General features: G+C 40.1%; 1 protein-coding gene and 1 non-coding gene across 4 annotated transcripts; both read right to left on the minus strand.

The window, feature by feature from the left end:
* Nucleotides 1-240: 240 nt before the first annotated feature.
* On the minus strand, nt 241-103861 carry LOC126457300 (transcription factor A, mitochondrial). 3 transcript variants are annotated; one of them, XM_050093482.1, is made up of 8 exons: nt 103728-103861; nt 90444-90616; nt 76655-76860; nt 62841-62936; nt 42340-42622; nt 33496-33519; nt 4468-4487; nt 241-580 (listed from the first exon to the last, which is right to left on the minus strand). In XM_050093482.1, the coding sequence occupies exons 1-5, from the start codon at nt 103799-103801 to the stop codon at nt 42392-42394; spliced, it is 780 nt and encodes a 259-aa protein (XP_049949439.1). In that variant the 5' UTR covers nt 103802-103861; the 3' UTR covers nt 241-580; nt 4468-4487; nt 33496-33519; nt 42340-42391. The 3 variants fall into 3 exon arrangements, with proteins under 3 accessions (XP_049949439.1, XP_049949438.1, XP_049949440.1); XM_050093481.1 differs by lacking the exon at nt 4468-4487; XM_050093483.1 differs by lacking the exons at nt 4468-4487; nt 33496-33519.
* Trnat-ugu (transfer RNA threonine (anticodon UGU)) lies at nt 62071-62144 on the minus strand. The gene has a single exon. It is a non-coding gene; the product is annotated as a tRNA-Thr (tRNA).
* Nucleotides 103862-144179: the final 40318 nt, after the last annotated feature.

Genomic DNA, 144179 nt, shown 5'->3' on the forward strand with positions numbered 1-144179 from the left:
ATATACAGAGAGCAAGATGTGATCACAAGAGTTAAAACTCCATAACATGACTAATGTGAAGTCCTTCTCAATAACATTTAGATGGCAAAATTTAAGGTGGTGTAGATACCTGAATGTTTCTGTTCTTCCGTCAACTCAATAATGAAGACTTAGTCTCATGCGAACTGTTCCTCATCACAACTAGATATAATATCTCAAAATATTTGCTTGGAACACAGAAAATATGTTGAAGTCAAGAGATTTATACAATGTAATTTATTACACAGTTTGAAAAACACGCTGTATCAAACACATCTGGTGCAGATCTCATGGATGTTACAAAACTACTTTCAACAATACTCTGGGCAATGATGATTCAAGATACACACTCTCTTCAAAATTAGTCTTCAGTAACATTTCTGTCCAATTGGTAATTCACTAAGGCAACTAATGTTCAGAACTCATTTAGCACGTGAGCAAGTGACTCAAGAGATTTCTTCTGACAGTCGTCCTTACTCCTCCAACCCCAGCCAATGCTCGAAAGCTTCCCACAGCAACAACCATGGTGCTACAATAAGACCATCTGCAATATCCTCAAGAACTGAAAAAAATAGTACCATTTTAACAGAAAATTCTTTCCAAATAAAAATGAAATACAATTACTTTCATACTTGAAGGCAGCTAATGAAAATACTTATTAATAATTTAAGTATTATGAAAAGGATAGATCGCTACTCATCATACAGAGGAGCCATTCAGATGCAGACAGACAATGAAAAGACTGCAATACATTTTGTCTTTCAGCCAAATGGTCTTCTTCTGAAGTATAAAATATACATACTTTCACACAAGTGCAACACACATACATACACACAAACACAACCTCGGTCTCTGGCATGGAGTGGGGAGCAGGGTGGGGTGTGGGATGGTGTAGTGCTGCTGGTGGGAGCATGTGGAAATGTGGTGGGGACAGGGTAGGTCTGCTAGGTGGTTTTGTGGGGGGAGGGGGGGGGGCTAAATTAGAGAAGGGGAACATGAATGTCAGTACATTGGTGAAAAAGCAGGCTGTGTTTTGCTGGAGTGGAACCAGGGAAGGGGATAGGTAAGTCGAGCATTGGGACTAGTGAAGATTGAGGCCGGGGGCTTATGGGAACATAGGATATATTGAGGGAGAGTTCCCACCTGTGCATTTCAGAAAATGCTGGTGTTGGTAGGAAAGATCCAGATGGCACAGGCTGTGAAACAGTCACTGAAGTGAAGCATGTTGTGTTGGGCAGCACGTTCAGCAACTGGGTGATGAGCAGCAATCTATCATTTTCATAATAATATTGTTATTGCAAGCTGGATTTTCCATTATTAGTACATAATTCAATATTTAGAAGGATTTCTCTAAGAATGATTACAAGAAAGATATCATTATTTGGAAAATATCATTGTTCTAACTACATAATTTTCAAAATTGATGGTTATCATTTTCCAGAGGATACAAAGACAACTGTTTTATCTTTCTGTTACATCACTTCTGATTGAGGTTTTTGGTTGATCATCAGAACTAAAAACCGGTTAAAGGTAGATACCAATGGATCACATGGAAATACAATAAAGTGGACATATAGAAATACTTGAATTTTTACAAGATTAATACACTTTATTGAATCATTACAAGACCTACTATAAATATATTAAAAATCATATATTTTCTTAAATTGCATGTGTTCTGTATCACACACACAGTCCTGTCTGGCCGTAACAACTTGACAATTTTGCTAGTGCTGCCAGAAATGGAGAAAATCGGCGCTACTTGAAAGATATTCATTTCTCTCTTAGTGCTGCCGATGTCAAGCTGCCCCTAAATGTGAAGTATAGCAAAAGGCTAGCGTCCACTAACAAATAACTGCTGTAAGTACTTGCTAGGTGTTTACATTAGAACAAAAACTTACTCAAGTTTACTTCTTCATGTTACTGGGGCAAGCTTATTTCAGGAACTCACCGAAAGTACTTGTTACAGAAGTGCAGTTATTCTTAAAAATCAGATTAGTCACCACTGTTACTACGTTATTATTTATGATAAAAAAATTGTGACAAAATGCAAAAAAACAGAAAAAATATACAAGGAGCACATACTGATGTTACCAGGTAACACCGTTCAATTAACTAAAATCAGAAGACTTCACTTAGATTAAAAACTTTGATGATGTCATATGCAGATGTCAAACATCTCTTGTCTATTGTATAATCAGGTACTCAATAACAGGATACAAAAAGGCAGTGCAGTAACTCACCAAGAGACTGCCTTTTAACTACCCTTTGATTTTTGCAAGCAATATTTACTACTTTTACCACAAATGTTCTGCATTTATGTTCATGATACCATTAAAAAAAATCAGCTATAATTTAAAGACGTCTGTACTTCCATTCTGCTTTACCTTCCAGTGAAACAAATTGATTGGTAAACTAATTTCACAGTCCCTTGAATGTGGTACCAATTACGAGTATTTAGAGACTCCAACAGTACATTTGTTTCGGCCCATCTGTCTTTGTGCCATTCTCCTTTTTGACAATGATATTTTCGCACTGAACACACACAACCTATATAAGTTTGAGAAGTTCCATGAAAAGACAAATTTGGCATGTACTTGCAGCAAGATGCAAGAAAATAAATGAGTTTTCACCCAATAGCGGAGTATGTGCTGCTTACAAATTTCTTTGCTAATTAAAACTGTGCCAGGACTCTAACCTTGGAACCCGACCTGGTACGCAGTTCGAATTCATCAGGAAGTTTCATGCAAGAAACTGAAGAAACTGTTAGCATTAACTTGCAAACTTCTCGAATTTGACAAAACTAGCTGACAGAGATGGGAGAGGGGGGGGGGGGGGGGGGGCAGTTGCAGACATGGTCGTTCGTAATATTCCACCTAATTCTGTGATTGTATAGATTATGCCTTATACCACAGCCTAATAAATATGATTTTAGGATTACAATGTTAGAGTGATTGGAAGATGAGCACAGAAACAACAACAACTCAATGAGGAAGGCGAACCGTTATCCACAATAAAGGAAAACAAACCAGCTGTGAAAGTGTACATCACGGATAGAATTGCTGAACACAGAAGCCAAAAATTAACGTATTTACCACCTTACAACTGGGATCTAAATCCGATAGAATTGGCATAGGCCAAAATAAAACAATTTCAGGGAGAACAATGTCACTGGTGACATGTCGAACGAAAGATAGCAGAATCTTCTTAATACTGCATAGGGCTGGCAAGGTTACTGCAGGAATGTGCAGCAGCTGGAGCAAGAGTACTGGACACAAGATGGAATAACAGTAATGGCCATCGATGAAGTTGTTATTAATACCATGTGTTCAAACGATGATTATCCTGAAACAAATATAAATGACAGTGATCTATAGTGAACATCATGTTGACAGTATGCCAGGCACAGTTAATTACACTTTGTAAACATTACTGCTGCCTGCATTTAGTAAATGAAATGTGCAAACAGATTTCAAAAATAAGTTTTTTACTTTCAATTCATAATTCATCTACATTCATTTTTCATTGTTTTCAATACATAAATAATTCATAAGTTATAGGTAAAACTCTTGAGCATGAATATGTCAACAAATTTAGTATTTCCAGTCCAACAGAAGTGTCACTTAAGCAGGCAATACTTCGCGAGTGCAGCCTGTAATTTCGTGTTAAGCACAAAACACCAGCAGTGGGGCCAGCACTGCCACTATGCCAATCGTCAACTTATCATGGGCAAACAGTACACTTCGGAAGAGACTATAAAGATATTACACTCCTTACACGTTTACTGTCCTGTTGCAATACCCAGAATGAATCTTTCACTCTAGAGTGGGATGCATGCTATTTTGAAACTTTCTGAAGGTTAAAAATGTATGTTGGACCAGGACTCAAATCAAGAACTTTTCCTTCACCTTCACAGGCTGTGTTCCTCTGATTCAGCTATCCAGACATGAGTCACAATCTGCCCTCACAGATTCAATTTTGCCAGCATCTTTATACTACTTTTCAAAATTCACAGAAGTTGCCCAGTATACTTGTGTGCGAATAGCACTCCTAGAATAAAGGATATCAAGCAGAAATGACTTAGCAACAACATAAAAATCATTTTCAGATTGAGACTTTCACTAAGCTGCAGACTGTGTGCTGTTACGAAACTTCTTGACATGATAACTGTGTTGCAGATCAGGCCTCACCATGAAACTTCACCTTGGTGGAAAATTCTCTTACTGACTGAGCTGTCGAGGCATGAATTGAGCTATCCTCGGAGCACTGCAGGGTGAACACATACACACACCACGGGAAAACATACAAACTAATAAACACATATGGGCCATAATAAACTAAATATGAAAATGACAGATTTTCATTAAATACTAAGCTGAAATTATTACATATGAAATGGACATTTTACATTCACAGCTGCAAGTAAAAAATGTATAAATACTTGCTTACCTTACAATCCTTGTGGCAGACTTGTAATGAACAAAAAATACACCATTATCACATAGGAAATAATCATATTTTCAAATAATTTTATTGTTCTGGATTTTGCATTTTTTCTTTTTTTTAAAAAAAAATCATTTCATTGTACACTGTTGATAGAACATATGCCCAGCTGCATTCCTAGCATTACCAAATTGCATATGTTGCTACAAGCACTAAGTGGAGGCAAATTGCAGCTTCTCACATCCCAGTCCAGTTAATCCATGTACTGTAAGCAGGTTACTTACACATAGAGGTGACAAAATTCTTAGGATACCTCCTCATATCTAGTCGAACCTGCTTTTGCTGGGTGTGGTGCAGCAAGTCAATGTGGCATGGACTCAAAAGGTTTTTGGAAGTCCCCTGCAGAAATACTGAGCCATGCTGCTTCTAAAGCTGTCCATAATCGTGAAGTGTTCCTCTAAAGCTGTCCATAATCGCGGAAGTGTTGCTGGTGTAGGATGTTGTGCACAAACTGAATTCTCAACTATATCCAATAAATGTTCAATTGGATTTACTTTGGGCAATATGGGTGACCAAACCATTCACTCGAATTGTCCAGAACGTTCTTCAAACCAGTTGCAAACAATTGTGGCTCGGTGAAAGGTGCATCGTCATCCATAAAAATTCCATCATTGTTCGTCAACATGAAGTTCAGGTGTGGCTGCAAATGGCCTCCAAGAAGGTGAACATACCAGAGGAGCCAGTCCATTCCATGCAAACACAGCCCACACCATTATGAAGCTACCACTAGTTTGAATAATGCCTTGTTGACAACTTGGGACCATGGCTTCATGGGGTTTGTGCCACACTTTAACAGGAAAGCAGGAGGGACAGGGCATTGGGAGAGAGTGGAACACGAGTGGGGAAGGGGAATGTGAACTGGGAGGAGGTGAAAGGGGAGAGGGGGTCGAAACTGTTGGGTGGAGGGTGTTGGGACAGTAGGTCACCTTTGGTTGGGGCCAGGGAGATTTCAGGAGCAGAGAATGTGTTGTAAGGATAACTCCTATCTGTGCAGTTTAGCAAAGCTTATGGTGGAAGGAAGAATGCAGATGAGCCAGGTTGTGAAGCATGTGTGTCAGATGTACTTGACTTTGTGTGTGTGTGTGTGTGTGTGTGTGTGTGTGTGCGCGCTTTCTTTTCATTTCTGAAGAAAGCTTGGCAGGAAGCTCAATGTGTGGCAGTCATCTCATTGTGCCTATCTGCTATCCAACATGCCATCTTTATGATGAGTAACAATCCATTATTTTCATAATATTGTTGATATTCCAACCTGGAATTTTTACTGCTTCAGTTTATCACTTTGTAATTTATGCCTCAATTGCAGTGTTTCAAAATAATCATAGCCTTAGAAATTAACAGTGCAGTGGCATGAGTAGGGCTGCACTTGGCCCTATGTCATACTGGAGAAATCATTGGTTGCCAAATATATGTGTATTGTGATTATTTGCTCATTTCATTGTCCTCTGCTCACCACTACTTTTAACAGTCAGAAACCACATATAACCACTTGATTTCTTTTTTATGACAGATTGTGGAGATTTATAACTTTTGGGCAAGAAATTTGGCCATAATTTAACAAAAACAAATGTTTTCAGCACTGCTGCAAACAAATGACTTAAGAAAAGAAAATTTTGCAGTACAACATGTTTACATACTAGAAACACTTTCTACTGACAATAGAAACAACCTCCATTGACCAATTAACGATAAATGGAAAACTCTAGAGTGTATTTCACTTTTTCTGCCTGTTACATAGTTTTGTCTTAAAATAACTAGATTCTGCAACATACATAATTAATATATGAACCTTAAACTTCAGCACAGTAATCATTTTGTCATTTAAAGAAAATACAGTAGGTTGGTTGGTTGTTTTGGGGAAGGAGACCAGACAGCGTGGTCATAGGTCTCATCGGATTAGGGAAGGATGGGGAAGGAAGTCGGCCGTGCCCTTTCAGAGGAACCATCCCGGCATTTGCCTGGAGTGATTTAGGGAAATCACGGAAAACCTAAATCAGGATGGCCGGACGCGGGATTGAACCGTCGTCCTCCCGAATGCGAGTCCAGTGTCTAACCACTGCGCAAATACAGTAAATTTGAGATTTGTAAGTTATGACTTAGAGGTAAATGAATTAATTATGTACTTCTTCATACTCTTATGCAGCAGAGGTATGTGGTTTAATAAGTCTCATATCAACAATCTGAAACCCTCAGCTTCACTTACAGGTAACACACACTTGCAGATGGTCTACTGTCCCAGAATAATTAATCACCTCGCAGCATATATTAATGCCAAATCACTAAATGTGACTGTTCGTTAGACATTTGAGCAGAGCAAAAACAAGTACTGCTCCAAACTGAGGTGACAAAAGTCATGGGATAGCGATATGCACATATAAAGATGTTAGTAGTATCACGTACACAAGATATAAAAGGGCAATGCATTGGTGGAACTGTCATTTGTACTCAGATGATTCATGCAGAAAGGTTTCCAATGTGGTCATGGCCACACGACAGGAATTAACAAACTTTGAATGTGGAGTAGTAATTGGAGCAAGAAACATGGGATATTCCATTTTGGAAATCATTAGAGTACTCAATATTCTGAGACCCACAGTGTCACGATTGTGCCGAGAAGACCAAATTTCAGGCATTATCATTCACCACTGACAACACAGTGGCCGATGCCCTTCACTTAATGACCAAGAGCAGCGGCATTTGTGTAGAGTTGTCAGTTCTAACAGCCATGCAACACTGCATGAAATAACCACAGAAATTGATTTGGGATGCACGATGAATTGATCCGTTAGGACACTGTGAAAAACTCTGGTGTTAATAGACTTTGGCAGCAGATTACCGATGTGCGTACTTCTGCTAACAGCATAACATCGGCTGCAGCGCCTCTCCCGGGCTCACGACCATATCTGTTGGACTCTAGATGCCTGGAAAACTGTGGCTAGGTCAAATGACTCAATTGCAGCTGGTAAGAGCCAATGGTAGGGTTTGAATGTGGTGCAGACCCCACAAAGCCACGGTCCCAAGTAGTGAGCAAGGCACTGTGGAAGGTAGTAGTGGCTCCGTAATAGTGTGGGTGGCTCCATAATAGTCCTGCAATAGACTGGGTCCTCTGGTCCAACTGAACTGATCATTGACTGGAAATGATTAGGCTCAGCTACTTGAAGGCCATTTGTAGCCATTCATGGACTTCATGTTCCCAAACATCAATGTAACTTCTATGAATGACAATGTCCCATGTCACTGGGCCACAATTGTTCATAACTGGTTTGAAGAACGTTCTGGACAATTTGAGTGAATGATTTGATCACCCAAATTGCCCGACATGGGCGATTTTGTGCATAAAATCCTGCACTGGCTACAATTTTGCAATTATGGGCAGCTATTGAGGCAGTATGGCTCAATATTTGTACAGTGGACTTTGAACAACTTGTTGCGTCCTTGACATGTCGAGTTGCTTCACTACACTGGGAAAAATGAGGTACAACATGATATTATGAGATATTACCTCAGTGTAAATTGCACAATGGGTTTTTCTCTGCATTCTCTGCATTATCACAGCCAAATAAAGAGTTGAAAATGGACAAACAGGGCATCAAAAATGGCTCTGAGCACTATGAGACTTAACTTCAGAGGTCATCAGTCCCCTAGAACTTAGAACTACTTAAACCTAACTAACCTAAGGACATCACACACAACCATGCCCGAGGCAGGATTCGAACTTGCGACCGTAGCGGTCGCGCGGTTCCAGACTGTAGCGCCTAGAACCGCTCAACCACACTGGCCGGCACAGGGCATCAAAGTGACCAGCATGGGGCCTTAGTTTTTTTTTTTTTTTTTTTTTTTTTTTTTTTTTTTTTTTTTTTTTTTTTTTTTGGGGGTGCTTGAATGCAAGCACAGTAATTAAGAGAAATTTAGGAGAGGTCCTTAGTGGAGGGATCTACTTTTTAAAATCATTATATGGTGATGTAGGTTAATCCTGGTGGGCCCTCATTTGCAAATATTCCTGGTGGGCCCTTATTTGCAAATATTCAACAGAAAAATTTTGAATTTCCTGTGATGCTCTACAGTTTTGATAAAGGGACATGTAACCAGCATAACTGTTCAAGTACAGGCTCATATTCAAAAGGTTAGGGCAGGAATCCTGCACATGTGCGGTGCACTTGCACGCGTGCAGTTAACAGGTGTTCCGCGTGCACACAGGGGCAAGCTGACCACCCGCTTATCTCCCGTCCCCACCATACCTTCTGTCCGCTCGTTCCTCTGTAATGCGTTTTGTTTCCTAGCTTGCTTTATTGAGTGAATAAATAAGGTTAGTAGGAGTGCTTGAAAGAAATCATGGTTTGAAAGAGTACCTATTACCTACGATACGTTTTATTTAATTATCACAGGTGGAGTTTACAATACGTTTAATATATGGAACAAAATTTCTACATACAGACAAACACAAACAGTTATGTAAATTTTCATCACTGATGTTTGCTCTTAACCGAGACTTGTTAATTCAGCAAATGGTTTTCCAGCTCTCGCTATATTAAGCGCAGTCTTATAACTTGCACATACCGCTGGGCTATTATTGTCGTCGTCCTGAAAACTTCAAAACAGTGCATAAAATTTTAAATCAGTTAGATGAGAGACATGACGAGAGAAAGTCGCAGATCTCTCGTGACAACAGCAACTACGACAAATTCAAATGGCTCTGAGCACTATGGGACTTAACTGCTGTGGTCATCAGTCCCCTAGAACTTAGAACTACTTAAACCTAACTAACCTAAGGACATCACACACATCCATGCCCGAGGCAGGATTCGAACCTGCGACCATAGCGGCCGCGCGGTTCCAGACTGTAGTGCCTAGAACCGCTAGGCCACTACAGCCGGCCTACTACGACAGATTCATCTGGTATCATCAGATCGCTCTTCTTAAGCTCAGTCAATTCCCCATCCGCTCAGAATCCAACAATAAATTGTACTCGTCCTTGTGATATTTATTGTAATGGCCTTCAATACTAAACTTCCGTTGACCATTCCGTTGACCAGCGAGAATACTGCCACATATTAAACATTTAGAATTTTCACGTTTTTGAACAAAGAAAAAATTATTCTCCCATTACTTTTTAAAAGATAGCAAATCTCCACTTCTCCGTTTCTTGAAATACAACGTTCACTACATAGTGCTTGCTTCGCATCAACGTCTGCAGCTTAGCCTGGCACTATACTGCCGCAGCCTGCCGGCTGTCACCACAGCCCCAGTCGACGCCTGCACGCGTGCAGCGCTGTGCGCTCATGAGCCACGTGCAACGTTTGCCCGCCCCTGGGTTAGGAGTTTGATTCTTGTCTGGGAGAAAAAATGAGAGCAACTGAAGAGATTAATATTGTGATTTTTTTTATTCTTATTTTTCATGTTTTGTTTGTTTCATAACAGTTTTCTAGGTATTCAGCAATATTAACCAGAGATTACAGAGGTGAAAAGACACTGTTATAGACCAATGCAATGAATGTAGAAGACGGGTATAATGTGAATGGCAGTTTTCACAAGAGTTGACAAAAAACAAAAAGCTATCTATTTTGCTGTCCCCTCAGTAGCAGGTAAAACACAACATCTAACAGCCTGTCTGTAATACCACCTAATGAGCAAAGATTGCTCCAATTTGTATGCACAACTGTTTGGTTGTTGGTAAGGACAGACAGACATAATGAAAGTATCTATTTGAAACATACAAGGGGCTACTCGATAGTTCGCTGAATAGCAAGGTCTTCGGCAGATTTCAATTAGTACACTTTTTTCTAATAAGTGGGTTATGTTTTGCCCTGTCCTTTTATAATATAACGTTGGGTGTAAGCAAACAATGTGTTGTTTTCTTGGGCAAAATGCTGCAGAAATTGTTGATTCTAAAAACAGTTTGCAAAAATGATGCTTTAGGAAAAATTCAAGTGTATGAAAGGTTTTCTCATTCCAAAATTCATGATATTCTCTTCATGTTGTGTAACTTTTTTCTCTTTCTTTTACTGGCTTTATTTTTCAGTATCTTAAAATTCTTTCTTGCTCATGTACCTACTGATCACCTTGCTCTCTGGGTTTAGTTTTAATTTTTCTCTTTTTGTAGCTGGTCTTCCTAGTCCATTACAGTTTGCTTTTGCATTATCTGCAGGAAATATCAGAGCATATTTTGCTTTTAATCTGCACTGATGTCTCCTGAGATTAGACACACCCTGTTAGAATAATAATAATAATAAATCCACTGCAGTACACTCTTAATAGAATTAGGACTGTGAATAGGCAAATCAAAGTACCAAGCATAAAATCTCTGGAATAGCAAAAAACGAAACCTGACATGAACTGGAAAGAAATGCAGGAAAGTTATGCACAAAATAGTCAAATTGACCAAGAGAAATTATGAACATGATCAACTATTATTACACATTCAGAGATTTTAAAAAATTAAATTTCTTTATAACTTTCTAAAAAATACTTGCATAACTTTATTATAAAAGTCTGTGACACAAATTAAAGTTGCATGACTGCTTTGTGACGATAGTTTGGAAAATGACAGGAAGCTAAATAAGAACGTACTGATGTGAAGTTTGTTATTTGTTTTATGCAACCAATGTGCCATGGGACCTGGGCATTATGAGACTGTTATAAACAGATAACCACAACAGTCTTTGAGAACTGATCAGCACTGAATTATCACTGAAGGTCACAAGGGAGAAAAAAATGTAATTAGTTATTTTATTGGATTAAAAGAAGAGACTGATAATATATTTATTTTGCAGTTCTTAACAATTATATCTGTGGATCTGACACAGTTTAATTCTCACATCACCTGTCTGATGTCTATGAACAGTTTCAGTGTTCAAAATCTCACAAAAATTTATTAAGAGAATAGAATTAAATTATGAAATAAAGAAATTGTTTATTTATTATTATTACTATTATTATTATTATTTCAAATAACAGGAATAAAAGTATATTTGGGTCAGTTAACATGTGAAATAAAGAAATTGTTTATTTATTATTATTATTATTATTTCAAATAACAGGAATAAAAGTATATTTGGGTCAGTTAACATGCAGAAGAAGAAGAAGAAGAAGAGGAAGAGGAAGATGAAGAAGCAGTAAAAGATGATAAAAGAAAACACACACACACACACACGAAGGACTCTGTCCAACAGCTCAGCAACATTTAGTATTCTTTGTGTATATATAAATCTCTCAGCGCTTCAGCTACCACTTAAATAATTATTTGATTCCACTCAGGGCTTCTTGGTAACATTTAAGTAGACCAGTTTTTGATTTAGGCACTGTGTAGCTATACAGCTGCAGTCTAATTTTGTAATCAAGGGTTTTATATCTTCCAAGAACAAACTTATTCGATTTCAGTCACAGAGTCTGTACCTTAAAAAAGAACACAGACAAAACAGCATTATACTCCTACATAATTAGTTGGCCCTTTAAGATATATCAAACATAAATGTGCCAGTAAAATTTTAAATGATAACATAAATTTCTGGTCTTCTGGCCCCAAAATTTTTGTTAGTTGCTGGTCCTCAAAGTGTTCAAGTTTTGAATGAGAGTCAAGCACTCTGATTTAAGAAATTCGTTGCACATTCTCACATGCAACATTATTCATCTTTTGTACAAGGAAATTTACTCTGAAAGTAATGCTTCTCAAGCCACCATTTGAATATTTTCTAGTGACATTTTAGAAATCAGTTCATTTGAGAAGTTGCCAGATAGTGCCAAAAGACAGATTACTGAGTATGTGTAGCTATGGCGACATAGGAAGTCCGTGCTTGATGTTTGCTCTGCTCATATACATTCATTGCATTTCTGTTTAGAATTTCATGTGTAGTGGGGCATCATGTGACCATGTGCAGTATGTTGTTTGGAGAGGATACACAGAGTTTTTTTTTTTTTTTTTTAATTTTTATTTTTTTGTTTTAGGGCGCAAAACGTCTATGGTCATTAGCTCCCAGTCCGTGACTTAGGAAACAGTAAAAAACCGAAATTGAAAACTAGCAGCAATGGGAACGAAAGTCATAAAATTGGAGAAACTAAAAGCAGAAAGAAGGCTTAAAACTCCGCGACAGAAAGGGGTTGGTTGTCCCCAAAAAAAACTTCAAATGACTGACGTCATTTCACTGGCACTAATAAACTTGAGAACGCGGTCGGCTGAGCGCGTGTCATCTGCTAAAATCGACGATATATCAGGCGATAGCTGTAGACGGGAGCGTAACGGATTAAAATAGGGGCACTCAATTAAAAGGTGTCTTACCGTCCACAGCTGAGAGCAGTGGGGACAGAGTGGGGGGAGGATCGCCGCTTAAAAGATGTCAATGGCTAAAAAGACATTTCCCTATCCGGAGTCTATTTAAAATTACCTCCTCCCGACGATGCGTTCGGGAGGAAGAGGTCCAAGCACAAGGAAGAGCTTTTATGTCCCGCAATTTATTATGGGGAAGTGTCGACCAATGCGTGTGCCATAAATGAACAACACGTCGACATAGAACACTCCGTAGATCGGCGAAGGGAATCGATTGAACAGCTGGCCGAGGAAGAGAGACTGCAGCCTTGGCTGCAATATCAGCCGCCTCATTTCCACAGATTCCAACGTGTCCCGGGAGCCAGAGGAACGCCACCGAGACGCCCCCCAGGTGGAGCAAGCGCAGACAGTCCTGAATCCGGTGGACCAGAGGGTGCACAGGATGAAGAGCTTGGAGACTGAGGAGAGAGCTGAGAGAATCTGAGCAGATAACGTATTGTATCCGCGGATGGCGGCGGATGTAGTGGACAGCCTGGAGAACAGCGTAAAGCTCCGCAGTATAAACCGAACACTGGTCGGGAAGCCGAAAGTGATTTGGGGTGTCGCCAACAATATAGGCACTCCCTACACCTAACGATGTTTTCGAGCCGTCGGTGTAAATAAATGTGGCGTCCGTCATTTGTGCACATAGAGCAGCAAATGCCCGACGATAAACAAGTGAAGGGGTACCATCCTTGGGAAATCGACAAAGGTCACAGAGCAGGCAGATCCGGGGACGGAGCCAAGGCGTTGCTGTACCCCAAGTAGTCAAGAAGGTTTTAGGAAAGCGGAAGGAAAGTGAATGGAGCAGTTGACGGAAGCGGACTCCCGGTGGTAGTAGGGAGGAGGGGCGGCCTGCATACCCTACGTCAAAGGAGGCGTCGAAAAAAATGTCATGGGCTGGATTAGCAGGCATGGAAGACAGATGGCTAGCATAACGACTCGGAAGGACTGCTCGCCAATTGGACAGCGGAGGTTCAGCAGTCTCAGCATAAAGGCTTTCCACAGGGCTGGTGTAAAAAGCTCCAGACACTAAACGTAATCCACGGTGGTGGATAGACTCGAGACGCCGAAGAATAGACGGCCGAGCAGAGGAGTAGACTATGCTTCCTTAGTCCAATTTCGAGCGCACTAAGGCGCGATAGAGGCGGAGAAGGACCACTCGGTCCGCTCCCCAGGAGGTACCATTCAGGACACGGAGGGTGTTGAGGGATCGCAGACAGCGAGCCGAAAGATATGAAACGTGGGAGGACCAGCACAGTTTTCTGTCAAACATAAGACCCAAGAATTTAGCGACGTCTGAAAATGGAAAGTTGACAGGACATAGATGTAAGGAGGGCGGAAGAAACTCCTTACGTCGTGAAAAATTAACACAAACGGTCTTACTGGGAGAAAAACGGAAGCCGGTTTCGATGCTCCAAGAGTGGAGGCGATCGAGACATCCTTGAAGACATCGTTCAAGAAGGCTGGTCCGTTGAGAACTGTAGTAGATCGCAAAATCGTCCACAAAGAGGGAGCCCGAGACATCAGGAAGGAGACAATCCATAACTGGATTGATGGCAATGGCAAACAGTACAACACTCAGCACAGAGCCCTGGGGTACCCCGTTTTCTTGGGAGAAAGTACGGGAGAGAGTAGTGTTCACCCGCACCCTAAATGTGCGCTCTGCCATAAATTCGCGAAGAAAAAGGGGCAGCCGACCTCGAAAGCCCCAAGAGAACAGTGTGCGGAGGATGCCTGTCCTCCAACAGGTATCGTATGCTCTCTCCAGATCAAAAAATATTGCTACTGTTTGGCGTTTCTGGAGAAAATTGTTCATGATATAAGTGGAGAGAGCAACAAGATGGTCAACTGCAGAACGATGCTTTCGGAATCCGCATTGGGCAGGTGTTAAAAGACTGCGGGATTCCAGCCACCACGCTAAACGGTAAGTCACCATACGCTCCAAAACCTTACAGACACTACCCGTGAGAGAAATGGGGCGATAGCTAGAGGGGAGATGTTTGTCCTTTCCAGGTTTCGGAACAGGAACGTCGATAGTTTCCCGCCATCGTCTGGGAAAAGTACTGTCGGTCCAAATTCGATTATAAAGGTGAAGGAGGTAACGCAGACTATGGGGTGATAAATACAGCAACATTTGGATGTGGATACCATCCGGTCCTGGGGCGGAGGAGCGACAAGAAGAGAGTGCATGTTGGAGTTCCCGCAAGGAGAAAACAGTATTGTAGCTTTCGCGATTTTGAGAGGAGAAAGCAAGAGGTCGCACTTCCGCTGCATGTTTCTTCGGGAGAAACGCTGGCGGGTAATTTGAAGAGCTCGAAATCTCAGCAAAGTGCTGACTCAACGAGTTAGAAATTGCGACAGGGTCCACTAATGTGTCATGCGCGACAGTGAGCCCAGAGACCGGGGAGAAACTAGGCGCGCTTGAGAACCGTCGAAGCCGACTCCAAACTTCCGAGGAGGGAGTGAAGGTGTTAAATGAGCTAATAAAGAATTTCCAGCTTGCCTTCTTGCTATCGCGGATGACACGACGGCATCGCGCTCGGAACTGCTTATAGTGGATACAGTGTGACCTCATCGTCGACGCTGGGAAAGTGACGGTCATCGAATGTCGCTAGAGACGAAAAAAGTGTCCAATCGGCTTGGGCAAACTTCCAGCGTCGTGGGCGCATGTAGGGCAGTTGAGGCTGCAGTCTAAGGACACATGGAAAGTGGTCACTCGAGTGTGTATCATCAAGGGCGAACCATTCGAAGCGCCGAGCTAGCGGAACAGTACCGACCGCAAGGTCCAAATGAGATAAATTTGTCGTGGAGGCAGACAAAAATGTAGGGACCCTAGTGTTGAGGCAAACTAGATCTGCTTGGTGGAAGACGTCTAGCAATAGTGAGCCACGTGGACAAGGATGTGGAGATCCCCAAAGCGGGTGGTGGGCATTGAAGCCCCCAACCAGTAAATATGGGGGTGGAAGCTGACCAAGAAGATGAAGGAGATCAGCTCGTGCCATTTGTGTGGACGATGGAATGTATACAGTACAAAGAGAGAACGTGTATCCGGAAAGGGAAAGACGGACGGCGACAGCTTGGAAGAAGTGTTTAAATGGATTGGGTTATAATGGAGAGTTTCATGGGGAAGAATCATGAGTCCTCCATGTGCTGGAGTGCCTTCAACAGAGGGGAGGTAATATCGGACGGACTGAAAATGGGGGAGAACAAAGCGGTCATGGGGACACAGCTTTGTTTCCTGAAGACAGAAGATGACCGGCGAGTAGGATCGTAAGAGGATCGACAATCCATCCCGATTGGCTTGAATACCGCGGATATTCCAGTGGATAATGGACATAGGGTGAACAGAAAATGGAGGAATGTGACCAAGGTCGCTGTCAACTCAACGACTGCTCAGAGCTTGCGACCGACAGCATGGAATGGCATTCAGCCGAAGGCAGAAGATCCTGATCCATAGGTTGGTCAGGAGCAGCTCCTGCCACCAGCGATCGGCCGGTTGATCGGCCGCCAGCAGTGCACCTCGGCGACACAGAAGACGGCCGAGTGCGATTTCCACCAGGTGGTGCTGAAGTTGCGACACACCTTGGCGGAGAAGGAGAGGAACTGGGTTTCTTTGTAGCCTTCTTGGAAGTATGATGTTTAGAGGAAGGAGGAACCGATGGTTGGGAAGTAGCCGTACGTAAAAACTCTTCACGAGTATGCTCTTTTTTCGAAGTCTTGGTGTCTGACTTTTGGGCTCGAGATTTAGCAGAACTCGACGAAGGGTGAGCCAGAGAGTGGGTAGGCGAAAGTGGTGAGGTTGAACGGGTGATCTTTGTGCTGGCCGATCTGACGACCGTGGCACTAAAGGTGAGGTCGCAAGTCTGCGTGGCCGCCTCCTTTGTTGGCCGAGGAGAAGCAAGGACAGTGCTGTATTTTCCCTTCTGAGGCACTGTGGGCTGTCGACTGGCGAATAATTTTCGAGCAGCAAAGGTCGACACCTTTTCCTTTACTCTAATTTCCTGGATGAGCTTTTCGTCCTTAAAAACGGGACAATCTCGAGAGGAAGCACCGTGGTCACCCATACAGTTGATGCAGCGAGGGGATGGAGGTGGACAAGCACCTTCATGGGCATCCTTGCCACACGTAACACATTTGGCCGGATTGGAACAGGACTGGCTGGTGTGATTGAACCGCTGACACCGATAGCAACGCGTAGGGTTTGGGATGTAAGGGCGAACGGAAATTATCTCATAGCCTGCTTTGATTTTCGATGGGAGTTGAACTTTGTCAAATGTCAAGAAGACAGTGCGGGTTGGAATGATGTTCGTGTCAACCCTTTTCATAACCCTAAGCCGTTACGCCCTGGTCAGACAGGTAGTGCTGAATTTCTTCGTCAGACAATCCATCGAGGGAGCGTGTATAAACGACTCCACGCGAGGAATTTAAAGTACGGTGCAGTTCCACCCGGACAGGGAAGGTGTGTAGTAGTGAGGTACGCAGCAATTTTTGTCCCTGGAGGGCACTGACTGTTTCTAACAACAGGGGGCCATTCCGTAATCTGGAACAAGACTTTACAGGACCTGCAATTGTGTCGACACCTTTCTGAATAATGAAAGGGTTGACCGTGGAGAAGTCATGACCTTCGTCAGACCGAGAAACAACAAGAAACTGTGGCAACGATGGAAGAACTGACTGTGGCTGGGACTCAGTGAACTTACGTTTTTGAGCAGACATAGTGGAAGGTGAGGAAACCATTGCGGAAGAATCCCCCACGATTACCAGCGTCTCCGATGGCGCGCTCCTCCCTTGTGGGGGCCCTCTCTGAGGGCACTCCCGCCTTAGGTGATTGTTCACACCTGAGGTCACACCTCCCGACAAACGGACGGAGGGACCAATCGGCACTTTCGGAAGGTATCAGCTCGGGTAATCACCCCTCCCTGGGCCTGGCCGTTACCAGGGGGTACGTACGTGTCCTACCTGTCTACCCAGGGCGGGGAATTACGCGTTACCCCGTCACCGGCTACGCATGGAAGTGCGTGGGTCGGCCTTCAGACATGCACAGGGAGGAAGAAAGAGAAAGGGAAAGGAAAGAAGAGAGATCTCAAACGCCGCAGTGGAGAAAAGGGTAAAGAGAAGAGGTAAGGAAAAGAGAAGGACAAAGGAAGGATGAAGACATACAAGCAAGGAAGGTGAAGAATGCGGTACATTTACAAGCGTCCGTCTCCGGACGTAGGCACAAACCATACTCCCAGAGGGGGAGAAAGGGAAGGAAAGAGCCAGAGGTGATGTGTGTGGGGGGGGGGGGGGGCCGAGAATGGGGGATGGGGAAGGATGCGGAAATGGAAGGTATGCAGCCCGGAAAGGAAGGAAGGCCACATTAGCTCGGGGTCCCGTGCTCGCTACGCACGTATCCACAAAAGAGTTGTGGATCCCCTGGGGGGGTATACAGAGTTACTGTAGTGTAGTTAGGGCAATTATTTTACCATATCCTATCCAAATAAGGAATGCAAAATTAGAAAAACACGATATCTGTTTCAAGACTCAATGTACCCTAAAATTTTGCTATGTGGTGACTTTAACATAGCTTGTTTATCTATATTCTACAATACTGTTATATAGCATTTCCAATAAAGTTTACAACAACACAGCACTGCAGAAAGCTGGTAAGAAGGAAAACAAATTTCTAACAAAAATTTCAAAAAAGTTGCCTTTATACAACAGAAATAAGAACAATAAGATTTTCGTGACTTTTTCAAACTGTATAAAAATTAACAAGGCTACTTGTGAAGCAAAGAAAATGTGTAGTTGGCAGTTTATATTCTATTCCAGTTGTAAATATAGAGCCTTGTGAGAAGTTGCAATGATAAAACACAACGTGCTGCCAGTCTATGATTTACTGAAGAATGGTATTTGGTAAATTTAACATAAACAAACAAATTAAGAAATAATGTCAAGCCTGGTGGAGATACCGGAAAGTGTTGAAACATGTCTTGCGATCAAAAATGATTGTTTTTTACAGAAGGTAGATATGTAAAATTCTGCTAAAGCTTTTCAGTGTGGTTTTCAGGAAGCCAATTTTCTTTGAGTAACGTTACTGTATTACCTCATGTTTGGTTCTTTATTATGGCATAATGCCTTATAAGTCAGGGTCAGGATAGTAGCACGTTACATATCTAGGACTGTTTGCTTTTACAGTTCACTTCTTCAGTTAGTCTTACTAGGATGGCTACAATGTGTGCAGGCAGTCAAAATTACAAAAATTTAACTCAGAGCTAAGACAATGAAAAATTCCCAGAATTCTCAAAAATTCCCAGGTTTTTCCTGGGTTTCCCAGTTGTACTGGAGTATATACACCCTTTATTTACACCAGGCTGCTTCAACTCTGCCCAATGGGTCAATGGACACCTGTGAGCACACATCAGCATTCTTGCAAGTAGGGATAGGTAGCACCAAGTAGTCCTTTTGTACCACATTTTGCACCTGTACATGCCACTTGTTCATCCCTGTTCGCAGGCACTAGTTCAGGGCAGTACGGGAGCATGGGATACAGCCTGGTTACCTGACTGCTTACGCATCAGCTGTTTGCCTACATGTGGCCACTGAAATGTAACAGCTAAGAGTCGCCTGTTGGAGTAGTTGGCACACAACTTTTAATGTGTTAATCGATACACAGCTGTTAATGTATCACTCAATACATTGCACTGAGTATTGCACTTACTTATGAACACACTTCACGTTTATTATTCATTAGTTAATGATGTATGGAGGAACTGTAGGCTATACATCAATTGACACTAAACAAACTATATCGTTAAGAAAATCACAAATGTTGATAATTTGTAAAAATGTTTAAATTTATAATTACCTTAAACAAAACTGTCAAATTTAAAAGAATTTTAATTCATTTTTAATGCATTTATTTTTGCACAAAATTATAATTTTGAATGTTCCAGAAAACGGACATAAAAATTGCAAATCTGTGTAGTAATGTATAACACAGTACAAAGTAACTTGTTGAAATAAAACGTAATTCTTTAGCAGGAACATGTGTAATTGTTAGTAATTGAAATAATTATGTTATTTAGTACAAAATTAAGGAGTCTGTTGGAACTAATTGTTTACAATTCATATTTTTATGAAATCTGGTGTGAAAAACCAATTATTGAAGAAAACTAACTATCAAACATTTTTCTCATTGTTGGGAAATATACTGTTACACTTTTTTTTGTGACTACGTAATTTTTTATATAAAAACTGTTCTAACGACTTTGGCGTCATGGATTGTTACATTTTTATATATGTGTCAAAGACCAAAAGGTAAGATTGTTGTTGGGTTGATGCTACCAGTATGGATATGATTTAGATATTTGTTGTATTTCATACTGAACCGTCATATTGGAGACTGTATCTGAAGTTATCAGCAAAACATAACTGAGGAGTGTCAGAAATTGTGAATTTATCTGCTGCATCAGGAAAGAATAAAATGGAATTGTATATACAAACAATGTCTGGTTGTTATTTACAGTCAACAATCCTGATCCTACCCATTATATGTGGGAGTATTAATGTTATTTTTATTCTAATAATAACCAATTAACTGACAACATGTGGTGGTATGTCTTGGGTACTATATATTTTTGCAGTTGGCAGGCACTTGAGCTAGATCAGCCTGACTTAGAAGAATACAACTAGTAACTGGTGCACACAAATTTTATCCTAATATCTTCCTGATAAAGCATGAATAATTAATTGAACCTAAAACTAAGAGAACATATTTATTAATTAATTTATTTGCTACTTTCTTTCAGTCTGTTACCCAGATACAAGAACAGACCAAGTGTTGCACTTGAATTGACATGAAATTAGCAAGTAATATTTTATCATAATTTCAAATGATTTGTATAACTAACCACTATGCTGTTTCAGGGAGGAAATCTACAAAAAAATCTACATAACAATAATTACTTAAAAAATCTACATGATACCCTTTGGCCATTTAGCGCACAGATATACGTCACCCACAATCCAGACAGACATATTACTGGTCTTGTGTGTTGTGCTGCATTGCTACATCATAAATTTTGTAATTTATAGTTCTGGACTACACTACACACCACCACACTACACAACACTACCCTACATTACACTACTGGAGTTGGTATAAGAAACAAGCTACAGTATATTTTTTCAATTGTGTGGATAGTTAGCCTCTGGTGCACTTAGGGACAACCAAAGATTCGCAGAGTCCGTGTGCTGTGCCACCCAAGTCACTGAGACTGGGAGAAGGCTGTCACAGTTTCAACAAATCTTTCCTGGTTGTCCCTGAGGGTCATCTACTTGCTACTTCCAGAAGCTTGTTGCAGGTGGATTTTCTGCTGCAGTGTGTCTCCTTGTAATGAAGTACAGCCTCTTCTTGACTGTCTCTCGGCCATGAAGTGCTGCAGTTCATAAGCTGATATTCTGGCTGTATCAAGTTCAGCTTGTGCTGAGCTCTTCATTCCTTGTTAACGTTGTAGACATCAAATGGCACACTCACAGATGATGTGATCCTGGGAGCCGATTGCTCCACATTAACAAGCATCTGTGGTGTGTTTTCCTGTTTTCAGTAAGCAGCTGGGATACGAAACATGTCCTGACAGGTAGTGTACAGCGCCTCCGGTTAGAAGAAAGTATGACATTCTGGACCTTTTTTATTTTAGGAAGGAGCTGGTAAGTTCTTCTCAATGTTTCTGGCTTTTGCCGGATTTCTTGACACACACTACCTATGAAATGCTTTATTTCCTTATTCTATGTGGCTCTTGTCCTTAGCACCCCCTTTTTAAGCCAATATTATGCACCCTGTGGTGTAACAGGTTGCTCCACCATCTCCTCATAACCTGAATGATGTTTGTGTAAAAGTGTTGTTTAGATAGTTAGCATATACAGAATTTTCACTGTGCACACATTGAGTCTGGTTTTTTCAGACACAATGGGAAAAGCTTGAGCAAGGACATCAGCAAGGTGCAATGCTGTCAAGATTCTCCACCTGTTCTGGCAGTGGCATTTATACTTTGGCAATATGGCTTGGCACTGTTTCGGAAGGCACAGAGCAAGCACCTCTGCTAGCAATGTAAATGATGGAAAAAACAGTTGAAAGAAGTTGAGGAGAAATGGGAATCTGTCTTTATATCTTCTTTATTCCGAACATGCTTACTCTAATATTTCCTTCGGTTCTTCTCTAGCTGGAGTACTACATATCTTCCGTTTCTCCAGATTCATATGTTTCTATCACTGAAAGCCTTCTTTTATCTGGCCACAAAGTGATAATCATAACCTGTTTTCACAGGTAGAGCCAAGAGATACGAGGTAACTCACATAAGGCATATTGACAAAGACAATAGCTTTTTTGTGACTCAAAGAGAATGAGAAAAATCATTTATATTATGCTGATATGCATATGTCAGTAATGTCAAATTAAATGTACGATAGGAGAGTGCTGATGACTTGTTAATTCTAATTATCTCTGAACAGAGGATTTGTGCAGGTATTATAAAAACACAGTAATTATGGATATATTTTGTCTTTTAACATAAGAAGGAAAAACTGAACTATAAAGTAATAGGTCTAGTACATTGCAATTTTAAAAAAGATAAAACAAAGAGTAACAGTAGAAAGTGAGCAGCTACCTTATTGTATATGTAGAGGATATTGGTGCTACGTCAGAGTGGATTTTGACCTCTTCAATGATCCAAAAATATATAAACTTATTGATTTAATAACAATAAATAAACAACGGGCAAATAGCCTTTTACTATGTCATGAAACATATGTTTGAAATAGCTGGGTAAAGTCATTAGGATATGGGGAAACTAGGTCATTGAAAGTTATAGAAGTAAGGCTCAAAAGCTGTATGTACAATTTCAAATTTTCATGATAGTGTGGGCCCAGTGATATGTTGGTATGAGAGAGGAAATGGATGGATGAGAAGCAATGAAGCAATGGTCCAAGGTGAATCTACATAAGGAATGACCTGTGCTGTTCCAGTTATGTATGTGTAGACAGTGAGTGAGCCCAAGGAAGAGATGACCTGCACAGTTTCTTTTATGTAGCAGGGTAAGGAAAGGGACAACTTCATGACAAAGATTATAGTATAAGAACACAATACCTACCCATATAATAAGGTGTGAGCTCAGTTATTACAAATGCCAAAGCTAGGACACACTAATGTGACTAAGTCATGCTAATGAAGTATCCTCCAAAGCATTCAAAAGCAAATGGATTTGTGTGTTGACTCACAGTATATGTGAGATTTGAAGTCATAGGAAAATAGCGCAGAGTGAAATGTCAGCGTGTAGCTCCTTATAGCAAGTAAAAACGTAAACCTTATAAATTTCACAGGGTGTATACGAGGTCAAGGAAAAAAAAATCCCGGATTTCCCGGTTAAAAATACACTTTCTCCCGGGTGAAAACATACTTTTTCCCTGTTAACTGACAGTATATTTTCTCTCGGAACTGTATAACTTATCAGTCCTTTGAATGATTATGGTTTTATACACAGGCGTAGAATTTCCCGGCACTATCGAAAACTAAACACAGGGAAAAAACACGTTCCCAGAGATCTTTGATGTGCAGCAACATGTACACTGCATATTTTCGTATTACGAAAGTATAAATTTGAATTCCACCAAACACCGCACGTTACTTTCTGAAGCATTGAAATTGAAATTGCGATGTGTTTTTGTAAGCCAGTCATAGCTCAAGTCACGTGATCTTGCCAGCCGATGACTGCAGTTATTCAGTGCTTAGGACACGTGATGTACTCAGCCAATAGCAACATCAATGTTAAGTAGCACGAACACACAAACAGAAAAAGTTAATGGTTCAATTTAATATACATAGTGTTGCTACACGAAACGCAAAGCTTTCACATGTAATATTTGTCTATAAGATTAATACGCTGCAAGAGAAGCTAAGCTTTCACATATAATGTTGGTCTTTTACGCGCGTATTACAATTTAAGGTATATCACACAAATGTGCCAGTAAAATTTTAAATAACGACATAAATTTCTGATCAGGGCTCAAAATTCATCTAAATGACTCGTCATTGAAGAGCTGATTTTTAAATGAGAGTGAAATGCTCTGTGATTTAAGAGATTCGTCGTACATTCTCGCACATAGTTCCGGTGTAACTGCCAGTATGGTACTTTGATGGTAATGCTTTTCAAACCACCATCCGGAATATTTTCCCGCAACCTGTTAGTAATAGATTCGTTTCTGAAGATGCCAGAGAGTGCCAGATGACAGGCGTCACTGCGCTTGCGCAGCTACGATGTTGTAGGGAGCCCGTATGTTCGTACGTGTAAAACATTAAAAGATCTTACATTATATCATAAAAGAAACAAGACATCAGAGGATACTCCAAGAGCATTGGAATTGCATGACCCAAACTAAAATGTGCACATTTAAAGTGCACATTCGTATGTCCAGATTCCCAGTGAAGTAGGCCACGATCTGATATTAAGTTTTCAATGTGGTTTTCGGGATGTAAATTTTCTTGAAGTACCAGTACTGTGTTAACGCATGTTTGGTTCTTTATTATGGCATAATGCCATACGTGCTAGAAGTTGAAAACGTGCACCTGAAATGCAGCGAACAGTGTGTGGAATTAAACACTTTATTTCAAATATATTGTCTGCCTCAGCGGAAAAGATTAATAAAAGAAAATTCCGTTAGCAAACTGACAAAAATGACTTCATTGTTCTGCAAGGCAATTAATACTTGACTGTCAGAAAGGTGGAAATAAAATAAAATCTGCAGCTAGTAACACATTTTAGCCTTCCGTAATTATGTGAATGTATTTTAATTCACTTGATAGCTCCCGGGCACAAAAATCTGTTTTTTTATTTGACGTGAGAGCAGTAAACAAAGAGGAAACAGCAAATTCACTAAATCTAAACGTGGGTCATGTGGAGACTACCCACTTCCCCACTGTAACTCAGACTGCTCTGCGCATCAGCCCTGGATCTACGATAATTCCGAACCTGGGCAATACCCTGCCACTCCCTCGAGCGTTTGAGATAGGACGTCAATAATTTTAAAAAATCGAATTTTCAAAAATATGTTCATTTTGTAGTGCACATCTTTCTGAAGAGTTTGATGGATAAAACATATGTGTTCGAGGAAATGTAACACGTGTCATTTGGTCGTAAGTGTGCCAAAGTGTAGTGCCTCGCCTCCTCACACAGCATTCTTCTATCACACGTCACTGTACTTCGCTCTGTGGAATGGAAACGTGTATATTTTGTGAGGGATGCCATCAAACCATATTCAGGATAGTGGGAATTAGAATGTCCTGTGGTGCCTCTCCTGCTTACAGTCAGCCGGTTTGACATCCTGTCCCTTTTCTTTTCTTTTTTTTTAAAAAAACTCTTCGAAAATCTGCACTCTTTATTCCCTATCGGTTAACAACTTGCTGCTTTGTGTGGCATAAAATTAAATATAGGATACATAAACCCAGTAAAGACATGAGACAAGCTAGACAATACACATTTCTTCAGTCCTTAGCTCCTAGAATTTTTTCTCTCTAATCTTGCTACAGCTTTACATGGCGTGCTTTCCTTTCTGCAAAAGAATCTATTACCTCAAAGTTCATCAAACGTTTTGCTGCATGAAACGTCGATATGCTGTTGTCTAATGCTGAAAAAGCTATTAATACAAATACGACTCAAGACTAGTGTGGTTTCCCAAACTGATTACGTCTATTTTGTCACTGTCTGCTAGATAAAACAAAATAGGCCTTTCTAATACTGCAACAATTGTAACACACATCAAATAAATGTGACTGTTTTGGCACAAACTGTCTTTTTTGTAATGACAGAATATAATTCACAAGGTACCAATATCAAATGCCTATTAGACCAGCTACAAGCAAAAAGCTTTACGTTAGGAAATAGTTTCACACTTCATTCATACGCTCCAGTTTCCCAGTTTCCGGTCAGGCGTTGTTACATGTTCGTACAATGCGTTTTCCAGCTTCTTCCAGAATAGAACTTAATGCAGCTGCTAGCCGGGGACAGTACAACTGGCCCTTACTAGTATAGCGATCTGACCAAAAATTTTCTGTCAAATTTTCATTTTCTTGGATACACTGAGAAGGCTGTTATTCGTTTATTTTCACTCCTGTAGTCTGAGTCTGTGGATGTAGCAAGTAATTATAACAACGCTCATCATTCGCAAACCCAATCAACCACACAATCAGAGAGCGGTTGGCATTCATCCGTTCGGCCTTACTCCGCTCAGCTCGTACAGCCCCTTTTGTCTGTAGGAAAGTTTGTTTCTAATGCGACGAGGATTCCCCTGACAAAGACATCATGTACACTATGCAAGCATTCACAAATCAACTTACGGTTCATTCAGAAATCAACTTAGAATGTGTTCAAAAACCGACAGGAATGTGTTTCAAAGTCATACGAATAATCGATAGACTAACGTGCGCTGGATGCTAGTCGCTTTGTGAAACATGATTTTTTCCCTCAGGAATATGAATTTGCCCCCCCCCCCCCGCCCCCCTAGATCTGGGCCTGCTGTGCATGCATGAATCTGGCAGCTTGGGCACTTCAGTAAAATTTTTCCCGGTAGCATCTAGCATTCTAGCTGCTTGCTGCGACTGCTTACACAGCCAACAGCCACATTTCTGTAGCCAGAAGCGGGAGAAGGTACTACTCAACTGCACATGCGCATGATCCCACTCGTTAGTGCTAAAACGAATCTAATGTAAACAGCTGTGACGTCACGCTCATCAGTGGCAATTTGTTGTTACGAAGCATAGCCTTTGACACATTTTGCTGTAGGCAGACGCTTGTATGAGCACTGTGTTTTGTTGCTGTATATGGCATATTTCCTTTGCAATTGAAGTTTATTTTCGTTTTTTTCTCTCGTTCATGTTTTATTGCTGCAGTATTATCCTGCAGTAGCGGGATACAGTAATATCCTTTGTTAGAGTATCAGTTCTTACCAGTCAAAATTACAAAAATTTAACTGAAAACAAAAACAATGGAAAATTCCCGGAATTCTAAAAAATTCCCGGGTTTTCCCCAGTTTTCTCCCGGATGAAAAAATTCCCGGGTTTTTCCCGGATCTCCCGGTTGTCCCAGGTCTTATATACCCTGATTTCAATAACTTTGAGAACATGGGGCTGGTATATGCAGTGATTTAAAAGCAGTGTAAAGCTAATTGCCTTTGAGGAATATGGTACATTATAAAGATAAGCAAAAGAGAACTGAAACTGTTGTTAAATTAGTAATCACAAACTTAAAATGATTTCAGTTATGTATGATCAAGCATGTTCTGCTGTGTGGAAAAACGATATTGAATTCAGTCTTATGACAGATTAATTATAGCAATTAAAATAATTTATCAAAAGTTGAAGATTATAAAAAAATTGTAATTTGTTAAGTAAGTTATTTTTACACATCTATTTTCTTAGTGGGGAGACCTATGGTGTAACAGGTTGTTCTACATCTTCCTCGCAATCAGAAACCAGCTGTTCGTGTAGATATGTTCTTTAGGTAGTTAGCTTATACAGAATTTCCAGTGTGCACACTTTGATTTTGGTTTGTGCAGAGACAGTAGATGGATCCTTGTGATTGAATTACACTTTTTTGTGTCCGTGCATAATGTGGTTGTATGAGCAAATTATGGAAATTCTTTTCTAGGTAGTAAACCCTAGTGGTGACACTAGTTATTGCCCTGGATGGGCAAACATTGGCTTATGCTTTTCACAACATTGTTAATACAGTGGATGGGTACACACTGGATTATGTTTTTTTGTGGCTGTGCATACTCTGTGGTACATCATTTGATCATCATCCAGAATCCTGTATGAAGGACATTGTACAAAGCATCCATTGCATCAAGAAGCAGCTGAAAGAGCTGAAAATAAGTAAGTAACATGCTCTGGATGAAAACATCAATTCAGTATTACAGAGGGTCCTCTACAGCATTGCCCCTTAGGTAGCTTGCATTTATCATAAATATCTCATCCAGTGTAAAGCCCAAGTGACTAAAGAAGCACAGGTGATTCTTATCCATATGAAGGTAAAGAAAATGAATCCAGAAAATTACTATTATTAACATAGGTTTGCTGCAGTATTCTTAAAAGATATTCTGAGTTTGAATATAATAAATTTCTCACATGATATCCTGCCGAAACTTGGATGAAGGGCAACAGGCAGATTCCATATTCCTAGATTTCCAGAAAAAGTTTGACACAGTGCACCATTGCAGAATGTTAACAAAGGTGAGAGCACACAGAACAGGTTCCCAGATATGAGAGTGCCTCGAAGACTTCTTAAGTAATAGCATATAGTACGTTGTCCTAAATGGCATGTGTTCATCAGAGATAAGAGTATCAACAGGAGTGCACAGGTAAGTGTGATAGGAATACTCTTATTCTCTATACAGGGTGTTGCAAAAAGGTACGGCCAAACTTCCAGGAAACATTCCTCACACACAAAGAAAGAAAATATGTTATGTGGACATGTGTCCGGAAACACTTACTTTCCATGTTAGAGCTCTCTTCGAATCACATTAATCATGAAATGGAAACACACAGCAACAGAACGTACCAGCATGACTTCAAACACTTTGTTACAGGAAATGTTCAAAATGTCCTCCGATAGCGAGGATACATGCGTCCACCTTCCCTCGCATGGACTCCCTGATGCGCTGATGTATCCCTGGAGAATGGCGTATTGTATCACAGCCGTCCACAATACGAGCACGAAGAGTCTCTACATTTGGTACCGAGGTTGCGTAGACAAGAGCTTTCAAATGCCCCCATAAATGAAAGTCAGGAGGGTTGAGGTCAGGAGAGTGTGGAGGCCACGGAATTGGTCCGCCTCTACCAATCCATCGGTCACCGAATCTGTTGTTGAGAAGCGTACGAACACTTCGACTGAAATGTGCAGGAGCTCCATCGTGCATGAACCACATGTTGTGTCGTACTTGTAAAGGCACATGTTCTAGCAGCACAGGTAGAGTATCCCATATGAAATCATGATAACATGCTCCATTGAGCGTAGGTGGAAGAACATGGGGCCCAATCAAGACATCACCAACAATGCCTGCCCTAACGTTCACAGAAAATCTGTGTTGATGACGTGCTTGCACAATTGCATGCGGATTCTTGTCAGTCCACACATGTTGATTGTGAAAATTTACAATTTGATCATGTTGGAATGAAGCCTCATCCGTAAAGAGAACATTTGCACTGAAATGAGGATTGACACATTGTTGGATGAACCATTCGCAGAAGTGTGCCCGTGGAGGTCAATCAGCTGCTGATAGTGCCTGCACACGCTGTACATGGTACGGAAACAACTTGTTCTCCCGTAGCACTCTCCATACAGTGACGTGGTCAATGTTACCTTGTGCAGCAGCAACTTCTCTGACGCTGACATTAGGGTTATCGTCAACTGCACGAAGAATTGCCTCGTCCATTGCAGGTGTCCTCGTCGTTCTAGGTGATCCCCAGTTGCAAGTCATAGGCTGGAATGTTCCGTGCTCCCTAAGATGCCAATCAATTGCTTCGAACGTCTTCCTGTCGGGACACCTTCGTTCTGGAAATCTGTCTCAATCCTAACGTACTGCGCCACAGCTATTGCCCCGTGCTAATCCATACATCAAATGGGCATCTGCCAACTCTGCATTTGTAAACATTGCACTGACTGCAAAACCACGGTCGTGATGAACACTAACCTGTTGATGCTACGTACTGATGTGCTTGATGCTAGTACTGTAGAGCAATGAGTCGCATGTCAACACAAGCACCGAAGTCAACAGTACCTTCCTTCAATTGGGCCAACTGGCGGTGAATCGAGGAAGTACAGTACATATTGACGAAACTAAAATGAGCTCTAACATGGAAATTAAGCATTTCCAGACACATGTCCACATAACATCTTTTCTTTATTTGTGTGTGAGGAATGTTTCCTGAAAGTTTCGCCGTACCTTTTTGTAACACCCTGTATAGATAAATGATCTGATAGATAGGGTGAGCAGCAATCTGTGACTGTTTGCTAATGATTCTGTAGTGTACAGAATGGTTTAGTCATTGACTAACTATAGAAGGATACAAGATGGCTTAGAAAAAATTTATAGTTGATGTGATGAATTTCAGCTTATATATATATATATATATATATATATATATATATATATATATATATATATATATATATATCAAAAAACAAAGATGATATGACTTACCAAACGAAAGCACTGGCAGGTCGAAAGAGACACAAGCAAACACAAACATACACACAAAATTCAAGCTTTCGCAACAAACTGTTGCCTCATCAGGAAAGAGGGAAGGAGAGGGAAAGACGAAAGGATGTGGGTTTTAAGGGAGAGGGTAAGGAGTCATTCCAATCCCGGGAGCGGAAAGACTTACCTTAGGGGGAAAAAAGGACAGGTATACACTCACGCACACACACACACACACACACACACACACACACACACACACACACATACATCAGCATATACACAGACACAAGCAGACATGTTTAAAGACAAAGAGTTTGGGCAGAGATGTCAGTCGAGGCGGAAGTGCAGAGGCGAAGATGTTGAATGACAGGTGAGGTATGAGTGGCGGCAACTTGAAATTAGCGGAGATTGAGGCCTGGTGGATAACGGGAAGAGAGGATATATTGAAGGGCAAGTTCCCATCTCCGGAGTTCGGATAGGTTGGTGTTAGTGGGAAGTATCCAGATAACCCGGACGGTGTAACACTGTGCCAAGATGTGCTGGCCGTGCACCAAGGCATGTTTAGCCACAGGGTGATCCTCATTACCAACAAACACTGTCTGCCTATGTCCATTCATGCGAATGGACAGTTTGTTGCTGGTCATTCCCACATAGAAAGCGTCACAGTGTAGGCAGGTCAGTTGGTAAATCACGTGGGTGCTTTCACACATGGCTCTGCCTTTGATCGTGTACACCTTCCGGGTTACAGGACTGGAGTAGGTGGTGGTGGAAGGGTGCATGGGACAGGTTTTACACCGGGGGCGGTTACAAGGGTAGGAGCCAGAGGGTAGGGAAGGTGGTTTGGGGATTTCATAGGGATGAACCAAGAGGTTACGAAGGTTAGGTGGACGGCGGAAAGACACGCTTGGTGGAGTGGGGAGGATATCATGAAGGATGGATCTCATTTCGGGGCAGGATTTGAGGAAGTCATATCCCTGCTGGAGAGCCACATTCAGAGTCTGATCCAGTTCCGGGAAGTATCCTGTCACAAGTGGGGCACTTTTGAGGTTCTTCTATGAGAGGTTCTGGGTTTGAGGGGATGAGGAAGTGGCTCTGGTTATTTGCTTCTGTACCAGGTCGGGAGGGTAGTTGCGGGATGCGAAAGCTGTTTTCAGGTTGTTGGTGTAATGGTTTAGGGATTCAGGACTGGAGCAGACTGTGTTTGTTTGTGTGTCTATCGACCTGCCAGAGCTTTTGTTTGGTAAGTCTCATCATCTTTGTTTATATATATATATATATATATATATATATATATATATATATATATATATATATATATAAAATAGAAGGAAACATTCCACGTGGGAAAAATTGATGTGTGGATGGATATGTGCGTGTGTGCGAGTGTATACCTGTCCTTTTTTCCCCCTAAGGTAAGTCTTTCCGCTCCCGGGATTGGAATGACTCCTTACCCTCTCCCTTAAAACCCACTTCCTTTCGTCTTCCCCTCTCCTTCCCTCTTTCCTGATGAGGCAACAGTTTGTTGCGAAAGCTTGAATTTTGTGTGTATGTTTGTGTGTCTATCGACCTGCCAGCGCTTTCGTTATATATATATATATATATATATATATATATATATATATATATATATATATATATATATATATATATATATATATATTGGTGGATGGATATGTGTGTGTGTGCGAGTGTATACCCGTCCTTTTTTTTTCCCCCTAAGGTAAGTCTGTCCGCTCCCGGGATTGGAATGACTCCTTACCCTCTCACTTAAAACCCACTTCCTTTCGTCTTTCCCTCCTTCCCTCTTTCCTGATGAAGCAACAGTTTGTTGCGAAAGCTTGAATTTTGTGTGTATGTTTGTGTTTGTTTGTGTGTCTGTCGACCTGCCAGCACTTTCATTTGGTAAGTCACATCATCTTTGTTTTTATATATATATATATATATATATATATATATATATTCTTTATTTGTGGGCAGCTTTGAGCTTGGCACCATGTTAAGTGTCCTGCAATATATGTTACAGACTACAGATGTAAAATCAAATACCTGAAAATGGCATAACAAGCCAAACCCTGGGTTGTATTTAAATAAATAATAAAACAGTCAAATGGTGGTGTGTTGCTTCAAAAGAAAAAAAGTCAATTAAATATCTCGCGTAACTCTGAAAAGCATATAAAATGGAACAAGCATCTAAGGTCGGCAATATGGAAGGCGAATAGTCAGCTTTGGTCTATTCGGAGAATTTTAGGAAAGTGGAGCACACCTATAAAGGAGACTGCATATAGACCTGTAGCAAAATCCATTATTGAGTACTGCTAGGGTGTTTGGGATCCCCACCAGGTCAGATTACAGGAAGACTTCAAAACAATTCAGAGGCGGGCTGTTAGATTTGTTACCAGTATGTTTGATCAATACTTGATTATTATGGAGATACTTCATGAACTCAAGTGGGAATCCGTGGAGGGAAGACAATGTTCTTCCCACACAACATTGATGAGAAAATTTAGAGAACTGGTTTTTGAAGCCGGCAGCAGAACAATCTACTGCCAACAACTTACATTTTGTGTAAGGACCACGATGGTAAATAAGAGAAATTAGGGCTCATACAGAGGCATACATACAGTCATTTCTTCCCCACTCCATTTGTGAGTGCAACAGGGAAGGAAAGTACAAGTAGTGGTACAAGGGATCCTCCACCATGCCCCATATGGTGGTTAGCAGAGTAAGTAAGTATGTATGTAAATCATCTGGTTGATCTAACCATTGCTGCTACATCTAGGATTTCAACGACTGCATAGTTTTTACCAACTTTATCTGTGTTTTGTGTCATTCCCGTAAAAACTTAAGGCATACAGTGTCAGTCATATAAAACATAGAGCAGAAAATTTATTTCAAAGCTGCTATAGATTCATGTGGTGACTTGATGGCTCACTGGCAAAGTGCCAGGCTAGAAATCTAAAGATCTCAGGGGTCAATCTCCAGTCAATACTAGGATTTTTATCTGTCAATTATCACTTTTTTCACCTCTGGAAATGTCTATTGCTAAGAAAAACGCTGAGTTGCACTGTGGTTCAGAAGTGACATTGAACTGTTTCTCCCCCTATAGCTGGCTGGGTAAGCCAGTTCAAAGGTCAGAGGAAAACATCATAACACTTCCAACAGGACTGTGCCTAGTAGAGCACTATTGTGTTCAAAATAATCTCTGCATTAGTAACTGCTTTACCACTTTTTATGGATTCATGCTTGAACATTTAACAAAATTTTAATAAAACAATTATGCCAACATTCTGCTCTTCTCCCTCCCTCCTCCCCCCCCCCCCTCCCTCCCTCCCTCCCAAGGTTATGTTTATGAAGATGTTGTCACATGTGATATCACAATAAAACTCAATTAAATTACATAGTAAACACACTCTATTTAATGACAGAATCTAAACCCTACATACCCGCTGCCTGATGTTCCATGGACTCTGAAACAAACAGAGGAAATATCCTAATGTACATCAATTATGTAATCAATGCTTGCTAGAAGCTACATAAAAATAAACAGTAGTTGGAAGGGGGAGCAACTGCAGTAGAACATGTACTCTGGATTTGAAATCATTTTCTTTTAAGTCATGGCAGAAGCTGTGGTTCATAATGCCTGAAATTTGCCAGTTTCAACATTTTCTGCTGTTGCCATATTTACTTAATTAGCTTCAGCTTGCAAGAATCTGGATACTGTAAACAATGACTAGGACTGATCTTTGCCTTAAGGAAACATGGAACAGCATCATCTCGAGGACAAATTAAATCAGAGGAATTCTTAAATAAGCACTATATTGTAACTTGATACATTTCGTGCCACTTGATATGGAATTCAAATGAAAGACTCGTATTCTTAGTTAACAATGTATGCAAAATCTCTGAAAGCCTCAGGCTTAGTAATTTGTCTGAAAGGCATGGCAAACATCACACATCTGTAAAGAAAAATAGAGAGGACAGACATTATCAAAAATTTCCAACAGCAATTTAGAAGCTGAAAATATCTTCCAGTGACTTTTTTAAAGACGAAATGTGTGAAATGAAATGAAACTCTCTCTTCAGTTTTTTTTTTAATCTCTTCAATGCATGTACTGAACCATGTCAGAGATAAGTGCAACATGACACTGAACAATGTGAAGCAGAATATGCACCTCTGCAATTAGCAGTAACCTGCACCCTGCGTCCATTTAATGTGCAACAATAATGACTTGACAATTTACAATTTTTTTTCTTCAAAATACCGCTCTGTAAATCAGTTAAATGACAAGGATATCATGCATGTGAATCAATTTCTTCATGATTTTATTTGCCAGAAGAACAACATGTTATACATTTTTGAGTATGATAGCAGAAATTTCAATACCTTTCGCTGACAAACTATCTTTCACATCTCAAGAAACAATACAGACAAGTTCTTTTTCTGGATATCCAGATTAAATGGTAAGATTATTGGGGTGTAATGTTTATAGGGTGTATACAAAGACTGACCTGCATCTAAATTCAACCAGTTGCCTTCCTATTGTAGAAGTATAGTGATCTCTTGTGCACTTTACAGTCACAGCCATAAGAGTCATGAGCAGTGACAAGGAGAACACACAAACTATACATGGAATAAGTTTTTGTGCAAGCCATACAGTTTTCAGGAAGTGACTGGTATTGACACATCAAAGACAGCCATATGCAACAAACTACAGAGAAAGGTACGGAGAAAAAATAAGGAAAGAGTGAACACGTGTAAAAATAGCAGACTGGAATAGAGTCAGTATGATATTAAAAGAAAAATATGGGCAAATAAATTTGGAATATGTATATTGGAGATAGGGTACATGGCAATACGTGCTAATATGGATAAGAAAAAATGGAGAGATGGAGCAAAAAGATAATGGGCAGCCAAGAAAGAGCAGACAATTGGTATATACATGGAAAAAATCAGAGAAAAATACATAATGATGATAACCTTGTACTACATCAGAAAATTAAAGTGGCCGGAAGAAGACAAAAACAAACAGAAAAATCAATAAAGGATGGAAAGAGGTGGGCAGAGAAAAGAAGATCAACGTACACAATTAGGCAAGGATTCTATCTACATCCATACTCTGCAAATCAATGTGAAGTGTATGACAGAGGGTATTTCCAACTGCACCAGTTATTAGGGCCTCTTCTTGCACCATTCACAGGAGAAATAGATGTTTAAACACCTCTGGTGCATACTGTAATTACTCTAATATTGCCCTTGCATTCCCTATGGGAGTGATAATAGGGGATTGTAGTATATTCCTAGATTCATCAATCAAAACTGGTTCTTGAAACTTTTTATAAGTATGCTTTATCAGAATAGGTGGCATCTTATCTTCAAGTAACTGTCAGTACAGTTTCTTCAGCATCTCTGTAACACTCTCCCACACATCAAACAAACCTGTGACCATTCATGTTGCCCTTCTCTGTGTACATTTAATATCCCATCTTACTCCTATTTAGCAGAGGTCCCACACAACTGAGCAATAACTAACTACTCACTTCTGGGCACTGTTTTTTACTCACAGGATCTAGACATATTAAAGATAAAAAGGGGCTATCTCGGCTGCAAATTTGGCATACAGTTTGTTCGATTTTAGCAATCCAAGCTGTTTCTCAATGCCATTCATCCTTGCAGTGGTGCAAGAATTAAACTGGAGCAATAATGTTGGATTTTCATTTGTAAACGAATGAAAACCTCATTCAGCATTTCTGTTTTGGCTTTGCCATCCTCAATTTTAGTCTCATGCATGAATATCTGGACACTAACTTTGGTACCATTAACAGCCTTTACAAATGAGCAGAACTTCTTTAAGTTTTGTAAGAGATCCTTTGATAATATGGCTATTATACAGCAGTCTCTGTGACTTTATAAATGATCCTATATCATGCAGGCTCTCTCTCATAATGAACTGTTCTACTAGGTACAATGCCTATGAACAACACGATCAACTATTCTTCTAAATCTGAGCTAAAGATTTTCAATATGCCCCTCTTCAGAGTTAAATGGTTCGAGCTTCTTATTTGGTGAATATATACCACCACCTATGTTCGACATCAACATGCAAAGACATGTTCAACATCAAAATGCAATGACCACCCACAGATGGCACGTGGCAGCACTAGTAGTGGACAGTATATAAAACATGTCGGGGGGGCATGGAAATTAGCGTAATCATTTTCATAATGTGGAAATGGAGCGATTTATGTGACGTCCAAAATGGCATGATCATTGGCTTTCAGGCCAAAGAGGGAAGCATTTACGAAATGGCTAAATTTGAACTGTTCCTGGGCTGTCATGGTGAAAGCATAGCATGCATAGTAAAACGGTGCTACTCAAAACCAGTACAAAGGAAACTGTGGTACACCAAAGCTCATAGACGACAGGGGCAAGCACCAGATGCAGAGGAGTGTACTGGCAAATACACATGCAACTGTTGAGCAACTGACAGCCCAGATGAATCGAGGGGCTACCTACAGTGCCTCCTCAATGACTGTTCATTGAACATTGCTGTGTGTGTGTCTCGGCAGCAGGTGGCTGGTTCATACACCCAATGTTTTATGCTACATCAGATAGATAGCCGACACCTGACAATCATCAGAAAGATCCAGACTGGAGGAGGGAGTGTTATGGGCTGGAAAATATTTTTGTGGCATTCCCTGGGTGATATCATTCTGGAAGGTACAATGGATCAACACAAGCATGCATCTATCCTTGGGTACCATGTCCACCCCTGCATGTGATTTCTTTATCCTTGGCATGATGGCATCTACCAGCAGGACAATGTAATGTGTCAGACAGATTGCAGTGAATGTGTGAAGTTCGAACAGCACCAGGACGACTTTATGACAATTCCCTGGCCACCAAACTCACTGTCTTTAAATCCAATCCAGAATCTGTGGGACCACTCGATCAGGCTGCTCACACCATGAATCCTCAACCAAGAAACCTAATACAGCTGGCCAAGGCACTGGAATCAGTATGGCTCCATATCCCTGTTGGGATTTTCAGAACATCATTGACTCTCTTCCTGCACTTCTTGCAGCAGTCTGTGAAGCAAAAAGTGTTTATTCAGGCTTTTGACAGGTGATCACATTAATGTGACTGGACAGTGTCAATTCTTCTACTTGTTTTAGTTTCCATTTGTACTTTTAGTAATCACTGTTGCTACAAGTGCCTCATTGTTACTGATACCAGTTTCTATGTGGGTATCTTCAAAGAGGTCAGATCTATTTGTTGCTATTACGAGGGTGGTTTTAGAAGTTCTCGGCACGGAATAGAAAAAAAGTACTTACATCACTGAAACTTTTTTATTTTCCAATGTAGTCTACTTTTAGGTAAATGCACTTGGTCCAATGATGTTCCAGTGCCTTGATCCCATCTCGAAAATGAGTTTCCTCCAGACCTTCAATGTAGTTGTCAACGCCAGCTATCAATTCTTTGTTTGAAGTGAATCTTTGTCCACCAAGATAAAATTTCAGTTTTCGGTAGAGATGGAAATCTGATGGTGCCACATCAGGTAAATAAGGTGGGTGTGGCAACAATTCATACCTTAGCTCGTATAATTTTGCCATGGTAAAGCACATGTGTGCAGGCGCACATCAAGAGTCATGGTACCCATCTTGCAGACAATTTTTTCATTTCTAATTCTTCAGTTAAAATATGATATACCATTTCAGATGACATCTGGCAAGTGTAAGAAATTTCACGCACTTTCAATCGGCGATCCTCCATGACCATTTTTGCAATGATTTCTGGAGAAGTGACACATCTTGGCTGACCACTATGAAGATCACCTAAGCTCTCCTGAACAAATTTAAATTCGTTTGTCCACTTGGCAACAGTTGAATATGCAGGAGCAGAGTCCCCCAGTGTATTCTGGAAATCAGCATGAATGTCCTTTGCTTTCATAATTTTCTTTACGACGTACATAATTACTGCTTGAATCTCGATTTTTCCCATCTTCGCAAATCACTACGGGGGAGTAACAACTGAGCCACGTCACTGCCACAGCTCTCTTCTGAGAGCACCGACACGGCATGTGTTTACAGGCAATAGTCCAATGAATATCATGAGAAAAACTCGTTGCACTAGCGCTGACCTCTCGTGGTGATCCCATGAACTTTTCAAACTACCCTCATAGATCCAATATATTCAATCATGAGTGGGTTTCCAAACAATCTGTTCTAGGCAGTTCTCAGAGGATGCATTTAGCAATGTTTCCAGGACAGCTTGTCAAGCCTACCGCATAAAAAGCTGTTATGATGGCAACATCACTGAGGCACATATGTACTAGTGAACTTAGGTTTTCTCTCAAGTTTTTAGTTATTTCTGGAGATGAGCCTGGTGGTCAACAGAATATCTCTGATAGAGTGTCTTGCGAAGATGATCTCCATGCAGTTTCTATTTCTATCTCGATGGGTTGAGTGTCTACTGTAGCAAATACACCACTCCCATTTACCGTTATCCTCTGCTTTGATACATACTTAAATTTTCCCTAAAAATTTCACTACTATTGATTTCAGGTTTTAACTAGCTTTTCTATTCCTAGCAAATAGGGCGTTCAAAAAGAAACGAGCCAGAGGCATAATTACAGAAACCAGTACCTGTATGTTAGAAGTATTGACCCTGGCTGTTGAGACACTTATCCCACTGTGACACAAGGCAGTGAATGATTGTCTCATAAAATTCCCAGGGCTGTGATGTTAACCAGGTCCGCACATACAGCTGGATGTCATCGTTCGAGGTGAATCATTGGCCCCTCAGAGCCTTTTTAAGAGGATCAAAAATGGCGTAATCACAGGGACAGATGTCCAGACTGTGTGGAGGGTGGCTGAGAACCTCCCATTTGAATTTCTGCAGGAGTGCCATGACTGTGTTGGCTGTATGAGGCTTTGCATTGTTGTGGAGCAAAATGAGCCCATGGGTGAGATTGCCTGGTCGTTTAGATTTGATCGCTTGGTGAAGGGTGGTCAAGGTTTGCAATAATGCTGGGCATTCACTGTTGTCTGGTGCTGCAGAAAGTGAATCAGAAGGGGGCCATCTTGGTCAAAGAAGAACGTCAGCATAACCTTTCCTGCACTCATGTGGATGGCAATGTCCAGCTGTACATGTGGAAGTAGTTAACACTGCAGCCCTGGGAATTTTATGAGACAGCCATTCACCACCTTGTGTCACAGTGGGACAAGTGTCTCAACAACCAGGGTCAGTACTTCTAACACATAGGCAATGGTTTCTGTAATTATGGCTCCGGCTCATTTCTTTTTGAACGCCCCTTATATTATGCAAGTTCACTGCTTTTCAGGAGTGCTTCAAACTCTGGCACTTTGTTACGAATGCTTCAGCAGTCAACCACTAGTATTTTAATATTCTCACCTGCAGGGGGCATTTCTGTGTATCTTATGCTGACACATCTAGGTTCCCTACAGCTGGATGGGGTGTTGCCTAATCTGGAAAGCTCTTATGTGCGCCCTAGATGCCTGGGTAGCACTCTTGATGTGTAGTACACACCTGACCCATTTAGGGAGACCTTACAGTTCACAGCCCTATGCCCCATGTCTAGGAAGTTGCAGGCTACCTTGTCGCATAACATTCGAAGTCTCTGGTTAAGTCCTTCTATTCGACTCACAATCAGGAACCAAGATCAATTCTGGTGATGCAAATTATGAGCTTAGATGAAACACTGAGCAAGGCTGGTTTTTCCAATTTTCTCTGCCAGTCACTGGAATGATCCACCTATGGCCTCGGAGCCCAGATGACGGGCATTGTTTTCTCAAAACTGTGCCACAATCTACAGTTGGTTGCACCTTGTTCCGTCAAATGGCTGCCAGAATAGTCTCTTCAAACATGTTGAATGTTGCCCCCCAGGCACATGCACTGAGTGCAATTGGCATTCTTTCAAATCCCTTGTTGTCATTTGCCTAAGTGATACAATTATTCGCCGTATGTTTTAACTGTCAATCATTAATAGACCTTTACCCTTTTGCATCTCCTTCCTCTTAAAACACGACACAACAGGTTTCCTAACAGGTGAAGTGAGCCTCACTAGCTCAGTTTCCATTTCTGTGGAAGGCAGCACCTTGAACTTGTTGGTTAGAAGGGATGGGTGTAACACCCCGAATTCTCCGTAGTACCTGTCTTCCCTACCACCGATGTGCCTCTCACAAACAAGGATAGAACCGAGTGGTTATAATTAAAATGCAGCTACTCACAGACATCCAGCGTGGGCCATAATTACCATATGGCAATGAAACATGGTAGATATTGTAGTGTGTTAATACAGAATGGACTTATGCAAGAAAAAGATTAGTTCCAATTTTGGCACTAGCTGCAATCTGGCATTGTGAATGCAAGAAAGATATATAGAAATGTTTCCATGTGTAATAGATTAGAAACAGGACATGAGCAGAAAAGGTCAAGCAAGTGAGACAGGCATAATGTTGACTTTACTACTAACCACTGCTTAGACAATTTGCTTACTATGAGTACTGTAGACAACAACGAGATGCTGTACAGTGCCAGATTTGCTCTTGGTGGCCAACATTGAACTAATTTTATTTCCACCGTAAATCAGTTCTGCATTAACACATTAGCATATCTACCTAGTTTCATTGTTATATGATAATTACAGCCCACACTGGACCTCCTTGAGCAGCTGTACTTTAATCTAAACCACCTGGTACTTCAGGTACTTCAAGTATCTCTGGTACATGACTCTTGCGTGCTCTCCAGAAACACCCATTTGCAGCAGCTTCCAGCTGGTTGACAATAGTCACGGCAATTTCCAGCTTCTTACAAGTGTCAACTAACTCCTCCTGTGTTTGGGAACAGCATTCATGGTGGGGCTGCACCAAGGCTGGTGCAAATTTTACAGAATAATAAACAAATAACTTTTACAATAAGCCTTATGATTCTCTTTTAATTTCTGGATCTGTTATGTTTCAGGTATTACTAATCCCCTTTAACCTCACGCAATTAGTGTGCAGAATGAGATTTCTATTAAACGTGTGATAATAGTTACAATTTTTTTTTTTTTTTTTTTTTTTTTTTTTTGAGGTTATAGTTGCTAACAAATTCAGAAAACAGAGTTAATTTGATAAATGCAGACATATAAACTCTGCTGGAAGGGAAAATAAAATGGAACAAAATATGCTAATTATAATGCCTATTTTTTTCTTTTCTTAGTACGAAATATGTTATGAACAGCATCACAACTTCTGAAACTTCTCAAAAACGTACATTTATTCACTGTGATATAAACTGGAATTCAGGATGAATGATTCTTTGAATGAGGATACCACTGCTAAAAACCATATAAAGCAGAAATGCTGATTACAGCATTACTAGCACATCATACATTTTTTGCAGTACACAACATACAAAAGTACACAATATATCATGACACAGGCACAAAAATGGATTTAAATTTTACATAAAATTTTTGTACCAAATTTTTTATGTGCACTACTGTAGTGCAACATGTGTAAAAGAGAACTCATCTACCAAAGTTCTGAGAAAACTGCTATTAGAATCATACTTGATACTCCTTTGTGCTCAGTTATTCTCATCATTCACACATCTCGGTGGTTTCACATTCTCTTTGATCACTCAAGTATATTTCACCTGACATGCACAAACAACAACAAAATGGAAGACCTTGTAATGCTGCAAAAATCATATTATGATAATTAATCATTATTCACTAAGAGTTTAGGAACTGTAGGCAAGGAAGGAAGGTGAAGGAACTGACAGCTATAAATCTAAATCATGATAGTACATCTGGTAATTTAACTTTGACAATGATGCATAACAAATACAACATGAATGTCAAAAGCATTGTTCAAGTTCACAGGCTCCTGCAACCTGTGTAAATCTGAACAGAACTATTTTGGATATTAGCCACATCAGTGTGAGACACCAAAACAACTAACATAGCAATACTTATATCATCTTTGCAGTGGTCCCTTTCGAACAGTTCAAGAGTTCTTAAGAGGACCAGCGCAGAAATGGTTGAAATTTCTGCACGTTAGTTGTAGTGTTTCCTAAAGATGCAGCCTAATACTCGAAATGATTTTAGTAAACCATTTTTTGGTATTTGAAATCAATCTGACATACACATAAAATCCCACAGTGATATATTTATAAACTCAAAAAAGACCAGCTTTTAATCAAAATTAAGGTCTCTGTAATTTGAATATAAAAACTTTGGTACAAAGTAAAGAACTGCCATGAAACATCTAAAATCAAATACCTTCCACAATCTGTCTTGATGCCACGGGTGATGGGTTGGAGCAAGCATATTGCTATTCTCGAGTGTGAGATCGGTGACGAAGGGTACCTCTTGAACTATCACGAGACTCAATAAGAGCTTCTTTCCGCACGATATCTATGTGGCCAAGGCGAATCATGCGTTCTTCCCACTCTTGCAGCCGTTCTTGGTAGTCTGCAAGATCACGCTGTGACTTTTTTGAGTACTCCTCCTTCTCATTATCAGGTAACTGTTGCCATTCCTCTGCAACTTTTGCCTGCCATTCCTGTAACAGTATGCATAACATCATTACAAAACTTTCAAGAAAGATTATTCTAAATGTGTCCAACATATTTCCTTTATGTTGTGTAGCATGTATTTACAATGATTGTCAAATTATGAAAATAATTAGAACTAATTAATTATTCATCACATACTTCAGAATATAAAGAAGAGAGGCATTAATTTCACACTGTTTAATTTTTAACATTTTAAAGTATTCATTCTTTTAATAGCATGATTATGATAGTGACTTTCAACTCTGGTAATGTTTTGCATATGGGAAAAGCTGATTCCTCATGTGTAGGCTCTTTGTATCCCTGTAATTTGTTGGATGAGCTAGTTCATGAGGTGCAGAAAGCAAAAGCATATCATCTATAATAGAGCAATTCGTGCTAAACTACCTTGACCATGAAGACAGTCTATCCATTCATGTAAAAACTATCCTTTCTGTTAGAAATAACTTCATTTTAAACTATGCATGAAGACTAACTACAAAGGTTACTTTTCAACATTATTGTTGTTCTGGCATTCAGTCTGAAAATGTGTTTGGTGCAGCTCTTCACACTAGTCTATCCTGTGAAAGCATCTTCAGCTTTGAATAGCTACTGCAACATACATCCATTTGAACCTGCTTACTGTAGCCAAACCTTTGCATCTCAGTACTATTTTTAGTCCCTCCACTTCCCTCCACTACCGAACTGAAAATTCATTGATGCCTCAGGATGCATCCTATCGACTGATCCTTCTTTAGTCAAGTAATGCCATAAATTTCTTTTTTCTCCAATTCAATTCAGTACTTTCTCATCAGTTATTCAATCTAATCCATCTAATCTTCAGCATTCTTCTGCAGCACCACATTCCATAAACTTTTATTCTCTTCTTGCCTGAACTACTTATCACCCAAGTTTCACTTCAACACATAGCTACTCTTGAGACTCAGAACAGACTTCCAAACACTGAATTTTATATTTGATGTCAACAAATTCCTCTTTTTCTGAAACACTTTTCTTTCATTTTATATCCTCTACTTTCGATAATCACTAGCTATTTTACTACTCAAATAGTAAAACTTGTCCATCACTTTTAATGCCTCATTTCTTAATCTACTACATTGATGTTTATCTTACAGCCTCCTTTCAATACACTATCCCCTCTATTCAACTGATCTTCCAGTCCTTATCTGTCTCCGACAGCCTCAAGTCTCAAACATCTATGATGTATACATGCAGACTGAAGCAACAAATGAAAACGTGTACCAAGGCTGGGATTCGAACCTGGGTCTCCTCCTCACTTAACAGATGCGCTAACCACTACTCCACCCAAACACAGTGGCTTTTGCACAAATGCATGGACTACCCTAGCATGCCTCCCTCCTCAATCCAAATTTCCATTCATGTCTCAGAGATCGCTCATTTCCTTCGAAGCTGAGACGCTATTCCTATACAGTTGGAGAGCCTCTGCAATCCCGTTCAAGTTAAGGGGGAATACCAAGTGGGATGAGGCATGAATGGGAATTTGGATTGAGGAGGGAGGCATGCTAGGGTAGTGCATGCAGTTGTGCAAAGCCACTGTGCCAGGTTGGCGTAATGGTTATTGCATCTGCCTAGTGAGCAGGAGAATTAAAATGCCATTGGCAAAACGTCACTTTTTATTTCTTCTGCCTGAACTTTAAATCCCTTTTAAAATTTCTTCTTTGTTTCCTTCATAGCTTGCACATTGTACCACCTCAATGACATGTGGGATAGGTTACAAGTCTGTCTCAGTCAAGTCTCAACTACAGCTTCCTTCTTATGTCCTTTGAATCTTGTAACTCTGCCATTTGGTATTTGTACTAGCTGTAAATAATCTTTTTCTCTCTCTGTTTCATCCCTACTACCTTCAAAGCAGCAAAGAGTGTAGTCATGTCAACACTGACAAAAGCTTTCTCTAAAACTACCAATTATATAAACAGAGGTTTATCTTCCTTCATGCTAATCCTATCTTTTAGAATAAGCCATAGCATCAGTATGACTTCATTTGTTCCTATGTTTCTCCAGAATACACAGTAATCTTCCCTGAAGTTAGCTTCTACCAGTTTATACATTATTCTGTGGCATCAATATTTCGTAACCATGAATTATTAAACTGATAGTTCAGTCGTATTCTTGACATCTGTCAGCACCCGCCTTCTTTGGAACTTCAATCTGAGGATAATTTGTCTGGCTCACGTTTCTTGCACACTACATGGAATAACTTTGTCGTGGCTGGCTCTCATAATGATCTCAGTAATTCTGGGGGAATGTCATCTGCTCCTGGGCCTTATTCCTACTTAGGTTTTTCAGTACTCTGTGAAATTCTTCTTGTAGTATCAGGTCTCCCATTATGAACAAAAAAAGTTTTGAATCACCCCGGTTTTCAGAATTCCTGAAGATAGGCATTAACTGTGGATATTGTATCACAGACACAGTCCCTTTGACTGTTCAGAGATGTCACTAAACCAGCCCAAAGATGTAAACAACCAAGCATGAGCAGCACCTATTAGACGGAGGGGGTGTGACAACTGATAAGTTTCAGTCATTCCACCAGGAAGGAGGTACATGGCTCATGTTGTCTGTAGTTCAACCATGCCTAGACAGTCAACACCATTGTTCAATCATGTCCACATTGTTACTTTGTGCTAGGGAGAGCTCTCAACAAGGGAAATGTCCAGGCATCTCGGAGTGAACCAAAACGATGTTGTTCAGACATGAGGAAACAGGAACTGTTGATGACATATCTCGCTCACGCCATCTAAGGGATACTACTGCAGTGGATGACCCCTACATACAGATTATGGTTGGAGGAACCCCGACAACAATGCCACCATGTTGAATAATGCTTTTCATGCAGCCACAGGACGTCGTGTTATGGCTCAAACTGTGCGCAATAGGCTGTATGGTGCACAACTTCACTCCCGACATCCATGGCGAGGTCCATTTTTGCAACCATGACACCACGCAGCACAGTACAGAATACTTCACACCACCATCCTGATACACATGACACAACTGACTATGAATCTCAGTAGCACTGAATCCACCTGTTCGCAGAAGGTGAATGACAGAACGTACCTCACAAGTGGTGGGTGACACAATAACATTGCCCATTTCAACAAACTAATAAACAAAACAGAGAGCTGACTGACACAATGAGACCTTCAAAGTTTACTTTCCCCACTTCTAACATAAAATAAAGCTACAAGGATTTGTTTCTTTTACTAGCAAGTCAGAGATGCATATATGAATAGCCCTCTCACTATTGTATAATAACTACAAATGTCACAGATTAAATTACCAAAGAATACACTGATAGTCTCTTCGCACAACTGTTGGTGCCTCTCTTTACAATGGATAGATGCTGCACGACTCTCCAATTTGTTAGCTACATGGATTGTTTCGGCTTGTCTGCAAACTGCAAGTGGTTTTCTGTACAGTACTGCACCTAAACAAGTAAATGTGTCTGTGTTCTTGTTGTATAATCCCTGCTCAATGTGGTGTGGATTGAACCCACAATTTCTTCAGCAGTGTTCACCATGTACACCTGCTGTAGGACGTTGTACATACTAACAATTATGGAGCTTTTCCCCTAGCCATTCTCTATACCACACCTTCGCTTGCTAAATACATATTACAATTTCCTTGGTGCACACCTAAAGCAACATACTTTCGGAAAATATAATCAGTAATTAAAAATGATAATCAACTACAAAAATGTTACTACAGTGCACACTTTCTTCTAGGGTCTACTGTCTTCAATGATGGAAAATCAAGGATGGCCTTGGCAGCCAGAGACAGTGGTTATCTGCATGTGAGTTGAGTTTGCATGAATGAATGTTTGTATGTTGTCTAATTCAAAAGAAGGTCTTTTGGCTGAAAGCTTACTTGCTTAGCAGTCTTTTTGTTGTCCCTGTCTGCGACTCAACACTTCGATTATAGTTTCTACTGTCTTAAAGAGTTATACCAGCAGATGAGAAGTTTCTGTTGTCTTACAGTCCCGTAATTAAGCATTATCAGGGTGATTTCATCTCAAAACATACAGGTCATGTCAACTCGTGTTCTCTGGAAAAAATATATATTACAGCTCTATATCATAAGTATTAAGAAATAAAGTATTTTTGTTTTATCTTAATTTTTGTAAATAGTACAGCCCTTTGAAAAATGTATATTTTGTAAATAACCCTTATAACTGTGTGTGTAATAGTCCCATACCCCAAGGAGCATAGGGGACAATGCAGGAGAACCGTACCGCTTAAAACAGTAGAGAACACAAAAAATATAACAAATAAACTAAAAGAACTGAGAACCTGGCACATGTTTTGCAATAAAGCTCCGACTTCGTGTGTGTAGTCGACACCCACACACTTACGGGCTTCTGTAACTCACAAATTTAAGATGAAAATATGAAATTTACATTAATTTTCCTACTTAATTTTTTTTCTGATTTGGAAAGTCACAGAACACTATCTTTTCTGTCATATTACCAGATACTACTAACGTAATTATAAACAATATCTGCTCTGTCCCAGCTATCTGTACTATGTAAATATTTATCACTAAAAATGTAAAAAATTGCATTTTTATGAGTTTCTACGAATTATTTACTCGAAAACACCCATCCAAAAACTTTTGAGAACTACACGAAATATTGTTTGGTTAATATGTTAGTAGTCAGTGCAAACACAGTGTGCAATATTTTACTGTGTAAAGTGTTAAAAATTTTTCAACATTCTGCATACTTCACATCACTGAATTTCTAACATAAAATATGCATGTTGGCAACACTGTTTCCAGTGTACTTTTGCATATAACGAACGAGTGAGAACTTGCACATAAACCATTCTGCATCGAGTTTTGGGTTCGGTTTGAACTTTTTGTTAGCTGAAATGTCAATGAGGAAATACAATAGTGAAAGAGTGAGGTGTGTGGGCTATAAAAACACACAGAAGGTGGTGTTTAAGGAAAGCGACAAACACTTCACTATTGTTGGAAATCTGTCAGAGTATTGTAGAAATATCTTGGTGCTCAAGTAACGGTATCAGTATCACATCCATTGTGCAGGAATCGCTACACTCACTACAAGAAGAAATTTAGTGACAACCCACCTGAACAATCACCACCACCCGAATGTGAAACTGGAGAAGACAGTGCAGATGTTTATATTACTGGGCGTGAAGTTGTCAATGTGTTAAATGTTGGCATTTCTGCTACAACCCCTGCTATACCCCCTTGGTAAGAAGCACAAAGGAAAACAGTATGTAAAAAGAAAAGTGGAAGAAATTGAAACAAGTTTTAAATGAGCAACATCTTCAAAACTTTGTGACATGTACAATGTAGCACACTTGGTGCAGAACCTGAAAATTCTGATATGTGCACGAAATGTGATGTGTGGTTTCAATATCTAAATACTGCTATCTCACCAACCATCTATGCTGAGAAGGTACAGTTACTGACACTGATACCAATTAGATACTCCAAGGAGCAGATACAGAAATACATAGCAATTCCTCACATTATTTAATTTCAAAAGCTCATAAAATAAAGAATGAGAAAGATATTTGGGCACACCCAGATTCTTACTGTGGGCATCCATTGCAAGATGATACGCTTCCTGTTGTTCTGAAATATTACCTCAGTTATGACAAAGATTGCAGCAGGCAAAATCCTAACCAGGCTGATCTTATCTCTGTTAGTGAAAATGATGAAAAACGTGAAAAGGTAAAAAATTATATGACAAAACATCAATATGAGAAGCATATCTCCTCATGAAAAAGGAGAACCTGAGTTCAAAAATTGGTTACACAAAATTCTACTCCTTCCGACCAAATGGGCAAATGTCAGCCACTGAAGGAAGTATGTACTGCACTAATTTGAAACTTGCTGGTTTTGCCATAAGTAGTGTCACAGGAAAGGAGTACATAGAGATGGACCTAATGCTTTTGTGTACATGTCAAGAGCCACAAGATAAATGTTGGTTGCAGGAGTGTGCAACATGTACTGGTGCTGAAGTTATGACTGCTGAAGTATTACATTGCCAGGATTGCAGGAGTAAAATCAGTCACATCCCAGAATACTGGCACTTTAGTTCTTCATTTCGACTTTGCTGAGAACTGGTCTGTTGCTTTGCAGAACGAAATTCAAAGTTACCACTGGCACACATCACAGCTATCAATATTCACATGTGTTGCTCACTTCCTTGGAACATCACACTGCTTTTCTATTGTCAATGATGATCTCATTCATGAAAGTGCACATTCATGCTATGCTGTCAACATGATAATTGATGACACTGTCCAGAGGCCATGCATTTCCCAAACAACGTGTATGTGACTGATGGCGCAGCATCTCATTTTAAAAACCACTTTCAGCTTTATGAGCTTGGTCAGCACTGTAGAACAAAAACTAAGACAAAAAATGGATATTTTCAGCAACAGCTCATTGAAAATGTTTGTGTGATGGGATAGGAGGTCTCTGTAAACATCTTGCAACAAGATTTAATCTCCAGCATGAAGCTGTTGATGCTATAAGAGATTCTACTGGACTTGAACACACTGTATCAACATTAGCAACAAACATGAAACCCTTAATTCTAAATGAAAATATATTAAGGGAATTCCACTTAAAAAAGAGAGAAGAATGGTCTGCTATGAAGCCTGTGGTAGGAATTCAATGAAGTCATTACTGGGTTGCGTCCCTGAGCGGCAATACATTGCAAGAACGATTCTCCAAGAAATGCAGCCTGTTACTGTGTGTGAAATGCAAAGATTGCAGTATACATTAGACGACTTTGTAGTGAGCCCCTTCATTTCTTGTGTGTTGACAATCAGTGGTGGGTGGGACAGATAATAAGCGTCCTTCATGAGCTGTAAGATATAACAGTCTCTTTTAAGATTCCTCATGGTCCTGCTAATACTTTCGAATGGCCATCATAAAAAGATCAGTGTGCAGTTCCCATTTCCCCAATTCTGCTCTTGCTAGACAATCCTTGTCTGTGTGCAAATTCAGGTCAGCTACACAAGTTCAATAACAAGTAGATGAAAAAGAAAAAAATGAACTCTTTTCAACATTGCAGTGTTGACTATTATATTGCAAGCAATTTTAATTCATGGAAAGTCATGAAGATGTAAAACCATGGCAGAAGACAATAATAATTTGTGAATAATATCATAAAAAGAAAAATGGGTATAAATATTCAACAGCTCATTTTTTTAATAAAATGTTTTCGGACAAAATTATGAATTGTTTCCCACTCACTTATAATGTTGTAAAGTAATTATTTTGATTCAGATATACCAGTTTTGCATGAAATTTACTTAAAATCAGTGATACATTTAAACATTTAAGTGTCCATGATTTTTTGGCCTTGAGAATAGAGCCAGGTGTACCTAAAAATTTTCTCACATTTTGTACAGATAAGTACTGCCAACTTTAATTGTACATTCCCTAAGTACAATCACCAACTAACATACCATGAAATTTTTAGAACATTTAGGATGGCGGTTTTGGAGAAAAAAAATTTCTACATAACCAAAAAATATCAGATTCTTTCATCTTTATTTAAGAATTTCACGCATTAATGTCATAGCTCACAGTTAGTAGTCCTTCCACTTTATCATATCTCAAGACAGTTAACATCCTACGACTATTCATATTTTCAAAACATATTTTTGAAATTTGCAAAATGTTAGAAATTTTCGTAGTTACACAAATATTTGTGTGTGTGTGTGTGTGTGTGTGTGTGTGTGTGTGTGTGTGTGTGTCATAGTACTGGGAACAAAGTACTTATTAAAAATGTATTCAGAGCTCTAGCACTTTTGGTTTCTTTATTACAATTTTTCAGTTTTTGCTCACATTATGACATTTTCACAAGTACTCTCATTTGCATAGGTCTGTAGTATTTTAACAAATCAGCAGAAAATCAAAATGCTGTACTTGTGGAGACGTATCATGTGGAACTTCAGAATACATTTTTTTTCCAGAAAACTTTGAAATAGTGATAAGACACATTCACTCTTGACCTGTACGATTTGAGATGAAATTGCCCATCATCAAATTTCAAAATAGAACTTCTATACACACACGCGTGCGTGCACGCGCGCGCTAACACACACTTTTTTAGGGGTGTGTGTGTGTGTGTGTGTGTGTGTGTGTGTGTGTAAAAAGGTTATTGTAGGCGAAATGATACTATCTGTTACAATTGCACACAATATTTTCTATTATTTATGCATATGACTAATGCAGAGAATGACAGAGAAGCTCATGTGAGCAGTTGTCTACAATGAGTATGGAGAGTGGTAGCAGAGGAGGGATGGAATTACTTTGGAAACTGGCAATGAAAAGAGAATGCCTCAGAAAAAGTTCACATGAAGAAATGGCAAAAGGGTGTGGGGCGCAACAGTGTCAGGAGAAAACCATAATAATCAAGAGTCTCAAGAATATGAGAAAGGGAGTTAGGAGAAAATTTAAAAAGGCTGTAAAAAGTAATGAGGAGAATAGCAGGATATGAAGCTAAAGGAACAGGAAAAAAGGCAAGGTTGGAAAAGAAATGCCACATGGGTTCAGAGGGACATGAGACTGATATGATAGAACAGTATTGATGTGAAGAATACTTCAAAATTAAGGACTGAGGTGGGGATAGAAACACTGGAATTCTACACTCAAACACATTAGGGAACATTGTATGATAAAAAGGGAAAGCAAGACCAGAGATAAAAAATTGAAGGTAGTGGAGAATGTAACAGAAAAAAATTACGTTCAAAAGACTCAAGAGGCCATGAATGAAAGTGATGATTACATAAGAATTAAAAATGAGGATGGAGGTAGCAAATGAACTATAAAACTGAAACAGCATGTGGAACGAGAGGATGGGAGGTATATAAGTCTGATAAGGGAGACAGGGAAAAGAGGGGGGGCTAAGCAGGGAGGGGAGGAGGGTTTAGACAAAGGGAATTAGGAAGACTAAGTGCAGATGATCATGATCTGTGGGTAAGCGCGCTAAAAAGCAAGGTCATCAGCACCCTTATGTGAATGATATACAGATGAGTGTGGAGAAAATCTATTAAATAATAATAATAATAATAATAATAATAATAATAAATAGGAAAGCAATGTTGCATTCACACAGAAGACTTGAAATGACAACTGTGATAAGGGGGGCACAGAATAGCCCTCAACAAATGTCTGACAAAACACGGCAGAATAACTAGATAGAATCAAGAATAAAATCCCGGCGGCTTGGATGAGGTTAAAAAAGAGGCAGGTGACTAAGGCTTTAGCTGGATGGCTTAGAAATATGGGTGACCAAGTCACTTTATGGCACATTAAAAACTCACACTACTACTCCTGTGGTTTTGGACATCAATGATCAATGTCGTGTCTCCCCCCCCCCCCCCCCCCCACCACCACCACCACCACCTGTAGCAACTCAAGGCACTCCCTTCTGTGGATCCCAAAGGGCCGCACTGCCCATGGACGATGATGGAACAGTCGTTCCAGTGGTGGCTGCGCAACAGGGATGGATGGCAGTGATTTTCGAATGGACAAAGTTCCGTATGCTTGGCATACCACTAGGAGAAGGCATCTATTAGACAACAGGGGCTAACTAGCCTCTGCACACAGGTTAGCAACTGGATTCATCCAATAAGCCCCTGTTGACAGTCTAACACCCTCATGGTGTACTGCATCCTGAGGTACAAGGGCCTTGCTGATCCATAAACCTGGCATCCATATTCAAGCTGGGTTTGCACAGAGGCCCTATAAAATTGGAGCAGCCATGCCATATTGGCTCCCCAAGATCTATGATTGAGACATCTGAGTAGTTGTTTTTTAAGATGCCATTTTAACCTCTCATCAAAAGTGAGACCCAGATATTTCACCTTTTCCTTACAAGTGAAAACAGAAGCATCCAGTGTTAAAACAGTTAAATTAAGAAGAGAGTGGCAGCAATTAAAATTAACACAAACAGTTTTCTCCTATGAAAATTTAAAAACTGTGGTATTAGAGCATTCCTTCAACTGCCTGAGCATCAAGTGCAATTGAGGACCTCAGCACAAAAAGGAGATAACACTTCTTTTCCTGTAACATTCACCAGGTCCTATAAGCTTTAGTATCTTATCTGATAATCACCTCGGTGGGAGAAATGGATAAATACTGAAGATATCCCTATTTTGCACTGAACATATATGGTCCAGTCAACATTAATGAGACCATGTTAGGCTTCTGAAATGCAAAATGAAAGGTATCCCCTTTTTGCACTGAGGCCTTCAACTGGTGAGTAGCTCTTGCAAAGTTGAAGGATGCACAGAAGATTGAGAAGTTGTTCGCAAACAAGTAACACAGCATAGGACGCTGTACTGTGGACATAATACTGTTGATTGCAATGGCTAATGTCATGACACCTAAAACACTCTGTTGAGGGACACCATTCTCCTACCTCAAATGATGATCATTTGACAGGTCATTCCCAACACTGTATCGAAAATACATGTCTGAGAGGAAGCACTATATGAAAGTGGGTAGGCAGCCATGGAGCTCCACTGATAGAGCTGCAGCAAAATATAATACCCCCAGGTAGTACTGTAGGCCTTTTCCAAATCAAAGAAGACACTGATAATGTGTTGCCTACGGAGGAAAGCTTGCTGAATTGCTGCTTCAAGTTGACGTAGTTTACCAAGTGTGGAGTGATACCTCCTGAACCCGCAACAGGAGTGACATAGCACGGAGCTGGATTTGAGAAACCACGATAGGTGCTGGTTGAGCATACACTTCAGTGTGCTTTCCTGTGCAGCTTTTCAGACTAATGCTACGATAACTACCAGTGTTAGCCCAATCCTCTGTTAGTTTTAAAATCAGGATTAAAACTGATTCTTTCCATGAGCTGGGAAAGTCTCCTGTCCTCCAAATTTCATTAAAGAGCTCCAATTTTATTAAAGAGCTGAAGGTGGACCTACTTTGACCATGTGTCTAACTAGTTCTACATGCTGTATGTTATCAGATCATGACAGGGTGTAGTATCACAAGTTACTCACAATGCGAAATCTAACTCCCACAGAGAGAAAGGCTGGTTGTATTCCTCAATGTTGGAGGGATGGAAATCAAAACCAATCCTTTCCTGTCTCTCCTGATAATGAAGCGGAGCTGGACCCAGGCTAGAATCTGCCATAACGGTTTTATAGAATTGATCCATTACTTGAGCGTCTCTCTGCAATCTTAGGAGATAGCCCAGCTCTCATACAGCTGCTACTGCCAGTCATGAGTTTCATCTTGAGATCCTCCTGATGGCTTCCCACATCTTAGGTGCTGATGTGGATCTATGGATCATGAATGCTTACCACACCAATGCTTAACTATCTGGAATTATTCTCCTCACCTTTGCCTGCACCATTCAAAATGTTGCAAGATTTGTATCTGTAGGGCACAGATTGAATCTCTGCACAGCCACCCTCCTGTTCCGGATTGCAGAACGATGCTCTGCATTCCACCAAGGCACAGGCTTTCTCCTAGACGTTCTCATTGATGTCAGGATGGATGCACCAGCCATTTTGAGAATCACAGCAGTAATGTGATCAACCCAGTCCTGGATGTTGTCACACTGCTCTAAAACAGCTAACTGCCCTTTAAAGCATCCAGTTAGCCTCTCTGAATGGCCATCTCACCAGCTTCCTCTAGGGATCTGCACCATCGGACAGATGGATCCACATATGGTAGTGGTCACTACCAAGGAGGTCATCGTCCACTTCCCAGTGAGCAGTGTCTGCAAGGGCAGGCATGCAGGAGGAGAGGTTTCTGGTCATACATGCAGGAGGAGAGGTTTCTGGTCATAGACAAATTTGGAACTGTGCTAAAATGCATAGCTTGACCCTTGTACATCAAAAGTCTGTCATTTGTGTCAGATCCTCAAGTATCTGACCTTTGGGGAAAGAGGTGTTAGTTCCCCATAGAGCAGTGTGTGTCTTCTAAAAGTAGAAAGGGATGACTTAGTTCATCGAGAAGATATGCGAGAACCTCACTGTCAACGGACTCGTGGGACGGTAGATACACAGAGCACACCGTGGGCCACACAACATGCGCCACTATCAGAACAGCAATCACTTGTAGCACTATGGTTAAGGGCACAGGTGAAGAGTGGAATATATCCTCGACTGACACTGCTACCCCACCTTTCACCCTGTCACCAATAAGATTATCTTTTGTGTAGAGGTGATAGCCTCCAAGTACATGTGCATCAATCTGTTTAAAATGACTTTTGGAGACAGAGACAAAAAGATCTGTGCTGTATGAGGAGTCTCAGTTCCTCCAGATGAGTCCTCTATACATTCGTATTCCACGATAGCATGGGAGCCATTTCAGTTGTGTGGTTTAGATTTATCCTATCCCTGCACTGAGCTGGTGAGGCACTTGTGGAGTGAGGGGGAGTGGAGGGTTTGTCTATGCCCAGTGCCAAAGCATTGAAATCCATGATGCCTTCCTCATCAGTCAGACATATCAGAATGATGTCTGATGGCACCTGGGACAGCCTTTGATTCAAATGTTGTAACTGTTTCCCTGTTCCCTTTCGCTTCGAGGTTGATGGAAAGTGGATTTTGGCATGCATTCTGCTTTTGGAATGCCTTCTCAATACTCACTTCAAAAACATTCCTGGTCTCATCTGTCGAAGGAGCCTAGATCGCTATGTCTTTACTCACTTTGTTTGGTATGTACAGGTGCAAGTACACATGCTAGTGGTGCACTGGAATTGTCTTCATTGAAGTGTTCACCTTGGGAACATGTTTCCGCACCATGGAAGCATATGAACCAGCAAAAAGAGGGGATTTTTTACACTTGATATTCCTTTTTGGCTTCTGCGTAGGTAATCCACTTGGTGACTTGTATTTCCTGAATTTTGCATTCCTCAGCAAAAACAGCACAGTCTTGGCTCCAGACAGGAGATGGGCAGGCAGTACAGGATTCATGGGCTGCCTTTCCACACCTCACACAGGTTGCTTCACTTCTCTAACTCAGTGTGTATGGCCAAAACACTGGAATTGTAGCACAACATAGGTTCAGGTACGTAAGTCAGATGAAACGTGCCACAATGTATTCAGACAGTTTTGGAGAATTGATGGTGAAAAAGCTTCAATTCAATTATTCAATTATTCCTTTCTGTCCTCCAGTGCACATCTACTATACACTGCAATACCAATTCTTGTTTTGCACATCCACTATACCCTGTGATACCAATTCTTGTTTAAGTTCTGAGATGACTATGACCATAATCTGGAGGAACTTGCTTGAATTGAGGGAGTTATACAATGCAACAATTAAGCCACAGTTACTCAATTTTCCTGACTTCCTAAGAAGTTCCACTTGCTTTGCCCCATTAGTCTTGGCCAATATGGACATTTCTAACTGACGACTACATTACAGATTGTTCACCACAACAGTAGAAATTCCATTACCACCAGTACTGTAAAGTCTTCCAGACTTATTTTAAAAGCTCTCATAGAATAAACATGTATTATATAAAAAAACACTCCAAGAACACACACAACATTATGAGAATCTTATCTCTTGCAGACTAACACCTCTAAACCATTGTCTACAGCATGCCTTCCCATATCAAGGATACAAACAACTTCCTTTGTTGCCTCTCAGTCATCCTCATCCCTTCAACCATCTGGATCCCTGCTAGTCAGTGTTGAACATTTCCCTGAACATCCACCATACCCATAACACTGCCTTTGTCAAACACTACCTCACTCTATGTTTTACAGGCTCCAAACCGACAACCTCATTCTTTAAACGCCCGGCCAACTACACCCTTACTCATAACTTCTTCTCCTTCACTGGAGAGCTATAGAAAGAAACCCATGACAACAACCATGGGCACCCACATACAACTTCCTACAACATCCTGTTTATGGGTTATCTAAAGGAAACATTCCCAGTCACTCAACATCCTAAAAACCTTGCCTTGTTCAGATATGTCAGTAATATCTTCTGATCTGGCTTTCACTCCTCTACAGCCTCAACACCTTCTTTTCCTACTTGCTTCAATTGGTCCTCCTCAACACAGTATGCTATCATCCTGGACATTTAGTGCCCTCGCTCCCACAACTACATCAAAATTGCTGTCCAGATCAAGCTCTCTAACCACCAACAGTGCCTCCATTTTTCCATACTAAGAAATCTCTACCGCAGAGTGCAGCCACAGAACAGTGGCACATCTGCAGTGATGAGCCTTGCCCAGTATGCTTAAGTTTATATAAAAGCCTTCACAGACAGTCATTACCCTCTAAATCTAGTCTACAAACACACCTCCCATACAAAATCAACACATCACCTTAATTCTCCAACTACCCTCATGAAACACCTTCAAATGGACAGCTTCCATATCACCTAGCATCATCCAGAACTGAAACAACTAACCATGCCTTTCACCAAGGCTTCATCTGTGTGCGATTGTGCCTAGAAATGAGGAATCATACCTACCCCACAGGAATACTATTCTGATCCATCCTTATGTCACTTGTTTGTAACAGAGCATGGTACAACAAACCTACTTGGTCTTATACCACTCCTGATGCCAATTTTTTTATTTGATCATGTACAACTATTATAAAAAATAGCTAATTCTTATTCATGCTATATTTCATTAAAATTTGTTATTAATTGGCTAGATTTCCAGACTAATGGTGATAATACATTTGGTTCTCATGAAAATATTTTGTTTAAAGAGATATTAGTAATTGATTATACATGCGAACCAGGTCCTATGAACAAATAGATGTTTATTTCTAAATTAATACACGCAGAAGCACCAAAGAAACTGGTACAGGCATGCTTATTGAAATACAGAGATATGTAAACAGGCAGAAAACAGTGCTGCAGTCAGCAACGCCTATATAAAGGCCTTCAAAGACAGGCATTACCCTCTAAATCTAGTCTACAAACACACCTCCCATACAAAATCAACACTTCACCTTAATTCTCCAACAACTGTCTGGTGCAGTTGGCAGGTCAGTTACAGCTGCTACAATGGCAAGTTATCAAGATTTAAGTGAGTTTGAATGGGGTGTTATAGTCGGCACACAAGTGATGGGACACATCATCTCCAAGGTAGTGATGAAATGGAGATTTTCCCGTACAACCATTTCACGAGTGTACCGTATATATCGTAAATCCGGAAAAAAATCAAATCTCCGACATCAGTGTGGCCGGAAAAAGAACCTGCAAGAATGAGACCAAAGATGACTGAAGAGAATTATGCAATGTGACAGAAGCGCAAACCTTCCGCAAATTACTGCAGATTTCAATGCTGTGCCATCAACAAGTGTCGGCATGTGAACCACTCAACAAAGCATCGTCGATATAGGCTTTCAGAGCTGAAGGCCCACTCGTGCACCTCGTGTACCCGTGATGACTGCACGACACAAAGCTTTACACCTTGCTTGGGCCCGTCAGCACCGACATTGGACTGTTGGTGACTGGAAACATGTCGCCTGGTCTGGCGAGTCTCATTCAAATTGTATCAAATGTATGGATGTGTATGAGAATGGGTATGGAGACAACCTCATGAATCCATGGACCCTGCATGTCAGCTGGGGACCTTTGAAGCTGGTGGGGGCTCTGTAATGGTGTGGGGCACGTGGAATTGGAGTGATATGGGACCCCTGATACATCTAGATATGACCGACAGGTGACATATATGTAAGCATCCTGTCTGATCACCTACATCCATTTATGTCCATTGTGCATTCCAACAGACTTGAGCAATTCTAGCAGGACAATGCGACACCTGACACGTCCAGAATTGCTACAGAGCGGCTTGAGGGACACTCTTCCGAGTTTAAACACTTCTGTTGGCCACATGATTATTATTGAGCATATCTGGGATGCCTTGCAACATGCTGTTCAGAAGTGATCTCTACCCCCTCGTACGCTTACGGATTTATGGAGAGCCCTGTGGGATTCATGGTGTCAACTCTCTCCAGCACTATTTCAGACATTAGTCGAGTCCATGCCACTTTGCGCTGCAGCACTTCTGTGTGCTCGCAGGGATCCTACACAATATTAGGCAGTTGTACTAGTTTCTTTGACTCTTCAGCATACTTTATTTGAAAGCCCTCATTCTACACTTTTCAAGAGATCTTTTAGTTTTTTTTCCAAAAAATTCATATTTCAAAAGTTATTCATATTCAAAACTTTCATGTCCTCAAATTTCAAATTTTAAATTGTGATTATTTTGAGAATTCAAATTCAGTGCCATGGTTTTGCAGCCCAAAACTTTTTGATTCAAAAAATTCCTGCTTATATTAAAATATCTTTATAACTTGTTAATTGCTCAAATTAGAAAATTTCACTTTCTCAAAACATTTTGACAGACTTTGGTAATCCCAGAATACCTTAAAAATTAACCTCATAAAGTAGTACCCATTATTTTTGCTATTGTTTTAGTTACACCCATCTTAGAAGGAGACCACATGACAATCAGATTGTTTTTGATTCAAAAAATTCCTGCTTATATTAAAATATCTCTACAACTTGTTAATTGCTCAAATTAGAAAATTTCACTTTCTCAAAACATTTTACAGACTTTGGTAATCCCAGAATACCTTAAAAATTAACCTCATAAAGTAGTACCTATTATTTTTGTTATTGTTTTAGTTACACCCATCTTAGAAGGAGACCACATGACAATCAGATTGTTTGAATTTTTACTACTTGGTACATGAAGTTCACAACTCAAATATCAATCCCCTAAAGCAATTTGATGCAACTCACAAATCCTCAAGAAAATCAATTTTGAATTTTTCCAAGCACATTACATAGCTAAATCTAGTTTAATTTTTCCATGGGCCATGTGGCATGCATGTTCTATGAGCATTTCCATGAAGTGTAGAGAAAAATATAATTTTTAAAGAGTGGTTTTAACACTGATATTTTATAAAAGATCAGCATCCAATTAAGAATGTGTATTTGCAATGAATAGTGTGTGATATGTAGTTAGAAATATTGCTACCTGCATGTTTCATAATAAATAACAAGTATATATGTGTTAATTAGCATATATTTGATGAACTTCATATTTAAATGATATAGTTAATCAAACTAAATGGAACAAAATGAAAAAATACTAATAATGACCATAAAAATACATGAACCAGCAATTACGTCTCAAGTGTTACAAGCCTTCTCCCCACCCCCTTCTAGCAGCACATGTGGGGACAAGTGAAGTGCACAGATTGTCAATCAGACATACATGCACTGTTACAGTGACTGCTTGAAGGCTGGTTGTGGGGGAGAGGATGGAGAGTGGTGGTGTTGTTTACAAAAATAGCCACTCTTTCTTTAGCTTTGTCTCCCCCAAGCTCGTTCTTTTTGTAGAGTGTAGCCATGTAACTAAGGTCTGTCAGAGAATTTAAAATGTGTCTCCTGAAGAATGAGAAGCAGTAGTCTACCCTGAGCTAATAGACATTGTTCCTCCACATGTATCCTGAACCCATTCAAATTCCACTGAAATGTGGAAGCCATCTTAACTGTGAGGTTCTTTTCACTTTTGCCCTGTTAACTTCTGTGGTGGTGGTGGTGGTGGTGGTGGTGGTGGTGGTGGTGGGGGAGGGGGGAGGGATGGTTACTTGAGGGACTCCCTGTTTCCTGCAGATAGATGTCAATGTCTATGCCATCAACAGCTGCATGATGCGATGGCTTCCGACTAGAACATTTGGCCTGTTGTTTTTCATCCCCACATTGGTTTCTTTGGTTTTGGGGCTTTTTTATTCTTGCTGACAAAGTTCAGCTGCAACCACTAATTTGAGTGTAGGAAATCTCAGTTTTTCAACTTTCTGTGTAGATTTCCAGCTACCTTTACAACTGCAAGTAGATGTGCTCTGCTCAGCTGTCAGCTTCTTGGTGTCAACATTAGTTTTCTGTGCTTTATCCAACAATAAACAAAGTCACACAGCTAGTATCAGCAGTAGATATTAAAAGTCACAAACTATGTACACACAGTGCATAAAATTCCTTGGTGTCCAGATGGCTAAAAGTTATAATGGCATTAATGACAAAAATAAATTAATGAAAAAGCTCAATTAAGTATTATGTTAACATGTGGACAAGGGTGTTGCCTTATATTGCATATTTTCACTCTCTAATGTTGCAATGGAATTATGTTCTAGAACAATGTGTAAAGTAGATAACCACACATATTGTAGAGGAATATTTAAAAGTTCTTGAATTTATATCTCTCACTCTGAATTACATTTATGCCTTAATGGCTTTTATTGTTGACAATAAATAAAATTACTGTTGAACTGTGCTCTACACTGCTAGAATACAATACACAAAAATAATTTTCATTTAGACTTTGGCTTCTTGTCTAGGGTTCAGAATGGACTTAATTTGTCTAGTGGAAATGTATTCAAACATCTCCAATTCAACATAATGAAAGGAATTGTTAATCCTTACCAGTTTAAAACACAATTAAAAACATGCCTCAATGACCATTCCTTGCACAAATTACCTGATTATTTAGCTTCAAGGATTGTAAATTCCTGCTAGCTGTACAGTAAGTAGCAATGTTCATTATTACGCTGCATGGCAAGTAGCAGTGTATTGTAAATAGGCCTCTGTTGTTGCAGGTGTTGAAAACTATTTTGTTTGAAATAATATATATATATATATATATATATATATATATATATATATATATATATATATATATATATATATATATATATATATATATATATATATATATATATATATATATATATTCAAAGTATATATTGAGTTACTGTTAGGAGACAAACAGGACCTTTTATCAAAGTAGTAGCTTTCCTATGAAAATGTAACAGGTAATTTTTGGCTGGTGTAAGCACAAATAGCAACATGCAGTATAGTGATAGTTAATTGTCAACAGATTGACAGCCTACATTTCTTACTGATGCCCTGTTTTCTTAACATATCCTTCAACTCAGTCTAGATCCAGAAGCTTCTCCTTCTTGATGCAATCTATAGAAAAGGATAAATTAATGAACTACTTGGAGAAGGGAGACTAAGGTTCCAATAACTGGCAGTCTAAATATTGTTCCAAAATAATATGCTCTTTACAATGAACCATATCATGACCTACAGGTTGCCTATTTTTAAAATACTTTCTACCACCTTTACTTATGTAGTCCCTTCGTCGCATTCTTCGCACATTTCAACTCCAAAACCAAAGAATTTTGTTTGCTCTGGACTGTGCGAATTCATTTTCTCTTTGTGATTCTGGTGTGTGTTTCCACGGCTTTTGTATTTCATACTGTTAGTTTTATGTTTCACTGTCTTTCAGACATGTCTGAAATAACAGATATCATTGGTGATCTTGCAGCTCTCAAAGAATGAAATTACAATGAAACCCAGACCATTAGCTGCTTACAGGTGTTGATAAACATCAACGGGAACAGTTGAAAATGTGTGCCCCAACTGGGACTCGAACCCAGGATCTCCTGCTTACATGGCAGACGCTCTGTCCAACTGAGCCATCAAGGACACAGAGGTTAGTGCAACTACAGGGACATATCTCTGGCACGCTACCCGTGAGACCCACATTTCCAACTTTCTGTCCATACACTAGATTTGTAGTGCCCCTGCCCACTATACTCATTACTCGATACAGTCAATCTACCAATACTCATTAGAGTTTGAGCAGATACCATCTTCATACAGATAAGGTTTACCAGCCAATGATCTTCTTCAGTGTGAATGCACTCACATTGCTCAAACTCTTACAGGAATCGGTAGATTGACTGCTGTGAGTAATGACTACAGTGGACAGGGGCACTACAAATGTAGTGTGTGGACAGTAAGTTGGAAATGAGGGTCTCACTGGGAGCGTGCCAGAGATAAGTCCCTGCAATCACACTATCCTCTGTGTCCTCGATGGCTCAGTCAGATAGAGCATCTGTCACAAAAGCAGGAGATCCCGGGTTCGAGTCCCGGTTGGGGCACACATTTTCAACTGTCCCCATTGATATTAATCAACACCTGTAAGCAGCTAATAGTCTGGATTTCATTGTAAAATCTAAAAAGTTCAAAGCTCTTAAAACAATATCTGAGCCTTTCCATGCACTATTGTGTTCCCATCTATGAACTTCAAAGACATCTTGGCTTAATCTTTACAGTGTCATAACTCCAACATTTCTTCACACGAATGATTGTAAAGAAAATCAATTACAAAGCACTTACCCTGAATGGCAAGCTCCCCCGTTTGTCCTTCTGTTCATACATAAATCTGACAAATCCAGTCATGGGCCTTTTTGGTTTACCCATTTCTTGCATTTTCTAAAAATTGTTACAAAGGAAGAACTATTACAATTTTACATTATGAGACATTTACAATACAGACTTGTTCTGAGGTATAAACAGTATAATATAGCAATTAAAATTTAAAAATAGGTCTAAGTTATTTTTTACAGCCAACTGATGAAGATATTACACCACATTTTAGTGAAATTGCCAGTTTCAGAAAAATTGTATTGTTACACTGAGAAAGTCTGTAAAAAAACTTTGAAACTGAGACAATTGGTCTCCAATAACTACAGCAACATTGGCGGCACTTCAAAGAAAATTTTTATAGCCAAAATCGGGTTCAAAACTGATTTTTTTGACCAATTTCAACAGTTAAGATTGTCATCTTCAGATCTTTAAAAACTTTCTTGGCTGTACATTGTGTTAATCACTCAGGCCACGTTAACATTTTAGTGGAGAGATATTACACATTCAACACAAGTTCGTCAAAATTAAAATTACAAACAGGTTTGTCACAAATAAAAATAGACACAGCTAAAATGCATCTTGTGGAACTTAGCATTTCTACAGGTTTTGAACATAATAATGGCTATTAAATTTTTTTTTTGAAGCACATACATATCATCCCTTCTCATTTCTCATTATGAGAAACTTCAATTCACAGTGCCATCTAAGGGAGTTATCTACATTACTTACATCTTAATCCCAGCAGAATTAGCAATACTGAAGAACCTGTCACTTCCACTCAATACAGCCAGCCAAACCATAACAACTTGCATACCTATTCCATCTATCACATCCTAAAAGCTTCTTTAATACCCCATAAGATATGGTACTCTCACCAATATCATCAACTACCTTATAAAAACCCTTGAAGACGGCAAAGACCATATAGACGAAGAATCGAGCTCTACTAAAAATGCCATTCTGACAGCAGCACACAAAGTACTGGGGTAAACATGAAGACTTAGTAATGAAGACTGGTATGATGATGAATGGAGACAGGCAGTGAAACAGAAAAAGGAGACAAGACTGAAATGCTTACAGTAATATACAAGATCAAATCACGTATTCTCTAATGAAAAGAGAATGAGGCAGCCAGAGTGTATAGGAGAAAGAAAAAAACGGAAGCCATAAAGAGCAAGATAGAGGAGATGGAAGAGCACTATTAAGAAAATTAAAGAAGGAACTCAAGAATATAGACAAAAAATAACAGCATATAAGGACAAAGAGGGAAATTTGCAAAGAAATAAACAAGATGTTCTGGCTACAAGGAGGGAACATTTCAATGGAATTCTGGAGGGCAATCCTATCAGGAGAGTGCAAGCCACTCCACTGCAATGCTGAGCCACAGACGAAAGACCCCCTCATTAGATGTGGTACAGAAGGTAGTGACCTGTCTAAAAAAAACTACAAAATGCCATGAACTGAGGGAATAACAACGAAACTGTTGAAAAATGGGGGAACTGGTCTCCACAAGCAGATCTACAAACTTATCAAGTTGATATTGGTTATATCCCGCAACTAGTGCTTGTGTGCTGAGTACAATGTCACTGCACGTGTGTGTGTGAATTGGCCACCAATTGTATCAGTGAGGGCGGGCCACTGGAGGCCGCCTGTGGGAGGCGTGCACGTGGCGAGACCTCCACCGCACCATTTACCGGTAACTCACACATACATATGTGCACAGCAGCGCTAACTGGTCCTCTTGTGCACCTTTCCAGAGTGCCATTCACATTGGTGTACTGTGTCCTGTTACGTGGGGATTCACAGTAGTCTGTTTTCCATCATAATTGAGTGCTTCACGAATTAAGCCATATTTGGATTACTTTGGACCAGTCTCACGTACTGTGTAGTTACAACACAACTGGCCACAAGTTAGGAATTGTTTCTGTGTGTACAATCTTTATGTGCATTTTCATTGCGTTTATTCATTATGAAAACCACGCTACGAGCCTCGATTGGACAGTTTACTTTGGCTGTGACCACCTTGTCGGCTTCCATTAACAGACAGGGTACCATTCCACTGGTCCATCCACCCGCATTCCCTCTGTATGGTGATTCAGCCGAGAACTGGGATGCTTACGACAAGAGACTCAGACACCACTTTTTGGTTTTCAGTGTGACAGATTCAAATCTGTACAAAGCGTTCTTCCTCTCATGGATTCCACCTAAGGTGTATCACTTACTGCATCAACTTGCCCACTAACAAGAACTCGCAACACTTCCTTTTGATCACGTGTAGTTTATTGTCAAACTACTATCGCAAACGAGTGCTCATCGTAGCGGCAAAGTTGAATTCTACCAATGCCAAAGAAACCAAACCAATCGTACAAGGCCCGGGCAGCCAAACATGGCCTTAGCTGTAAGGGTCACTTCATTACTGATGCCCATAATGCCTCTTATGCAGACTGTACAGTGAGTGACACAATTACCTGCTTAACTGCGGACAAGGAAGTGGCTGAAGTTCTGCAAACAGCACAATCTTTAGAAGTTTCTTGGGCAGCAGGTGACCAACTTTAAGAGTGGGATGATGAGGCACTAATGTCACATGATGTGTCCATTAGAACAACAGATAGCTTGCAGGAGGAAGTGGCAATGGTGGCAGTAAACATGCGGACCCAGTGACAAGCTGACCGAGGTCCGCACAAAGCAGCCGCAATCACCACAGCACTAGCATCAACGTTCTATGTTTCCATCTTGTCCTTTCTGTTTTGTTCAACATAAAATTAAGTGTGCCTTAAGTGCTTGGTCTACTTGTAATATTTGCCGGAAGAAAGGCCACATTGCCCCCATGTGTCGCTCACCGAAGGTTGCTCAGTATACAAACATGGACGTATACTGTGCGACTTCAATACTTGTGACTTTTCCAAGTTGTTTACCGAGTTATTTCACCAAGTGATCCAGTTACAGGTCAACACAGGTGCTGCAGTGACGTTATTTAATTCTAAAACCTACGCGAGTTTAGGCTCGCTGCTGTCGATACAGGTCACATGGAAGTTGGCCAGCTATAACAAACAGGACATTGCATGGTTGGGACAATTTACGGCATCTGCCTCCTACAAGTCATTGGTTTGGTCCATTATCTTTCTGTTGGTTGCCGATGCCAGTACTGAGAACTAGTTCAACCTGGATTCATTTCAAGCATTTGGATTTTCTATCACTGATGAAGCTCACCTTGTATCCAATCAGATACTATATTCTAAGTAGGAAACACTGTGTGAGGAGTTTTCACACGTGTTTCTGGACGGTATAGAGTGTGTTACAAATTTTTGTGCTCATATTATTTTGAAAACCGCGGCTCTGCCTCATTTTTGCCATACGCGTCCTATTCCTGTTGCCCTGAAAGATCAAGTGGAAGCAGAATTGGACAGACTCTAATCTCAAGGGTGGAGCAACTAGATGTGGCTAGTGAATGGTCATCTCTGCTGGCTGTAGTTTGTAAACTGTCCAGAAAACTTCGCTTCCATGGTGACTTCAGTATTACTGTTAATGTGTAGTCGAGCGTGGATACGTATCCTCTACCACACCAGAGCAACTGTTGGCGAAATTATCGCGTGGCCATTACTATTCTAAAATTGATTTGTCTGAAGTGTATCTGCAGGTTCCAGTGGGTGAAGAGTCTCGGCATGTTCTGGCTTTGAATACTCCTTTTGCTCTCTACCAATAGTAGCGCCTTCGTTTTGGTGTGGCTAGTGCCCCTGCTATTTTCCAATGATTTTAGAGTAATTCACTATGCCTGCCCCAGGTTGCATTAATTATCTGGATGATACTATTATCATGGGCTCCTCTACGGCTGAACACTTGCGTAACTCATGCACTTTGTTTTCTGTCATACAGTCCGCAGGCTTACTGAGTAACCTTGCAAAATCTCGGTTTCTTCAGCCTTCTATTGTTTATTTGGGATTCAGGGTCTCAAGGGATGGGGTTCACCCACTGCTGTAAGGTCTATGACTCACCCCACATCCATGAAGGAGCTTTAGGCCTTCCTAGGGAAGATAGCTATAAATTCCTGCTGGGGGCAGTGACCTCGGCCGACCTGCTGCATGCCTTGTTATGCAAGAATGTACTTTTTTGCTGGAGCCTGGATTGTGAATGTGCTTTTCAAATGTTGAAATCCAAACTACTCATGGCCCCTTTGTTTGGCTATGTTCTCTCCACACCTCACAGTACGGCCACAGCATGGTACTCAAGCACCAGTACGCCAATGGCACTGAACAGCTTTTGTCTCTAAATCTCTCACTCCGCCCCAGCACTGTTACTCTCAGGTTGAGAAAAAGAGGCTCTTGCCATCATCTATGCTCTCAAGAAATTTCACATTTTTCTGTATGGCTCCAAGAGTCACCTTATTACTTACCAAAAACCTTTCCTTGTTTAATCCTCAGACTTCCTTGCTGGGTGAGGCATTGCCTCCAATGCTAGGTGCTTGCTGTTCTAGTCTCACTACAATTATGAAATCCATTTTTTACCCAATTACAAAATTCATTTTCAACCCACATCTAACCATGCTAATGCAAACACCTTATCCCGTCTAGTTGTGGTTCCCGATCCCAACTTCGATCACGAACAATCGCTTTGCTTCCATCTTGACACTGAAAAGCAAACCATAGTGGTTGTCAGCCTGGCTGGCCAGATAAACCGCCAGATCAGGCTTCAGACCCTCTGCACAGTTATTTTTCCTTACAGTATCACCTCTGTGTTTTTGATGGAGTTTTGCTGTTGTCCACGGAAGACCTCACTCCCAGAGTAGTCATTCCTGCCACATTACAGTGTGAGATCCTACACCTTCTCCACCAGGGCCATTGGGGCGTTCCGCACCCAAAACCATCAGCTAGGAGACGTGCTTTTTGGCCAGAGATTGATGGAAACATTGTCCATTCTGTCGTGGCTTGCGAGCAGTGTGCCTGACAACAAGTGGCTCCCATGCCGTCTGTCCACCTAGCCTGCTCCCCATCAGCCATGGGAACGCATTCATGTCAACTTTGCAGATTCCTTCTTTAATTCCTATTGGTTTGGGACGCATTTTCCCAGTTTCTTTACATTCTCCAGTGTATCTCAACGTTGGCTGAGGTCACAATTCATAAACTTTTAAGGGTTTCTTTGCTATTGAGGGGTTGCGCCTTGTGCTTCAGTTTCCAACAATGGGCCACAGTTCGTTTCTCACACCATTTAACCATTTTATTCCCATAATGGCATTCATCACATTATGGCTCCACCATTCCATCCTCAATCAAATGGTGAGGCAGAATTACTAGTGCTTATGTTCAAGTCCCAAATGAAAAAGTTGGTTGTGGATTTTTCACTGTATGACGCCCTTCTCCATTTTCTGAGCACCTATCACTTCACACCTATGGTAGAGTGGAGCCCAGCTGAGTTGCTTCACAGCCGGCAGCCATGCATGCTCCTCCACCTTCTGCAGCTTGCGTCGCACCTGATACAATCAGGTTCATCCAGCCGCTTCGCACCGGCCTCACGAGGGTTTGGTCGCAGGCCCAAGTGGATACCGACTATAGTTGTCTGGTGCCGGGGATCCCATATGTATGTCCATACAGTGGACGGGCTGATGGCGTGCCACCCTGATCAGTTGTTCCACTGCTCGCCACTGGAAGCTACTGGTTTGCAGATGTGGCAACCATCGAAGCAGCCCGCCCCATTGCCCTCTACCACAAGCCCATTGTCGCCTGCTGTGTAGGTGCGCCCATCCCATCGGCTGCCTCCTCCACGTGTGGTGTCCTGGGGTTCCAGCTTCCCAGTGCTGAGTGCTGTTCCATCTCTGGTCTCGGGTCCATTGCTACACCCTGCTGTTCAATTCAGAATACCTCCACCGGACAGCTCTCCATCATCACATCATCCATCATAGCTGGTAGGTGTGGCCCTGCCATCACACAATGGGACCTGCCTGATGATGACTATGTTGAAATGGAAATGGCACCCTCCTCTACAGTGCTGTCCTCTGGCGCCATGCAGATCCACTGCCCTTGAGCGAGCATGTGCCCCCGCGCGTTCCAGCCCTATGCTCCAGTGCTCACCCAGCACAGCATCCCACCGGCATCTCCTCCGTTGCCTGGGGGTCCACTTCACACGAGGGAGAGATGTGTTATATCCTGTGACTAGTTTGTGCTCACCGAGTGTGGTGTCACCACACATGCACGTTTGCATCAGCCATCAACTGCATCAGCACGGGCCACCTGTGGGAAGCAAACACACAGCAACGCGTCCGCCACACTGTCTACTGGCGACACACACATGTATATGAGTGGAGCAGTGCTAGCTAGTGCCCTCTTGCATGCCTTTCCAATGTGCCATTCACATCAGCGTATTGTATCTTGTTACGTGGGGATTCATGGGAGTCTCTTTTCTGTCCTGGTTGATTGTTTCATGAATTTGGGTTGCTTTGGACCAGTCTCATGTACTTCACAGTTAAAACCATATGGAATTGGGAAAGAATCCCAAAAGAGTGGACCTTTGGGGGGCAATCCAAACAATCCATAGAAAGGAAACAAGGCTTCTTGTTCAAATTACTAATGACTTATCCATCTGAATGTAACCTACAAGACTCTCTCCAGAATAATCCACAACAGGCTGGTTCCAAAGGCAGAAGAGATTCTGGGAGAATATCAGTGGGTACTTCAGTCCAATATATCAACAATAGATCAGGTATCTGTGCAGAGGCAAATACATGAAAAGACATATGAGTACAGTACTGAGCTTCATAACCTCTATGTAACTTCAAGTAGGCCTTTGATAGTCTTGACAGGACAGAAATGCTAAATGATTAGCTCCTGCTTGGTATACCTTCTAAGTATGCTTCATTTATCCAAGCTGGTTCCAAGGTGGCGTAGCGAGTGGATGGAAAACCCAGTAAATGGTTTAGTATTCATAAAGGAGTCATACAAGGGGATGCCCTCTCTACAATGTTTTTCTTTAATTTGACTCTTGAAGCAGCCATTCAAAAGCTTCAAATATCTGGTTACACAGGTACAAATTCAACCTAGATATGTGCTTATGCTGATAATGCAGCAATTATTAGCAGAAGAAGAGTTTTACTTGAGGGAACAAAAGGTGATATGAATGAAGTGACACTACATAGAGGTCTTGCTATTAATGAAAAGAAGACTAAATACACGAATTTCACAAGAAGGATAAACCATCAGCAGATGGTTTCAATTTTGAACATGTGCAAAACTTTAAATATCTGGAATCTAATATTAACAGGACAAATTCCATGTCAAATGAAATAAAAGAGCACGTCCTAAGTAGTATTAGATGCTTCCACACATTTAAGAAATTGTTAACCTCTAGGTTATTAAATAGGCAAATGAAACTTCAAATTTATAAAGTCATAATCAGGCCAGATGTAACCTACAGTAAATATGAAACAACACTAATGAGTGCTTACGAGCAGCAGCTCAGGATATTTCAATGCAAGGTTCTGCTCAAGATCTATGGGGAAGATCAGGATAACAATCGTTTCTGGAGATCTAGAATAAACACTGAACTGGATTGCCTCACACAAGGAGCTGACACTGTTACGATCAATAAAAAGTAGGAGAATAGCCCGGTTTGGACATGCCTTTAGAACAGACACTGGATGAACAATTAAATACATTCTTGAATGGAGGTCAACTGGAAGGAGAGAGCGAGGACAGCCACGAAAGCTGTGGATAGAGAGTGTGGAAGAACATATAAAATCTCTGAGAAATCACACAATGGAAACTCTAGGTAGGAATATCAACAACATAGGAAAAGACAGATTGCTTTATACTGTAAAGAAGACACATCAAGCTGCAGACAGGTACAATTAAAAGACACTCACATATAGCTTTCGGCCAAAGCCTTCAGTGTGCATGGACTATACTGCCAACAGGTGCAACATTAGGAGGTTATGGGGCAGGGAGGTGCAGACAAAAGGAGCAAAAAAGGAGAGGAGCAGGAAAAGACAGGCGGAGACACTGGCAAAGGGCTTAAACAGGGTGTGTGACGGAAAGACTGTTTCTACCCTCTCTATCCTATCACCTCCTCCCCATTCTCATCACCTGCCCTGTTTATTTGCAGCCCTCTGCCAAGGCATCTGCCTGTCTTTCCCTGCTCCTCTCCTTTTTCCCCACCTCCCTGCCCCAGAGCCTCCTGACGCTGTACCTGTTGGCAGTCTTAGTCCCTACACACTCCTCCAGACAGTGTACACTACTATCCCATGCAAGGTTGTGACACCATAGAAAGAAGGAGGAGGAGGAGGAGGAGGAGGAGGAGGAGGAGGTGGTACTGGTGCTGGTGATAATGACAAAGAAATGACAGAAAAATCATATTGCACATCTATACAGAAAAGATCAGTTACTTGCAAGGGGAACATTCCCAGGTGTAAATAAACAATCTTGATGAAAGTTGGGTATGTAGAACGGTCAAAATAATGCAATCCATACTTCTTGTTTTTGCCCAATTTTACTATTATTGTGATAACCACACACACACACACACACACACACACACACACACACACACACAAGCGCAACTCACACATGCGACTGCAGTCTTAGGCAGCTGTAGCCACAATGCGAGAAGCAGCTGATCATGCATAGATGCTGCTGCTCGCAGTGTGGCTACAGTTGCCCGAGACTGTAGTTTTGTGTGTGTGTGTGTGTGTGTGTGTGTGTGTGTGTGTGCACGCGCGTGCGCATGCGTGTGATCTGATTTTGGTGAAGGCCTTACTGCCCGAAAGCTTTATTTGTGACAGTCTTTTTGTTGTGCCTTCCTACGATTGAGCACTTTTACTTATTTTTGTTTTATAGTTTAAATTATTTTACATTTGAAATTCACATTTTTTGTTCCCAGAATGAGATTTTCACTCTGCAGCGGAGTGTGCGCTGATATGAAACTTCCTGTTTTAATCTGCCAGGAAGTTTCATATCAGCGTACACTCCGCTACAGAGTGAAAATCTCATTCTGGAAACATCCCCCAGGCTGTGGCTAAGCCATGTCTCCGCAATATCCTTTCTTTCAGGAGTGCTACTTCTGCAAGGTTCGCAGGAGAGCTTCTGTAAAGTTTGTAAGGTAGGAGATGAGATACTGGCAGAAGTAAGGCTGTGAGTACCGGGCGTGAGTCGTGCTTCGGTAGCTCAGATGGTAGAGCACTTGCCTGCGAAAGGCAAAGGTCCCGAGTTCGAGTCTCGGTCGGTCACACAGTTTTAATCTGCCAGGAAGTTTCACATTTTTTGTTGTTTTCTTTATCATTTCACAAGTCCTTTGTTAAACGAAAAATAATAACTGACTCATTATTATGTTACATAATCATTACAATAATGATTATCCTCAACAAAATACTTAAAACAATTTTTTTTACGCCATGCACACAAAATGAACAGTATTTCTTCACATAATATGCATGGCATATGAAATTCGGCAGGACTCTCAAGCTGTGGCAGGGTAACCTCTAAATATAGTGATTTGTACCAGGAACATTTCAAATACAGTGGATAACCTTGGCAAAGATAATATGCATGGCATATGAAATTCGGCAGGACTCTCAAGCTGTGGCAGGGTAACCTCTAAATATGGTGATTTGTACCAGGAACATTTCAAATACAGTGGATAACCTTGGCAAAGAGAATTGATTATGTACTAGTGACTGCAGCTTGATAATATTGTTTCTGAACTGGAAACTGACTTCAAAATCACTCAGCATACCTAGATCTGAAAATTCTTCTCATAAATTTCTTCTAATATTGAAAGCCATATACATGCAATGGCTGTACCTATCCTATCAAGCCCTTTGGGATCACCAGACTAAGAAGTTCCTTAGCCTCAGTTATGATGCTCAAAACTGTTCTTTCACAATGACCACCACAAAAATCTAACCAAGGCACAGATTTTTTCCTGCATTGGAGATGAGGTGTGTGTGTGTGTGTGTGTGTGTGTGTGTGTGTGTGTGTGAGAGAGAGAGAGAGAGAGAGAGAGAGAGAGAGAGAGAGAGAGAGAGAGATTCTTGAATCTTCAGACCAAACTCTCCATTGCTTTCTTTTAAAACCATGAAAGAGGGGAGGGGGCAGGAGATGTCACGAGGAAAACACATTTAGAGCATCATACCTGAAGACATAGAACTTTTTAATCTGGTGATCCCAAAAGGCTCAATGGAATAGGTACAGTGTTTGATATATATGGCTTTCAATGCTGGAAGAATTTTGTTAGCAGATTTTCGGATCTAGTTCTCAATGGTTATGATATCAGTTTCCATTTGAGAAACAATAGAATCATGCTGCAGTCACTAGAACATAATCAATTCTTTTCAACACCATTTTCCAATGTACCAAAATATACCTGAAGGAAATCAGGATACTTGGAGGATCGTTCACCACAATTTGAGAATCCTGCTGGATTTAGTTTTATACTGTGTCATCCGCCATGTTTATTATGTGACAGAAATTTGTTCTTTTTATGTGCATGGTGTAAAAAAATGTTATGTCTTAAACAATATTATGAAAAGAAAGTTGCAACTCACTATATAGTGGAGATGCTGAGTCGCAGATAGGCACAACAAAAAGACTGTCACAAATAAAGCTTTAGGCCATTAACAGCTTTGTCAACAATTAATGACACACACACACACACACACACACACACACACACACACACACACACAAATGCAACTCTCAAACACGACTGCAGTCTCAGACAAATGAATTTGTGTGTGTGTGTGTGTGTGTGTGTGTGTGTGTGTGTGTGTGTGTGTGTGTCCTCTATTGTTGACAAAGGTCTTAATGGCCGAAACTTTATTTGTGAGAGTCTTTTTGTTATGTCTATCTGCAACTCAGCATCTCCACTGTATGGCGAGTAGCACCCTTCCTTTTCATAATATTGTTACATCCCATCGTGGATTTTCTTAAGTTTTAAACATTACTTTAGAGATAAACATTATTTTAATGATTTTGTGTAAGAAGAATGAGTTGGTTATTAGTTTCTGTTAACAAAATACTCACGTGAAATGATAAACTAAAATACAAAAAAACATGAATTTAAAACATAAAATAACAATTTAAAAAATGAAAAAATAAGTAAAACAAATAATCTGAATAATAATGAATGTTTAAATATTTTAATTACGTATGTGAAAATACTATGATACCACAGGGTGTACAACTTATTTTCGAAAAATGGATTTCAGAAACCAGTTTGATTACACATGAACTGAGGTGGCGTGAAAGCTTCTTTAAATTATGTTGTAACTAAAGTTTAAATTTTTTATAATTTGTTAATGATGGCGGGTTAGTTTGCAAAATTTTAAGTAATTATAAAAGTTGATTATACAGTTTTCAAGAATGTTAATTTCATTTCAACTTTTCTATGAAAAACATTTTTACACATCATGGTTTCAAAGATATTCCCCCTAAACCTAATATGCCAAATTACCTTTTGGGGTGTTTTTTACCCCTTAGAATTTAAACTGTATTATTTGGACACCTCTTGATACCCAGCAAGTTTCGTCAAGATCATTTACTTACACCTGGGAATGTTCCCGTTTTAGTTGTATCTCCACAACTGTTTTCTCCCTTGTTTCTTGCCGGCCGCGGTGGCCGTGCAGTTCTGGTGCTGCAGTCCGGAACCGCGGGACTGCTACGGTTGCAGGTTCGAATCCTGCATCGGGCATGGGTGTGTGTGATGTCCTTAGGTTAGTTAGTTCTAGGGGACTTATGACCTAAGATGTTGAGTCCCATAGTGCTCAGAGCCATTTGAACCTTGTTTCTTCTTGTTTTGTAGCATTTTCACTTCATTTACATAAAAATACAGAACAAAAATCACTTTACAGAAGCACAGACACATGGCCTGTACTGTAGATACACTGATACATCAAAACATTACAACTGCCTGCTTAATAGTGTGTAGGTCCATATTTAGAATGCAGTACAGCATTGCTTCTATGTAACATGGATTCGACAAGTCATTAGCACAATGTAGTATCTAGCATCAGATGTCTATATCAAGGTCACCCAGTTCCTGAAAATTACAGGCTGGTGGTTTGGAGGTAAGAAACTTGATGGCCGATAGTGTCCCACATGTGTTTCACCGGATCAGATCAGGTGAAATTCGGAGGCAAAGGAATCAATGTTGAGTTCACTAGCATGCTCCTCAAACCAATGTTACATGATTCTGGGCTTGTGGCATCGACAGTTATCTTACTGTTGCTGCTGTCGAGGAAGGCATCGCTCTCGAAGGGATTCAAGTGTTCCGCAACAATGTTCAATAGGCCACAGCTGTAAGGTAACTTTGATAATTACCACAGGTCCCATGGCATAGTGGATTTTTCGAGCAGTCATTCACCTCAATGACAGTATATATGGACCACTGACTTGGTGTATCAAGATAAATGACTCATCTGACCAGGTGTCACTTTTCATTTCTCCACGGTCCACTCTCGATCATCCCATGCTCACTGCACTCATTGGATCAACAAGAGAATATGTAGGGGTTATCTGCTATGGTGAACTGAACGGTATATGGAGGTGTAGACATCTACACATTGTTGCTTACTCATGGTACCCCGTTCTTCAACAACTTTCTATAGATGCTCATGACAGACAAGCATATAGCTTCACTTTTTCGGAGGCGCTCATTTCCAGGTGGTGAACTACAACAATATGCCCTCTATCAAGGGCAATTATACCAGTGGATTTCCCAGTTTGTGGCCTGTATTGTAGCTACAATGCTTCCCCATATATAGCTTATATAGCTTACTTGCTTTTTCTGCATCACTTGCCTGCAGCCTCACAAGATAGCAGTTGATTTCACGGTAGGCGGTAGTCATAATGTTTGTCTCATCAGTGTATGATGCAGCTAAGGTGATCATACTATGACATACAACAGTAGGAACATACTCGCTTCTTCCAGAGCTTAAGCTTACTAATACACCCTCAGTGCATCTGATCTTCACATCACAGATTGCTCATTACTGGATATGTGACTTTCTTCATCTTTCTGGTCTTAATCTCATCAACTGAAGGTTGCTTTTCTCTTTTTTCACAATGTATCTTTAATCCCTTGGTCTAAGTAAAATTTCAGCTACATCCTACCTCCGTTTCAACCTTCCCATTTATCAATCATCCTTACACCTCCTAACTTCTCACATTTCCACTCCTTTCTTTCAACTGCTTTTTTATCATTTTTATGTTCTATAACTAGCTGTATATCTTCCTGTTAATGTCATTTTACTGGATATCAGGAAGACAACAATTTGTTGGATGGCACTGCTCCTTTTCTTTCTGCCACATAAACTTTCCGAATAACTTATCCTTCCAATAACTCAATTCATCCCACTTTCATTTGTTTACAGAAAAAACTTTGGGCTGAGCAAAAATAAGGCTTTGTCAGACTTTTTGTATACTCTAATTTACCATAGTACAACCAATCACTTCAGTATGCACAGCTATTTAGCACACTTTCATGACTACTTATCCATATCTCTTTTTCTTGCATACGCAAATCTTCTAATTGTTCCTTTTATTGTTGAAATTTATCTATTTTCGTCTGAGTTTGAAGTTCAGATGAAGAATGAAAGGAGGGACAGAAATTTACCTACTGGAAAATTAATAAAAGCAGAAATAATTAGCCACACAAGTGACAGCAAGCTTAATAAAAAGCAAATGTTAATAATCTAACACTATGCTTATAATACCATATATATATTTGCTGTATGTTATCTTAACAAATTCACACATGATACACATAATGACAGTGTAAAAACAGTGTGACAATCAGAAAGCTACCTTCTGAATAAGTTTCTTTCTCTTCTCTCTCACTTTCTGGTCTTTAGCTTCACGGAGAGCTTGCCGCTGCTTATCTGTCAGTTTATTCTGGTAGTGTGTATACTCTTCTGCATACTCCATCATCTCTTCATGGAATTTGCGTTGCAAGGAGTCACGCACACCTTGATCGGCTTTTTCCCATTCCGCAGCAACCATCTTCACTATATCTAAATTTAAAAAATATGTGGTTGTAAACAACATCCCACCAATCACAATTATTTTCACTCATGTGAATGTATGCAGCAAGCACTAATTAGTGTACAAAATTATTCCTATGTACATTTCAGAGTCCTTCAAAAATTTCAATTGGGCATTAAAGAGGTATAAGTGCCTACTGAGCCCAAAGTAAGTGGTCAGTGGTATCTAGGAATTCAGAGATGAAGCTGGTCTAACTGTTACAATGCTTTTACCTTTCTCACACCTCTTAATGAAACAACTCAGCTAGTTAACAGCAAACCTGCGATTTAATTTAGGATTCAAACCACTGTGCATCGTGGGACATTTAACATACATAAAGTATTGCCTGAGAATAATATCACAACAAATGTCAGAAAAATTTCTTCCTGCCAGCCAGTACCACCACCTTGAAGTCTTCTATTTCCATCATGAATTTACATTTAAGAAACTTAAGGCCATACAATGAATTATATGGCAATTTTATATTTTGCCTTTGTAAATGGACTCGAACACTGAATGTAAACTATGTTACTGTATGTTATCTTTCTTCACATGTGGCAATAATGTATTGTTAAACAAAAGTAAAATAAAACCAATTTTTGTCTGTTTATCGACAGTATCCTCACGTGTGATGCTGAAGTATATCCCTGCGATGCTTTTATTTATAGACTACTGTATCCTTGGATAATTTGCCTTGTGATAAACCACATTGTATGCTAAAGAAACGTTTTCCTTCAATGAGTGGCACGCAAAACAATGAATCAATAACTTCATGTACTTCTACATATATACTACAGAAATATCCAATTATTTTCACAACATATGCATACTTTGCATCAAGTATGAACAACATGCCTACATTTAACACTACCCCAGTAAGACTCCCTCAGAACAAGTGAGGTGGGACAAGAAATATTTGAGTGTGGTAATATAACTCAATGCAGTGACCATTAATGAAGCCATACTACACATTCAGAAAGGGGCATTCCCAATGCCAATTCTGGCTTATAATGTGGTTATCCTGATGTTGATCTTCAACTCATTAACTATGTTATTTTCAGCAATAGATTCACATTCAGTTTCTTGTCCAATGAATTATGTTGAATCTGGGTACGCAGTTTGTAGGAGTCTTTTTTTTTTTTTTTTTTTTTTTAATTTTTTTTTTTGCTTCCGTACTACTTGTAACTATCAACATTTAGTTTATTTTCTGTACTACTACACAATTTTGGCCAGCAAATACATGAATGATGTACAAAAAAATTATACTGTAGACAAATAACATTTCATAATTGACATTACTTCAGTATTTTGTTCAGTCACCAAACAGTGCAAAAAGAGACACTTTGTCATTTTAAAAGGTTGGAGAATAACTGAATTTTATCACAATGATTTTATATCAAAAGAGGTCTTCCACAGCAATTCATTAGCTGTCAGCACAAATTTTAAGTAAGATGATTACTGGGCATGTATATGAGATATTAATGGTTTACAGAATTCAGATGAAAGTTGATCTTCATAGCCACTTTTTTAGTTTGGTTAATGTTCCTTCCAAACCATTCAGCATACTTTTGGATTCCTACTACTGTTAATAAGAGCCTATGTTACAATTTTTAACATCATTATTCGGTTTGTCATCAGGGTACACTATACCATCAAAACTGAAAGAACAAAACTCTCTGTATTTGGAGCCTGTCAACAGATCCTTGACACAATTGATTCTGCAGCTGAAGATCAATATTTAATGTCATAGCTGCTGACAGTACAGAAAGAAATTGACAGGCACTTATCTGAATCTTTCCTGAGATTCTCGTCCAACAAAACTGGGGAAAGGGATTAACTAAAGGGGCAGTATGAGGGGAGGTGGGTGAACATTTTTTCTGTCATTCGCCTTCATAGATTTACAATCCAACTCGGAAGAATGTTCTATGGTTTGTTGCAATTCCGGGTCAGAACACCAAATATTTCATCAACAAAAGGGAGAAAAAATGCTACAGTGAAACACTGCTTTTACACTTTTCAAGGGACTTAAAAAAAAATGGTGTAAAATGTGGGAAAAACTTTTTAAGCTTTAAAAGTTAGATATATGATACCCCCTTGTACTTTATGTATGATTTATGTACATAATAGGCATCAAAAGACTTGTCAGGGACTGTTTTACTATCTAATGAAGGTTTATTATCTTACAAAAACAGCTGATGTAACGAATTGATAACTGTCTGGGAAGTACAAACGTTTGACTCAATTTAAAAAATAATCGATGTTTTTGAAAGCCTGCAGCTGTTATTCATTATTTAAATAATGAAATACTGCACTAGTACGTATTTTTTCATGCTTAGCACAACGTATTTTGAGAATGTTTTCTCGTTGTCAAGTGCAAATATGTAAATAAGTATTTGTATGGTGTCTGAATGTGTGTTATTCTGCGTCTCTTGCATTTTAGGCGTCTTTTTGAAGTTATCAGGTACTGTGCCTCATCAGTTATGTAGAAACCAACCCCCCCCCCCCCCCCACACACACACACAAACTATCACTCTCATTGATTTTTGTGTAGCATAACAAAAAGTAAATACATAAATACTGCACTCGACAATGAGTATAGATTCTCAAAACACGTTTTGCTCAGCATGAATAAAATACATAACCGACACTGTGTTTACACTAACAATATTTGAGCAACGCAAAGTGAATGACGGTGTCAACTAGCGCTCCACGTAGCCATACATGGAAACATGCTAAATATGGTTAGACAAAGATGTCACGATGATCACAACAATCATGAAACTGTATTTGTGCAGTAGAGACAGTTTGGAAATGGTTGTGATTGGTCATGATATCTTCATTTGAACAAACCTAGTTACTCTCATCAGCCACTACGCCAAGTAGAGCTTGGCAGTGGCGCGAGATATGGCATGAATTGTTACAACTTTTACTCGTTTAGCAGTTCAAATCTACTGAATAGAGTGCCCTGGTATCAAGAAACTTAACCACTTAATATTCGTAAACACTACTGGAACGCCAACATCATGCCAGTATCATATTTTCTCCACAAACGTTTTTTCATAATACATAAATTGCGGGAAAATTATAGATATGTTGACACAAAATCAGGTGCATATTAACATTGTGGGCATAGGAAATTTGACGGGACCGTAAACAGCAGGAAAACGTTAATTCCAGGAACGTAAAAGTGCGGTAATACTGTAGTTTGAAGTCATTTTCACCAAGCCCAGTTTGTTGAACAACACTTCCTTCACCATAGTCTTCTCGCAATCCAGTACCTGGTAGTGTCATGAGCAAAACCTTGAGCACTGATCCATAAATTACAGCTGTCTGCTAACACTTGTGAGTCTTGTCAGTCCATATGCAGACACACAAGCTAGAACATACTACTGTATGTTAAAGTTATGTTTTACTAAGATTTTTGAAAGACTCAAAGGATTAGTCAAACATAGAGAGACCTTGTTCACAGATTAATATCCACAGATGCAGTTCTTGAAGAGGTTCCGACAATACTCAGAAAATGTTTAAGTAAACTGACTCTGGCTGCAGAAGCCTATGCAGTTAAACAATATAGGTTTGTTGAAGCTTGAAAATCAACTGACTATGTGTTTGTAGTTTCTAATGATGTCTCTAGCATTATAAGAGACATGATGTCAGGCACAGAAACACGACATAGAACACAGCCTAATGACCATAAAATAGTGATCACCAACATTTATGTTAATATTTTTCTTGTGCTCCTGAAGTGAAACCACCAAAAACATTGACAACAATACGGTGGTGGCTCATTTTATATGCCATCTGTAAGAACACGATCATCAGACAGACAACATTATACACTAATGAGCACAATTCTTCAGAAATGGTTGAACTCGTTTGAATTCACAGACTTCAATGTCTATGTTGTTTGTTGTTGTTGATATTATTATTATTTCTTTCCTTTCTCAGATGTTATGTCTGGTTAAAAATGGAAAGTGACGCGGACCTTGATCATGCGTGACTTCCTTTTAACTGTACGGTATATTTACATTGCATTTAGGAACTTTTGGGTGTAGCTGTATTGCGTTGATGTACTGGTGGATATTGTGTGGTATGACTCCCGTAATTGGTAGTATAATCGGTATAATGTCAACTTTATCCTGATGCCACATGTCCTTGACTTCCTCAGCCAGTTGGACGTACTTTTCAATTTTTTCTCCTGTTTTCTTTTGTATATTTGTTGTATTGGGTATGGATATTTGAATTAGTTGTGTTAATTTCTTCTTTTTATTGGTGAGTATGATGTCAGGTTTGTTATGTGGTGTTGTTTTATCTGTTATAATGGTTCTGTTCCAGTATAATTTGTATTCATCATTCTCCAGTACATTTTGTGGTGCACACTTGTATGGGGGAACGTGTTCTTTTATTAGTTTATGTTTTATGGCAAGTTGCTGATGTATTATTTTTGCTACATTGTCATGTCTTCTGGTGTACTCTGTGTTTGCTAGTATTGTACATCCGCTTGTGATGTGATCTACTGTTTCTATTTGTTGTTTGCAAAGTCTGCATTTATCTGTTGTGGTATTGGGATCTTTAATAATATGCTTGCTGTAATATCTGGTGTTTATTGTTTGATACTGTATTGCAATCATGAATCCTTCCGTCTCACTGTATGTATTGCCTTTTCTTAGCCATGTGTTGGATGCGTCTTGATAGATGTGTGGCTGTGTTAGATGATACGGGAGCTTGCCATGTAATGTTTTCTTTTTCCAATTTACTTTCTTTGTATCTGTTGATGTTATGTGATCTAAAGGGTTGTAGAAGTGGTTATGAAATTGCAATGGTGTAGCCGATGTATTTATATGAGTGATTGCTTTGTGTATTTTGCTAGTTTCTGCTCGTTCTATAAAGAATTTTCTTAAATTGTCTACCTGTCCATAATGTAGGTTTTTTATGTCGATAAATCCCCTGCCTCCTTCCTTTCTGCTTAATGTGAATCTTTCTGTTGCTGAATGTATGTGATGTATTCTATATTCGTGGCATTGTGATCATGTAAGTGTATTGAGTGCTTCTAGTTCTGTGTTACTCCATTTCACTACTCCAAATGAATAGGTCAATATTGGTATAGCATAAGTATTTATAGCTTTTGTCTTGTTTCTTGCTGTCAATTCTGTTTTCAGTATTTTTGTTAGTCTTTGTCTATATTTTTGTTTTAGTTGTTCTTTAATATTTGTATTATCTATTCCTATTTTTTGTCTGTATCCTAGATAATTATAGGCATCTGTTTTTTCCATTGCTTCTATGCAGTCGCTGTGGTTATCCAATATGTAATCTTCTTGTTTAATGTGTTTTCCCTTGACTATGCTATTTTTCTTACATTTGTCTGTTCCAAAAGTGTGTATATTTAGTGTAGAGAGTGGTCCTATTTGTATCATTGCTGAATACTTCTGTTATCTTTAGTAATTGGTTGAGTTGTTGATTTGTTGCTGCCAGTAGTTTTAGATCATCCATGTATAGCAAATGTGTGATTTTGTGTTGGTATGTTCCAGTAATATTATATCCATAATTTGTATTATTTAGCATCATCTCAAAGGTAACAGTCTTCTGAATCTCCTTACTGTATTCATCTCATGGGTCCCTTCTACTATTTTTTACCAACACTTCCCTCCAGTACTAAACTGGTGATCCTTTGATGTCTCAGAATATGCCCTACCAACCGATCCCTTCTTCTAGTCAGGTTGTGCCATGAATTTCTTTGTTCTCCAATTCTATTCAGTACTTCCACATTAATTACGTGATCTACCCATCTGATCTTCGGCATTCATTTGTAGAGTCACATTCCAAAAGCTTCCATTCCCTTCTGGTCTAAATTGTTTACCATCCATGTTTCTCTTCCATACACAGCTACACTCAATACAAATACTTTCATAAAAGAGTTCCAACACTTAAATCTATTCTTGATGTTAACAAATTTCTCTTCTTCAGAAACACTTTTCTTGCCACTGCCAGTCTAGATTTTATATCCTCTCTACTTCAGCCATCATCAGTTATTTTGCTGCTCAAATAGTAAAATTCGTCTACTACTTTAAGTGTCATTTCCTAATCTAATTCCTTCAGGGTCACCTGCTTTAATTCAACTATATTACGTTATCCTTGTTTTGCTTTTGTTGATGTTCATCTTATATCCTCCTTTCAAGATCCAGTCCATTCCATTTAACTTCTCTTTTAAGTCCTCTACTGTCTCCGAGAGAATTACAATGTCGTCAGCTAATCTCGAAGTTTTTGTTTCTTACCCCTACACTTTAATTCCTACTTCAAAGTTTTCTTTAGTTTCCTTTACTGCTTGCTCGATGTACAGATTGAATAACCTCAGGGAGAGGCTCACTTCCTTCTCAATCACTGCTTCCCTTTCTACTGCCGTGTGGTTTCTGTACAAGTTGTAAATAGCCTTTTCCTCCCTGTATTATACCCCTGCTACCTCAAACTTTCAAATATATACTTCTCTCAGTCTACAAATGCTATAAACGTAGGTTTACCTTTCCTTAATTTATGTTCTATGAGAAGTCATAGGGTCAGTATTGGCTCATACGTTCCAACATTTCTCTGGAATCCATACTCATATACCACAACGTCAGCTTCTACCAGTTCTTTCATTCTTCTGTAAAGAATTTGTGTTAGTATTTTGCAACCATTGCCTACCAAACTAATAGGCCAGTAAAATTCACAACTGTCAGCATCTGCTTTATTTGGAATTATTACATTCTTTTTGAAATCTGAAGATATTGTGCCTGTTTCATACATCTTGCTCACCACATGCACGAGTTTTGTCATGGCTGGCTCTTCCAGTTATCTGAATAATTTCTTTTTTCTCATGATACAGTCCTCCAATCCCTCATCAACTGTGGAGCTAGTTGGCATATAAACTTACACTACTGTGGTAGGTGTGGGCTTCCTTTCAGTCTTGGCTACAATAATGTGTTCACTATGCTGTTCATAGTAGTTTACCCACAGTCCTATTTTCTTATTCATCATTAAACCTACATCTGCATTACACCTACATGACTTTGTATTTATAACCCTGTATTCACTAACCAGAAGTCCTGTTCCTCTTACCTCCGAACTTTACTAGTTCCCACGATACCTAACTTTAACCTATCCATTTCCCTTTATAATTTTCTAATCTACAGGCCTAATTAAAGAATCACACATTCCATGCTCCAATCCATAGAATTCCAGTTTTCCTGATAATGACATCTCCTCAGTGGTTCCCACAGGAGAGTTGAATGGGGAACTATTTTACCTCTGGAACATTTTGCCCTAGAGGATGCCATCATCGTTTAACCACAGAGTACTGCTCCAGACACTCAGAAAAAATTACAGCTGTGTTTCGCCTTGCTTTGAGCCATTCATAGTCCCAGCACAGCAAGGCTGTTTTGGTTGATGTTACAAGGCCAGACCAGTCAATCATCCAGACTGTTGCCCCTGCAACTATGGAATAGGCTTCTGCCCCTCTTTAGGAACCACACGTTTGTCTGGCCTCTCAATAGATATCCCTTCGTTGTCGTAGCAATTACGGTCCAGCTACTTGTATCACTGAGTCAAGCAAGCTTCTCCACCAACGGGAGGGGGAGAGCGGGAGGGGGAGAGCGGGAGGGGGAGGAGGAGAGGGGGTGAGGGGGAGGGGGAAGCGAATGTGTGGGCACAGGGGCAGGGGTGCAGGAGAGAAATAGGGGTATAAAAACAAAAAAACTGTTTTTATTTTCAAAGTTAGGAGTTCATACCATTTTCTATTCATTCAGTGCTAAATAATGTCCTCAAGATAGTGACTGTCAGCAGCAATACACTTTTAGAGACTATCTCTGAAGTTTTCAACAGCTCAATAAGGGGTACGGTGTTCACTTGTTCAATAATCTGCTTCCTTACCTCTGGTAGGGAGTTTAATAACCTTTTCTTTCAGATATCCGATCGAAAGAGCTTACAAATGCTCAAATCTGGTGAGGTCGCAGGTCACTTCACATCAACCCTTAAAAGAGAACAGGCATCCCTGAAACATGTCTCTCAAAACACTAAATGAATTTCAGGCTGTGTGAGCTGTAGCTCCATCCTGTTGGAACCACAAGTTCTTCTATAACGATCTCTTTCATTATGGGCTGCAGAAAATTTTGCAACAGTGAAAAGTAATATCTGGAGCCCATGGTCATAGTTATACACCTTCCTCCCCAAAGATATGCCACACCACACCTTTAGCTTATGGGAATGTAGAGGTCTTTTGTGAATAATTTGTGTGTTATTTTCAGCCCAGATACAAAACTTTTGTTTATTCACAAACTCACTAAAGAGAAAATGTGCCTTGTTGCTATTGAAGAAAGCTGCCTCTGGAGGGATTTCTGCAAGCATTTGCGCACATAGGTTTTGGTATAGTCTGGTGGACTCAATTCTTAGACCATAACTGTATTGAATGGATGAAAATTCAAATACAAAATGTAAAATCCTGTTCAAACTGAGATCTAAAACGTCCAATGCAACAGCTTGCCTCTGAGCAGAACATCTTAGTGTGCTACTAGTTTCCTCCAACTTATTATGCTACAGCCTCCCCCAAGGAATAGAAAAGCAACTGGAATCACTCAACAGAGGAAAGTCCACTGGACCTGACGGGATACCAATTCGATTCTACACAGAGTACGCGAAAGAACTTGCCCCCCTTCTAACAGCCGTGTACCGCAAGTCTCTAGAGAACAGCCGTGTACCGCAAGTCTCTAGAGAAACAGAAGGTTTCAAATGATTGGAAAAGAGCACAGGTAGTTCCAGTCTTCAAGAAGGGTCGTCGAGCAGATGCGCAAAACTATAGACCTATATCTCTGACGTCTATCTGTTGTAGAATTTTAGAACATGTTTTTTGCTCGAGTATCATGTCGTTTTTGGAAACCCAGAATCCACTATGTAGGAATCAATATGGATTCCGGAAACAGGGATCGTGTGAGACCCAACTCGCGTTATTTGTTCATGAGACCCAGAAAATATTAGATACAGGCTCCCAGGTAGATGCTATTTTCCTTGACTTCCGGAAGGCGTTCGATACAGTTCCGCACTGTCACCTGATAAACAAAGTAAGAGCCTACGGAATATCAGACCAGCTGTGTGGCTGGATTGAAGAGTTTTTAGCAAACAGAACACAGCATGTTGTTATCAATGGAGAGACGTCTACAGACGTTAAAGTAACCTCTGGCGTGCCACAGGGGAGTGTTATGGGACCATTGCTTTTCACAATATATATAAATGACCTAGTAGATAGTGTCAGAAGTTCCATGCGGCTTTTCGCGGATGATGTTGTAGTATACAGAGAAGTTGCAGCATTAGAAAATTGTAGCGAAATACAGGAAGATCTGCAGCGGATAGGCACTTGGTGCAGGGAGTGGCAACTGACCCTTAACATAGACAAATGTAATGTATTGCGAATACATAGAAAGAAGGATCCTTTATTGTATGACTATATGATAGCGGAACAAACACTGGTAGCAGTTACTTCTGTAAAATATCTGGGAGTATGCGTTCGGAACGATTTGAAGTGGAATGATCATATAAAATTAATTGTTGGTAAGGCGGGTACCAGGTGGAGATTCATTGGGATAGTCCTTAGAAAATGTAGTCCATCAACAAAGGAGGTGGCTTACAAAACACACGTTCGACCTATACTTGAGTATTGCTCATCATCAGTGTGGGATCCGTACCAGATCGGGTTGACGGAGGGGATAGACAAGATCCAAAGAAGAGCGGCGCGTTTCGTCACAGGGTTATTTGGTAACCGTGATAGCGTTACGGAGATGTTTAACAAACTCAAGTGGCAGACTCTGCAAGAGAGGTGCTCTGCATCGCGGTGTAGCTTGCTCGCCAGGTTTCGAGAGGGTGCGTTTCTGGATGAGGTATCGAATATATTGATTCCCCCTACTTATACCTCCCGAGGAGATCACAAATGTAAAATTAGAGAGATTGGAGCGTGCACGGAGGCTTTCAGACAGTCGTTCTTCCCGCGAACCATACGCGACTGGAGCAGGAAAGGGAGGTAATGACAGTGGCACGTAAAGTGCCCTCTGCCACACACCGTTGGGTGGCTTGCAGAGTATAAATGTAGATGTAGATCATTATGAACTGTCCAATACCACCTTTTTTATATGCATCCATGTATTTCCCATATGATTCAGTACTTCCTAGGGCCTTTTATGCGTATTTTTATGTGTATCGTTCAGTTCAGTTTGACATATAGAATATTCTGGAATGATGTACATTCTCATGATTGTTAATAGATTGTTGTCATTAGCAAAAATATGTACATATGCCAAATTAAATATCGGATCATGAAACTAAAGTAATAAATTTTTAGCAACAAATATTAAGAGGCTGTGGAAATTTTAGCATAAATAACTAATGCCTCTACTTACCATAATTGCAATTTGTAAATTTGCTAACACAAAAACCTCATTACGATTCAAATGAAAATATCATTATCCAGCATTGTAATTTCATTTGTTATTCTTTTCGTAATTAATGATGCCTGTAAATTACACAGATATTTACCTCTTGCTAGTTACACCACCCAAATTTACAAAAATCTCATATTTAAGAAAACGTGTGTACTTAATTTATGTAATCTGGCGAAGCAAGATGTGTATAATTCAAACAAATGTTAGCAATAAATTAATTATGAAATTAAAGTAAAATCAAAATAATTGTTGAAATCAAGTGTGAATTAATTTTCACACACAAAAACCAAGATGATGATAAAAATATTGTGCTATTTGACATATTTTATAACCTGTACAACTGTAACAGCAGTTAGTTTAGATGAAATTGTTTTTAATTGTAAGTTACATTTTGTAACAAATTAACAATGGTAGCGATTGTTAAACTTGTATTTTAAGTGACACAGCAAAGCTGCACAGGCAGTCAGTCAAGTTGTGTTTACTTCGGGAGTCAGTTAGCTTTAGCTCAGTTTCATAAATTGTTTTGAACTTATGTCAGTTCTGTCGATCAGCTACTGTCAATAAATAATTTGGCAAGCTTGAAATTTTCGTGATGTTCTCATTATTCGCAGCATCCACAACGTCAATGAACCACAGGTCAACACAAGTTAAGTAGTAACATTTAAAGAGTGTTACAAACTGTCGAACCCAGGATCAAATTGCATCTGTATTAGCCACAGCTTTGTTGTGCAGAATGTTGAACAGTTACTGAAAAACTCTTTGCATCACGATCAGAGATTGGATATTTAGATGTTGTCATTATTTGCATGCATGGCAAATCCCCGATATGCTCTGGTCAAAACCATTTTGGCTACTGAACTGGAGTCACTGATGGAACAAAGGGAGACCATACGCAACTCCCTCCTCCAAGCACCACACGAGCAGTTATGCCTCTAAACCGCTCAGTCGATTCTGCCACACCCATATAAATAAAAAAACCACTTTGGTTGATGTCTACCTTATCCCCAACAAGGGTCAGCCACACCTTTCTGTTTACATTAAATCTACAAACAAACAACAGTACTTACATTTTGACAGTTTTTCATTTCAAATATTCAGTCCCACACAGTCTTGGTGTTCAAGGTATCTGTTGAGGTGCAGACTCTTTACAATAGTACATTGCCATTGTCACCTTAGCCTTCACTGTAGGTAATTATTCCACTAGTGTAGTTGAAAACCAGATTTCTCAGGCCATCACATTCAATCCTGGTACTGTGATCCCTCCAAAAAAACAACCCAACTGAGGAATACACTTCTTGTCACTCAGTACTGCCCCTGTTCTTGAATGTAATAATCAACTAATTCAACAATGCTATGACTTCCTAAAATCATGGTCTGAAATAAGGTCCAGTGATTTTGCCCACCACACTCAAAGTAACCTTTCGTTCTCCCCCCACCCAAAAAAAAAAAAAAAAAAAAAAAAAAAAAAAACACCTCATTAATATCCTAGTGCTAATCAGACCCTATGCTCCTGCATGCATTTTCTTAACCTATACCTGCTACTCCTGTGCCTTTACCTGCTGTAAGACTTGCCCGAACCACCTTCCTACGACCACCTACACCAGCTCTGTAACTGGAAAAACATATACTATCAAAGAGACAGCCACCTGTGAATTGACACATATTGTATGCCGGCTGTTTGGTCTTCTACATTGGTTTGACAACCACCAAGTTATCAATTAGGATGAATGGGCACAAACAGAGGGTTTATACTGGCAACGTACATTCTTCTGTTGCACGGCATGCTCTACACCATGAGTCATGACTTTGGGGCCTGTTTCACTGCACATGCCGTCTGAATTCTCCCCAGACACCAGTTTCTCAGAACTCCACTGGTGGGAACTGGCTTTGTAACATGTATTTGGTTCTTGCCACCCCTAGCCTAAATTTACATCAGCTTCTTTTCAGTAACTATTCCTTTTCTTTGCTCTCTTATTTATTTTTCTATTTTTTTTTTTTTTTATTTTCCAACCTGTCCTTTTCTGTCTACCACTTATAATGTATTTAGCTTTCCACTCAACTTGAACCTTTCATGATATTTTTTTCAGTAATCTCTGTGTTACGTATTACCCTATCTTCCACTTCTAAGCTATCAGGTTTTCACATCTTGTCTTTCCTTCTCATCCTGTCCAGTCAGTCTCCCTGTGATTATGAGTGACTTTTCTGTAACTCTTCCCATTTCCCGAATCTCATCACTCCTTTTCCTTCATCCCTCTTTCTTTCCCTTCAACCCTACTGCCAGAAGGAGGAGCCACTAGCTCCAAAAGCTCACATACTTCTGCACCATGTGTTTTCTCCTGCCACCAACTGGCAAGCAGATTTTTTTATCTATCCATACTACTGCTTACATAGGCAAATACTCTTGCACAGTTACTACTACAAGTATCTAACAATACATGTATTGGGCATGTTATAAAGCTTAATTAAAATTATATATGTTTGTCTGGTAGTTTAAGAACAGCAATGAAAATCACAGACTTGGAAGAAAGATTGACTTCATCTGTAAACTGACACAAAAAGTGCTTTATGAAAACATTAAATTGCTTTGTGCATTTTGTTCAGGAACCTGATTATCTTTCACAAGATATTATGACCATAAAACAACTAGATTTACTTTCTTTCTGAACTCAACATCACTGAAAAATGGACACACAATAAAACAAAGTCTATCTTGCAAGATGAACTGTGCATTTCAATTCAGCTTACAATATTACGAAGTAAGAAGTCAACAATGTGATCACTATTAAAGGGTCAATCACAAAGTTGCTTTTGAACTTCATGATCCCTTTACTTAATTATAACTGTAAGGAGAGAATGAAACAAGCTTACAAGAGATCTGATGAACTACATGGAAAGTACCTAACACAAATAACAGTGGCAGTTACTTTGATAAGTGACAGCTTGATTTACCCATGCAGGACGTATCAACATATTTTGATTATCTTATGGTGAACAAGCTGTCTAGTCTCCACAGTTTTGAAGAAACTAGCATGTTGCTGTGCATGCAAGTAAGTCATAAGATTGGACACAAACTGCAATGTATAGAGCACCCAGTTTGGATGAGCATCATCACTAACCTGTGGCTTTTGCCTGGGGATTTTTCTGGATAATAGAAGGTCTTATTTGTTGCATAAAACGAAAATATGGTGTTAATGGCTTTTTTGGTCGAGGAGGTAATCCCAGCTTCTCCTCAACTGACTGTTTCAGTCCACAACTTGGTTGGTCAGCAGGAAAGCTTCCAAGACTGTGTCTGAAAAAGATTGTGATTAAATAAAAGAAATTATGAAAACATTACATTTCTTAAGATGGCTTTGTGCAGAATCTTTGTTACTTATTGCAAAAAGTTGTGAACATAAAATATATAGAATCATTTTCTTTCAAAACATAACATCACTCTTAAAAGACAAATTTAAGTGAAACTATCTTAACGGATCAGATGAATACTACAAACACAATTTTTAGATCTAAATTGTGTGAAAACTTTGTTACAAGAATCTCACTCTAAAAACACACGAAATAATAAGAGAATTTAAAATATAAATTTGTGTCAGTTCCTAAAAATTTATTGCCACTCTTTCTATAAAAAATGTTATACTGGCTAGCAAGTTTTTCTTGGAACCAAAGGGCAACTAAAAATGACAATGTCAAGTATGAAGACTCAATGGCATTTCTATAAGAACCATGAAACACTGCCTGAGAAGTCTGGTTGAAAAATTAGTAAAAAGTAAACAGATGACTAATATATAAAATCCACACACGTATGCTCATTTGGTGGTAAAAACCAAAACTTTCAAGCACACAGAAATACATCCATCATGTACAAGCACATCACGTATCCCAGCAATTTACAATTATTACCTTAAACAATATCTACACCTCAAGTCACAATTTCCTGATATGTCACTGCCCTAAGCATGAACCAATTTGATCTTAGTGACACAGCACACAGTTTGCTGCACATCAAAAACCATTATTTCATTGCACAAGATGCTAGAAAGTAAATCTTTAGCTTACTATACAATGAGGTGAATACATGAAAGAGGGCACACTTCAATTATTAGCTGCAATGGCTTTTAACAACATGCTTTCATATGTTGTTGTTGTTGTTGTGGTTTTCAAGTCCTGAGACTGGTTTGATGCAGCTCTCCACGCTACTCAATCCCGTGCAAGCTTCTTCATCTCCCAGTACCTACTGCAGCCTACATCCTTCTGAATCTGCTTAGTGTATTCATCTCTTGGTCTCCCTCTACGATTTTTACCCTCCACGCTGCCCTCCAGTAACAAATTGGTGATCCCTTGATGCCTCAGAACATGTCCTACCAACTGATCCCTTCTTCTAGTCAAGTTGTGCCACATGCTCCTCTTCTCCCCAATTCTTTTCAATACCTCCTCATTAGTTATGTGATCCACCCATCTAATCTTCAGCATTCTTCTGTAGCACCACATTTTGAAAGCTTCTATTCTCTTCTTGTCTAAACTATTTATTGTCCATGTTTCACTTCCACACATGGCTACACTCCAAACAAATACTTTCAGAAACGACTTCCTGACACTTAAATCAATATTCGATGTTAATAAATTTCTCTTCTTCAGAAACGATTTCCTTGCCATTGCCAGTCTACATTTTATATCCTCTCTACTTCAACCATCATCAGTTATTTTGCTCCCCAAACAGCAAAACTCCTTTACTACTTTAAGTGTTTAATTTCCTAATCTAATTCCCTCAGCATCACCCGACTTAATTCAACTACATTCCATTATCCTCGTTTTGCTTTTGTTGATGTTCATCTTACACCCTCCTTTCAAGACATTGTCCATTCCGTTCAACTGCTCTTCCAAGTCCTTTGCTGTTTCTGACATAATTACAAAGTCATCGCTAAACCTCAAAGTTTTTATTTCTTCTCCATGGATTTTAATACCTACTCCAAACTTTTCTTTTGTTTCCTTTACTGCTTGCTCAATATACAGATCGAATAGCATCGGGGAGAGGCTACAACCCTGTCTCACTCCCTTCCCAACCACTGCTTCCCTTTCATGTGCCTCGACTCTTATAACTGCCATCTGGTTTCTGTACAAATTGTAAATAGCCTTTTGCTCCCTGTATTTTACCCCTGCCGCCTTCAGAATTTGAAAGAGAGTATTCCAGTTGACATTGTCAAAAGCTTTCTCTAAGTCTACAAATGCTAGAAACGTAGGTTTGCCATTCCTTAATCTAGCTTCTAAGATAAGTCGTAGGGTCAGTATTGCCTCACGTGTTCCAACATTTCTACGGAATCCAAACCGATCTTCCCTGAGGTCAGCTTCTACCAGTTTTTCCATTTGTCTGTAAAGAATTCACGTTAGTATTTTGCAGCTGCGACTTATTAAACTGATAGTTCGGTAATTTTCACATCTGTCAACACCTGCTTTCTTTGGGATTGGAATTACTATATTCTTCTTGAAGTCTGAGGGAATTTCGCCTGTCTCATACATCTTGCTCACCAGATGGTAGAGTTTTGTTAGGCCTGGCTCTCCCAAGGCTGTCAGTAGTTCTAATGGAATGTTGTCTACTCCCGGGGCCTTGTTTCGACTCAGGTCTTTCAGTGCTGCATCAAACAGTATCATATCTCCCATTTCATCTTCATCTACATCCTCTTCCATTTCCATAATATTGTCCTCAAGAACATCGCCCCTTTTAGATTAGATTAGATTAATACTAGTTCCATGGATCATGAATACGATATTTTGTAATGATGTGGAACGAGTCAAATTTTCCAATACATGACATAATTAAGTTAATTTAACAACATACTTAAGTTAATATAACAACTTTTTTATTTTTTGTGTTTTTATTTTATTTTTTTATTATTTTTTTAAAATATTTTTTTTTTCTTTTTTTTCTTAATTTATATCTAAAAATTCCTCTATGGAGTAGAAGGAGTTGTCATTCAGAAATTCTTTTAATTTCTTCTTAAATACTTGTTGGTTATCTGTCAGACTTTTGATACTATTTGATAAGTGACCAAAGACTTTAGTGCCAGTATAATTCACCCCTTTCTGTGCCAAAGTTAGGTTTAATCTTGAATAGTGAAGATCATCCTTTCTCCTAGTATTGTAGTTATGCACACTGCTATTACTTGGGTTTGGTTGTTAATAACAAATTTCATAAGAGAGTATATATACTGAGAAGCTACTGTGAATATCCCTAGATCCTTAAATAAATGTCTGCAGGATGATCTTGGGTGGACTCCAGCTATTATTCTGATTACACGCTTTTGTGCAATAAATACTTTATTCCTCAGTGATGAATTACCCCAAAATATGATGCCATATGAAAGCAATGAGTGAAAATAGGCGTAGTAAGCTAATTTACTAAGATGTTTATCACCAAAATTTGCAATGACCCTTATTGCATAAGTAGCTGAACTCAAACATTTCAGCCGATCATCAATGTGTTTCTTCCAATTTAATCGCTCATCAATGGACACACCTAAAAATTTGGAATATTCTACCTTAGCTACATGCTTCTGATTAAGGTCTATATTTATTAATGGCGTCATACCATTCACTGTACGGAACTGTATGTACTGTGTCTTATCAAAATTCAGTGAGAGTCCATTTACAAGGAACCACTTAGTAATTTTCTGAAAGACAGTATTGACAATTTCATCAGTTAATTCTTGTTTGTCAGGTGTGATTACTACACTTGTATCATCAGCAAAGAGAACTAACTGTATAGACCCTCTATATACTCCTTCCACCTTTCTGCTTTCCCTTCTTTGCTTAGAACAGGGTTTCCATCTGAGCTCTTGACTTTCATGCAAGTGGTTCTCTTTTCCCCAAAGGTCTCTCTAATTTTCCTGCAGGCAGTATCTATCTTACCCCTCGTAAGATAAGCCTCTACATCCTTACATTTGTCCTCTAGCCAATATACAGATGCTTTCATAACGTTGAGAAAAAAGTATATATTTGTGGTGAACACACAGTATCAGATGTAATATTCTATAGAGAACAGACTGTTCCTTCTATATGACACAATATGATCATTAATAACAACTATTAGCAAACAGTAGTCTGAACAGCTTTAAATAATGAATGTCATTTGTAGTGTCTATTTTTAGATGTCGAGGAATGGAAATTCTTTTGTAAAATAAATATTACCTTTTTATTAACTGATCACAATATTAAAAGAATGCTCTAAATAAAATATATGCTTGTAGCCCCCAGTTCAGTGCAAGACTGACACAATTTTTGCTGTTCATAGGTTAATTTTACTTTTAAAAAACCATAAGCACATCATTTGGATTCAAGATGCTTAATTGGTCCCATTCCAGATTCTTCCAGCCCAGATAATTTCTTAGGTGGCCACTATGAATCAAAGCTGGGACATCTGAGACAATGGACAATTGTGCAAACAACTAGACTAGGCATGTGATCTAGTCTTGCTGTCAAGCGAATGTTCAAAGTTGTTGCTGCTACATTTAAACAACCAGAAAGCAGACCTAACAATTCATGCTGCCACATAGTCTACTCTTTTTTTTATTTTATTTTTTTATTATTTTTAATCCTCATGCGCTCTTTCCAATTTTTTTTCTTCTTTTCAAATATGTTTCTATACTGTTAAATTTCAAAACGAATCAGGTTACTTGTAAGTAGAAATAATACGTAGAGTGAAGTACAAAAAGAAAAAAGCATGGAGTGGAGTGAAAAACAATGTTCAAAGTGCTAAACGAGTTTTTTTTATGTTCTTGTTAACACAATTTAATCAGTTAATATAACACTGACAGTGTATGAGGATTTATCCAGGTGGACTGCAGAAGAGGTGACAGGACGAGAAAAGGGTAGGTAACTACTGGGAGATGGGAGAAAGAAAGACAAATCTTTCGAAAAAAATTACTATAATTACAGGACAGGATAGGACAGGAAATAAATGGGAAAGGGCTAAAGAAGAGGAAAGATTGAGGACAAGGGAATGGGAAGGGGACAACAGTTGGAAGAGGTGGTCAAGGATGGGGAGTAGTGAAAGATTAAGCTTCGGATATATTGAGAACAGAAGATAGTGTCATGACAGAATTCTTCTCCTACTTGGAGACAGATTATTTATACTACTACAATGTAGTCCAACTGTCCATCTTTGAGACACATTAGTGGTGGTGACAGGTCAGATTTACCTAAATGTGACAGCAGCACTAACTGTGCATTAGTCCACATACAGACAATATCTCCAAGTGTTGTGTGAGTGCACAATTACCTCACTACAACACAAAATAATAAACTCATTGTATGTTGTTCAATATTCATAGTTACTTCCCACAGTTTCATGACTGAATCGAAAAATAGTTACGGTAGCCTTCCTGGATCACCCTGATTACGTGCCTAGATTTCATGGTCACAACATGAATTACTGCAATGCTGTGACTAGTCTGTACTTGACATCAGCTACAGAACTAGAATTCTACTTTCATGAAAGGTCAACATTCATAATTCCGTTACAGTTGCGATAAGTGATATGGTTCTCATGTGATAAATCCACTTTGTGCTGCTGCTTCACAGTTCATAACAGAAAAATCACTGTAAAATGTTCAGTTAATTTTGATGGTATCTTATCTGTTTGGAAGACAAATCCTAATCGGGAAGATATCATTTGAACAAAAATTATCATTGAAATCACAATAACGATTCTATTCGGAAGACCAAAATCACATATCAATAGTAGGATATCAATCAGCTGTAACATTCCATATGTCCAATACTTAAGAGACATCGTCAATAAGAAGGCTTGTTCCTATGCCATCAGAGGGAACAAAAAAGGAAAAAAAAATCATATTATGAGTGCTTGCTTTGTTAAAAATGGTTAGACAGTACACAAATGTGTTTCTTAAACCATAATTTGCAGAGGAATTACAAGAAATCCTAGCCCCTCTGATCATTATTATCAGATAAAGTTAAGACTGCCAAAATTCCATAAATTTGCAGGGCCTAAAAAAAGGTTGAAACTTCTAGGCAGATTAAAATTGTGTGTCAGACTGGGACGCGAACTCAGGACATTTGTCTTTCGTGGCCAAGTGTTCTACCAACTTTCTTCCAGCAGTGCTAGTCCTGCACATTTTGCAAGAGAGTTTCTGTGAAGTTTGGAAGGTAGGAGACGAGGTACTGGCAGAAGGGAAGCTGTGGAAGGGTCGTGAGTTGTGCTTGGGTAGCTCAGTTGGTAGAGTGCTTGCCCACCAAAGGCAAAGGTCTCAAGTTTGAGTCTCAGTCTGGCAAACAGTTTTAATCTGCCAGGAAGTTTCATATCAGTGCACACTCTGCTGCAGAGTGAAAATCTCATTATGGCTAAAAAAAAAAAGGTTCTTCTCAGGATATAAAGTACATATTTGTTCTACGGCACTGGTAAACACATCTGGGATGAAATGTACATGGAAAACAATGTAACTGCTCTGTTCTCTAAATTGTGCACATTGTTTAAATTAATTTTTGATGAGATGTTTCCAAGTCATGCTTCGTTGGCTCAGTTGTTAGAGCACATGCCCACAAAAGACAAAGGTCCGAGAGCTTGAGCCTGGTCCAGCACACCTTTTTAATCTGCAAGAAAGTTTCATATCAGTGCACACACTGCTGCAGGGTGAAGAATTCGTTTTGGAAACATTCTCCAGGCTGGGGCTAAGCCATGTCTCCACAATAGCCTTTCTCCCAGGAGCACTAGTTCCACATGTTGTGCAGGAGAACATCTGCAAAGTTTGGAAAGTACAAGATGAGGTACTGGTGAAAGTAAGGCTGTGAGAATGGGTCACAAATAATGTTTGGGTAACTTAGTCATTAAAACACTTCCCTGCGAAAGGCAGAGATCTTGTGTTCAGCTTAAAGTTTTAATCAGCAAGGAAGTTTTGTATCAGCGCACACTCTGCTTCAGTGTGAAAAATTCATTCCACAGGTATGTTTCCCACATAAGAGCTTGTAATTAGGAAGACAATACAGAAATTAAAAAATAATTCAGGAGCCATTCTAGTCTCTGCGCTGAAGGTGTGCACAGCAATTAGCAAACATAATACATGAGTCCTTTAATTTGGGTTTATTTCAAGAATATCTAAAGCATGGTTGAATTGTGCCCTTACTGAAGAATGGTAATACAGAGAGAACTGAAAATTACAGACCAGCTGCATTACCGTCTGCATGCTCAAAAATAACTGAATCAATCATGAAAGATAGCCAACGAGTTACATGATACATGAAACCTTTTCAATGAAGCACAGTTTTGTTTCTGACGTGGGAGAAGTACAATATTGTATGTTACAGTTCACAAAAGTTTTATTTTTAAGTTCTTGACAAAGATTACTGTGTTACATGCCCATTACTCGACTTGTCCAAGGCTTTTGCCACTGTTTACTATTAAATACTGCTAAACAAGCTTGAAGCACTAGGTACAAGAGGAACAGCAAAATAATGGTTCCAGTCTTTCTTGCAAAAGAGTAGAGACTGTTTACACATAAGCTGATGATAAACTTTTTAGTACAACAATTGTCAGACAAGAAACATCAACATAGATGTTCCCCAGGGTAGTGGGTTTGGTCCAATCCTGTTCTTAAAGTGTATCAATGACTTTCCAGACAGTGTAAGACATGGAGAAAAAGTTCTCTTCACTTAGGACAGTAACATTAAAGTCACCTACAAAACATCATAACTTCTACTGGAGAATGCAACTCTCAAGGATGTTTACAGTTAAGCAGCATGTAATAACTGTACAATGAATAAAGAAAAACATTATGCATTTCAGCACGAACAGGGAAAATAACTGTTGTATTTGGCACAGTCAATAAACCTATACATTGTGCATTTTCAGGAATGAGCATTGATTGCCAATTAATATGGAAGCCTCACACAAAGGTATTGGTAAAAAGAACGTCGTCATCTTAGGGTTTTACCATCAATTTGTAATGTGGTTACACGCTATTCATATGTGAAATCATGGCTATGGGATACTTTTCTAGTGATTGAAGCCACAAAACATCTTTAAACTGCACACATTTTTAAAATGCAGAAAAGGGCTGTAAGAATAATAACTACAGGTTCAGGCTCATTGTAAAGAACTGTTTAAGAAACTGTGTATCCTTACTGCATCAAATGAGTACATCTACCGATCTGTTGGGCAGAGCAGGAAAATATTACTACATATTTCACTAATATCTCTATACATAATCATGGAACAAGAGCTAGTTTGATCTTACATTTACCAAGAAAAAAACAAACAAAAAAACTCAAAACATTTTCTATCAGGGAACAAAAGTGTGTAATAATTTGCTGCATAAAATTAAAAAGGTTACCGAAGAGGCGGCTAAACATTCTTTATAAATAATTTGTACTACATGATTAAAGATTGCTTAGAGCACTCAGAGTAGTAGTTAACAACAACAACAACAACAAAATAACTTCAACACTAACCACAGTTTAATGCCTTTACATGAAAATCATGTGTACATCTAATGTGTGCAGTAATAATGTCTTGAGATTCTCCAGAATTCAACATCTCACTCATCTCGTTACTGACAATCATTTAGCATAGAGAACCATAGTACCACTCATCACACTGACTCAGTTTTTCAGGTGGACTGAGTGAAGGAAATGATAAGCATAGAGAAAAGCTGCATGTTTAGATCCCTGGAGTCAATTCTCCGAACTGACTCGAGCTAGTGGAGGGGGCATAGCACTATATTCATGGTCCAATAGAAAACAACTAAATGAGGCAATGTAGCTGTTAAGGTATTAACCTCATTCTCAGGTGGATGGAGTTTGCTCTGTCTGGCTAGCCTGATTTAGGTTTTCTTAAATCAATTCAGGCAAATGACGGGATGGTTCCTTCACCAAGGCCACAGCCAATCACCTGTCCTACACTCAGAAAGTATATTTATCTATTCTGTATGTATATTTTGGTTTACTGAATTTCATTGCACAATCATGTTCATAAAGAAACAGAACATGTTGAATGACTAGAGATAGGATGTTCATATTCACAGCACACGTACATTAGTATGTTATGCAGAAATGATTAGCACTCCAGTCACTTCGCACTTCGGTTCAGCACGTGTCCTGTTGCCTAGTAGGCACAGGGTCCACCATGGGCAGTGATAACTTGTCCCTGCTTGCTGGCATCGACACTTTAAGGCCCAAATGGTGTCCTGTGGTATAGCCATCCATGCTGCATTCACCTGGTTCCAAAGTTCACCTGTGGTGGATGACATTGTGTCAGTGTTGGACCAGTCATTTCACCATATCCCCACACTTTTTCAATTGGCGACCATTGGCAAAAGGCTGACATCTTGTGTCACCAAGAAGGCAAATGTTCATGCACCAACATGTGGTTGTGCACTGTCTTGCGAAAAATGATGTCTGGGGTGTTGTGCAGAAAGGGTGTGGCTACAGGTTGAAGGATGTCATTAATGTAGGTCACACAGATTACGGTGTGCTGGACCACACCAACTGCGATTTGCAGTTGTACCCAATAGCTGTCACTGTTTGCCTTGTGCGAATACACATTGTTCCACTATTGCACCAGAGCCAAGGAGGATGACGATCTGTCCTGCACTACCATTTGGATAAGGTGTCAGTCTTCTCTGGGGATGATCAGGGTGGTGCAATCTGATCAATCTCACCATGTTCTACGACCTTCCGCGAACCATTCTGCACACACCCGTTGCACTGTCGAAAAACTTTGTCCCACACAAGCAGCATTTTCCCAGATGGGTGCGTCACTTTTTCACATGTCAATAACGTGCCCTCTTTTAAACTCACTGATCTGATGCTACGGTTCACGCATTTGTCTGTGAGACATCCTGTACGTCTGCTCAAGTCACAGTGGTTCATAGCAATGTGAGCTATGGGCACATTTCATTGGTAGGTGGTGTTGCCCCGCAATACTGTTATTGACTTTGAACCTGCAGGCTGACATGGTTCAAATGCTAATCATTTCTGCAGAATATACCAATGTGCATGTCCTGTGAATATGTACATCCTATCTTGAGTCGTTCAGGGTGTTCTCCTTTTTTCTGAACATGAGTGTATTACCATAACAATCAACATATCATTGTGTGATGCCTGTGGAATGAACACAAATAAATGAGAATTGAGCGACAATCCCTGGATTTGAATGAATGAATAAATAAATAAATAAATAAATAAAAGCAATACAGCAAAAATCCCTCAGCACTATCCATGTCATCATTTTTCTGCAGGCTGCATCACCTTCATATCGTCCCCTTTCATCTTGCACCTTGTCAATCAAAGCACGAGCTGACTAAATCTATAAGACAGGTTTTGTTGAAAGTTCTCTGTGGAAGGTATAAACATTCATCTCAACTGTAGCTGTTAACTTGCTGCCTATTACACAAGACAAGTGCACTCTTCGTTGATGGATTACTACCTGTTGCTTCAGGTTCTTTGTATACAGCTGTTGCCTTCTGTGCAGAGGACAGCAAGCCTGCAGTGTAAAACATGAAGAATCAAACTTCCTGGCAGATTAAAACTGTGTGCCGGACCGAGAAGTGAACTCTGAGTCACGCTTGGGTAGTTCAGATGGTATAGCTCTTGCCCATGAAGGCAAAGGTCCCCAGTTAAAGTTTCGGTCTGGCACACAGTTTTAATCTGCCAGGAAGTTTCATATCAATACACACACCACTGCAGAGTGAAAGTTTCATTCTGGAACCATCTCCCTGGCTGTGGCTAAGCCATGTCTCCTCAATATCCTTTCTTCCAGGAGTGCTAGTTCTGCAAGGTTCACAGAAGAGCTTCTGTGAAGTTTGGAAGGTAGGAGATGAGGTACTGGTGGAATTAAAGCTGTGAGAATGGTCGAGTCGTGCTTGGGTATCTCAGATGGGGAGCACTTGCACATGAAGGCAAAGGTCCTGAGTTCGAGTCTCAGTCAAGCACACAGTTTTAATCTGCCAGCAAAGTTCCATGTCACCACATACTCTGCTGTAGAGCGAAAGTTTCATTCTATGAAGAATCAAGTAATCAATTGTTGGGGAACTGCTAGAATATGGGGAAAATATGTCCCTTGACTTACAAATACTTTACACTATTTCTGGGTTATGAGTCTCCCTGCTAAGTAATTCTCAATAGCATTTGAGAGACAGCACACGTCTCCTGATCAGTGCCGAAAACAGAGGAACTATAGTAGGACTGAGAAACTTTTACTGTTACTATCACCATTGTGCATGGTTACACTAGGTCCCTATGTATCTCTCCAATTTTAGGATAAAAGTCAATTATATCTATATCATCATGTTTCTCCCTCAGACCTGTGCATTTTATTGTCCACAGCCCTAGAATTCTCCTCCCTCCCCCACCACCTTTCCTTCCCTCAAACATCTATTTAGTTCATTCTTCCCTAGATTCAATTTTGTCATTTAACATTTCATCACTTGTTTTCTTAATTCTCTTGGCACTGAATCAACAAAATCAACATTTTAATGTCTCCACCTGGTCCATTTACCTCACTGATTTCTTTAGAAAAAAAAAAATGTAAAAGCTGTCCTAAAACTGAAACTTGATTAGACCAACAGCCTTGGTCCTATTTGAGGTGGCATGCCTTTGTCTTGCTCCAACCTTCAAGCTGACTTGACAAACAATGGATGAAAGGGGGGAGGGGGGAGGAGGGGGGGGAAGGGGGGGGGGAGGAGGAGGAGGAGGAGGAGGAGGAGGAGGAGGAGGAGGAGGGGAGGGTGTATGCCTACAGTTCAACACAGAGTTTAAATTAGCCTTTCTTCACATACAGAAATCATTACAAGAGGGATAAGTGACAGAAATAATCCCAGAAGCAAGCGAGGATTGAACCTGTACCTTCAAAACAACATGGCCTCACTAGTAGGCCTGCACAGAGAGCCGATAAGTGTTCTGTATAAACTTACAAAAATTATCAGTTTGAAGTATCACATAAAAACAGTAGATGAGTACCTTCAGTACAAAAAAGGACAGAGGTTGTTTTTCAAAGGCACTCTTTCTGATATTACATAGGAAAGTAAATCATTTCCATCATCATCATAAATAGATAAGCATTAATCAAAATTTGTTGTTATTAAACTTTATATAAGTAGCCTACAGTTGCTGCTCCTGTCAATTAACAAATAATTTAACACACTTCACATTCCTGAAGATTCTCCTTTGTGGTGAGGGATATGAAACACAATATGACTTCACAAATCTTATCAATAACATAGTACTGTTAATTGCACCTGCCATGTGCAGTGGGAGTAAAATGGACACAGTCCTTGCCAGTGTGAACACATACCATTTTTACCAGAAAAACCTAACAATACTACAATCACCTACACTAATAAACAACCCATATTTCATGTTTTGGTACCAAGTTATGTAACGAGTAGTGATTTATTAAAATCTGTATTTCTTCAACTGATTGTAGTCCTGGATTGTTAAAATTTATGACTTGTCTTGGCCTGAACTATTTGTGAAAACTAACTAGTTTACAGTCTCTCATTTTGTACACAAATTCTTTTATTGCTCATTAGAGACCATTGTCATCAATAGAACACAACTGGTACATTTTACCGTTTTTCTTCTTCTTAGTTTATGTTATGTCTAGTGAATAGTTGGCATTAATTCTAAAGTATATACCTGAATCCACTGGCCTACTAAGCAAACAACTGTAAAGTGCATGGCGGGAGATACTGTTTATTGTATCGTATACTCGTTTCTGACAGGTCCGTTGAGGGCTGGAGTATGGTGCTTACTTCCATGAACAAGTGCTGCTGTTACTCTAACAGACTAATTATGGAAAGCTCCAGAATTAAACGGACTTTATATGACCAATAAGTTCTTATGCATCGTAACTTTTTCTGCCCTTAGTAGTGACACTCAATTCACAATATAAACTGCGACACACCCAACATTACAAAAAGCAAGGACTGGAACTTTTCCACATCAAATATTAATAAATAAAAACTAATCGTACACAAATCCTGCAACGGTATACACCTGTGGGTTTTCACGAATAGGGCCATCAGTTTCAATGGCATCTCTCTGATTTAATAGTACATTAAGACCCTCAATACACTGCGATAACGGCTGGCTGTTCTCTGCTCTTCTATTATCCAGCAGCCCATACCTACTACAGATTACTGCCTTTTACATGCTTACAGCGTTACATGAATGAGACAGCATTGTCTGTTGTTGCGTGCTTCCAGCAGCAGGCCACGCCGTTACCATTAACGGGCAGAAAATGCACTTAAAGTATTTAACATCAATATTTCACTTTAAGTATCTGAGTAACTCAATTCAAAAAGCTTTATTTCACTTCCGGTGGGAGTGACTTTCTGTTCTAGTACTAAAACTACGAATGTACAACTTTTTTCTTGTATAAAACAAACAAATTTTACCGTGGCAACAGCACATTCCGAAATTGCTTAAAGGCAAGATTCCCTATCCTCATCATATCTGCGCCAAGCCTCATATCAGCTCAGTTTACTGTTTACATTTGCTTGTGTTCACAGGTTGGCCAACATTTCTTTTTTGTCACTTCGCAATGCAAGTATCGGAAATTCAGGCGCAGCTTTTGACTTACTGTCTCTCACACTCAATTTCTGATGTCTCTCTTTTCATATTATTGGTAAGTAACTTAAAAACGAAAATTGCTATAAAATAATTTTTTGTCTCTTGATCAACATCGTTTGTTAATTATCTACAGTCAACTTAACACAGGTGGCTGTCGATTATTAACGTGAGAACGGTACGAAAACATGTTAACATATTATGTGAAAATCCAATTTAAGGCTGGCTGTTTTCGGCTCTTCTATTATCCAACAGCCTCTCAAGTGGATATAATATATTTTGGATAAAAAAGCGACGGAAATTGATTTTACCGATTATCATTCAATTTCACACTAATGCGCTACAACAAATTTGACAAGCTCGCTGATCAAGGGCACTAGACACATAATTAATTCAATGCTCCAACAAAACAGACAATAAGTCGTCACGGTAATCGCAGTAAGCATCTTGGGACTGAGTGTTTAAAAATGAATATCGGGGTTGTAAGTCTTTGTAGCATATGTTACTGTCAACTTACAGTTATAAATAATACATCAAATGAATGAGGAATTCAGTTTTGTTTGCATAATCGTGTAAACATTCGTGAAATCGGAGTAGTTCACTGTGGTAATAAAGAAGAATCAGCTAGCATTCAAAATGGGGTACGGCAAGGTTTGTCCTTAGCCCCATACTTATTTAATCTGAACATACAAAAGGTTATCGACAGGTTGAGAGAAGTAAACATAAGAGTAACAATTCGTGGTGATAAGATAGACATACTGAGATTTGTCTGTTATATAGCACTAACTGTAGAAAGTAAAGGAGACATGCAAAAAATCCTGAACCCAGTGGATAGAATAATGGAGGAGGAATTCCATATGAATAAACACACATAAAACAAAAGTTCTCGTCTGCAGTAGAAATAAAAAAAAGCAAGACAGCAGTAAATTTGAAAAATGAAACAGATTACTAAGTGAACAACTTTAATTATCTAGGAAGTAAACTCATGGGTGATGGAAGAAGCTACAAGGTGATAGTATGCAGAACTACCAGGTGAAAAATGTTTTAATGAGAAGAAAAACACTTTCACTACAAAGAAAGTAGTCTTGACATGAGGAAACAGTTATTGGAGCATTGTAACACACAGCAGTAGAGCTTGGACGATAGGAGTGACAGAGGAGAGGAGACTTGCTGCATTTGAAACATGATGCGACAGAAGAAGGATTAAAATCAGCTGGAGAGAAATGATCAAAACGAGGAAGAGTTCATTAAAGCAAGAGAGAAAAGATGATTCATGAAACACCTAAGAAGAAGAAGGGCTTAGCTGATAGGTCATATATTCTGACATGATAGTCTACCAAAAAAAATACTTGAAGCAGCAGTAGAAGGCAGAAATTACAGAGGAATACCAGGACTGGAGTACATTAAACAAATAACAGAAAATGGACAAAAGAGAGAGAGAGATAGAAAGAGACCACAATATCAGAAGCGCAAGACCTCAAGAACGACTACAGCGCTCCCAGTGGCACACCACAATATCAGAAGTGCAAGACCCCGAGAATGACAATAGAGCTCCTGGTAGCTTGGCAGTGAACTATGAATACGACAAAATTTGGCATGAAAATCCGTATTATTCATTTGAAATACGGAATTTAAATGATAACATTCTTGAACTATACTTTATGGGTGGGCCTTGGCGTTTAGTACGTATGTGCATGCCTGGAAACATTTTTGTATGAATGCGCAGTGTCTGTTCTTTCCGATATGTCTGAAAAAACGGACACTGTGCATTAATATAATTGATTCGCCTAGATGGGCAATGGACTCAGCTTTTCCAGTACGGATGCTCAAGTACGTCCAATCTCTTGCAGGAAACTCAGAGTGACGAGCATGGAAGAAATGGACAGGGATTGGGGACAGGTGGTGCTTGGTGGGAATGTACATTGGCCGTGAGTCATGCCGAGGTAGTCTGCGCAGTTGCAGTAACACTGTGTCCCGGATGTCGCAGTGGTTAACATACCTGCTTAGTAAGCACGAGATGCCAGGCTCGAATCCCAGTCTGGTACACATTTTTACTCATTGCCACTGATTCCACATAATGTTCCTGTGCAGCTGACACCAGTAATCCCTTTCCTTTCTCCCCAACTCCATCATTAATTTACATGAAAGGCTTTTGTGACCTTTCAAAGTAATATACTAGAATTCAAGAAATCTCAATCAAAGACTAACAATAAGATTAATTTTACGTAGCTGCGGTTCAGTCATGTAAAATTTTGTAAATGAGGTCATGGTTGCCGTTTGACTGTAAAATTATTAATCTGTAAAACCTAATTTTGCAATTTCGACTGTGTGGCCATTATCAAGTGTTAATAATTGCCCCTTAGTACATGTCAAAAGGTAACTCTTAACTGACATGACATGACACAGAAGCTAGTTTCACTGCATTGTGCTCCTTGCGTATTGTAATCTTCGAAATGAATCATGAATATGTTGCTTGTACAGTGTTTTATTTCTGCTTGCATCCGTAATATGATGCCATTTTGTTTTTGTTTCATATAAAACAGAAACTGGTTTTGTCAAACAGTGTTCTGTTGGCATTTCTTCCTGCCTATGAATCTGTGTGTGAACTGCTCGATTTAAATGCGAATATTATTACTATTCTACTTCATTTTAGTTCATATCCGTTTTCCGCACTTTCTCGCATTTAACGGAGAACTTCATGTTGGCAGGTTTTGACAAAATTAGTATTCAACTTAGTACATCATGTCATATCTTGTCATGGAATGACTAGGGCCTACATATTTCTGTTTTGAATGGTGTTGCTTCTTGCGATTTAGTATGCTTTATAGTCTTATGGTTAAGGCCTTTTTCCTTCCAAACGCTAAAACTACAACAGTAGTTACCCAGATTTGCTCACATGTTACTAACAGGTAGTAGAAACAATACATTTTAACAATCGATATACTACAATCATCCTCCAATGATAATTCAAAAACGAAATAATAAACACTGTCGTGCTTTCATCACTGGATCTACTATAGTCCATTTAAAATTGCTTGACAGTTACATCTGTCACTTTCCGCTATGGTGTTACATCAGCCACCAGCTACTGCTCGGTCATAGGTAGCACACCAAACGTAAATGGCAAGTCCTTGACAAATGCTGTTAATGGGTAACACAGAGCAATGTTGTAAGTGGCCGCCACATGGTATGTCAGAAACGCGAGATGCTCTGTCGACAGCTAAGTTCAATTGCCCAACGACTGAACTGCAGCAGGAGACACTTTTTGTAGCCCCGAATTTAAACTCATGTCCTAAGCTAACATCATCCTCATGATGTGCAATCTATCCAAGAAAGCAGTGGTCAGCAATCTGCAGCAGAACTAAAATTACAATCGCTTTGTTCATGGCTATTAAAGCTAACCTCACGTCATGAGGCTCTCCAAAACCCGATCACAAAGGCAAGTAGACGTCGAGCCCCACAAGACATGATGGGCACTGAAATCGCCCAGTAATACAAATGGTCGTGGGAGTTGTTCCACGAGATCTATGAGCACTTCAGAATCTATTCCATCTAGCAGATGTAGCGAGCAAACAGCGATCCTCTAACACCCATGAATTTTGCAGATCAGTAGCGAGGGGAAGAGCAGAGGGTGATGTGCGTTATTAATAAACACAGCAACCCCTCACTTGGCTCTGTCCCATGTCAGGTTATCCTCTCAGCGAAGGGCATTGTCCCATAGCACAGCGGTTTCAGTAACTTTACAATGTGTTTCTTGTAAACACAGGCACAAGGGGCGTTCCTGCACTAGGAATTTCGGTTCCTCTACATGTGTTCTGATCCCATTACTGTTCTACTGTAAGATGGCAGCCATCTGTGAAGGGGGTTGCACTTTCACCATGTCTTTTGGCCGGGGAAGGGAGGCCATAATGGGTGGGGGCTCAGTCTTGGGGTGAGATGATCGCCCCAGTCCGATATCAAGCTCCATTAGCTCTACTGAAGAGTCAAGAGAGACATCAGATAGTATGACATCGACATCATTGGACTATTTACTTCCTGTCTCCATTAGGCTTTGGAGCCACAACCGTAGCAGTGATAGTAGCAGCACTGGGCAGTGGACCAGACTGAAATTTAGGGGGAGCATGGAGCTACACAATGTTTGCGACCACAGACGTTTCTGACGTTTTGGGAGAAAGTGTAGGCTGTGAAGTAAATGCAGCAGCACAAGACACTGACAAACACAGGTATTAGTGCTAACACAAGCTACCTCCATACATGTAGCAGCATCAGTTTTCTGTACTGACTGTTTAACAACTGACACAAAAGAAGTGGTGAAGGGTCTTACGACTCTTCTTGGCCTCACCAGAGGGGATCTGTCATGTGGTTTTAATCTTCTGCACCTTCCATTCTTCAAGGAAGACACAGCAGTCCCTACTCAAAACAGGGTGAGTCCTAGAGTAATTCACACACTTTGGAGGAGACGAACATCTGACTCCTTCGTGAATAACGTTGACATATTTGCCACAAGTGGCCTTACCCCTGCATCCAAGAGTGGTGTTTCCAAACCGATGGTACTTGAAACAGAGCACTGGTTTGTTCTACAAATGACAAGCCTGGTGTTTCACAATGTAGTCACATCTAAAAAGCTTCAAAATTTTGGCAATCATATTTTCACTAAATCCTTCAAAAGCAAGCTGCTTTGTCTCTAGTGTATCACTATCAGTGTGGGCCCATTGTCTGAATTCAATCACATCATCCAAATCAGAGTTTTTAAACACTTCTGTTAAATATTTCTCTAATTCAATTCTATCTGGGCGGTTTTCACACTGTTGAAGCATGCAAATCTCAACAGTAGACAATCCTGGCAAGAAGGGCTTTGTAGTCAATCTCAATAAGGCTTGATTTGATTTGATTTGATTCTAACAGGTGAGCTAAAACAACTTAGATCTAACCCGCCACTGCCCACATCGAAACAAGGTTTATTGTGTGGTATCGCTCCCTGTATATCTAGTAAAGCCAACCAGTGCCCTTAAATAGTGCAATGAGTCCCTCTACCAGTTTTTTGTTAGACACAATTTCTTCAGGTCTAGTTGTCACGAAGATTCTGTATCTTTTACTCTCCAATGCCATGCATTCAAAGAATAGGTGTAATGCAGTTTCTTCACCCTCATCACAGATCCTACATTTAGGGTCCTCTTCCATTATACCCATTGTGTGTAGATGTTTTTTGAAATTCCCATGACCGGTCATCAGTCCAGTCATGAGTCTGATCTCTTTCCTGTTCAATCCCAGGATTAAAGAGCTTCTTTTAAAACATGGCTTGGGCATCATTACCTTACCATGTTTTTGTTTATGGACCTTGGTCCAATAGCCTACGTGTGGTTTCCTAAGCCAGTTCCGTAGTTCTAATTTGATCATAACCTTGGTGATTGTCAAGACAGGTTCTGGTCCACACACTCCTTGGCCGATTCCCAGTCCTCTCTTCGAGTCTCTGAGAACCGTTGTCTCTCTGGGGTCACATACTGGTCTGTGTTATCCGACAGAGCACATCGAGGAAAGTGAGTTTTGAGGAGCAATTCCAGCATCTCGTGCAGTCTTTGTGTATTCCCCATCCTCCTTCCTCAACGTACCTCCTGCATTAGTTGGTACTCTAGTGAGAATCTTGTGAAGTCTGGCTTGTGCAGCCATGCCTTCCACTTCCTCACAGAATGCCTCCTTTGCTTGTCTTATTGCAAGATTGTAACTGACAAGGGCCTCACAATATTTAGCCAATTGTCCTTTGCGTCTCGCAAATATTAAACAGTCTCCATACCTGTTTTCTTTGCGTTTCCAATTTGTTATTCCGCCAAGGATCACTCCTATTTGTGCACTTCCTGGTGATTTTGCAGTTGTCCTGATATGAGGTCACTATGGCAGAGGTAACAGCCTCTGCTACTTCCTCAAATTCTACTGGCTTCCTTATCGTGGCTTTAATTTCCAATAAGCCTAAGTGAAGGTCCCTCCTATATGTCTCCCAGTCTGTTTTCCTGGGACTTCTATAAGTCATGGTCTGCCTGATTCCCATTTCAACCTTGAATTTAATGTACATGTGGTCCGATGAGGATGGCGCCAACACCACATGCCATTGTTTGACATAGCTACCCATCGTCATGGAACCAAATGTTATGTCAATTACTTCTTCCCTTCTGCTATTCCTGAATGTAGGTTCATTGCCCCTATTCAGGACCTCTAAGTTGTTAGCCAAGAGGAATTCAAGAAGGTACTCACTTCTACTGTTGGTGTCCTTGCTGCCCCACACTAGGTTGTGGCCACTGGCGTCGCACCCCACCAGCAGTTGGTCACCTTGCCGATGGCAAGTCTCTACCAGTATCCTCACCTCCAAGGGAAGGGGAGAACTGTTTTCATAAGGAAGGTATGCTGAGGCCAAGACAATTTCCCTCGTGATACCTTCCTCACATTGCTGCATTTTGATGGTTACTAAGTCCCTAGAGCAGAAATCCATCATTGGCATGAAAGAAATGCCGTTTCTAACATAGATGCATGTTCTGGAGTTTCTTAGATTTCTAGCATAGATCAACTTACCTCCAGAGTCTCCGAGGCCCGATACACCCCCTTTGTATAAATAGGGTTCTTGTATCAGGGCCACATCCACTTCCTGTCTCCCCAGGCAGCGGCTCAGGGCAGCAGAGGTCACTTTACTGTGCTTCAGATTAATCTGCAGCACCTCCAGGCTCCGTCTTACTGCCATCTTTGAGGTCTTTGAGAACCCTGACACTACTGTGTGCACCCCCTCACAGATAAAAATGAGTGCACCACGATCTAGATAGACCCTCCTGAAGTTGGGACCTGAGCCAGCGTCCCCCCCACCAATCTTTTCAAAGAGGGCCATCTGTACTAGTTCCTCCTGCTGCGAGGTAATGGCCACCAGTGGATAACCTTCCTGGATAACTGCCATCCTAAAAACCGAGACTGCAGCACTATAGGTCTGTCTCCCTATTTCTTGCCTCGGTTTTTTCTGGATTCGCTTATCCGGGGAGGAGGGAGTCTTTGATTCCTCCCTTATCCGCTTACTACCTGTCTTTGGCGTTATGGGGGTCTGCGTGTCCCCTTCAACCTGAGACAGTTTTTTCCTGGGGGTCTTGGGTTCTAGTCCCTTTACTTCCCTCCGTTTGTGTTTCGGAAGCCATTCTTTTCCTTCCTTTTCCCTCTGTTCCCCGAGTAGCTTCCTCCTTCGGGCCCCAGACAAGCCTTTGATCTTAATCTGGTCCAGCTTCTCGGTTACAGTTCCCAGTTCTGGCTCAGGTCTAGACCCTGATTCAGTATTGGAAGTGCCTTCCATCGGTTCAGTCCTTGATGTTTGGGTATCTGAGGTCTCAATTTGCCCCTCAGTTTCTTTTTCTTTTTTTGTAGTCGTGTCCATGTTGGTCCGACGAGATTTGGGGATCTAGAAGGTCCACACCACGAATACCCCGCGCGTTGCAAGGCTAATTACTGAGGGAGGTCGGCCGGTATCCCTGAGGCTCTGTTTGCGACACATCTTCCCATGTGCCACGCACCCCTCAGCACAGATCGCATCACACCTTCGGTTGGGTCAGGGAATTGGGTAGGACTAGGAGTGGATAGGGAAGAGGGGACGTTGTGGGACACTCTTAGTCTGATCCATCGTATGAGGCCTTTCTGGCAGTAGGTCCTCTACCTTTGGCATAGCCCTCAGCTTCCCGCAGATACGCAAGCCTCTCCACCCGCACGGACAGTGCTTCGTCAAGGTGGTGTCCCCCGGAGAGGTCAATAAGGCTTGCATTAAGCATTAGCTTCACGTTTTGATGGATTGTGAAAACACATATTTAATGTGTTCTAACTGCTCCAGCAGTAATGCAGCATTTTGGTCACAACTCACAAAATTTAGAAAACCCAATGTCTTGCTGCATGTTTTTTTTTTTTTCTTTTTGACACTAAATAAACAACTCTTTCATTTACAATAGGTGTTTCTGTTTGACTTCTAATTGAGACAAAATCCTTCTTTCCTAGACAAAGTCGGCTATATTCATCATTTTCATAAAAATTCGTAACTTTTTGTTTCACAGAGTCGGAAATTGGCCTTCCATACTTCGTTGCTGGTATTGCTACTGTGCCATTTGCAGCTTTTAGTCAATTTGTATTCCTAACAATTCTTCCAGAAACTTTGAATTCTCTTGCTAGTGTTTTTATGGACAAGATATTGGGAGTAAGTGTGAAAATCTGAAGCTTTGTTGGTTTAGGAATTTCAGTGAGGTTATTTTGTGCTTCAATTTATTCAGCAATTGATTGTAGTTGCTGCAGTTTGAGCACTGCGTGCTTGCATTTTCAACTTTAAATTATTGTGAATTGAGCCTTCCAGCAGCCGAAATTTGATCTGCAATTGTTCCCTGTACTTCGTTAAATTCTCACTCTGCATGGCTTTGCTTGTCCCTAGAGCTCTTCTAAGAAAACGTAAAGGGGAGAGACCAAAAGACGATCCAATTTTTTTGCTGCACTGCAGCCGTCATTAAAATCTAAATCTCCTTAATTGTTGGAAGCTGAGTGTGATGTCATTGGTTCTATTGCTTTTATTCCTAACTCTTTTTAGCATCTTGGGCACAACTTTTGGCTTGGCTTTATTTTCGTTTTTGTTATTTCGTTTAGCTCATCCACTGCTGCTACAGGAATAACTTGTGTGGTGTGATCCTTCTATGGAAAGGATTGCAATAACTCTTCTGCAGAAATTCGTATTTTCTTGCTTCATGGTGGAGACAGATCTGTAAGTCATCATCGACAGCTGGCCCACTGCGCCGATGTATCAGGTCTTGATCTTCGATACTGTAGCCAGTGATGTGATTTAATTGGTTAGGGGTGGCATTGAAGGTCTTTAAGTGGCATTCAAAATTAGTGGCTTGACCAAGGCTGCACTGTGGAAGCGGTTTCAGGGTTGAAACTTCAGCCGTTATTGTGGGAAATTGAATCAAATAATTAATAAGAGACTTTTGGTTCTGAAAAAATACAACTTATAATTAACTTGAAATAGACGTTTCAATAAAGTAACAATCATAACAAGAACGAAAACATATACTAAAACCTTTTTTCTCTGCTGCTGGGGAAGTTAGTGTTAGGTTATTTCATTTGAAGTCAAATTACCTTTAAATGTCAGATTTTGACCATTTCATGGTTATGTACAGGATGGCAGCCAGTCAATGAATATTTTAGGGAATTGGTTTAAGAAATTTATTTCAAAGGCCCAGTGGAATCTTTACAATTGTTCTCCCCAAGTAACTTAAGCTGTGCCTACGTGACACAAGTCGCTTGTCTTTCAAAACCGAAGTCACGCCAATGATTTTAGCCAGTAGCGTGCGCAGGATACCGATCACGTGTGCGGACGCTGGAGTGTCCTGTAGTGCAGAACACACTTGCTTCTCTCTCTTGTAATCCAGACCTCGAGCAGAACATACGTCTTTTTGGAAGGCAGGGCCTCTGGCTCTGCTTTTCACGCCCAGCCACCAACGTAAGTCAACATGAACCGCTTCCCCTTCCGTTGCCCATGTTAATTAATTGTTCGACCACCTAGACTGGCCTAAACCTGGTAACTTCCGATCCTAGGCGAGCCCCTTGTACACCGTACATTGAAATATATTCTCATTATTGTACCTAATTTCCTGTTTTGTCATTTAACGGCAGCCCTGGATGCCCACTATCAAATCCTGAGCGCTCGACCTACTGCACACTGCCACCATGAGCATATTTAACAACCTTCTTCCCCTTTCCCTGCCTTTTATAGATTGTCAGAAGTTTCTCTCCCCATCTCCTTCCCCGACTGTACTCTTTTACAATTGATGTCAGAGGTGGGATATATATTTTACAATTGGTGTCATGAGTGGGATTGATTCCCAACGTTCGGTTCACAGGGTGGCCAATTATCCTGGTTCATGTTTGACGTTGTGTGGTCGGTCAGAAATCGTCGCTATTACTCTGCTGCAAGCCGAGCCTGGCTCCTGCAACTGAGCCAGCTGTGACGCCGCGCCAGATGCTACATCCACACATACCAGCGCTCGGGGCAAAGTCTACTGCCTGCCTCTGCAGCATGCCGCTCCTACACGTGCTTGCTGAGTCCACTGAGTTGTGCTTCACAGCACACGTGCACACTGTGTCCGCTCCAGCCGCATTTGACAGTCGCAGCCGCTTCGGTTTCGCTTCTCAGTCGCCGCCTGCCAACTCTGAGCTGGACGCCATGACATGTAAGAAAACCGCAATGCGTCCGAGCCACTGCTGTGGCTCCAGCTATTAACGGTCGATGCGGCTTCCCTGCCACTGCCACCGGCCACCTGCCACTCCACGTCCGCCGCCAGTCAGCTGCCCACAGCCGTCTCCGTTTGGGTCCTGCCATCAACACCCAGGCCACGTACTTTCAGCACCGTGCAGCCAGCCGCCCCACTGCCCACGCCGCTGTTACGCGAGTACCGCATACGTACGGCCCTCAGCCGCAGCATTGCCACCGCCACCGTCTCTTCTCTACTGTGAATGTTGTTGTACCCTGAGGCCTTGCAGCCATTTATCCAGAGAAGAACTTATCCATTAATTACTTATGGGACAATTTCACTACTAAGATTCTTCTTTGTTATACATATGTACTGTTCCAGATTCTAGTCTTCACAAAGACATACTGAATTCCTAGATAAGCCCATCAGATGTATGTTAGATAGATGTTAGTTTAAAAATACACTTCCATTGAATATGTGTATTGCCATAAATTTATGAGGAGTTTTTTAAGATTTTTTTAAAGCTTTCGATTAATCTCCAGGGATGTGCAGCTTGCACAATGTTTTTGGCAACCTCAGAGTCTCCCAGCTATTCATGGCATTGTCTTCCGTTTCGTTTTTGTGTCATGATCAACTCTTATTTTCTTTCATCTTTCCTAGAAGCGTTATTTCTCCTTTCTCCACAGACGTGAGCGCATTAAGGGCTCTGTAACGTCCTGTGCCTTCATACCGCGTCTGCAAGGTTTCTCAAATCGTTGGTGCACTAAATTTTTTTATGTTGATGGGAGATTGTTTCTATTGGAAGACCAGGCACAGATATGAAATCAGCGTGTAGGCCTTGTATGTAAAGCGACAAACCATTGGATTCTGACGGTCCTGGTGATGTCCGTTGTTTACTACTGCTATTAGGCGACTTTAGGCCCCAAGCGTATACACAGTCATAATTACACGATTAGCACTTGTGTTGCCGAAACCAATAGGATGTTGTGTGACATGTCGGATTGCAGAACGAAAGGAATGAACTTTTTCTACCTTCTCTTTCTTTACTCTCTTGTCTCTCTGCATTCACTTTCCCAACCGTTTATTCTTTTTCTACCCATGCGTTCTGTTTTTGGTAAGTGGTAGTTCCTTGATTGATTAACTCAATGCACGAAGTTACGATGAAACAGAATTGATCTGTTCTACCACTGTAAGTTGATAGGAGAGGATAGATGACTTCCGGCTGTTATCCCCCAGAGGGCAGCGAAGTTTTGTTGATGTGGAGTGATGTATGAGGTTGTTTTATTGAGGTTATTGATGAGCAGACAAAAGGTCTTGTGTGTGTTGTTTTATGTGATGTTAAATGATCTGTTTTATGCTGCCACCGCAGAGGTCAGCGCAGAATCGTTAACCACGATTCACTTTACCATGCAGCGAGTTTCCAGTTAAGACAATGTTTTTTTTTAGTCTTCTAAATTGCGGTCTATGTTCCCAGCGAATGCTTAATATAAGCAGAGACTGCATTGCGCAACCACGAGGACTGGCACAGCCGTCGCCTTGTGATAAGTCAGTCACACCTACAAACGTTACCACTTCTCTCCCTACTCTTCTTCATGCCCGTCATAAATTTAGTCTTCATTTGATTTATAAGCCATTTATTGTATAAGTTTTGAGTGACCGTGTACAGAGAGTATTAAGTGTTTAAAGGTACCCTCTCCCATCTACTGTTTAAGTATTTGTTATTTGATGATATTAAGCTATTTGCCTTATATTTAGCTTTGTTGTCGAATTTTTGTATTGTACTGTATTTCACTTTTAGATCTCCTTTATTGACAATGATTTTGTTTTGCCTTTCGAATGAATGTATCAAGTTTACCCTACTAAAGTTTTTCTACAACGCTACTTTTTACAAGCCTACGTCTTTGAATGTTTCGTTTTGTTGTCAAACCTAGAATGTGGATCTCCTCCTTGCGTTGTCCATTCTAGTTGTCTTTTCTTGTTCAATAGATTGTGATACTTCGAATTTTCATCCAACTTCTGCAACTAATACTCTACTGTTCCACTGCTTTGCAGATGAGCTAAGTCACTTGTCGTTTTAGAAGCCTTTATTTCCCTGTTTTCTTTCAAGCTGCCTAAGATTAAAAATGATTGCGAGTTTTTCACTCTCATGCCCGCTGATCAGACCACTCCGAGGGGAGTTTAGAAGCAAGAGACCACCAGCTGATGGGACGCGAAAAGGAAATGCATTGCCATAACAAAACCGGCCATTATCGGGTGTCTTCCCGTGCACTGCTATTTAGCATGGAATCGCTTTGCACTTCCGAGCCTCCTCCGAAGTATAGTACCACCATACCACCTTCTGTAAACCCTTAGCATGCCCGCTACGATATGCATTTTCGTGGAAATCCTTGCTCAATGAAGCACCCGAGTTATCTACTCAATAGAGAAGATTTGAATGCGTCCCTGAAGTTGAGAAGAAGTGTGCTACCCTCTCACTGTAGAGCGGCAAGCGAGATAGAGAGTTCACCCAGACAAACACAAGTTTCGTTCTTATTCACCCTACTTCTTACGAAGTAATTTATTGACGAAGTGAGGATGTTACGAGCGAGCACGGAAATTGACACTGCTACCATTTAGATACAGTGCCTTGCCGTGTGCTTAGGAAATGAGAGACACCCGTTTGTTTATTGAAACAAACGCACCCATGATGTAACAAGATTGAAGCTCCCGCTGAAATAAGCACTGGTTTGTTGATGTTTAGCACCCATGACGTGACGACATCGCCCAAGCGCAGTAACGCGCTATTTTGCTGAAAATTTATTTAGCAAGAGACTTTCACCCAAATGAATAAAAGTTTTATTGTAGAATGTTTCAGTAGTTCACACCACTTTTTCGTAGCTCACCCTGTTACTTCAGCTTTCTGTGAATTTTGTGCCGCGTGTGATTAGCCGAGCCAGTTCCGTTTCAGCCGCGCTCGCGAGTGGCCGCTGTTAACTGTTGCGCTGCACTTCAGTGTTTACATCGCTGTACTTGTGCTTCGCCGAATGCCGTCCGTCCGTTAATCTCCGTGTTCGTTCCTGTTCCTTGTGATCTGATCGCTCTTTCTGGTCTTGCTGCTGCTACTTGGAATTTCGGTTGCTTAACCGAAATTGCTTCGCTGGATTAACCATGGCTACAAACCTCAGGAAGAATACTCTGGTATTTGCTTTTGACAAAGAATCCCGTCCTGTTCAGCCGACATCCCTGGAAATAGATGACTGGATTACACAGGTAATTGGTCTAAATTCTGAAACCGTTCATACCTGGCAACTGGATCAGGAAAAATACTGTGTTTTTGTCAAGTTAATCAGTGCTTCGACTGTTGATAAAGTGTTACGAAAGTGGGGCTATGAAGTAGATTTTGTGCATAGAAATGGTTATAAAAGTAAGGTTTCCATCTATAGAGCGGACATTCATTACAAAACCGTTCGTGTCTTGAATCTCCCCATTGAAATTGAAAATGATAAGATTAAGGAAGCTCTTTTAAACTACGGAGACGTTAAATCAATTGCAAATGAAAGATGGTCGCCTCGCTTTAAACTGCAGTGTTTTAACGGGGTCCGCTGTGTAGAGATGGACGTTAAGACGAATATTCCGTCTCACATAACTGTTTGTGGGTATAAGGCACAAATTGTTTATACAGGTCAGGAAGCTACATGTCATATATGTAACGAAACCGGCCACTTCAGACAGGAATGTCCGCGGCGAACTGTTGTGCTTAAAAGTAATTTGATACAGCGTCAGAAGCTTACCTTAAATGATCTGTTACCAAAGAATAGCCCGGAACAACTGGTTGAGGATATTAACGCAGCGGGACAAGCTGATGTCTCCCTTCACGATAACAGTCAATTTCCCCCGTTAACAACAAAAGGAAACCCCGTTGCCACTACTCGTGAAACTGAAATGCAACCGAAAAAACGACCTCTGGAGATAACTGATAGTTGTTCAGAGGATGAGCTGTCTTGTCCCACTCCCTCACTTCGCAAGCAAAAACAGTGCAAAGAGAAGGCAGAGGAACCTGAAGGCAAAATGCGAATGGAAACTAATGAACAGAAAGATAATACAAATACGGTACCAGAAAATGAAAGGGGTGTAAGCAGCAATAATTTGCAAGAAACAACAGGTGCAGTAGCCGATTGCAAAGATCAGAAACTATCTGTTAATAAACAAATTCAGGGAGAGGATGCAAAACTGCAGTCTCCATTTGTTTCCCTCAATCAGAAAGTGAGTGAAATTAATAAAGAACGAGGAAGTGGTGGCCAAACTGAAATCACGGTCAACACCTCAGGGCAGGCGCCGGCAACAGAAATTGCTAAAGCGTCTGCTGCTGCTCCAGATAAGCCGCGAAGTAAAATACCGACGCAACCAAATGAGAATGTAGCTCGTAACCAAGGGAAGGGAAAATCCAGTAGGGGCGACCCAAGCCCAAAGAATGTTCAGTCCGAAACGGTCGTACACAAATCACTGGAGGAAAAATCAGAAAGTTTACCAGGAAATCAGTCTGCTTGCGGTACAAGAGAAAACATCAGAAGTAGAAAAAAACGGGACAGTAACTAATAAACTGATTGAAGTATTATTCCATGTTCAGCCTTCCGAGAAAACTGTTACAGCTTAACTGAACCCTGAACCACAGTAAACTAAATTAGTTCAACAAAACAACTGCATAGTGACAGCACAATGACGCAATCTTATTCTGTCACCACTATAAACATAAATAAAATCACGACCGGTTTGAAATTATCGGCCCTTAAGGAATTTTTGTACGAATCCGCGACTGATATTGCCCTGTTACAAGAAGTTCTAATTTCGGATTTGGTAATTCCCGGTTTTGTCAGTTACATAAATGTGTCTCCCGAAACAAGTGTTGGAACAGCTATTTTGGTAAGGGAAGGGATTACAGTAAGCGAGGTGGAACGACTGGAATCCGGAAGGGGAATAGGACTAAATATCTATGATGTGACTATCATAAACTTGTACGCCCCTTCGGGAAGTTCTCATCGAGCTGACGGGGCACGTTTCTTCAAAGATGACTTGATATACTTGTTAAGGAAATCACCAAGACAGTTATTACTTGGAGGTGATTTTAATTATGTTTTAAATCGAAAAGATCAGTTACCTAATTTTAATTTCTCAAGTGAACTAAAACAATTAGTTACTGGTTTAGAATTAAAGGATATATGGGAAATCAAATACCCCTCCTCTGTTGAGTTCACTTATGTCACGGCAACATCACGTAGCAGGATTGATAGACTATATATTTCTAAAAATCTTGTAACTTCCGTGACAAAAGTAGAAACCATTCCTACGTACTTTTCAGACCATTCAAGTGTCTTAGCTTGCATAAATCTAACAAGACAGCCGGTTCGCCGATTCAAGAATCAGTGGAATTTGAACACTTCCTTGTTAGTTAATCATGATTTAGAAGATCTGATTAAAGAAACATGGGCAATATGCCTGCGAGCCCGTAGTAGATATGCCACTGCTATTGACTGGTGGGTTAAAATGGCAAAGCCAAAGTTGAGGAAAGTTCTTATTCAATACAGTGCCCAGAGCGCAAGGGAAATTAAATGCACTATAGAGTATTACTATTCCGTTTTGAGAGATCTATATGATCAAGTCTCAGCAGGTTTCTCACTTCGGATAGCAGACATAAAAAAAGTCAAAACCCAAGTTACTTAATATCAAGAGAAGTCAAATGGAAGGGTTGAAAATAAACTCGAAGGCAAAATCGGTGTCAGCAGATGAAACTACTTCCCTATATCATTTAGTGAAGCATACGAAAAACGGGAGAAGGACTTTTATTGAAGAAATTCGAACAAAACACGGCACGATTCTCAGAACCCAGCAGGATATCATGGACGAGATTTATCGCTAATATTGCGAGCTATATTCTGTACATCAAAGTAGTGATGCTTCCTTGGAAGAATTCCTTGACATCCTAGCCCCACAGCTGACAGAAGATGACAACGAAAATTTTCTCGAGGTTGTCAGTGAAGAAGACGTGTATGAGACACTGGGCGCCTCGCCACCAAAAAAATCCCCAGGACCGGATGGTCTGCCAGCAGAGTTTTACATCCGTTACTGGCCAATAGTAGGTGCGAAAATCACGGACATTGTAAATGAGGTTATTCAGGGTAAAATGATTCCGGCTGAGTTTAAGGAGAGTAAAATTGTTCTGGTGCCAAAAAATAATGGAAACAAAGATTTAAATAATTTTCGTCCAATTTCACTGCTGAATTCTGATTATAAATTAATAGCTAGAGTAATAAACAAGAGAATTTCATGCCTTACAGATAAAATTATTAGTCAACATCAGAACTGTGCGCAAGGCAGAACCATTTTTCAAAATCTAGCGGAATTCAGGGATATCATTGCAATAACTTCTGTAACAAACATAAAGTGTGCTTTATTGTTTTTAGATTTTTATAAGGCGTTCGATGTAGTAAACCATGAATATCTTCTACAGACATTGAAGAAAATAGGTTTCAACGATAGGGTTATACAGTTGATTAAGAACATAGCAACTGGAATAAATGCTAAAATAGCGGTGAATTATCAACAATCCAGGCCGATGCAAATACAACGAGGTGTTCCTCAAGGAAGTCCTCTGTCCATGTCGCTCTTCGCAATTTCGCTGGAACCTTTCCTCCGACATGTCCATGCTACATTAAAAGGCTTAACATTATCAGGTAACAAAACAGTTATAAGAGCCTATGCTGACGATATAGGGGTCATTATAAGGAATAATGACGAGGTAACCACGCTAGCAACAGTGATTGATTCGTACTGTAGAGCATCTGGAGCCAATGCAAACGGAAAAAAAGTAAGATGTTAAATCTCAGAGGTTTTGATAATATCAACGTCGAGTGGGCAAAATTAGTCCGACAACACAAAACACTTGGGATCACCCTGACAGCATGCCCTATGAAAATGACGGCTTTAAATTGGAAAGTTGCAGCAGATAAAGTACAAGGAGCCATTGTAGAGAATTTAACTCGATATATGAAACAAGTTCAAAGAACACAGTATATCAGCTCATGCATCCTTGCTAAGGCTTATTATACTGCCCAGCTGTTTCCAAGACCGAGAATGATAGCGAGGAGAATAATGTCCAAAATCACAAAATTTTTGTGGAGAGGTGAAGTGTTCAGAGTACCTGCTAAAGTAGCCACTTTAGATCCTAAAAATGGTGGACTAGGATTAACTGATATAACGGATAAAGCCTCTGATCTTTTTATCAAAAGGCAAGTTAATTTAATAGGAGACTCGCGAGAAAGCATAACCAGCCAACTTTTTCGAGATCATTAAACCTCCAAGCCTGCTTCCCCCGATTGACGTGCAGAATATCAACAGTCGCTTACAGCACGTGAGGATTTTCTATGTTGAGTTTAGTTATGTCAGTGTCGAATTCAGGCAGTCCCGACACAAAACATCGAGAGCCATAATGCGGGAACGAAAGAAAAGCGAAGGAAGAAACAAAATAGAACGACAGTTTCCAAACATTGAGTGGACTGAGATTTGGAAAAACATTAGTTCTAATGTGCTCACGTCTAATATAAAAACGTCATGGTACAAGACAGTTAACAACATAGTTAGCACCAATGAAAGCCCGCACACAATCGGACTCTGTGAAACAAATTTATGTCAACAATGCCATCTAGTTGACACAGTAATTCATCGATATACTTGCAATGGTCACATGAATAGTTGGAAGTGGATCCGGGAGCAAATAGCTCTGATTACAAGAACATTCCCTGAGTATATATCGCTGTCATTGATACACAGGCCTGAAGCACGCTATTTCCCAGAAGCAAAAAATAACGCTGTGTACTGGTTGCTGGGAAATTTTGTTAACTACGTCCTTAACAAATTAGGATCCGATAGCATCATAGAGTTCAAGGTACACATGCTGTGTGAGTTCCACAAAATTAGAAGCTATTCGAATCACAAGAAAAAGTTCGGTAATATGCTGAAAATTGTATTTGAAAGAATGGGCATTGGTTAATATAAAAAAGAAGACTGTGTTGACAGTGATGTATTGTAGTTACCTTAAGGATACTATTTAAGATTTTACAGTATATTTATGATGTGTGCTTTCTCTACTTCAGAGAGTAGTTTTTTGAAATTTATAAGCTAATGTACAGAACTTATGTGACATTGAGATTGTGTGTCTAATAGTGCCAAACACAAAACATGAAAGGTGCATTATTGGCTTATACTAGAAATTTGGAAATAGACAGTTTTTATAGAAATCTCCTTATCGATTGGTTAAAACCATAAGATTCTATCCGATAAATGTAATATTCAATGGCTGGCACATTGCCCTGTTCCTTTTTGCAGTGAAAGACTGATTATATAAATCTGATCACTTCAAATACTTAGATTCAATTAATGTCCAGAAAGTGTAGTTGGAAGGCTAGTCAACTTTGTTATATATCTCCTTTCCGCCATTCTCAAGTATTTATGTTTAATTTAATTCTTTCTGGTGATTTAGTCAGTAACACAATCTTCTGTTGTCTTTCCTAAATGTCAGCGCAATTGAAATGATCAAACCGCTTTGTTTAAATAACTTCATGTATGTATAACTAGTATGTATTTGCAATGTGTAACATTGTTTTTTTAAATAAAGGTTTTATAAAAAAAATTAAAAAAAAAGCGGTCTAAGGCGTTGCAGTGATGGACCGTGCGGCTGATCCCGGTGAAGGTTCGAGTCCTCCCTTGGGCATGGATGTGTGTGTTTGTCCTTAGGATAATTTAGGTTAAGTAGTGTGTAAGCTTCAGGACTGATGACCTTAGCAGTTAAGTCCCATAAGATTTCACACACATTTGAACATTTTTGAATTTCGTGTTTCCTGAAAATCAACACTGAAATGCACTCTGTCGTCCAGTATCTGTTTAAGAATTAATGCAAGTATTGTACTAACGACCTTAACTGAGTCTCAAATGTTTCTTACTGTGCCGCTATGCATTTGGTTTTGTCGTATAACTGTTAGGATCTTTCCATGTACAAATTTGGTGTCGCTCTGTGTGGATCATTACCGGTGTTTGACCGTCTGTTAGCCAGCATTGTCTTTCTCTGCTTTTACGCGTACTTTGTATTATACTGCCGGAATACACCGTCAGCTGTGCCGAGTGCTGAAAGTGCCACTGCCACTTCTCCTTCGCCCCTCACCGTTCCTCGTAACTCATGCTTACCTGCCCGCTCTTTCCAGTCCCGCAAAACGTGCGTAACGCCACAGATAATACCCCCCACAGATAATACCCTCTGAGAGAGAACGAAGTCTGTCAACGTCACACTTACCCGCCGGACAAGCCACGTGCTCTTCTCCCGTCAGTCAAAGTTTGTTTACAAACTGTGCGTGCGCCTCTGTCGCACAGAACCACATTCTAGGTGTGAATATTTTCGTGTTTTATGATCTGATTATAAGCTCACTGCATTCTTTCCCTTCCTTTATATGAAGTTCTATGAATAGGACGAGAATATTGTTGTAGAGTTTTGCCTGTGTGTTCTCCATGCCTGTAACTTTGTTTTACAAGCTTATTTTATTCCATATGGCAGTCCCTGATTTCATCCTTAATTCCAGTGTTTTGTCCGTATATGTTGTAGCCCGTGGAACTTTCCATATCCATTAACTGTGACTAACACACAGAGGATGTCCTAAGATTTTGCATTTGTTATCACCCTTCTTTAAATGTACTTAACCCAGTTGCAACCCAAGCTAGGCGTTAATGTTCTGTAGTACGTCAATTTATTATCTTTTTTACTCAAATATTTTGATTACCATAGAATTAAGTATTTTTTTATAATAGTAGATTTTTCCCTCAAACTAACAGAAACCATAATAGTTCATTCCTATCTCGTGAAGCTTTATGGCATCATTTAAACTACGTTTGTCTTAAGACTTGATTATATGGACAGTGATGATTTCGATTATTACAGAAGACATTGTATTTCTGTACAAAATATGAACAGTTAATATTTTACTATTTTCGTAACTCATGCAAATTGGTAATTTGACTACATGTAAGTCCCCTCCCAGTTACAAAAAATGAAAACAACTGCAACATATCCCTCCCATAATATTAAGGCCCTTACTACGGCAAATAGTCTTTCCGGGGAGTGACCGACACCCGTTTGTAAACAATGTTTGTCACCACTTCTCTGGAAGGATGAAGGAATGTACAAGATGGCTGCCAGTCAAGGAATATTTTAGGGAATTGGTTTAAGCAATTTATTTCAAAGGCCCAGTGGAATCTTTACAAGTGTTCTCCCCGAGTAACTTACGCCATGCCTACGTGACACAAGTCGCTTTTCTTTCAAAACCGCGTCAGTTCTATCCGGTTAAAGCTGCTGACAGGAGACGCCCTGAGCCCTCTGCTGAAACTGCTAGCGAATTCAAGCCATTTATTTTAGCCAATAGCATGTGCAGGGTACCGATCACGTGTGCGGACGCTGGAGTGTCCTGCAGTGCAGAACACACTTGCTTCTCTCTCTTGTAATCCAGACCTCGAGCAGAACGTCTTTTTGGAAGGCAGAGCCTCTGGCTCTGCTTTTCAAGGCCTGGCCACTAACGTAAGTTAACGTGAACCGCTTCCCCATCCATTGCCCATTTCAATTAAGTGTTCGACCTCCTGGACTGGCCTAAACCTGGTAACTTCCGACCCTAGGCACGCCCCTTGTACACCGTACATTGAAATATATTCTCGTTATTGTACCTAATTTCCTGTTTTGTCATTTAACGGCGGCCCTGGATGCTCAATATCAAATCCTAACCGCTCGATCTATTGCAGACTGCCTCTGCGAGGCATATTTAACGACCTTCTTCCCCTTCCCTGTCATTTTCTACATTAACATTGGTTTCAGAGGTTTCTCTCCCATCCCCTTCCCTAACTGTACTCTTGTACAATTGGTGTCAGAAGTGGGATCATATACTTTACAGTTACTTCAGAGATATTTGTTCAGAGGCTATTGTTTCTCATTAGTACGTATACTCCACATAAAAATTTTATTTTTCATGATTCTATTTGGCTTACATCAGAGGGAGAATTTACTTGCTATATGGTTTTTCACTCTTTCAAAGTTACTACATGACCGCTTTCTACTCGTTGTTTACATAGAGGTATACAGGATGAGTCACCTAACATTACCGCTGGATATATTTCGTAAACCACATCAAATACTGACGAACCAATTCCACAGACCGAACGTGAGGAGAGGGGCTAGTGTAATTGTTTAATACAAACCATACAAAAATGCACGGAAGTATGTTTTTTAACACAAACCTACGTTTTTTAAATGGAACCACGTTAGTTTTGTTAGCACATCTGAACATATAAACAAATGCGTTATCAGTGCCGTTTGTTGCATTGTAAAATGTTAACTACATCCGGAGATATTGTAACCTAAAGTTGATGCTTGAAACCTCCGACGTTCAGTTGCGTGTTGTAACAAACACGGGCCACGGGCGTTTCATAGGACGTGGAGGACGCATAAATTGGCCAGCCCGTTCTCCTGATCTTACACCTCTGGACTTCTTTCTGTGGGGTACGTTAAAGGAGAATGTGTACCGTGATGTGCCTACAAGCCCAGAGGATATGAAACAACGTATTGTGGCAGCCTGCCGCGACATTACACCAGATGTACTGCGGCGTGTACGACATTCATTACGCCAGAGATTGCAATTGTGTGCAGCAAATGATGGCCACCACGTTGAACATCTATTGGCCTGACAAGTCGGGACACACTGTGTTCTACTCCGTAATTGAAAGCGGAAACCACGTGTGTACGTGTACCTCACCCCTCATGGTAATGTACATGTGCGTCAGTGAAAAAGACCAATAAAAAGGTGTTAGCATGTGGACGTAATGTGCTGTTCCAGTCTCTCTAAGGTCCATCACCGTTCCCTTTGGATCCCTACGTAATTCGGTGCTCTCCGATACACACGATCGAACAGCGGAGGAGTGGTACTCAAGCGTCAACTTTAGGCTACAATATCTCCGGATGTAATTAACATTTTACAATGCAACAAACGGCACTGATTACATATTTGTTTATATGTTCAGATGTGCTAACAAAACTAACGTGGTTACTTTAAAAAAAACGTAGGTTGTGTTAAAAAACATACTTCCGTGCATTTTTTTTTATGGTTTGTATTAACCAATTACACTAGCCCCTCTCCTCACGTTCGGTTTGTGGAATCGATTCGTCAGTATTTGATGTGGTTTACGAAATATATCCAGCGGTAATGTTAAGTGACTCACCTTGTATAGTACGAAAGGTACATAAGAAGCTTCCCAACGCAACGTAAGTGTGCTGGTTGTGTGAAGTATGTTCTAATTTGTGCGAAGAAGTACGACTACTGCTGTATTTTCTTTCTTCTAAAGTGAGGTCCTGTCAATTACATACTAGTTATTTGTGTAATAGTATGTTTTTCAAAATGTACTTAAGGAAAATTTCCCCCACTGGTAAATAAATAATATGTTCTAATTTGAGGGAAACATTACAATTCATTGCCAGGAAAATGAACTACTTCCTGAAAAACCAGCAGAAATAGGCCTGCATCAGTACCAGAATATATTTTTTCTGTATATATGCTTAATTTGAAGATGTTCTTGTTTGGGAAAGAAATGTCCTCAAATAATTAGCTTGTAAATTGTCTTTTACACTTTATAGGCAGTTGACAGCGAGACTAAGTAATCTTTTAATTCTTTCTCACATGCTTCAGTCTTTTTTATGTTTTTTGTTCTAATGATGTTTTTACTAGATAATCAACATGTTTTGAATATTCAGTTGCACTTCTGTATTTGTGGCTTAATTTGTAAATTGTTGACAATGACAAATCCCAGAAGCCCCCAGAGCCATGAAGGTGAATAGAGGGCAGGACTTGAATCAATAGTACCACATTCATTATTACACTTTCTTGTCAACTGTGAGAACATACCCAGTTTTTTATCTCATTTTGTTCATTATAGTTTGTTGCATTTGTTCAAGTAAGACATCTCATGACACCCATTCAAATTCATCATTGATCCATTCACTCATTTTTTTTACTGCAAAGGGCAGCTAACATTCTGACCGAACACACTTCATTACATTGAAGACTAGTAGTTTATAACTTTGTCCTATGCCATATGTTTACTGAAATCTTTTAATGTCAGTATCTCATTATGTGAAATTTGAAATCAATAAATTGTACCTTTCTGGGTGATTCTCAATGTGCTAGTGTTTTGGAACAGCATTTATTTAAAGGAGGTATGTTATAATGCAGTAACAAAACTATACAATAGATTACCAAGACATTTAAAATATCTTCCTGAACAACAGAGCTTTAAAAAGTCTGTGACAGCCTACCTTCTGAAAAGCTGCTACTATTCAATCTCACAGTATTTTATGCAAGAAAAAATGTAATTTGTATCTTTAATTGTAGAAATAATTTATAAATATAAAGAATTTAAAAAATTTTAATTATTAATTGTATAGATCCAATTTGTTATAAAAATTTAAATAATGTATGCAGAAGTAATAGGAGCCACTCATCTCCTGAAGAAGACAAGGAGTTCACCACCATGCCATCTAAAGGATCAGTCAACATTGGAAAAACCATAAAATGGTCATATATTGAGGAAGAAGAAAGCAGCAGTTCCATCCCATCTCATTGGTTTTTTGCTGAAGGGCTACAGGAAAACCACAATAAGATAAGTTCAAGTGTAATATTCTTACATATTAATGTGCAGTCTCTTAAGAACAAACTTAATGAACTTCAGTATTGGCTGGAAAACGTAAACTGCACTGTGATTTCAATAAATAAACACTGGCTTAGCAATGAGAAATTAAAATTAAGTGTACCATTTGGATATGAACTGGCAACCAGCTACTGTAGAACAAGTATTAAACATGGTGGTGTATCTGTATATGTTGAAAATAGTGTGAACCTAATATATGAAATTATAGATGTAAGTGGATTATGCATAGAAGCAAAATTTGAAGCTGCGGCCATAATGTTGCCAAACCAGGAAATTTAAAGCCATCTTTATTCCTTCGGAATAATACATACATAAATATATCAGTGAAAAGAAGCACAGATATTTTTGTACCTCGCCAATACATGCACCGGAGTGGGGCTTACAATGGGAGAAACACCTCTTTATATAAATATATTAAAGAAGATAAACATAACATAAAAATTAACAAAATAAACAAACAAGAAAGAGCAGTATAGAGCGGGATTGCTCCAGTGATAGGCCGCAAGAGTCAGGGAGAAGAGAAACAGCACTCTACCCAATGCTAGCCCTGGGCATCAGGCGGTGTGCCATCATTCACTCAAATATTTTGAACAACGCACAGCACGATATCAGGAGGAGATGATGGCAAACTCCCGCACCTTGAAGCCCAGCTGCAGCAGGTCTCTCACGAACTGTGGGGATCATGTTCCTCTCCAGTTATGGGTAGCCGATGAATACTCGACACTCTGGACGCTGGACAGTGGTCGAGGATGGCACGCCTGATGGATGGTGTGTTGTGCTTCGCCGCCTCCTGCTGGTGGCACCAGTCGAGCTGGAGGTGGTGTCTGACTATCTGGGCATCGACGATGCGGGCCTGGCCGTGACTGACAATGTCAGGCTTGTGGAGTCCTTCTGGTGTTCAAATATGGGGCTCCACTGAGACATAGAAGCCCCTTTGCACGAGTCCACGCTCGAGATACTTCACAACAGTGCCATGATGTTTCACGCGAGACCTGTAGATTTGTTTGCAAGCCCGGACGATGTGGTTGGTGGTCTCGACGGCCCTGCAGCCCGCACAGCATCGATTGTCAGCTGCGCGCCTGTGACTTTGTCGCTCCTTAGAGAGCAAGGCGTTGATGCGGGCGTGGGTGGCATTTATGAAGTCGCGCCCAGAGAGGAGACAACTGGTGTCAGTGACTCATTGGTGCTGCCCCCGGATGACGGCAGACTCGGATAGGGCCACACCATCGAAGGCGACGTGCAGGCAAGCCACCCACATGTCCCCGACTTGTTCCGACGTCATGAGGACGTGGCATTCCCACTTCAAGTTCTGTTCGAGCGACGCGGCCTCGCGCCACACCTCATGCAGGCCCGTATCGTCTGCAACTGGTCCCATCTTTTGCAGCATCAGGAGTCCGGACCGCCATAGAGTAGGGCCGATCCAGCGGGCAGATGGAATGCCAAAACCCCCATGGGCTACAGGAGAGTGGAAGTAGCCCATGGGGGTGTCCGCTGGGAGGTGGAACCATCTTTTGACAGCTGCTCGCGCCACGGTGTCTGTGACGTTCAAGTCACTGATCAGTGTGCAACTGAGGGCCAGTGCATGATACAGGCCCAGCAGGAGCACGTGGACAAGGGCATAGAGGTGCTGGTGCAGCTTCAGGGGAGCCCCGGTGATGATGTTTCACTACTCCTGCAGATGGTGGCGAGGATGAAACAGGCACCGACCAGAAGAGGAGAACTGCAGCCCCAGGTATCAGAAGGTTTCATCCACGCATAGGGCTGGCATGGTGGCGTTGCTGGCTGTGAAGGTGATGGTGTCGTCCACCTTCACCTTTTTCTCGCGGCCGGAGGCCACTAAGGCGAGGGTGAAACACTTCCGCACATTGATGTGCAGCCCCAGATGGGCGAGGTCTGCCGTGGCTGCATCAGTGAGGGACTGCAGGGCCCTCTTCATCATTGTGAACAGCAGGACATCATCAATGAAGGCTGCAGCACTGACCCTGCAACCTAAAATCCGGGCTCCTATGTGGGAAGGCAAGGTGTTCAGTATTGTATCCACGGTCATGTTGAAGAGGAGAGGAGAGAGTGGGTCCCCTTGATGGCTGCATGGCCATGCCCATGCCACCACCGCCCGCTATCACCGACGTGTTGCCTGTGTAGCAGCTCTCGACGTAGTCAGCAAATTCTGTCGGAAGACCATGCGCTTTCAGCACAGAGTGTAGAGCAGCACGGTCAAGTGAGTCAAACGCCTTAGACACGTCGAGAGACGCAACAAAGACAGAATGGCAGGAGCGGACTGTGTCAACGAGAGCCTGGCCTAGGATGAACATATTTTCCAGCATCCCATCCTGAGGGATGAACTTCCACTGACGTTCGTCTACACCACACAGTTGTATCAGGCATGAGGCCAGGATCTTGTGGAAGGTCCTTGCCAGTATCGACCGTACGGTGATAGGACAAAAGTCAGCAGGGGATGCTGGTGCAGCCGTTTTGGGGAGTAAGGTGGTCCAGGCTTGGAAGAGGTAAGGAGGGAGTGTTCGCACAAGGAGGAGGAGACTCATGATCTTCAGCAGCACATCGCATGGCAGGCGACGCAGCTCGGCAGGAGTTAGGCCGTCCGGACCTGGCGCAGAACCTCTGGGTGGCAAGGAAGCAGCAACCTCTTCTACTGTGACCGGCCGCCACAAGCACTCGAAGTCCACAGGCTGCGAGTGTGGCAGGAGGATGTCACTGATGGCTCCTGCGGTGGACTGCAGCTGCTGTTGGAAGAGGTCAGCCCAGAAGTCATGCAGGCTGTGGATGTCAGGTAGCGGCTGTAGAAGGGTGCTATCAAGGAGACCCCGCACGCCGGTGCTGAGGCGGCTGCTGCCACTTAGGTGACGGGTGCGGCATGGACCTGTGAGTCAACCCCCCCCCTGGAGGTGACAGCAGCGACAGCATCCGGGAGCAAACCCACGATGGTCACGGGTGGCGCCCCCAGCCCCAAACCAATGATACGGTCCAGGGCCGAGAACCGCTGTGCAGATGTGGGAAGTCCCACAAGGAGCTCCCAGATAGCCGCATCAACACTGGCGTCTGGTGTCCCTGGTGGTGTCGTGTTGTCCTCTGCCCTGTCCAGCGGAAGTGACCTCACCAGCCCCGGGCTGGACGCCGGACCCTCCTCGTCCCTCTCTTGCAGGTCGGCCAGAAACTCCTGCATGTGCTGGCAGTGTGCAGGTTTCCACCTCTGGCAATTGATCGCATCGAGTGACCTGTTGGGAAAGACTCCGAGGAGCTCCTGATTGGTGAAGAAGGAACGGCAGCCCTCCCATGGGAGAGCTCGGCCTCCACCTCGGTGAGTGAGAAGGCCTCTTCCTCAGTCCACCTCGCATGCTTCTGGTCATTCATGATGGCTGCATCGGCTGCCACCTATTGTTGTCGGCAATAAATTGGAGTGTTATTTGTCGGAGGTGTTGTTCTGGCAACTTTTCAGTCTTATCTGGAAAACCAGAGACAAGTGGTACTAATTCATGGAGCAACATCACAAGAACAAAAGCTGGAATATGGAGTACCCCAAGAGTCTGTTATAGGGCCTCTCATGTTCCTTATTTATGTCAATGATACAGGATATAACAACAATATGTTACAGTTTGCTGATGACACCACCGTTTTAGCCAAAGGAAGAGCTGCTGCAGAATCACTCCAAGAAACAGATGTATTCTGCAAAAACATTAAAGAATGGTTAATCAAAAATAAAATGAAAATGAATGAAGAAAAAACACATCATCTGATATGCACCCTTAACAACATCGGATGCCATGATAATATGGAGACTGTCCAACTGTTGGGCTTCATGATAGACAGGAAACTAACAATGAACAACGACACAGTGTTTGTGTGCTCCAAGCTCTCCCGTGTAATACACCTTCTGAGGAGGTTAAAAGGTGTATTGAGTGACCAATATCTCATAACAGTATATTATGTCCTATTCCATAGCCACATCAATTATGGCCTACTGTTATGGGGACATTCTGCAGGTTGTAGGGATGTGGTAATTCTACAGAAAAAAGCTCTCAGAATAATCACATCAAGCAAAAGACAGGAGCACTGCAGGCCTATATTCAAGCAGTTAGGAATTATGACAGTCTTCAGCCAGTATGTGTTTTTATGTCTCATAAGTGTGAAAGAAAACCAAGGAGTCTTCAGCATGAGGCAAGATATACACAATCACGATACCTGTAACAAGAGGAGCATTGAAATACCCAGGTGTTGACTGACAGGAACGCAAGACAGCTTGCCAGTGGTCGCCCTAAAGATGTTCAATCACTGCCTCAAGAACTGTAATCCCTGCCACTAGAACCATTCAGGAGAGTAGCACAGGACCTGAAAGAATGCCCATTGTACTCCATCGGTGAATTCTTTAATAGTGACCAAAGTGAATGGACAAACAAATATTGTTTCTATTAAGTACAAATGTCTAAATTTTGTGAATATTTTTTTTTTAATTTATATATGTAATTAATCTTAATGCAGTCTGTCCAATCATGATTGGTAAATGACCCAGATCTAGTAATAAAGATTTATCCCTATGAGAAATCTACTTTAGGCTCCAACATATAGGTTTCGTCTTCCTTATATTTGACTCTTATCAGAACTCTAAGGCCATAACCTGCACTATAACATTCATACCTGCCCATATGATTTCAATTGAGCTGTCCAATTAGGTAGAATTTGTGGCGCGCTGTGTGAAAGGTAGTTCACGACGCCACTACTGCGAGCCACAAGCTGTGGCACCACATTAGATGTGTATGTGTGAATCCATCTTGTGGGTGCATTCCTATCAAAGATAGACTTTGGTTGAGGACATATTGGATTTCGCCAAGTTCGTATTTGCTGTGTTTTTCATTGTAACCAGATAATTGAATTATTTATTTATTTATTTTGTCCATATAAATTTTTTTCAGTACATATATCGTACACAAGGTATTGTACAGAAAACCTTTTTATAAGTTGGTTTTTCAAACATCAAATACAAATACAAATCTTTTATTCCACCGCTGAACGTATTTACATGCAACTGGTGTCATCAGTGTTAACATAATAATAACAACAATAATAATATAAACTTCGACATGAAAAATGTTATTAACTGCAATATAATAATTCAAGATGGATACAATACATATTTGTACAAATATTAATAACAACAAGAAGTTTCCTAATAGATCAATTACAAGATAAATGAACTACATAGTTCAGTGAATGACAAATAAATAATCAAACACATAATTAACAATAAGTTCATAAACAGTAATAAAATAGTTGTTCAGTGTGGCATATATATAGTTTGCAGTTAATTTATAATACATTCTCATAAGGTAAATGGGTAATTTGTCACATACTCAAGGAACTCTTGAGCAGAGCAAATTACTTTACTTTTGATCCATCTTGAAAGACTGGTTTTAGATTTATTTACTGGCACTATGTAGACATTTTCAGGTAATTTGTTGAAGTAGACAGGACCAAGATATTTGTGGCTGTTATGTGTCTTTGCAAGCCTAGCATATGATGTATTAATTGTACATCCATTTCTTATGTTATGGTCATGAACTGTTCTCCTTAAGTCAAATTTACTCAGACTCTCTTTAACAAAGACAAGGCAGTTGTAAATATACGAGCCAAGCACTGTCATTATATTTAGTTTCTTAAAATAATCTTGACATGATTCATACGGGCTAAGTTCTGCTATCACACCTTATGGCTTTCTTTTGCCATTTAAACACTAATTTTGAGCCTACAGAATTTCCACATAATAGTATTCCATAATTCAGGTGAGAATGGAAGAATACAAAATATGCGTGTAACAGAAATTCTTTACTGACACTGCTCCACATCTTGTACAGCAGATATATGACACATGCCAATTTGCCACATATCTTCCCTGTGTGGGTATCCCAGCTGAGCTTTTGATCTATATGAAATCCTAATAATTTTACTGTTTTGTTATCATGACTGGGAGCATTCAGATTGAACACAATAGCTTCAGTGTTACTATCATTCTTCTGCAGAACATTTGCCTAACCCAAGTAGTGCAGCTCTCCATTGCCACATTTCCAAGATTGGTGTCACATGTGATGAGTGTTGTGTCATCAGCATATAGCACTGCATCACATGATGTAACTGTAGATAAATCATGTAAATCATTTATATAAATAATGAAAAGGCAGGATCCAAGAATAGATCCTTGATGTACACTCTTTACTGGGAGACATTCTGACATTTTATTATTTACCTTAACTAACTGTTTTCTATTGTCCAAGTATGACTGCATTAGGTATAGGGCATTCTCTCTCACTCCATAGTGGTAGAGTATTTTATGAGAATATTGTGAGAGACCATATTAAAAGCTTTCCTTAGGTCCAACAGTGCTGCACAGATAATATCTTTATTTTCAAAACAATTGTACATTTTTGCTACCATACTCTCAACTGCTTTGATTGTAGAAAGGCTGGATCTGAAACCATACTGTGAGGAGGTGAGTACATCATTATGTTCAAAATATTGACTCATAGCACTACCGTCTGCTACAGCTGTACCATAACTTTAAAGTTGGAGGCAGGTCATGAAATAAAACTATCTTGTTAAAGTAATTATGATATAATGCAACAGAGCAGTGTTACCCTCTGAGAGGAATTTTGCTATGTTGACCGTGTTGTACCTAACACAGATGGCTTATTGAAAGTGAAAGTCAGAATTACGTAAATATTCAAACAGTAATAAACAATATTTAACCTATCCACATTGTTCAAAGGATAAAGAAAACAGTCACCAGCCTAATTAGGCAAGAGAATGATTGACATTCTTTTTGAAGAAAATAAGTATGAGTAACTTTAACAGACAAACACAACCCATACTTTGCTACATGCGAGTGCAATGAACTCTGTCATCTGAATACAGTATGTTCAGGTTAAGGTTGGAGCTAACAGATCAGAACAAACTATTTGCATAAATATAACCTTATAACACTACACCCTATTACTTATAGGGCTTATACAAACTGAATGGTCTTTATAACATTACTATTAATATTCACTGTAGAATCATAAATTGGACATAGGTTCAGTATTACTTTTCACACATTTTCCTAGCTGACATAAAATTTTTAATGTAGTTCACTGCAAAATTATGAACTGATCACAGGTTAAGTCTCTCTCGATTAAATACTATTCTGTTTAGATTGAAAGTTAATTGGAATTCACTAACAGGTTACTTCTCACTGTCTTTTGAATAAAGAAATTATTGTTTTCATAAATAGTGGTCTTTCTATTAATTGTTATGTATCATGAGCATAAAGGATAACCTGCAGATGCGAGGCCAGACTTGGTGGTGAAGGCACGGGAACAGTCAGGGCATATGTGTGCTGTGGGCTGTTCAAGATCTTCAGCAGGGTTTGTTGGCTGGGTAGGCACTGGGATAGCTGGGTTGGCACCTCCAGTGAGAGGGCCAATTCCCCTATTTCCTTTAATATTGCCCCCAACTAGAAGGGTATAATGCGAGTTGGGGCTGGTAACCCCCGCCCCCCAAGCCCCCAGTGCAGTCTTCCACTCGGCGAAATCAGCGAGCCCACGAGAAGGGGGGAAGACTGCAAGCGAGGAGAGGCTAAGAGGGCTAGGCCCATGTATTGCATATCACTCATCCTGTAACTATGACCCAAGGAAGGAGCCTCACAGCAGCAGCCTGGTCACAGGAGAACCACACTTTGAAAAGCGAAGTACGGCTGCAACTGCTATTTGGCTACCTTAAGAGAGTCATAGTTACTCCCGCCAGGAAATTATAATAGCTTCAGTATACCGCCCCCCAAAACACAATTATGATCTGTTTGTGGAGCTTCTGGAGAAACTGATACTCTTGCTACTCAAATACGAAAATTACAGAATACTAATATGTGGTAATATCAATATAGACATTAGGTTTAAGAATAGAAAGGTCGATCACTTCCTAAATACATTAAAATTTCTTAACTTCAGTTGCGTAAATGACACAACCACAAGACAGGAAGCATGTCTAGACAACATAATTTATAATGTTCATCTAAACAAAACAGAATTCAACACAATCAAGCATTTCAGATCATAAGGGACTATGACTCAGTCGATCTCTTAACCCTTGACCCGAAACATCTCTAAAATCTGTGTAATTAGAAACATGCGGTCTCTCAGACCACCTAATATTTTATATCACAGAACTCCACATAAGTTGGCAGAAATCAAGTAAATAATCAGTTAATTCATGTTATAAGTAAATTTAATTCTTTTCAGTCCATATAAAGACTTTTTTGTTTAAATTGAATAAAAGAAACACGAAATATCACAAGTACATGTAGTCATTCAGTGTCAGATTTCATATGGTTTTCACAACTGTTATACCAGACAAAATATTCCTAAATATAAATAAAATATTGCAGAAAATATAAAAAAAAGATAACAATCAACTGAACTGAAATATTAAATCATATGTCTTTTGCATAGTTGACACACATCTTTCTGCTGCATTCCAGGCAAACTGGGTGACGTCATTTGATGCACTTACACTCTGGTTTCCTCTTCTTGGACGCAGGGCACTTCATACACGTCTTCCTTTTGTCCACTCTATCACTTGGTATGCCCTCGTTCGATTGATGATTGTCTCCCAGAACACTGTGGATCATTTCCTTGATATTTCTAGGTAAATTTTGAATTTCCTGGCGTCTTCTTAGCTGTGACTCTATCATCTCCATGGCTAAACTTTTGATGAATTTGAGAGGAGTTAGCATGTAGTTTCCTCTGTCGCACAGATACAGAACAAAACTGTTCAGGTAAGTGATGTTTACAAGTATGTAAAAGAATGCCATTGTCCAGCGCCTTGTACGTCTGTTTGATGAATAATTGCCACATTTCACGTCGAGCAAATCTACTCCAGATTTCGTTACGTACTAACAAATAATTTCGGGCTTTTTTATGATATCATTTCCAGTGGAATGATGCACTGAAGACACAAGAATTACTGCCTTGTTTCTCGTAGGAACAAATGAAACCAGTGTTATATTCTCAGAGAATCCATATAATTCTGACCCATCTGGCCTATGTTTATCAGCCAAAACCTCTTGGGGAATTTCGCGTTTGTTCTTTCTGACCATTCCTACATATTTTAGTCCTCTGTTGCTCAGCTCACGAATGAGTTCTGTAGATGTAAACCAGTTGTCAGCGGTAATGTTTCTGTTACTTTCTTCTGTTGGTTTGCACAGACGTAAAACAACCTGAGTTGGTTTGGCAAGCTTTTTCTCTTCTTCTGTGAGGCCACATCCATCACTATCTTTCCCTGAGTATATGTAGGGATTGAAGAGGTAAGCGCTTCCAGAGTCTGCCAGACACACAATTTTTATACCGTATTTAGCTGGTTTGCAAGTTATATAAATGCCGAAAGGCCGTTTTCCCCTGAATGGTACTAACATTTCATCCACTGTAATGTTGGCCTTTACACAATATAATTGCTGAGAATTGAAAATGCATTTCTCAAAAATGTTTGATATTGCAGCTGCGCGATCTGACTTCTTTTTTTCATCTCTGATAGTCGCATCGTCAAGGCCCAGGCTGCTTAGAAGTGTTTCAAAGCGCTTTGCCAACAATGTCACCACAAATATAGGACGACCGGTCAAATCCTTTTTGAAAAGAGACAACATATGTTCCTGAGATGATCTGAATATTGATGTCATCATTAGAAGGCCTGTTGTTGTTGTTGTGGTCTTCAGTCCTGAGACTGGTTTGATGCAGCTCTCCATGCTACTCTATCCTGTGCAAGCTTCTTCATCTCCCAGTTCCTACTGAATCTGCTTAGTGTATTCATCTCTTGGTCTCCCTCTATGATTTTTACCCTCCACACTGCCCTCCAATACTAAATTGGTGATCCCTCGATGTCTCAGAACATGTCCTACCAACCGATCCCTTCTTCTAGTCAATTGTGCCACAAGCTCCTCTTCTCCCCAATTCTATTCAATACCTCCTCATTAGTTATGTGGTCTACCCATATAATCTTCAGCATTCTTCTGTAGCACCACATTTCAAAAGCTTCTATTCTCTTCTTGTCTAAGCTATTTATCGTACATGTTTCACTTCCATACATGGCTACACTCCATACAAATACTTTCAGAAACGACTTCCTGACACTTAAATCTACACTCGATGTTAACAAATTTTTCTTCTTCAGAAAAGCTTTCCTTGCCAAGGCCAGTCTTCTTTTTATATCCTCTCTACTTCGACCATCATCAGTTATTTTGCTCCTCAAATAGCAAAACTCCTTTACTACTTCAAGTGTCTCATTTCCTAATCTAATTCCCTCAGCATCGCCCGACTTAATTCAACTACATTCCATTATCCTCGTTTTGCTTTTGTTGATGTTCATCTTATATCCTACTTTCAAGACACTGTCCATTCTGTTCAACTACTCTTCCAGGTCCTTTGCTGTTTCTGAAATAATTACAATGTCGTCAGTGAACCTCAAAGTTTTTATTTCTTCTCCATGGATTTTAATTCCTACTCCAAATTTTTCTTTTGTTTCCTTTACTGCTTGCTCAATATACATATTGAATAACATCAGGGATAGGCCACAACCCTGTCTCACTCCTTTTCCAACCATTGCTTCCCTTTCATACCCCTCGACTCTTATAACTGCCATCTGCTTTCCGTACAAATTGTAAATAGCCTTTCGCTCCCTGTATTTTACCCCTGCCACCTTCAGAATTTGAAAGAGAGTATTCCAATCAACATTGTCAAAAGCTTTCTCTAAGACTACAAATGTGAGAAAAGTAGGTTTGCCTTTCCTTAATCTTTCTTCTAAGATAAGTCATAGGGTCAGTATTGCCTCACGTGTTCCAACATTTCTACGGAATCCAGACTGATCTTCCCTGAGGTTGGCTTCTATCAGTTTTTCCATTCGTCTGTAAAGAATTCACATTAGTATTTTGCAGCTGTGACTTATTAAACTGATAGTTCGGTAATTTTCACATCTGTCGACACCTGCTTTCTTTGGGATTGGAATTATTATATTCTTCTTGAAGTCTGAGCGTATTTCACCTGTCTCATACATCTTGCTCACCAGATGGTAGAGTTTTGTCAGGTCTGGTTCTCCCAAGGCTGTCAGTAGTTCTAATGGAATGTTGTCTACTCCCGGGACTTTGTTTCAACTTAGTGCTCTGTAAAACTCTTCACGCAGTATCATATCTCCCATTTCATCTTCATCTGCATCCTCTTCCATTTTCATAATATTGTTATCAAGTACATCGCCCTTGTATAGACCCTCTATATACTCCTTCCACCTTTCTGCTTTCCCTTCTTTGTTTAGAACTGGGTTTCCATCAAAGCTCTTGATATTCATGCAAGTGGTTCTCCTTTCTCCAAAGGTCTCTTTAATTTTCCTATATGCAGTATCTATCTTACCCCTAGTGAGATAAGCCTCTATATCCTTGCATTTGTCCTCTAGCCATACCTGCTTAGACATCTTGCACTTCCTGTCGATCTCATTTTCGAGACATTTGTATTCCTTTTTGCCTGCTTCATTTACTGCATTTTTGTATTTTCTCCTTTCATCAATTAAATTCAATATTTCTTCTGTTACCCAAGGGTTTCTACTAGCCCTAGTCTTTTTACCTATTTGATCCTCTGCTGCCTTCACTATTTCATCCCTCAAAGTTACCGATTCTTCTTCTACTGTATTTCTTTCCCCCATTCCTGTCAGTTGTTCGCTTATGCTCTCCCTGAAATCCTGTGCAACCTCTGGTTTAGTCAGTTTATCCAGGTCCCATCTCCTTAAATTCCCACCTTTTTGCAGTTTCTTCAGTTTTAATCTACAGTTCATAAGCAATAGATTGTGGTCAGAGTCCACATCTGCCCCTGGAAATGTCTTACAATTTAAAACCTGGTTCCTAAATCTCTGTCTTACCATTATATAATCTATCTCATACCTTTTAGTATCTCCAGGGTTCTTCCATGTATACAACCCTCTTTCATGATTCTTAAACCAAGTTATGCTCTGCGCAAAATTCTACCAGATGGCTTCCTCTTTCATTTCTTAGTCCCAATCCATATTCACCTACTACGTTTCCTTCTCTCCCTTTTCCTATCCTTGAATTCCAGTCACCCATGACTATTAAATTTCCGTCTCCCTTCACTATTTGAATAATTTCTTTTATCTCCTCATGCATTTCATCAATTTCTTCGTCATCTGCAGAGCTAGTTGGCATATAAACTTATACTACTGTAGTAGGCGTGGGCTTCGTGTCTATCTTGGCTACAATAATGCGTTCACTATGCTGTTTGTAGTAGCTTACCCGTACTCCTATTTTTTTATTCGTTATTAAACCTACTCCTGCATTACCCCTATTTGACTTTGTATTTATAACCCTGTATTCACCTGACCAAAAGTCTTGTTCCTCCTGCCATCGAACTTCACTAATTCCCACTATATCTAACTTTGACCTATCTGTTTCCCTTTTTAAATTTTCTAACCTACCTGCCCGCTTAAGGGATCTGACATTCCACGCTCCGATCCGTAGAATGCCAGTTTTCTTTCTCCTGATAACAACGTCCTCCTGAGTAGTCCCCGCCTGGAGATCCGAATGGGGGACTATTTTACCCAAGAGGACACCATCATCTTTTAATCATACAGTAAAGCTGCATGCCCTCAGGAAAAATTACGGCTGTAGTTTCCCCTTGCTTTCAGCCGTTCGCAGTACCAGAACAGCAAGGCTATTTTGGTTAGTGTTACAAGGCCAGATCAGTCAATCATCCAGACTGTTGCCCCTGCAACTACTGAAAAGGCTGCTGCCCGCCTTCAGGAACCACACGTTTGTCTGGTCTCTCAACAGATACCCCTCCGTTGTGGTTGCACCTACGGTACGGCTATCTGTATCATTGAGGCACGCAAGCCTCCCCACCAACGCCAAGGTCCGTGGTTCGTGGTGGTGGGGTGGGGTGGTAGAAGGCCTATGAAAGCTTTGATTTCAATATTGTCAGTAGCTCTGTAATTGGACAGATTAGTTGTTTCCTGCAACTTTGCCCTTATTGTATTCAGTTTCAAGTATGTATGTAAAACTATTTCATCTATCATGTGATCACCAAAAAAATTCTACCATATTTGAGAAATAGTAAGTCTTTGTCCTAAACTTCGACTTTTGGCTGTTAGGCCACGTATTTCTCCTTTCAGAATGTTGTACTTTGGTGTTCTTCTCGTTCTAACAGGCTGAGAACGTTCCCATAGGAAATTATTTTTGCCATAAAAGTACTGTTTGCTGTGAGGTATTATCTGTAGTATAGACCGCTACAGGCTCTTCTTCAAATGTAACATTTTCTTCACTAGCATCACTCTCTGTCTCATGGTGACTATCACCTATCATGAAATCTGGATCATCATCAGAATCGTCAAATGTGTCATCATCGATCCCATTTTCCTCTTCATCTAAATCCCGTAACTGCACTTGCACCCAAGCTTCCAAACCTGGATTAGCTGCAGATATGTTACTCTTCTTAGAAAGTCGATTCATGTTATACCTGAAATATGACATAAATTCAAGCATAGAAGAAAACGCTATAAAATAACAGCCATTGAAAGGAGAATATGTCGTAAATGGAAACATGCGGTCTATTGGAGCCACCAAATTCTTGTACGAAATGCGAAACGATTGGCGCACACCCTCTAAACAATACTCTGTATGTCTTCACTGAAGAAGTAAAACTGATTGTTGACTGCTGCTTTACACGCGACAAGTATTGCGGCAAAGGTACTGGGTAAGTGAAGGTGCGCGTTTTTACAGTACTGCCACACTCGACATTTAAAATAAACAAGTCGTCTGAGAGACCGATGTTTCAGGTTAAGTGTTAACAGTAAAGCAACTGAAACTTCCATAGACTGTAGATAAATTATAAGACTAATTAACAAATCAAAGGTAAACAAGTTGAAAATAAATTGAATTTAATAAGATGGGATAAAATAATAACCACTGCAGGTGCAAATGAATCTACCAACAAATTTCTAGAACTGTTAACTGAAAATTTTGAAGCATGTTGTCCTAAATGCTGCAAAAAAATACCAAAGCAAAATCGTTACACCAAACACAAAACTTAAAAAGCTGGCACATCTCACATCTAAGTAGAATAAGAATCATAATGCTACTCCATCATGATAGGTCCAAGCACAATAATGTTGACAAGGAAATGTACATGAAAGTGAAAAAATTTACAGGTTTGGAATCAAGGCAGCTAAGAAAAAAACAAGTGATACATATATAATGAATTAAGTAAATAAATGCAAAGATGCATGGGAAATTACCAGAACAGAAACTAACCGTGATGATAAAGTATACCAGAGACCAATTCCACCCAATATTCTAAAAGCGCACTTTGTCAGTCCTCAATCAGATTACAGCTTAACGGAGAATGTGAGTAAGGTAGAAGCACTGCTGCCAGAAATGAATAGTAAGCAGACAAACAGCTTTCATGGACTTGTGTAACTGAGAAGATGGTCAATGAATCAACGTCTAAACTCAGTAATTCTAGAGCAGAGGATTACTACAGTTACTCCAGTTATGTTATTAAATATATCAGAAATCAAACTGTAACACCACTGACTAAAATAATCAACAAAATTTTAAATGAAGGTAATTATCTAGAATGTTTAAAAATATCTGTACTTAAATCAGTACATAAGAAAGGAGATACAGCATCACCGGATAACTATCAAGCAATATCACTTATACTCATAATATCAAAAATAATAGAATACTGCATGCATAAACAATCAATATTTTGAACATAATAATATACTCACCTCCTCACAGTATGGTTTCAGATCTAGCCCTTCTACAGTCAAAGCAGTTGAGAGTACGGTAGCAAAAATATACAATTGTTTTGAAGATTGTAACACCATAGCTCTAATACTCTACTGATTGATTTTGCCTTTTGTTTTATTTAATGTTACATCATTGAGCTTCTGTAAATGTGAAAATTCCTGGCAGATTAAAACTGCAAGGTTCGCAGGAGAGCCTCTGTAAAGTTTGGAAGGTAGGAGACGAGGTACTGGCAGAAGTAAGGCTGTGAGGATGGGGCGTGAGTCGTGCTTGGGTAGCTCAGTTGGTAGAGCACTTGCCCGCGAAAGGCAAAGGTCCCGAGTTTGAGTCTCGGTCCGGCACACAGTTTTAATCTGCCAGGAAGTTTCATATCAACGCACACTCCGCTGTAGAAAACTGCAATAGTGGAAAGTTATATACTCCTGCTTGCTAAGCACTTGTTTCTTTTGGGTATTGAAAGTTCATATTAATAGTGTAATAGCATCCACAGGTTATCCTTTATGCTCATGATACATAACAATTAATAGAAAGACCACTATTTATGAAAACAATAATTTCTTTATTCAAAAGACAGTGAGAAGTAACCTGTTAGTGAATTCCAATTAACTTTCAATCTAAACAGAATAGTATTTAATCGAGAGAGACTTAACCTGTGATCAGTTCATAATTTTGCAGTGAACTACATTAAAAATTTTATGTCAGCTAGGAAAATGTGTGAAAAGTAATACTGAACCTATGTCCAATTTATGATTCTACAGTGAATATTAATAGTAATGTTATAAAGACCATTCAGTTTGTATAAGCCCTATAAGTAATAGGGTGTAGTGTTATAAGGTTATATTTATGCAAATAGTTTGTTCTGATCTGTTAGCTCCAACCTTAACCTGAACATACTGTATTCAGATGACAGAGTTCATTGCACTCGCATGTAGCAAAGTATGGGTTGTGTTTGTCTGTTAAAGTTACTCATACTTATTTTCTTCAAAAAGAATGTCAATCATTCTCTTGCCTAATTAGGCTGGTGACTGTTTTCTTTATCCTTTGAACAATGTGGATAGGTTAAATACTGTTTATTACTGTTTGAATATTTACGTAATTCTGACTTTCACTTTCAATAAGCCATCTGTGTTAGGTACAACACGGTCAACATAGCAAAATTCCTCTCAGAGGGTAACACTGCTCTGTTGCATTATATCATAATTACTTTAACAAGATAGTTTTATTTCATGACCTGCCTCCAACTTTAAAGTTATGGTACAGCTGTAGCAGACGGTAGTGCTATGAGTCAATATTTTGAACATAATGATGTACTCACCTCCTCACAGTATGGTTTCAGATCCAGCCTTTCTACAATCAAAGCAGTTGAGAGTATGGTAGCAAAAATGTACAATTGTTTTGAAAATAAAGATATTATCTGTGCAGCACTGTTGGACCTAAGG

Source organism: Schistocerca serialis, chromosome 2, assembly GCF_023864345.2.
Source record: "Schistocerca serialis cubense isolate TAMUIC-IGC-003099 chromosome 2, iqSchSeri2.2, whole genome shotgun sequence".
Taxonomy (NCBI): Eukaryota; Metazoa; Arthropoda; class Insecta; order Orthoptera; family Acrididae; genus Schistocerca; species Schistocerca serialis.

What these genes read in the sequence shown, in the direction of transcription:
- LOC126457300 (XM_050093483.1), bottom strand. Translation starts at nt 103,801, where the DNA reads ATGAGGCTTGGCGCAGATATGATGAGGATAGGGAATCTTGCCTTTAAG. An exon ending in GAAAGAAACTTATTCAGAAG is followed by an intron (nt 62,937 to 76,654) that starts GTAGCTTTCTGA and finishes AACAATTTTTAG; the next exon opens with AAAATGCAAGAAATGGGTAA. An exon ending in GGGGGAGCTTGCCATTCAGG is followed by an intron (nt 42,623 to 62,840) that starts GTAAGTGCTTTG and finishes ATACTGTTACAG; the next exon opens with GAATGGCAGGCAAAAGTTGC.